The sequence below is a fragment of the Gouania willdenowi genome, chromosome 18, assembly GCF_900634775.1.
Source record: "Gouania willdenowi chromosome 18, fGouWil2.1, whole genome shotgun sequence".
Taxonomy (NCBI): domain Eukaryota; kingdom Metazoa; phylum Chordata; class Actinopteri; order Blenniiformes; family Gobiesocidae; genus Gouania; species Gouania willdenowi.
Genome location: NC_041061.1, coordinates 7,458,943 through 7,590,761, shown reverse-complemented (window position 1 = coordinate 7,590,761; position 131,819 = coordinate 7,458,943). Strand labels below are relative to the sequence as shown.

Sequence of the window (131,819 nt, the reverse complement as noted above, 5' to 3'; positions counted from 1 at the left end):
ATGTGGAACAATCCAGGACGAGGAACAGAAAATGTGACATTGAAACTCCACAGATTCACTCCAACATACTTTGCGTGTGCAGTGACCTGTGTTTAAAGCCACGGGGATGAATAATATGAGCTGACGGTGTAGCCTTCACTCTCCACCCTGTCTGTCAGCCCTTTTAATGCTGAACTGCTACAGTGCGGCTGAGCTCCGAGCCAGGCAGGAAGTGGCCTGGACAGCTGCGAGCAACTATGTCTGGATGGTCCACATCGTGGTACCATTGGTCTGAAACTGGAACTTTAACAGATTCTTTAGAAGTATGTCAAATATCTGTTTTATGTCTTTAAATCATTTACTTCACTACTTTTTCATTTATCAATGTTTTCATCTGCTTTACTCAGCAGAGGTCCATAACTACGCTAGTCCAAGGGCCAGAACTTTACCAGTAAGCAATGTGAGGGCAAAACACTTAAAGGAGCATAGGGAGGGATTTGAGAAAAAAAATAAACATTCCATTTAAGTTTTTTAATGCTAATGGATGATAATGAAGCGATCAAAACAAAAGAGAATGATTCCACTCATACAGGATTTCTACCTATTACCTTGAAAAGATTGTGTGATACATTTTTGATTGTCAATGTTAGGGATGGAACGATTAATCGTAAGGCAGTTAAAAATCGATTCATAGGTATCACGGTTCATATCGATACTCTGAAAATTTAATCGCAGTATTTTTTTGAGAACAGCAGAGGGCGCTATTTATTTATCCTTCTCTTGTCCAGAAGCGTAGGCGGCGGGCGGAATCTGCTACTACTTTCTTTCTGGCCGCCTTCTACTCTTAAACATGTTCATAAATGATTCCTTACCACTTTCGCACTGAAAGAATATCTGTAATATTACCTGAATATTTGTAAAAGTCACGTTTTTCTATTAGCTCTGTCTGCTAGCGCATAGCATCTCTTCTTCACTGCACAGAATATCTGCGTGCCAACCGATCACTGGGTTACCAGCGCCCTCTGCTGGTCCAATTAAAGTCCAATTGTTAAGGCACAAAATACATTTTCAGTTGCACTTTTTTTTAAAAAAAGAACTATTATGCAGTTTTGCATTGTTTACTATAGAACCAAAATTTTAATTAATAGGCTTCTTCTTCATTTGTATTATTCCTTTATTTATTTCATTCAAGATATATTTTTAGTTAAATTGCATTGTTTTGAATAGTTTATCAAAGGATCCTTTTGACAATGAAAAATAAAAGGAAAATAGTACAGTATTTTCTATTTTTTTCCCGAAAAAAAATAAAGGAATATTTTTCAGTCATCATTTGTCTACAGTCCCATTTTTGTAAAATAAATCATGAGAGAATCGTATTGTGAACCCAGTATCGGGAATCGAATCATATCGGGAGTTGAGTGAATCGTTACATCCCTAGTCAATGTTGTGTATAGTGTTTTTATTTTTAGTTTTTCAATTACCAATTAAATACACCACAAAACGGTCACATATTTCAATGTGTACTATTAAAAGGTTTAAAAAACGTCGTATGGTTGGTTTACATTCAAATATCACGTCCCAGCTGATCTCTCGTAAAGATTGCGAGTGAAGGAAGTGACGTAGGATCTGAAAGGATTTGGTCCATGAAAAGATTATTTAGTGACGAGCCATCCCAATAGCCCGGTAAGAAAAAAGAATGAGAAAAAGACGGCTTAGAGACCAGCACAGTGAACTAAACTACTGTTTGGTTCCACAGATGTACGCAGAGGCATGTGCACAGGTCTTGCAGTAAACAGTCAATGAATGGAGAGTAAATAAATAACCGTGTCACAGTTGAAGAGTGGATCGCGACCCAAGAGTGAAAAACTAACTGACATATGTACGTTTAAGTGATAAGCACCGATTTTATTAACAACTGTTAATGTCAACATCAGATCAGCGCATGGTGTAACAAGCGAAAGTGAAACACAAACAGGGGCGCAGTGCACACTTAATCCATGTATCAAAGATAAAGATAATCCATGTTATTGTGCAGAAAATGGTGTAATTGTCCTCTGCTCCATTCTCCATCCACCGCGGATCACTGCGTGGCTGCTGCAGCAGGAAAGGAAGAACGCTGCGCGCAAACTACGCTATGTAACCAAACCCGACCACCAGTTCTAAATATCTGTCCAAACCCGACCCGTCCGGTGCCGTTGGGTCCCGTCAGGGTTTGTTCGGGTGTCCATCCTGTATCCACAGTATCAGCTCCTTGATTAACAAACATTAAAACCACCGTTGTGTCACTATGGAGTCTGATTTATACATCCTGGATTACAGGGCATATAATCCTTCAAAATGATCAGATAAAAGAAATTGAAATAAATAAAACAAGACAAAAACTAAATAAGTTTTAAAAACAAATGAAATGAAATGAAAAATAAACCATGAAAGTACATTTATCTATAAAATGAAAGGAAATTAAAAATAAAAATGAACAAAAACAACAAACCAAAAACAAAATTTAACTAAATAAAATAAAACTGAACCATGAAATAAACTAAAATAAAACATGGCGAAACAATAAAATGAAATAACATTAAACTATACAATGAAACAAAATTTTAAAAAAACACAACAAAATGAAACAATAAAACTAAGCTAATCTTTACAAAATTAAAATAAACAAAACATGACTATATTAAATAAACTAAACTACAAAATCAAATCAAATCAGATAAAACAAAACAAAATAAAATAACATCAAACAATAAAATGAAACAAAATAACAAAATAAAACAATATCATTAAATTAAACTATAAAAAGAAATAAAATAAATAAAACAAAATTAAATTAAACTAAACCATAAAATCAAATTAAACAAAAAACAAAACTAAAATTAAACTAAATCAAATAAAACTAAAATATTAAATTAAATAAAACACCACAACACACAATAATAAAAAAAACAAAAAAAATAAAATAAAACATTAAACTATAAAATGAAATTTGAAAAAACAACATAAAAAGACCCATAAAATGCAATCAAAGCAAATAAAGCAATAAAACAAAACAAAAATTAAACTAAACAAAATAAAACTAAGCTATGAAATGAAATAAAATAAACAGAATGAGAACAAAAATGCACAAAAATATTTTCCTGCATGTTTCAGGTTTAAAAACAAACTGACAGGAGGGTAAACTCTACTTGTTTGTCTTGTGTTGATCGTACACGTTATAAAACTGTCGACTCACTGTGAACAGTGTTTACATTGAACTACAAACACTGTGACCTTGAACCTTGAACTTTGCACAAACTTGCCTCCGTCTGCTCGTGGGCCCACTGCTGCACAGTGAGCAACATCTGGATCTCATTCCCAGCAAAACCTAAACAACAGTGGGAGGAGGACTGATGGAAGAGGAGCTCACTCTGTCGCCTCGTTGGTCACATGATCACAGAGGCTCATGGATGGGCCTGAAAGAGGGAGGGGCCGTTTACATATAGATTTGTGACCGTGTGTGAACCCTAAATTACAAGGAAATCTGATAAACATGAGAGTAAACCCCCCTCCCTCTGGTTATCTGGGCTAAGGAGAAGGGGGGGAGACAGTCCCACCCCCACAGAGAAGAATCTGCCAGTCAGCAGCTCATAGCCCATAATTACACACACAGGCTTTGCTGAAGTCTGCAGAGCAGAGCAGGAGAGAAGCTGAGGACTGGGGAGTCTTACCTCATTTTACACTCCGATTGTTTATAAGGAAAAGTCACACACACACACGATGCTGAGTCAGCAAAATGTCCCCTAACACCACATGTGCCAAACTCAAGGCCCACAATAAAGTCAACACTGCAGAGAAAACGAAGGAAATCAAGTAGAGCATGCAGATGTTTGGAAAAGTGTGTGTGTGTGTGTGTAATCAGAAAATTCATCGATCGCACACTTAATGTTGGAGCAGCAATCAGAGAGAGAGCAAAGCACACACTGGAAACCAATAACATTATTATATTAAGGCAGTGGCTATCAATACGTAACGTGTATCAATATACCAGCATTTTATCCGTACGCAACGCCCCTCATTGGCCAGTTTAGGAAACGTGATAAGTGCATGTGACCTAAACTGGCCAATGAAGTACAACGCTACGCACTTGTACTTCCATTTGTATTAGTAAGTCAACTACGTTACGGACTAACTAACCCTAACCTATGTCACGGACTAACTAACCCTACTCTACGTTACAGATTAACTAACCCTAACCCACATTATGGACAAACTAACCCTAACCCTAAACAACGTTACCAACTAACGAACCCTAACCACGTTACAGATTAACTAACTCTAACCTACGTTACGGATTAACTAACCCTAATTTATGTCACGGACTAACGAACCCTAACCTACGTTACGGATGAACTAACTCTAATTTACATTACGGATTAACTAACCCGAACCTATGTCACGGACTAACTAACCCTAACCCTAAACAACGTCACGGACTAACTAACCCTAACCTACGTTACGGAATAACTAACCCTAATTTACGTTACGGATTAACTAACCCTAACCTATTATTATTTATTATATTTTTCATATCAGGCTATCATATCATAATAGCCGTCCGACTGTCCGACTGTAATACCGGTCCGTCGGAAACACTTCGTTGTGGCCGGTTTGCATTCGTGTTGTGACCTGTTTGCATTCGAGTTGTGACCTGTTTGCATTTGTCTTCGTTTCTGTAAATGCATTCACCTGACACTTACTAACCGCACGGCATGGTCACGTGCAGTGACGTGCCGTCAGGGTAGGCAGTGCCTACCTAAGGGTGAATTGATATTTTGATTATTTAATTATTATTTTTTTTTTTTTTCCTTTTTCTTTTTTTTTTTAAATTATAAATTATTTATTTTTCCATTTCCAATAGCCTACAGTACCTATAAGTTTGAAAGTGTCTGAATTTTGTGCGTTTCATAGCCCAAATTACTAAACAGCGCTATTTCCTGGAACAGTTGCACAGTCTTTTTTTTTTTTTTTTTTTTCGCTCCGCTGTAAGGCAGAGGGAGGCCACGCCCCCTCCCAAAGGCACATCGCTCTTCTGCCTCCGTTCCCATTGCGTGATTTTACGTGTTTGCGCATGCGCAGTAAGGTCCCCAATATGACATCCATTTACGTGCAAAGGCAGCGTAGAGAGCTGCCTTTGCACGTAACTGCGCTATGCTAAATGCTATACGTAAGTTCACAGTACATTAGTGAATAGATGACACGTGATGGCTGCTGCTACGTTCTCTAGCTAGTGAGCGAGATAACGCTACAGTGTGGATGACAGCGCTAGAGATGATAGAGAAACTTTGTTTTGAGGAAAAACGACAGCTTTTAAAAGATGGAGAACAACACCTGAGTTACCAGAGCTTCAGCAAAGGTAAGGTCAGAACATGTTTCATACTTTTCACAGTGAATGGAACAAAAGGAAGGATTGACTTTGTGGATGCTCCTCACTGAGGTTGTTCTAAGTTGTCATTTTCTCCGTGTTTCTGTGTTTCCAACACAAACAATAGATGCTCTGCCATGTCATGAAATATATCTTGTTGGGAGAGTATGGAGGCTATATTAAATAATTGTTTGTTTCTTTAATGGTGTTTATGATGTTGATTTTGTTAGATGGCTAAATGCTAGTTCATGTGGATCTTATTGGGTTTTTTCTTTCTTATTATGAATTTTATATTTTGATAAGCGCATTGAGATGACTTTGTTGGAAATTGCTTTATACAAATAAAATTGATTTGAATTGAATTAACACTTGACAGCAGAAACATAGGAAATTGTCATTGGTGGTCTCGATTTGCAACGTGCCTACCCAACCTTAGTGGTCACGGCACGTCACTGGTCACGTGACTTGCGGTAACGTCATCTTTTGTATGGATAGAATGCCGGTATATACGCATTACGTACTAGGAGACACTTCCTTTTTGTTTTCTATCATTGTTTTTTCTTGTCATCTTTTGTGTTTTTCAAAGTCAAAGTCATCTTTAATGTCAATTTTTCAACATGTGCTGGACATATGGAAAAATCGAAAAAACGTTTCTCTGAGCCATGGTGTAAACTAACAGTAGAAAGACTTTAGAATATATACAGAATATAAAGGATAAAAATAAAGGGACAGATTTTCAAAAAATGTCAGATACTGTGCAAAGATGTGCATTTCGAAAAAGCAACAACAGCAGCAACAAATGTGCATGAAGTTGTTTTAACTGCAAGTAAATGAATATAAGGCACTAACTTAGCGAATGAAATAATAATTATTTGTTTTGTATTTTAACAGTCCTTTTGTTTTTCTATATTTTTCTGTCATTTTGTGTATTTTTCAAGTTATAATAAATGTGGTTATCACAGATTCATAGAACAATAGACCATCATTTTGCTGACTTTACAGATGGACCCCAAAAAATCTCTCCCCTTTATTCCCCCTTATAGATGGTCCTGTCTCCACATGTCTCCCTGGTCTCTGGAACCTTTATTTTGGAAACCACTATGTTAAGAATTTAACTCACCTGAGCACGTGCAGCTCCTTCCTTCTTCTTCCTGTTAAACAGATAAAAGCTCAGTTTAGCTGCAGATAAATGCTGCCCTCTGCTGAACACTCACAGAAACTCAACTAGTGACAGCCAATAACTTTGAATTTTTAAAAAAAGGCTTTTGCATTAGAAATTAATCTAATTTTCCAATGAACCAAAGGTATTTAAGCATTTTTTTCATCTAGGCTGTGGCTTTAGTGTCATTTTTTTTTTTTAATTTCTTGTTTTTAACCAGTATTTTTAGGCACAGGAGTTCCCCACCTGTTTTCTCATGTGTCCCTAAATTAAAGCTTGTTAACGTGTGTGGCGCCCCCTGGTGGGGAATAGAGGTATGGCATGTGGGAGGGACTTTTGAATTTCATGCCTTTCGTTGTTAACAATAATGATCAATAACACTAAACACACAAATAACGTAATAATGAGAAGCCTAAAAGAAATTAAAGTTCATTAAATTATTAGATTGTATTAGATATGCGACCGGGAACTAAATGTAACGTGGAACTAAAAGTGCAAAAATAATAATGTACGTCATTTTGTGGAGTGCAACAATAACTTAAAAAAGTGAATTTCCTTATTTGTTTTCTTAATCTTTTTTGGCACAGATTGCAAACAGTTTAAAACAAGTATTGCAGACGATGAATTATCTGTCTTCCTCCGAGACAGTTTAGAAACTTCCTTTCAGTCCCACGTGTGTTGGTTAGCTTAGCATGTAGCAGCACTAGCGACATGCTAAGCTAACTCAAGGCCCGGGGGCCAAATCCAGCTCAAACAAGTGAAAAATGCAGAGAAAACATGACAAAATAATTTAGTCATTGATATATCAGCTGCAAAGTGGTGTAAAATATATATATATAGGAAATTAGGCTCAGGAATTTTGGCAATATTTTTTTTTTTAAATATAACTTTTCATGGGAATTATTGATTGAAATTAAGCAGAAATTGGGAGCAATTTTAAATCACTGTATCATATCCAAACATAAATATTGGCATTCATTTAAAATAATACACTTTTTAAAAAAAACAAGTTTTATTTGGAAGTTGAACGTTACAATTAAGTGGAGCTTCATGGAATTTATCACAAATTCAATAAAACTCTACAATATTTGTAGGGGTTTTGCAATTTTCCCATGCATATAGAACACGTTGGAAGTCATTTTTTAATCTCAAATTGTTGAAAGAAACCTAATTTTTCCAAAATCCTGCTTAATCCTCAAATTACTTGACAAGGTTTCCACAAATTGAACAAATACAGTCACTACCTGTGACCTATTGCTTGGATATACAGTGCTTTATATACTACATACTACTATATCATTTATACATGGAAATGCAAAGTATTGCTAATGTTAAAACTATTTGATTCTCCACCTCTGTGGCCCACTTAAGGTCAAACGTATCCGTATTTGGCCCCTGAACTAAAATGAGTTTAACACCTCTGGTTTAGAGCATTTGTTATTGTGCTTCTGTTATCAAAATAACATAAATGGAGTAAAACGAAAAAAAAAAAAATTAATAAAAAATAACTATTAAAGCCATTCATTTTATGTATTTATTTGAAGAATATCCAGAAAAGTACATACAATAAGAGGTCAAGAACATTTCAGTGGTGATAAATAGGTCTGTGATGGTTTTGCTGGTTTCTCGTTAACGCCGAGGCTTTTTCTTCAACAGCAGTTTTCCTTTGGGTTTCAGTAAAAGAGACTTTTGATGCTCCTCCATACGCTTGGCCTCTTCCTGGTTCTCCTGCCACACCTCCATCCCTTGGTCTACCTCTGAGTTCAGCATCACGATGCGCCTCTGCCACGACAAAAACAACACACGTTCAGGGTCCCACACCCACCTTAACATGTGAGGAAGGAGCTGTTCTTTGTCTGATCCTCACCACTAAAGCTTCTCTACATAAAACGGTAACAAAAATATACAAGATGAAGAATTAAATATATAAAATTGCTGGAAAATATACAAAATGACACTAAAAATATGCAAAATTACTCTGAAAAACACAAGATAAATACACAAAATATATCACAAAAACCATAAATAACAAATACACACAAATGACACAGGAAATATACAAAATTGCAGGAAAATTTACAAAATAAATGCAAAATTACTGCAAAAAACAACATAAATACACACAATATATCATAAAACAATTAATTATAACAAACACAAAATGAGATTAAAATATAAAAATGACAAAAATACACAAGATGATGAATAAAATTTACAAAATTGCAAGAAAATATATAAATGACAAAATAAATACACAAAATGACAAAGGAAATATGCAAAATTGCAGAAAAATTCACAAAAACAAGATAAATACACAAAATAAAAATCCTCTAAAACCCAAATTAACAACATACACAGAACAGGAGAGAAAAATAAACAAAACAACAAAAACGCATCAAATGAATCAAAAAACACAACACACGCAGAAGTTACACAAAATGACAGAAAAATACCAAAAACTTGCAGCGAATGTTTTTCTGCATATTTCAGGTTTAAGAGAGGAAGAGTAAGGAAGAGGAAGGAGTCGTTCTGTGTCTGACTCTCACCGCTAAAGATTCTCTCTCCTCCTTTCTTCTCACATGACCTCTCATCGGAGGCGCTGGACGTCCATCTGTCCATGATCATAACACACACACACACACACACACACACACACACACACACACACACACACACACACACACACACACACACACACACACACACACACACACACACACACACACACACACACACACACACACACAGGTTTTATGAGCTAAAAACTAAGCAAACATGAGCGCTGATTAGCTTAATGATGCTAATGTGGAGAATAAACAAGGAAAAAGTACCAGCAAAAGACCAGTCAGGAAGATCTGTCAGAGGTCCGTATTCTGAGCCGCTTCTGGCGAGTCCGTGTCTGCACACGCACAAGTTAGAAAGACACAATGTCAGACATCGGTCTAACTTTATATATAATTTATAAACAACAGAAATACACACAATTAACCAGCAGTTGCAAAAGATGACTGAAATTTACAAAATGACAACATAAATACACAAAATTAATGGGAAAAAACCCCTTAAAAAAAGACAACTAAAAATAAACAGAAATGACAGAATAAAATATTTAATTTTTTTTTTAAATACAAAAGACACAAAATAACAACATAAAATGTCAACAGAAATACAAATAATCATAAAAAGTTGCAAAAAAAATTACTAAAATGTACAAAAAATTAACTGAAAATTTTACCAAATGACAACAAAACCACAAAATTACAGTAGAGTAAAATCAAAATTACTTCTTATTGGATTTTAAACTTTTTTTTAGACCTTATGCCATTGAAGAGTCCATTAAATGTTGGAAGAAATCTGGATCAATATACTGATTCTTGATTGTTTATCCTATCTGTAATCATTGGCAAAATTTCAAAAATTTATATCTCTGTAATCAACCCATCTTAATAAAATTTCACTCTTTTGCAAAGTTAACATTTTCCTAATTATTTTTTATTAGTTTATTTTTTACTTGTTCTAGGCTAAAAAAAACTAGGCACGACATAACATGTTTGCAAGCCAAACCGTAACACTTGTAACCGTCATACGTACAGGAAGATCGAAACGTTACTTTCTTAAAAATCTAAAAAAAAAAAAAAAAGTGTTTTAAATTTAAGGATGTTAGCTGAAAAAAAGAGTTAAAAATAACAATTTGAAAATATATTCTGGGGGCCAGATTTAAACACTACGAGGGGCCTAAAATGGACTGCGGGCCACGCGTTTCATACCAGCGTTTCAAGTTAAAAAAAAAAACAGGCCACGTTTAAAGAATAATTGCTGATTTCTGTGACATATTTGTGTTTTTAAACCGAAACACAGAGACACCGGTCCCTGAACGCACCACCACACTCACTCTTTTCTCCACTTTTCTCCCGCCGCTGCTCTACAGCTCGTGCTGAACCGTCTCACCGCTGCAACACAAAGGCACAAGGTCAGGTCACCACCTTATGTTGAACACCAGTGTGTCCATAACACCACTGTTAGCATTAACATGAGCTAATGGCGCCTCCGTGTCCACCGCTACACTCACTCACGGCTATTAAAGCTCATAAAACACACAAATATGAGGAAACAGTTCACGTTTAACGTTTTTTTTAAGACAATTGAAGGACTTTAACGTAACATTCGTCTCACCTGAGCAGCACAACGTCCTGATGGGAGCCGCCATGTTTGTTTATAATTTCATAGTTGACCGGTAGGTGGCGGTAGTGGGATACACTGGTTTAAAAGAGTTAATCTTACTGTAATTAAGCATATTTTATTAAAGCCAAATAAATAATAATATTAATATTAATTTAAAGATGTTGAATGTCTAGACTATTATGTTTGTTGATGAAAAGCAGGTAAATGTTTATTTACTTTTTTTTTTACAAGTATTGACGTCACAAATTAGTTATCGTAAAATCACCTACAAAATATATTTCTATTACTCAGAATAAATCCTAACTTATTTTAAAAAAATAGGATGAATGTCTTTGTATTTTTAATACGTTCACATTTTTTAGTAAAAATGCTTTACATCTAAAAAAATAATTAGCTCTAGTTATATCAAAATGTTAAATAAAATAAATTTACTTTCATGTCTTATTCCATAATATATATGTTTAGGTGAAAAAAAAAAAAAAAAATATGTATGACACGGTTGGTACGTATTTTTATACACACTTTCCTTGGTTTTTATACTTTTTTCTCAAAATGCAAAGAAGGAACACAGATTAATAGACTTCAGATCAATGCTAATTCTGAATTTAATTATAAAGACTAAAGTGAATAAGTCGGTGCAGAAAATAATAATACAAAATAAAAGATGCATAACTATATCGAGGTCTGGATTGAATGGATGTATAAATAAACAGTAAAATAATGAATGTTTGCAAATATTACTTTATTAAGGTAGTACTACAATTCACATAGAAAATAATTAAATGGTTAAACATCTCTCATTGATTACCTTTTTAATAGTAGAGGAAAGGTTAAGATGTGAAATCTAACCTTTTTTTCTTAAACTCTCTTTACTTACTTTTTTTTTTTTTAAAAAAAAAAAACAAAAAACAATAGTTACATCTGCATTTCTAAAATATAATTTTATTAATTTACATTTTATACACGCATGTGTTTTATTTTACCTTTGTTGTTATTTCTTCACATTGAATATGACCATTTGTTTATTACTTAAAGGAGCAACAGAAACAACATTTTATCAGGAATTATTTCCCTTCACATGTACAGAATATTCTTTAATTGATATAAAAACCAGAAAACATTAATATTTTGAGTGAAATTAAAGGGGTTTTTTTGGTGGTAGGGATTGATAAACACGGTGGAGGAAACTTCCTCTGTTTGAATGAAGACAGTCATGGCCGCTCACATAAAGGGCCTGTGTGTGGTGTCAAGCTGCCTAGCAACGACAAACCACGTTACGGCAAGGCGACCGATGCGCCTTCAGAATAAAAGCGAATGCACGACGCTTGGACATTTTTAAAAAAAAAATTATTCTTATTTTTTGTTATTGTCGTATTTATCACCTAATGCTGGTTTAATTTTTATGAGTAGATCATTTGAGTAACTGGAAGGTTTGTGAGAATACATATTTAAATTCTGTTATATTATTGCGGGTAAGAAATACTGATTTACGATGTATCGTAAACCCCACCCCTTAGAGCCAATCCTTATCCTGAAGTTACGGATCAGACTTGCCGACGTCCCTTACTAAAGAATACACGTTTAATTGAACTATTGTGGAGATTAGTGCACCATTAATCCAACACGAAACTACCATATTGTGCTCTTTTGGCCGTAAACAGAGGCTAACTCGTTTCATCGATCCAGAGCAATGGCGCCGGGTTGTGAAATGTCCGCATGTTGCGACTTCACGTGAGAACTATATATACACGAGCTTGTGGTCACGTGACTGCCGTAAAGTGAAACGTTTTCCCAGGCATTCTCCAGGTCACATGACCTGGTGAAAGACGGTCCGTCTCCTCCAAACTTACATAGTCAATATTTCAAGAGCGAAGCCCCGCTTGGCGCATTGACACTGTGAAGTGCTATATATTGGCCTGAGGAACCATTTAAAATAACTTATATGGGTCAAAAAGTCCTCAGTGTACCTTTAAAAGAACTACTTTAAAGAACTCTAAATAAATACTTTTGAATATTTTGACTTATGTGTAGTCCTCTTTGTTGAAGTAAGCGTATCCGTCCATGTTCAAAGATATTTGAAGGTAAACTGATTCACACGTTATCACTCTGTTGATCTTCATTTTTTAAAGCCAAGTTGATTTTATTGGCTGAACATTACTGGATGTTACTTTTCCCTGTAGCCGTTACACGTAAGTTGACCAGAATATGACGAGACGTGGCAATTGTATTGCTGCTATATTGTATTGCTATAAAGGGTCACCTTAGTCATTTCACCCCATGAGAAATTTGTCAGAATAGCCATTGTTAAAAACACAATAAATGTGAGAAAGTTGGGAATTAATGCTACATTTCGGTTGTGTTTTATTTTGAAAGGACAGCGTCGCTGCTTTGTCTCCAGCTTGACTGTGAGCTGAACGGAGGGGGAGGTCAGTCATTATTTAGGGGGAAGAAAGAAAGAAACAAAGTTGTCGACCGTGCAAAGCACACGGAGTGTCTTGGACTATCTGGACTCTGTTCTCCACCTTCCCTCGTCCCCTTCGGCTTTTTAAAGTAACGGTGAGACTTTTATTTATTTTTTTGCTACTTTATTTCTTTGAAAACTATCCGAAGTTTTCCGCTACTATTGCCCGGAGTCCCGGAGGAGATTCAGGGGACGATAAAAGCGGTGAAGACGGACAGACGGAGCTCCTTCTGGCCTGTTTTAGTCTGAATTAAAGCTTCTACTTTGAAACTCCTGAAGATATTTCCCTCTTTTGTTGCTCCTTCCGTCCTGAGATGATCTGTACAGGCGGGCTGAGTCCTCTATCTGTGCACAAGAGGAGATTTTATCTGGTCTACACTGGACCCACATGAAGGACCATCTTCACCCTCCTGTTTCTCACTCATTGTGGTGCTAAAAAGCGGATTTTTTGTGGGCGGTCCTCAAACTAACTGTTTTTTTTTTTTTTTTTTGAGGATTGTTAGACGTTGCAGATGTGGAGCCACACGAGGGGCCACAAAGGAGGCCCCGAGCGGCCATAGGTCACACCAGCATCCCTGTGCGCGTGCGTGCGTGTGTGCTCGTGCTCGTGTGTGTGTTCAGACCTGGATCCAACACTCAGCACAGCCTACCTGATGACGTCACCAGATGTATTTATTCAAAGGAATCCTTTGTGTTGCTTTGACTCCTTTGTAAATTATTAATTTTTGGAATTTTGTATTTTTTTAATTTTTTTTTTGTATATTTGAGTTCGTTACGCTGCGGTAAGATCAGTTTGGATTTCATCATGGACCGGCCCATCAGTAAGCTGCTGGGGAAGCTGAAACTTACTGACTCGGGTAGCGTGAAGTTCAACAGTTCGAAGAAGAAACACGACTCGGTCAACAACGCGAACAATGGCAACCCAAGCAACGATGCGAGCGCATCCAGATCAGAACCGTTTTCCCTGGCTTCGGCAAACGGAGGCGACCGAGGAGGGATGCCACCCACGCCCTCTCCAGCTCCAGATATTGAGCAGCAGCCCCATCCTTCCACCTTGGCCCCCCTACGGCGCCCCTCCCTTCAGCAGAGAGCGTCTTGTTACCTGGGAGAAGGCGCGGACTCACACCTCAGACGGGAGTCTGGCCTGGGTCCGGAGGGCGACCTGCAGGGGCTCTTTGGGTCCAAGACGTCCCTGAACCAGCGGCGCTACTCCCTAGAGCTGCAGCAGCTGGTGAAGCGACAGCAGCTCCTCTCGCAGCCGCCGCCACTCTCCATCGCTCCGCCGTTTCCTGTTAACGCCGGGTATGGGTCGGCTCCCAGGGGGGTCACGGGGGAACCCGGGTTCCTCTCCGAGCCTGAGCGCCACAAGAGGTTCTCCCTTCAGGAGGCTTTGTTCTACAAGCGTCTGAGCACGGGTAGTGAACTGTGGGAGAGCCCCAGACCGGCATCACTGTCCCATCCGCCGCATCGACCCTCGGATATGACTGGCGGGGGCGGCGGCTTCTTCTGCCCCCCTGGGCCGACTTTGAGTCCGTGTTCCTCCTTCAGCCTCCAGGAGTCGGTCCTGGTCAGTCCCAGGTCCAGCTTCGCCTCCAGCACGGCCAGCGGCGGGGGTGGGGGGAGCCCAATGGGGAGCCGCTGCAGCAGCAACCGCACCAGCGGCATCAGTCTCGGCTACGACTCGCGCTCCTCAGCGTCGGGAGGGTTCCCCGTGATGCAGCAGTGTCAGTCGGTTCAAGTCGGCTATGGCGTTCCAGGAAGGAGTGGGATTCCTCCAGTAGAGGCCTGGAGTCAGTACCTGGAGCGCGGCGTGCGTCCGGGCGCCCAGGACAGCCGCCACTCCTATCCTCCCGCTGTGGGAAGCCCCGCCGCCATCTGCTACCAGGCTGGGTCCGAGTGGTGGGAGGGATCCAAGGGAAAGATGGAGGGAGCACGATATTCCGACCTGCCCGGGACGCAGTACCAAGAGGAGCTGACCCGCCTCCTCCTGAGGGACGCCGCACTGGAGGGGGAGGGGCTTCTGGCAGGTCTCAGACTGAAGGAGAAGTGTCAGGGCGCCATTTCGGCCACGTCCGCCGGAGGTTCAGGCAAAACTCAGGAGGAACCAGGAACCGGGAGGGAGGCGGTGGAAAAGCGACAAGAGTTCTTTGGTGAGACATTCCCGAATTTTTTAACAACTTCCTACAAACAAACCACAGAAAAGTTTCACTGTTTTTATCTCCATTGTAAACTGTTATTGACATTGTCAGAAAAGTTTCCCGCATTGCATTGTGGGATGTGGATGCATAGAAGAGTTATTGCTTCATTTTTACTGTGATTTATTGTGTTTATCCATTTTTGTTCCAGTTTCTTCTGAGAGACATTAAATTTCTGTCAGATTCAGATCTTTCCGTATAAACCTTAAAACACATCAACCTTTGTTTTGCCTCCAGTTTCATTTAAAACTACAGAAATGTGTTGGGAAGTTACTTCTTTGGCAGAGTTTTTGAAACAAACACAAGAAATCACAGTAAAAATGAAGTAAAAACACTTATCTGCATCTGTCTACAGAACTCCACATCCCACAGTGCAACGTGGGAAACTTTTCTGACAATGGCTGTGTTGTAAATGTCATACTAAGTCAGACGTCAAAATTAGCATATAGTGCATTCACATTAGCTAGTTTGGAAAGAATGAGTACGTGAGAAATGCCCTGACGTATACAATATGGGGACATTTTTGAAATATGCACAGTGGACACACTCGTCATACTCAACTGTCCCATGATGCATTGTGAGCGGAACGTAAAATCGTCCTGCGACCGGCTTCAAGCTAAAAATCAAATATCACCTTTTCAAAACAAAAGCATCAGTGAAGATCAAAACAAACTTTTAATCTGCAATTTTAACCTTTTCCATCTTTTTTTTTTCCTAACAAATGATCTTTGATTTATTGATCTGAGGCCTACACATTGTCTGTATCTGATTAAAAATGTGGTCTCCAGCAGCTTTAAAGAACTGAAAAGTTTCAGTTTGAATACACAAACTTCAAATAATTCCTAGAACTGTAAATTAACAAAACTTGAACACTTACCAGTAATACATTTTCTTTTATTGTCTTATCAACGTGTAAATACTGTAAAAACGTTGTGCTCTTTGGTTAAAAAAAAAAATTAAAAAAATGACCAAACCTTTGAGATGGATATACCACTATTAAAGCCTATTTTCACAGCTTCTTTTATCAAGATCTGAACATAAATGGAGTAAAATGAAACATTTGTTTTTCAATTATTAAAGGAAGCTATTTATTTTATTTTGGTTTTTCTTTTATTAAGGGTCAGCAACAGTGTGTAAGAGGACAAACCCACCCATTTATTATTAACCAATGGGTTAAAGACATTTTAACATTAAACATAAGAATATTCTACAATTAAAATAAAATAAATAACTTAATTAAAAGATGCAGAAATTGAAGCCTGAATAAGTCCTTCCAAAATAAAATTATGTTTTATATAGAAAATTTTAGATGCAGTTTGATTATGATAATTTAAAAAAAAAAAAATTTATGCTGATATTAGTTCGATAATTGATATTAATATCAAACCAGGACACCTTTAATCGTGATAGATTATAAGGTATAGACCTGTTATTAATAGTTTGAATAAAAAGATTAATTTGAATGCCATCTAAATTTTGCGGCCCACAAATTTTATAAAAATTTTTTTTATGATTAGAAAGGGGGGAAATGAAGGAAGAAATTAATTACAAAATTTTTAAAAAGTAGTTTTTTTGTTTTTTTTTAAAGAAGATAAAAAATAATAAATTTTGCAAACCGCTGAAAACATACCTATGACTAATTTCTGGGTCCTGGCCCACCAGTTGATAACCAATGTTTTTACACCATAAAGTGGTCTGTTATTGTAAAAATGAAAGGCCGTCAAGGATGGATGGATGTGTTAATAGAAGGAGTGGATGGACGGATACAAAGCCTGCAGAGACACGCAGCAGCACTGTAACGCAACACAGCGTTAGAAACAGGAAGTGTGTGTGTGTGTGTGGTTAGGAAAAAGCAGAGGATTGTGGGAGAAGACGTGGTGGTGCAGGTGAACACAGCAGTGTTTAAAGTGAACAGGGTGTGTTTTCTGCTGAGAGTGACTTCAGGCCACAGTAACGCAGCGTGTGAGTCATGACTAGTGTGTGTGTGTGTGTGTGGCTGCGGTGGCGGGTGTGTGCTTGCAGCTCTTTCTTCTTTTTTTTTTTCTCTCTCTCTCCCTGCTCAGGTATGTGCGCCCTGAGGCCACGCACAACACGGCTCTGCTCACAGCCATTAGTGAGACATCAGGCCGTAAAAAGACACACACACACACGCCGAACGCACAAAAACACTTAAAGACATAACATGAAAAACACCTCTGGGAAGAGAGAAAATGTTGTATTAATTTTAACATTTTCAGAGATATAAGAGAGAGTCTACAGTGGAGATCAAAACAAAGGTGAAAGTGGCAATTTCAACCTTTTACATCTTGATTTATTGATATTTAAGACCTACACCAAGGTTGTGTTGGAAATGTCACACTGACGTACTACACACTACAAACACTATGAATATATACTGCGATTAGTGACCAAAAATGGTGGAAAAGGTGTTAAGGATTTTAAAAACCACAGAAAATGGTTCAAAGTTGCAAAGTAGAGTGGCCAAAAACAGACTTCAAAGTGTCAATATTGAACAATTAGTTTATACTGGCAAATAATGGGCATGACAAATATGTTAATGTGGTTAAATTGGCAAAAACGTGCATGAAATATGGTTAAAAGAGGTTAAAAGTGACAATATGAGATAATAGGTGGGAAAAGAGGTGGAAAGGTTTTATAAGTGCTAAAAATGTCTATATAATATAGCAATGTAATAAGAATAATAATAATGTAGCAAAAATGCATTAACAGGAGCACAAATATGCCAAGAAAAAGTTATGAAAATGGGTTAAAATATGGTGAGTTTGGTGTAGCTGCAGAAAAAGGGTAAAAATAAGCAAAAATGGGCTGAAATTGTTAAAATTGTTTACTTTCTTCAAGGCATCTGGCGACTCCCTCCCAGTGTATCAAACCCCAAATGGTGGAAAAGGTGGTGAAATGGGATTTTAAAAACCACAGAATATCGTTAAAAGTTGCAAATTGGAGTGGCTGAAAATGGGATGGATTATTTTAAAAGTAGGAACAATTAGTTTAAACTGGTAAATGATGGGCATGACAAATCGTGAATGTGGTTAAATTGGAAAAAATAAGCATAAAATATGGTAAAAAGAGGTTATTAGTGACAATAATAGGGCAACATATGCAATATTAGGTGGGAAAAGTGATGGACAGGGTTTATAAGTGATGAAAATGTCTTGAAAGTTGAAAAAATGTGTAGAAAAACATTGACATTTGATATATAAAAAAAAGTGTCAGAAATGGGAGTAATGTAGCAAAAATGCATTAAAAGGGGCAAAAATATGGCAAGAATAAGTGATGAAAATAGGTTAAAATATGGCAAGTTTGGTGTATTTGCAGAAAAAAGGAAAAATTAAGCAAAAATGGGCTCAAATTATTCAGAAAATATTCCTGTCTCGCGACCCCAAATGGGGTCCTGACCCCAAGGTTGAGAACCCCTGCCTTTGGGACTGGCGTTTTGAAACGAGGTGAACAGAAAAAACACATTAAAGTTGTCAAACTTATGCTTTTCTAGGCTTTTTTATGATTTTAAAGTGAACAAAACGGCTCAAATTTAGTTTTTAATGGGAATAAAATGAAGCTACGTTCTACGGTTTTCCAAAGGATTTAAAGTAAACAAAAAAAAAAACATAAATATGGTTTTTTCAGTTATATTTCCTCCAGTTTTTATAAACCAAACCTCTGTACATCTGTGTAGCTCCTCGTGCACTGCGTCTCTGTTCAGACTTTATATTTAACTCTAAAGCCTCGGCCTGAATGCTCTACCCTGGCTTTGGCACAGACTTGTCTGTTCCTAAATACTGAAGCCACGGTCCAAGCTCACTGGAATTCCTGATTTGTGTGGCACTCCCTCCCTCGGCCACAATTGGAAAGGAAAAGAGGAAAAAAAAAAAACCAAACCAGTGAGGCCGAGCCTTAAATAGAGTTTAGAGAAAGAAAAGTAGAGCAACAGAATGTTGAGCTCAGAGTGACAGACGACGGATAGAGTTTGTAAATGTGACGGTTCTGCTCATGACCTTTAAAACTCTTAATATAAACCTAAGGCAGCAGGAACGCTGGAACTGTAAAGATTTTACAGTTATTTGTAACCTGTAAATACATTAAATGACTTGCATGCACAAAGTGACTCAAAAATAAACCAACTGTCTCAAAAATACTCAAATGAACAAAATTAGTCAAATACACAAAATGTCTCAAAAATACACAAAACAACTCAAAAAGATACACAGAAAAGACTAAAAAAATACACAAAAATAAACAAAATGACTCAAATGCACAAAATGGCTCGGAAATACACAAAACAACTAAAAAAATACACAAAATGACTCAAAAATAACCAAAATGACTCAAATGCACAAAATAGTTAAAAAATACACAGAAAAGACTCAAAAACACACAAAATGACTCAGAAATACACAAAACAACTAAAAAAAATATCCAAAATGGCTCAAAAATACACTTGGATGACAAAAAAAAAAAAAATACACAAAATGACTAAAAAATACACTAAAATGACAAAAAATGCACAAAATGACTCAGACACTTCAAATTACTCAAATACACAAAACTACTGAAGAATAAACAAAATGACTCAAATGCACAAATTCTCAAAAATGACTCAAAATGACTTAAAGAACACAATGTCTCAAGAAGAAAAACACATTAGACGACACTAAACAGTGTATTGTCAGTGACGTAAACAAGGTAAAGCTGACGTTAAATGTAATTCAGCAGCTGGAAGTGACTGAGACTTAACGAGCAGCTGAGTTTGTCCCTTCCCCTCCTCCGAACAGCCACGCCCCCTCGTGTTGATTGACAGCACTGTTAACCAATCGTTGATCGGTTCGTTCTTTGATCTAAACTTCCAGGATCTTCTCAGGAATGTTTAAAACTGATGACTCAGCACTTTGACGTCTGACTCGACCTTTAAAGTGTGAATGAGCAGAAAACGCTGCACAAGCACTGGTTTCACCTTCTGACCAGAGATAAAAAGTGACCCTTCGCTTCATTGATTCATAAAGAGCTCGAGCTGAGAACGTGCTTTTATTTTTAATGCTCATAATTCTCTATGTTTTGTTTCGGCAGTCGTCATGCTTTTATTTTGAAGGAAAAGTGATTTTTTTGGGTATTGAAATTGCTCTGAAGTGGGTGTGTGTTCCCCTCGTGGTACATCAGTGCATTACATGTAGAACAGGAAAACATTTCATCATCTTATCGTCTGAAAATGACCAAAATGTGAGGAATACATGAAAGATGTTGCTTTAAATCAGAGGTTTTCAACTCATGGATCAGGACCCAAAAGTAGGTCAAACAACAATTTTTTAAAATTGTTTTTTCTTCTGATTTATTTGTATAAAATTTCTTTTACTTTACGAAATGGAAAAATAAATATTTGTTAGAAATCAGGCCCAAAATGACACAGAAATGCTTCACGTGCATGTTTTAGGACAATATCACGCATTTATACATTATTCATCACCAGAAAACAGGCTATTGAATGTCAAGAAAGTTTGATAAATGAACAGTTATGTTCAATTCTGCCGATAATCCCGTTCAAAATCTCCCACTAAGTGTAACGGAGAAATTGGTAATCATGTTATCCAGTGGGTGGCACAAACGTTGCGATTCTCTGAGCTTTCTAAGAATTAAAGAACAGAATCAGAATCTGTTGTAGAAGCTTAAGTCAAACTTTTTAGAAAAATGGAATTTGACAGTTTGATAAACATACCACTTGTTTTTGTTATTGGTTCTTTAATTATTACATAGGGTGACCATACGTCCCGTTTTACCCGGACATGTCGTCTTTTCACTATTAGTCGACCAAAGAAAGAAAAAGAAATGGAGAATGAATGATCAGGAGGACGAGGAGAAAGAAAAAGACATTTTGTTTTGTGGCGCTGGTTTGTTTTTAAACACAGACTATTTATGATATGAACCTTGTTCAAGCTTTGACCAGAACCTGACAAAGCAAAAACCTACAGGTCCGACAGACATTAGGTGTTTCTATCAGAGCCTGACCTGAAACCGACAATTAAAACATATTTTTTTCTCATACAAATGACATAATTACGTTTGTTTTAAGCCTGCTTTTATTAATAAACATCTGTTAATGTCAACATCAGATCAGCGCACGTCAAACACGGGTGCGTAGTGCTTGTCGCGGCCCTAGAGACAGCAGTGGATCTATTTACATAATCAATGTATCAAATATCAGGATAATCCATGTTCTTGTGCAGAAAAATGAATGATTCAATAGTGGATGCTTGTGCTTGTTCCCTCTTTGCTCTGAGGACAGTGCACTGCGCTGAAGATGTTTTTTATTTTGCAGAGCAGCACGTACTTAACACAGCTGTTGCTGGACATATAATCATGTTTAGACCAAATTTTATAAACAGATAACAATGACCAGATTTCCCGGGGACCCTGAACGCATTCATTTAAATGACTAACTTTGCTAATATTTGCTCTATCTGAGAAATACCACCAGTTTCTGAAAGCTAATGAGTTTCTTTTTATATATATATATTTATAATATCATGTAGGAATCATTAAATACGCTGCTTTTGTGGTGACGACAAAATCGTCACACACAGCAGAGAGAAGAAAGGCTATAAAAGACCAAATACTGGTGGATTTAATGAAAAAAACCCTCCTGGATGATAAAACCTTTATGACGGTTCACAGAAACTTCTCCTATAGGAAGTTAAGGTCACAGTTATTTTATTTAAGTGTATATTTAATTGTCTGTAAGGATTAAGATTGTTTCAATGGTTGAGAGATTTTAAAAAGGTTTATATGACATTTTTCATGGACAGATTATTATAATGCATAATAAAGATGATCGACTCGTCACCATTGGTTTCAGAATGTTTTTAAGTCTTTGTTATAAAAGAGAGAAATTCATTTTTAAATCGTTATGGACAATACCAACCAGGGGCGTGTATTGCCTAGCATCTGGCGATACGATTGTTATCCATACATACATCCCGATATTAAAGTAGTAAAGTATAAATATATGACTTAAGAAATTTCTTTTTTGAAATGATAATTAAAAAAAAAAAAAATCTTTATAGATACATTTAGAATCGATCCGAGAATCGCGCAACGTAATATAGCGATATATCGCCGAATCGATTTTTTTCAACACCCCTAATACCAACTTATTTTGCCGTTAAAGGGAGATTCAAGAAAAGTATTTTGAGTATTCCAGCGTCGGCCCAAGTTTCCTCTTTTTATGGAAATCAAAATATGGTCACGCTAAATTACAGTTGGTTACCATTTATTTGTTCTTGCAAGTTTACAAGTACAAAGTGGTACAAAACACTTTTTTTTTTTTTAAAGTAATTATAGATATCGCATTAATGAACCGTGTCATATCGTCAGATTCATGGCAACGCACAGCCCTATTTTCCACTATTTATTGACCAATATTTGGAGGAAAGAAAAATGTTGAAACAAAGAAAAATGGGCATGTTTTCTCTAGTATTTATTTCTCTAGTGTTTAGAGTTTGTGGTAAAGTGTTGTTTTAGACACAGCTGCATATTGTAGGGGCTGATTATAATATAATGAGTGCTTACACATGGGACACAAACATTAGATTCACTGCTTTAAACACTGGTTTGTTCTTCTACGAGCTCACAGCCAAAAACCAGTGGGGAGTTTCCCTTCGTCAGTGACGGAGAACGAGGGGCTTTACCAGCGTTGGTGCTCCATGCGCACCTGGAATGCTTCGTAAACACTAAACCCCCCTCCCCTCCCCTCCCCCCCTGTGTCCGTAGGAACCTGTGTGAAATGTGGTAAAGGCGTGTACGGGGCGGACAACGCCTGCCAGGCCCTGGAAACCCTCTACCACACTCGCTGCTTCACCTGCGTCTCCTGTGGTCTGTACATTCACCAACACACACACACACACACACACACACACACACACACACACACACACACACACACACACACACACACACACACACACACACACACACACACACACACACACACACACACACACACACACACACACACACACACACACACACACGCCTAACATCTACGTCCCCCCCACAACAGGACGCACCCTGAGAAACAAGGACTTCTACAACGTCAACGGTTCTGTGTACTGTAAAGAGGATTACATGGTGAGAATCCCTCGCTTTGTTTTGGTTTTCATCTTCCCACAATGCATTGCTGCTGATCCTTACGTTCATCTTTTTTGCTCCTGATTACAGTTTTCAGGGTTCCAGGCGGCGGCAGAGAAGTGTAGCGTGTGTGGTCACCTCATCCTGGAGCAGGTGAGGGTTTATAGGGACTACGTTTCCCAGCATTCCTTTGGAGGAGTTAACAAAAAAAACAAAAAAAACCCTCAGTGACAACCTTCTGTTAGTTTCCCACGATGCATTCAAAGACTGGAATGTCTGTGGGTTTGTTTTCCTGAGAGAATGTGTCAACAAACAAGGCTCCGCAGGGATTATCTCCAAACTTTTTGACCGTATTTGGACCAAACTATGAATAAAAGGCGACTTATCTGATCTTTTTTAAACACACTCAATTATTTCACCAGAAAAGTTAAATAATGACATTATTAATAAAGTTTTCTAAATGCCCACAACACTTAAAATAAAGGTGCCAGAGAGGAATTTACACTATCATACATGACATTTGTTTTTTTATGTAGTTTTATGTGATTTTGTTCTTTGGAGTTTTTTTGTGGTCCTACACTGTTGTTGTTCTGTTCTTTTTGTTGTCATTTCCTCAAATTTTTGCATCATTTTGGGGTTTTTTTTGTTGTCATTTTGTTTATTTTACTCCTATGTATGTTTTATGTCATTTTGGGTTTTTATTTTCAGTTTTTTAGTAGTCATTTTGTATAATTCACCCTTATTTTGTGTTTTAGAGTCATTTTTGTTTAATTTTGTTGTCATCCATGTTCATTTTACTCTTATTTTGTACGTTTGTCATTTTTATGTGAATTTGTCATTTTGTATGTTGTTGTAATGTGTATTTTTGTCATTTTGTATTCTTGCAGTCATTTGTGGTTTTTTTCCTTCATTTTGTATATTTTACTCTTATTTTTATGTGACTGTAATTTTTGTGTTTTGGTTGTGATTTTTGTTTTGATTTTTTATGTTTTTATTGTATTTTTTTTTCATATTAGGGGCCAGACAAAGTTAGGCTGAGGGCCACACAAGGGCCCCCGGGTCACCAGTTGCCCATGTGCTATGTTAGAAATTCAGATGATGATCCATTTTTTAAAACAAGGATCCATGAATCTCTTTTTATAATAATCTGGTGGTCACCACATGCTTGGTTATATCTCTTTAAGGATCATTGTGTTCCACCCTTTCAAAGTAAAAGCCGTGTAAATGCGTGTTTCCACAGATCCTGCAGGCTCTGGGGAACTCGTACCATCCCGGCTGTTTCCGCTGTGTGATGTGTTCTAAAGCTTTGGACGGGGTCCCGTTCACTGTAGACCAGCACAGCAACATCTACTGTGTGGCCGACTACAACAAGTAAGAACGCGCAAACGCACACCTTATGTCTATCTGTGAATAACGTCTGTTCCTCTCTCTGCAGGACGTTTGCTCCTAAATGTGCTGCCTGCTTACAACCCATCCTCCCCACAGAGGTGAGCCCAGGTCACATGACCGATGCACACTTCCTGTCTGCGTCTCACACACACACACAGGCCGTGTTCTAAATGTCATATTAACGTACTACTCATACTAGGTTTGACGTCAAAATAAGTATGTAGTGAGTTCACGTTAGATAGTATGGAAAGATGGAGTGCATGAGAAATACCCAGATGTATACTATTGTATGTATACTAGTCATACTCACTGTACTCAATCTTATGAATATTACTAATAACTTAGTATGAGTAGTATGTGTACGTTAGTAGGAGTAGTAGTGTTAGTACGAGTAGTACGTTAGTATGAGATTGTTAGTATGAGTAGTACGTTAGTATGAGTAGTATGTTAGCATGACTAGTATGTTAGTTGTACGTTAGTAGTATGAGTAATGCGTGTACGTTAGTATGAGTCGTACGAAAGTATGATTAGTACGTTAGTATGACGAGTATGTTAGTTGTATGATAGTATGAGTAGTACGTCAGTATGAGTCGTATGTTAGTAATACGTTAGTATGAGTAGTATGTTAGTATGAGTCATATGTTAGTAATACGTTAGTATGAGTAGTATGTTAGCATGAGTCGTATGTTAGTAATACATTAGTATGAGTAGTATGTTAGTATAAGTCGTATGTTAGTAATACATTAGTATGAGTAGTATGTTAGTATGAGTCGTATGTTAGTAATACGTTAGTATGAGTAGTATGTTAGTATGAGTCGTATGTTAGTAATACATTAGTATGAGTCGTATGTTAGTAATACATTAGTATGAGTCGTATGTTAGTAATACATTAGTATGAGTCGTATGTTAGTAATACATTAGTATGAGTAGTATGTTAGTATGAGTCGTATGTTAGTAATACGTTAGTATGAGTAGTATGTTAGTATGAGTCGTATGTTAGTAATACGTTAGTATGAGTAGTACGTTAGTATGAGTAGTATGTTAGTAATACATTAGTATGAGTCGTATGTTAGTAATACATTAGTATGAGTAGTATGTTAGTGTGAGTCGTATGTTAGTAATACGTTTGTATGAGTAGTATGTTAGTATGAGTCGTATGTTAGTAATACATTAGTATGAGTCGTATGTTAGTAATACATTAGTATGAGTAGTATGTTAGTATGAGTCGTATGTTAGTATGAGTAGTACGTTAGTATGAGTAGTATGTTAGTATGTCGTATGTTAGTAATACGTTAGAATGAGTAATACGTTAGTATGAGTAGTATGTTAGTATGAGTCGTATGTTAGTAATACATTAGTATGAGTAGTATGTTAGTATGAGTCGTATGTTAGTAATACGTTAGTATGAGTAGTACGTTAGTATGAGTCGTATGTTAGTAATACGTTAGAATGAGTAGTACGTTAGTATGAGTAGTATGTTAGTATGAGTAGTACGTTAGTATGAGTCGTATGTTAGTAATACGTTAGAATGAGTAGTACGTTAGAATGAGTAGTATGTTAGTATGAGTCGTATGTTAGTAATACGTTAGTATGAGTAGTACGTTAGTATGAGTCGTATGTTAGTAATACGTTAGAATGAGTAGTACGTTAGTATGAGTAGTATGTTAGTATGAGTCGTATGTTAGTAATACGTTAGTATGAGTAGTATGTTAGTATGAGTCGTATGTTAGTAATACATTAGTATGAGTAGTACGTTAGTATGAGTTGTATGTTAGTAATACGTGAGTATGAGTATAGTATGAGCCATTTCCAACACAGCCACCATGTTTAATCACTTCCTGATTTGTGTATCAGGGCAGTGAGGAGATCCTCAGAGTGGTTTCTATGAACAAGGATTATCACTTTGAGTGTTACCACTGTGAGGTGAGCAGCAGCGTCACACCTGGTCACCTGATCAGCTGATCCATGTTCTTGCTCTGATCTGATCCATGTTTTTCCTCCTCCAGGAATGTCAGAAGCAGCTCTCGGACCAGCCTGGTTCCCAGTGCTTCCCTCTGGACTCTCACCTCCTCTGCCACTTGTGTCACATGACCAGAGTTTGCTCTACACACAACATTCCTCCACCACCCACCTCCCACTGAGGAGCCTCTATGCAGCTGTAGATCTCTATCAATACTGTTAATATGATGTATAAAAACCTGCTGATGGGTCTCATGTACACGTGTTCTCCTGCTGTACTTTAGTCATAAAGGGAAACGGATCAACTACTGCCTGTTAGCTGTGGAAGAACAAAGGGACTGTGCTGAGGTGGGCTGTGCACAAACAGACGAGAGGACGAATGCAGACACTTCTGCACGATGGAAAGACGAGGAGCTAAAGGGACAGATGTGTTAGCGCGTTAGCATGTTAGCTGTAAATCATGAGATAAAAAAATTCAAGCTGGGAATTATCACTTGATAAAGTTTGGAGAACTTGGACTGAAGTATTTATCGGCTCTTAATTAAATGACGGATTCCGGATCAGGTTTGGATTCTGTGTCCTCGGACTCGTCACCCGTCTGTGCTTTAACGCTAGCAAACGTTTTGCACTTAACTTTTACTGTAAGAGATTTGTTGATCTGTATGAGAGGGTAAAGACATTGCTGTAATAAATGTTCTCATTGGATCTCACACATGGAGGGAAAACTGTGGTGGACGGTGTTTAAATTAATTTGATGATTTAGTCTTAAACCCTAGTGTCGTCATTCCTACACAGAGCTTTTATTTTGTTTCTGGTTGTTTTTCTGCTTCAGGTGGTGTAGCCTATATTTATAAAAGACATTTTCATCCAATCGTGTCTTAACTGTCATCTGTTGCCATGGTTACATAGCACAACAAGACAACCAAGACACAAACAAGTCATATTTCATAAAGATCGGTCAATTACGAACCAATAGAAATGGAACATTTTTTTTTAATCTGACCCAGTATTAGTATGTTGATCTGGATCCCTTTCAAAATTCAGTGGAAATATCTAGAGCCTAGGTTCTCAAAGTGGGGTACGCAAAGTGTCGTAGGAGGTGCATGAATGACAATTAAAACCACGGACAACATTGGAAACTAGAATATAAATAGAGCAGCTAATGCAAGGTTAATGCTAAGTCAATGCTAATGCTCGGTTAATATTGCTCGGCTAATGGTAATGCTAGGTTAAAGCTAATGCTATTGCTAGGCTAAATGTTTATCTGTCAGCAAGATAACTTGAAAATTTGTGAACAAATTAAATTTTCAGGAAAATTTTTGTTGATATTTCATGATGCTAATTTACTTTTATTTTAAACTATTTTTAAGTTGCCATTTACATGATCAATATAAATCAAATAAAATCCTACATTCATATAATTTTAACTGTATAGAATTTAATATACTGTATTGTCTTCATTGAGAGTAAAGGTTTCAGACCCCTGGGGTAGGTGAAGCCTGCTAACGTTGAGACATCTTGGATATACTTATCCAGCTTCGTAGTACAGGCCCAATATGACAAGTGTACCGTAAGAAATGCCTCAGCAGCAAAAGCCGTACAAACTACTGAAACCTATGAGCCAGGCAGCTGCAAACAGTTTTAAGTAAAAACAAACCACTGGGTTTCCATCACAAAGACAACTCCTCTAACAGTTGAAACCACTAACCTGGATTGGAGTTTAACTTGAAGATGTGTCACCTCTCCTCCTCCAAATATCTTCTTCAGTTCTGAAACTGACTGACGTTAGTCTGGGATTAATAGTGTGGAGCTAATTAGCCTTGATTAGACACATATTTAACACTGGCAAGAGGAAAAAAGGAAGGAGAGGGATCAGACACAACCTCTAATATCTATAATCTACAGAAATATACCTTAGACAAAGGGTTCTCAACCTTCAGGTCAGGACCCCATTTGGAGTATCCGAGGTTGAAAGACACTGGATTATTGAGAGCAACCAAAAGCAGCACAAATTGTCATTTTGATCTAAAAATCAGGCTGAATGTTTCACTCTAATAGAAAACAATGGAATGTTTACAGGCAGTGGGGCCGTGTGACATCATCAATCACATGACTTCAAGATGGCGGAATACAGGCTCTAAAATGGTAAAGTGTTCCCATTTTTAAAAGTTAATTAAGTATCGAGATACTGAGAAGGGGTCGCCAGATGCCTTCAATAAAATTTTAGCCAATTTCTGCTTATTTTTAACATTTTTCTACAACTATACCAAACTTGCCATATTTTAATCTATTTTCATCACTTTTCCTTGCCATATACATATATATATTTTACTCCTTTAAAAGGCATTTTTGTTACATTACTCTAATTTCTGTCACTTCATCACATTTCTAAAGTTTCTTCACTTTGAAGACATTTTTGGAACTTATAAACATTTTCCACCACTTTTCCCACCTAATGTTGCATATTTTGACCCATTATTGTCACTTTTAACTTCTTTTCACCATATTTCATGCTTATTTTTTTGCCAACATTTGTGATTTGTCATTCCCATTATTTGCAGTTTAAACTAATTGTTCCAATATTGACACTTTGAACACTTTTTACCACTTTGTCAGTTTATGTCCATTCTAATTTTCAACTTTTAACCAAAAAAAAAAAAATCCCATTTCACCACCTTTGGTCACATTTAACCCATTTTATTTCTGATTAAAGTAAGAATTTACATTTTTAAAATGACTATACACTATGGCGCAAATAAAAAAACTTCTGTTATTCAATGTTCATGTCTGTGTTCAATCACCTTTAGGTACAGTGGGGGTCCCCGGTCTCTGGCACATTTATTTTGGGAGTCGCAGGCTTAAAAGTTTGAAAACCACTACATCAAAAAACAAAAGTGAAGAAATCGAAACCAACAGCGATAATGAATGTAGATTTAATCATTTTTCCTTTAAACTCTGGGTACATTCAGCACGTTCATTAGAAGACAAAAAAGCTTCAACTAAAAACAAAACGAAAAAGTATTAAAAGTCAAACCATCAACTCTATAAGACGACGACAACAAGGTGTTTGTCTTCACGCTTTTATTTCTAAATATTTCCTCCTTCAGCTTCCACGAAAGAAACCTAGAGGAGGGTTTTTATTTTATTTTAAATCTTAACTTCCTGAAACACACAAAACTGTAAAAAAAAAAAAGATGAAAGGAAAACATTATTTACTGCTCACTTGGACCAAGGCCAAGGTTAGCGTGGATTTCTTAACTCTGTGCTGAACATTAAAACGTCCTAAAACTGAGGAAGAGGAGGATGAAGGAACGCTGAACCAGGACTGAAACAGAAGAGGAGGAACTTTGGAAGACGAGAGGAGGAAAAGGAGGAAGATGAAGAACCCACTGATTAATCGAGGGAATGAACGCAGTGCGTGACAGACTTCCTGTTCCGTCCTCAGGGGCGTCGCTCCCTCTGGTTGCTACGGCTACGGGAGCGCCGCCTCCCGCCCACTGCGGGCGGCCTGCGTCTGGAGTGCAGGTGGGTGCTGTCCTTCTTCTTCTCTCCCTCTTTATCTTTGTCTCGGGTGCGTTCTCGCTCCCTGTCGACGTTGTTTCCTCTAGTGGTGGCGCTAGCGCTAGCTGCGGCGTTCGTCGTGACTCCGCCTTCTTTCTCTCGGGCCTTCAGCCGTTCTTTTTCCCCCTCCTCGCGTTTCTTCTGCTCCTCCTCCTGCAGCTCTTTACGTCGCCGCTCTCGCTCCTTCTGTCGCTCAACGCGTTCGCTGACTCGCAGCGCCGCCTGGTGGACAAACACAGGCAGGACATAAATCAGTGTCTAACATTGTTCATGTCCTTTATTTAAAAAAAAAAAAAAAACATGTTTCATGTTCTCAGGTAAACGCTATAAGCATCAGATCAGATATTTCACTTTGAAATGGTAAACAGACTGGGCATGTCTTAACTGCTCTAGAAGCCCCTCCCATAATCAAGACCTTTTTTTTTTTAAATTTCCAGCCTCAACACACATCAGCCAAAACCTCAGGGTGTACTTCCTGTATTTTTTAATTACAAAATCATAATAATTTGTAGGGCTATAATGGGATTTTTATTTTTCACAATATATAAAGAAAAACAACCTTTATAACGATATGAATTTGCTTTAAAGCTTATTGTGTCTTAAAGGGATCCTCCACTGTTTTTACAAATGTGGCCAAAAATCTTTAAAATGTACTCATTAGAAGATCAATGCATAGCAAAACACATTATTGTGCACGATATTTGTTTTATTAATTTTTATAAATGGGACTAGTTTACTGTTTTAGAGCATGTGTTCCGCCATCTTGAAATCATGTGATTGATGTCACATGGCCACACTGCCTGTAAAACTCCCATTCAGCAGCTTTTTTTTGGTCTAAATGCCAACTTTTGGTTGCTCTAAATAATCAGGAAAAGTTAAAGATGTCGATGTAAACCTCTTGTTTACGGAAAAAGAATAAAAACAGTTTTGACCGGAGAAAAGATCTGACTTCAGGGTGTTTAAGGGGTTAAGGTCCCTTAGGAGAGCTCTTCTTCTCTGCCCCATTGTCTACTACCAAACAGCAAAGTTGGAACAGTCGCCCCCGGACACTCAGATTTTCTCGGGTCACAACTGTTTTTATTCTCTTTCTGTAAACATATGAGGTTTACATTGGCATCTTTAACATTTACGAACTATTTCAGAGGTTCCCAACCTTTTGCGGCTTGTGACCTCATTTTGATCTCACAAATGTCCAGCGACCCCAGAGACATTTTTTTTCTGATCAAGATTAATAAAGTGTGGTACAAATAAAGAGTATCCACCTCAGATATTTTTATACTGCATTTTATTTGAACTAGATTTATATTAGAGGAGGTTTAGGATACAGTTATTTGATAATTATTGTGTGTGATGAGTGGAAAAAAAAAAGAATTTAAAAAATTAAATTTTTATCCTTCTTTTGTTTTTTACCAATTACTAGACATTTCAGGCAACCTCATTTTAACTCCAGACGACCACACATGGGGTCCCAACCCCAAGGTTGAAGGACCTTGGATTATTGAGAGCAACCAAAAGCAGCACAATTTGTAATTTTGACCTAAAAAAAAGCTGCTAAATGATCTAAAAAACAGGCTGAATGTTTCACTCTAATAGGAAACAATGGGATGTTTACAGGCAGTGTAAACATTACGTGTGACATCATCAATCACATGATTTCAAGATGGAGGAACACAAGGTCTAAAACGGTAAAATAGTCCCATTTTTAAAAGTGAATAAAACAAATATGGTGCAAAATAATGTGTTTTATTAAACATAGATCTCTTAAGTACATTTTAAAGGTTTTCGGCCACATTTGTAAAAACAGTGGAGGATCCCTTTAATCATTGAGTTCTATTGCATATAGACAGTGTTTAGTAGTTTGGCTCCACCCCCCACATCGAGTGAAGCCTCACCTGTTCCTCAGTGAGCGGTAGCCAGTAGATACATGGAGCTGCTTTGGTTTTAAGGAAGAGGTCATCCAGCATTTTGGCAGGAGGTTCATCTGGTTTCTCTGATGGACATAAAACAAGCAGAGCATGAGGGAGATCACGTGCACACAGATTTCATCTCATTCTGTGCGCTCCTCTCACCTTTCTTGTCGCTCTTCTTCTCTTTACTCCTGGCTCTCTCTCTCCTCCTCTTCTCTCTGGACCGTGAGCGTCGTCCGTCCTCTCCCGGTCGGGCGAACTCTCTGATCTTGTCTCGGTCCCACTCCCTCTCGCCGCGTGCTCTCTCCCTCCTCTCCATCTCCCTCTGCCGCTCGGCCCAAAGGTCCCGGACTCCTCGCTCTCGCTCCTTTTCCCGCTCCTTGTCTTTGTTCCGCTCAGGCATGAGCGGGGGCAGCCGTGGCTGAGGGGCGCCGGGCGGGACCACCTGGTCCTCCTCCGGCTCGACCTTCAGGAGCCCTCTGTGGATGTCCAGCTGGAGCGAGGCAAAGGAGGAGGTCAGATATCTAATGAAAGGACGAGGTACGGATGTGTTCCTTTACCTGTTTCTGCTCGCTGAAGTCCACGCTCAGCACTTTAGGGTTACTCGTCGGCCACTTCACACCATGGAGAGCAGTGCGTGTCGCCGCCGCTTCTTCACTGGTGGCGTACTGCGATGACGAGAGAACAAGAGTTAGAATTCCAGCAAAATTTATTTTGTCTTCTTTTTTGAAACATGTTAAGGTTTCATTCATTCACAACTTTTTTCTGGAAATTCCCTTAATCTCATGAAATATCCTTTGATCTCCTGAAATTTCAGGAGATCACAGTACATTTCAAAGTAAATTTCAGGAGATCAAAGGAAATTTGCCCTGAAACAAGTATAAAGAAGAATAAATGAAACCATGACATATTAGGACAAGAGTTAGTCTCTAGAAAAACAGACGACTAAACAAGATCTAAAAATAAAAATAAAAACCTCAATCAGATCAGATATTTCACCTTTGACCTTGTTGTAAAGCCACTGTTCCAGAAGCCCCACCCATATCAGGGCATTTTTTTTTTAATTTCCAGCCTTGATGTACATCAGCCAAGCCTCAGGGTGTACTTACACTTTAAATACCTTAATGCATGGTTTTTCAACCTTGGGGTAGGGGCCCCATGGGGGGGTTGCCTGAAATGTGTAGTAATCTTTTATTTTATTTTTAATTACTGATTAAAATGATGTTTTTTTTTTATTTTATGTATTTTTGTATTTTGCAGAATTCAAAACACATATATAATATGGATATAGAAGAGGCAGAAATGAATGATAAATTATTAAAAAAATTAAGATAAATAAATAAAAATTAAATAAAATAAAATTAAAATACAATCAAATCCAGTTAAAAAACAAAAGGTTGGACCACAACAAAATTCTTAAAAAACCCCCAAAAAACTTCAAAGGCATCAACAGTTTTTAGCGACAGACTCTTATAACCACCTCTCTAACGACCCGGCTTCACTTACCGTCACCAAACAGTGAGACTTGATCTTGTCGATCCAGAATCCTTCCTCAATTACGGTCCCGGTGCGGTTCAGCAGCTCCTTCAGCTGACCCAGTGTGAACGGACGCACCTGGAGGGAGAAAAGAAGAACATTAGTACCAGCACAGGAAAGCTTCAGTCCTAAAGTGTGGACTGCTGCCCTCTGGTGGGTAAAGGAGGCACTGCAAAGAGTAGAATCAGATTATCAACTGCTCTGGCTTCTAGATCTATAGGCTCTGATTTGATTCCAGTTTTTGAAATCTCGATTACAAATTAACTTTTGATCATTGATTGATATGATCTTGATAATGACTGATCTTGCTTTTAACACGAGTCAGCTGCTGAATTATTTGACTTCTCTTTTAACACATCACAGCACCTTCAATATGATGTAATGTAATTAAAATATCTCAAAACTAAGAGGAATTGCCTGAGAATTTGAAAGATGTAAATAAATAATAACAGTGTAAAAAAATGATTCGGCAATATTTCACCGCACGATCATCGTATCGATCCAAAAAATGTCCAAATAGATTTTTTAAAATCATTAAAAAAAAAATTTAAAAAATATACTACTATACTTTCCAGCACGACACTGTACGTCCGCGTCTGTTTTTTTTTTTAAGAAATATTAGCAGCGGATGAGGTAGTTTTGGTCTTTTTATAGACACGTAAAGTTAGACAGAATTTCAGAGACGCACCAGGTTTTTCACGTGGATGATGTTGGAGACTTTTCCTCTAGGCGGTGACGGCTGCCTGTTGGTGCGGACGGGGTCATCGATGGTGACGGAGACGCCAGATTTCTGCTGACTGATGGAGCGACGGACAAATCCGTCACCATGAGCAACTGTAGGGAAAGATAAACACGGACGTGAAGGTTTGAAGAGTGAACAGAGGAATTCAAACGGCATCGGAGCATTTTAAACGTACATTTCTTTTCGTCTACATCATGGACGGTGACAGACGGCGTCTCTGAGACTTCCTCTGATTGGCTGTCCTTCCTTTTATCTCTGGGAGTTATGTCTAGAGGTTCTCTCTCCATTTTCACCTTGTGGTCCTCCTCCTGCTCTTCTTCTTCCCTTTCATTTGTTTGTCCATTTTCCTGATCATCACCAGGGACGACCTGAGGAGAGAATGGATTTAAAGAACTTCCTTAATTACATTATAATACAAACAGCTCAAAGAAGGACAAAGACCAAACAGCAGTGTGACAAAGATTCTCCTTTTCCCTCCATCTTGGTACTGACCTGTGTGACCGTACGGCGGATCTTCAGGTCATTGTCCGGTTCCACTCTGTCTGTTTCCAGGTTTTCCTCGTCTCCAGACATCTGCAGCTCCTCTGGGTGAAGTTCCACCACGCCGTCCTGGGGCACTTTGATGTCTGGGATCAAGGACTGGAGGACAGGGGACGTAAGACGGTCAGATCCAAAAAGTCACATCCTAGGCTACATATTAAACACTTTGGCCACAGTTGCATGATGTTTTTTTAAATCAGAATTCATTATTCAGAATTAAATGATTCAAAATTAAAGCATTCTGCTTTGCATTTACATAGAAATATATAAGTTTACATGGAAAACATTAATTTGCCTTTATTCATTTCAGCTTTAGGTGTGGAGGTACGAAAGGGTTCTGATTGGACGGGGCAAACGTATACAAGATCGAGGAATAATTCCATCAGAATTATTTTTTCTGTCTGAATTATTTATTCCATCAGAATTCAGCCACTTAATTCGGATTTAAACCAATTCAGAATGGCCATTTTCATTGGGAATTAGGTGTTTACAAGGTCAGTTTAAAGAGGATTTAATTTTTCATTATGAATTAATGCTCTCATGCTAACGTAGCCATTTTATATAAATATCTATATAATTTCTACAGAGCTATTCATATTTACAAAATCACTGACATTCTTCCTGTGTATGCTAAAAATTTCCTTTATAATTCTAATTATATATGTCTCTGGTCTTCGGAGAGAGCAGACGTGTTTTCACTCGCTCTGATAACACGACCTTGGGAGATTAACAGCTCACAGCTACAGCTGAACAGCCCGAGAAAAGAAAACTTGGGCCCAAGACGAAAAGAAAAATGGTTAAAAAACCGCATAGAGGCCCTCCAGAACCTGATCCGGGTTTGGAAGAGGTCAAGGAGATGATACGAAACCTCAAAGACGATCTATCTGCTGAGATAAAGTCGTTGGAAAACGATCTATCTGCCGAGATAAAGTTGTTGGAAAAGATGATGGCCTTCAAAGTGAAGTAAAGGTACTGAAACAACAGAATGTAATGAATGCTGAAGAGATAAAACTGCTGAACGCGAGGGTTGAAGAGCTGGAACAAAAGGAAAGAGAGAAAGATGTCATCATTACAGGCCTAAAGACAACACCCAGGAGTTACGCGAAGGACATTGTCTTGAACCCTAACAACATCAACTCCTGCAAACTCCTGCCAAAGCGTAATGACACCAGAGCTGTAAAAATCACCTTCACGAATGTGAAATTTAAAGGAGAACTACTGAAGCAAGGCAAGAAACTGAAGGAAACGAAGGTGTTCATGAATGAAAACCTGACAAAACAAAACGCAAGCATCGCATGGAAGGCATGCCAAATAAAAAAAAGAGGAAAAATTCTAAAGACGTGGACAAGAAACTGCAGGATTTATATCACACCACTGGGAGAAGAGAACGAAAAACCAATCTTCGTCAAAACGATGGAAGACTTGGGAAAATACGAAGGATCCATCTAAACAACAACATTACTGATGGTAATCATGGATATGGACCCAGATCAATACACACACTGGAAACAAGACTCAGACTGTGCTTACTTTACAGACAATGAATTCAATGTGGAAACCAAGAGTAAAAAAGGTCTGTCACTTATTCATTTCAATTGTCGTAGTATGTATGCAAATTTTGAACACATTAAGGATTACATTACTACCTTGTACAAGTTTGAAATAATAGTAGTCAGAAACTTGGCTAAATGAACAAAAAGGTATGAACTTTATGATAAAAGGATATAAATATGTCCGTAAGAACAGATTATATAAGCCAGGTGGTGGGGTGGCATTATACATAAAAGATAACAATGAAATGGAGATACTAGAATCGATGAGTACAACTGTGGAAGGAGTAATGGAATGTGTAACAGTAAAAATAACGAGACCAAAGGGAGAGAAGATATTAATCTGTTGTTTGTATCGAGCTCCTGATTGCAAAATAGACATATTTAATGAGCTAAATACAAGAGCATATTGATCTGTGGAGACTTCAATATAAACATTCTAAATCCCTTAAAAAACACACATCGAAGACTTTACTAATTACATGTACTCAAATGGACTAAACGAATAACAAACTGAAACAAATAATCAAGTGTAAGACAAACAAAATACCATGGATTGATAAAAAATTAGCAAATGCATGCAAAAATAAAAATACATTATATAAAAAATATCTTAAAGACAAAACATTGAAAACAGAACTACGATACAAAAAATACAGAAACAAAATCAACGAGATGGAACTTATCAACTGGTCATTGAACACAATCGACTCAATCTTCACGAACAGAAGATCACTCCAACACGAACCAGCGTGTCCAAAAGAGACATTCCCGAGTGGTTACGTCATGAATGAAAAGGGAAAAACCCAAATGCTGTGCCTCTCAATCCACTCAGTGGAAGATGTGGAGGACCTCTACCTGTTAGGGGTCATGATCATTGGCCTACTAATGCAGGGAACAAGGCCGACACGAACAACGATAGAGAGGAGGAGGAATAAAAAAAGACAACACTGACTACAGATGAGAATAAATCCTACACAAAAAAGGACAAAAAAAAAAAAAAAATGAAATTGTGTTCAGAACAACCTAAGAATGTTTGACAAGAGAGATGAGCTTCGATGTAAATCTTCTGTGTTCAAAACAGGGGACGGGACTTAGAAAAGCAAACTGCTTCTCTCGTCTCCTTTTTCGGCATGAACAAAAAAAAAAAAAAAAAAAAAAAAAGTGAATGTATCCATGTCAGAAATAAACTGAATAATATATTTATAAAAAATCATGGTAATGTAATTATTTATGAAAAGATAATGGTTAGAAATTAAAGGACAAGAGTAATTTTGCTTAAACGACTAAATATTTTCACTCAATATGCAAGTATACGAATGTTTGGAAAATGTTGCTTTGTTTGCATTATTTTGTAAACATTTTTTGAATCACGTCCTCTCCCATTGTTTCTTCTTACAATCTTTTCACACTTTGCACTTTGTCTTTCATGATGTTTTGACACTGTATTAAACAGTGTGGATGTGATATTCAGCAGCAAAAAAATTCAGCACCTTCAGTGAGTCTGTAGTGATGCTGATGGAGGGTTTCTTGGTGGTGACTGCGGTGCTGGAGCCCCATCGCCTTTTCCTGCCTGCGGCTGCTGCGCCTGTATCCAGTTCGCCGGCTCCTCCGTCTGTGCTGGCTGGAGACGTTTTGGTGCCTGTGAGAAGTGGAGGATAAGTTTGATGTCATTGTTCTGCTAAAAAACAGAACTTCTCACGTCTTTCAGACTGTTTAGAGCAAGGGTTCTTAACCTTGGGGCCAGGACCCGATTTGGGCTTGCGAGACACCGGGAAGTGGTTGCTAGAAGCCTTCAAGAAACTGAAAATTTTTTCTGAACAATTTGAGCCCATTTGTGCTTATTTTTACCCTTTTACTGCAACTACACCAAATTTGCCATATTTTATTCTATTTTTTTTTTTTATCACTTTCTTGCCGTATTTTTGCTGCTTTTAATGCATTTTTGCTAAATTACTCCCATTTCTGCCACTTCATCAAATTTTAATGCCTTTTCTGCACATTTTTTCCCCACTTTTAAACCCTTTCCATCACTTTTCCTACCTAATGTCTCATATGTTGACCCATTATTGTCACTTTTAACCTCTCTTCACCACATTTCATGCTTATTTTTTACCAATTTAATCACATTCATGATTTGTAATGTCCATCATTTGCCAGTTTAATCTAATTGTTCCTATTTTTTTTTAATTAAATTACCCCATATTTTTGCCTCTTTTAAGCCAATACTGACACTTTGAACCTTTTTTTTTTTTGACCAATTTTTTGTCCATTTTTGGCCACTCTAATTTGCAACTTTTAACTAATTTCTGTGGTTTTTAAAATCCCATTTCACCACCTTTTCCACCACTTTTGGTCACTTTTAGCCCATTTTGTTCCTGATTAAAACAAGGATTTACATCTTTAAGATGACTACCGGTATATATTTTGGCACAAAATAATAAACTTCCTGGATAACAGTGGATATTATTCAGATCAATAAATAAATGTGGTTATCACAGATTCAAAGAACAATGGACCATCATGGATGGACCCCAAAAAGTTCTCCCCTTTATTCCCCCTTATAGATGGCCCTGTCTCCACATGTCTTCTATGTTCATGTCTGTGTTCAACCACCTTCAGGTACAGTGGGGGTCCCTGGAACCTTTATTTTGGGGGTCGCAAGTTGAAAAGTTTGAGAACCACTAGTTTAGAGGATCAGTTTGTGTCAGTTACGGTTCGCAATAACAGAAGAGCCTAACAGCATCAGCATAAGCAATCTATCTTCATCTTTGGTAGAAAATCAAAAATAAATCTCTAAAATCGTCATCGTCAAGGTCATTTGCAATAAACTGTAGTTCCCTTCCCATCCTTGTTTTTGGCTCCAGGAGCAGAAACCACGCGTGACCGTTCATACTTACTGCTTAATGAGATCTTGCGAGCAGCGAAAGCCTTAGGAGTGGTGCCCTGTGAAGAGGGGGAGACAGAGAGAACATACAGAGACCCCAGGGGTTGGGGGGGGCGACGTGAGAAACCAGAGTCCAGAACCGAACAGGCAACAACAAGAGAGCTGAGAAAAGTGGAGGAACGGCTGGTTTAAGTAACACGGATTGTACCACATGGACAACTACTACTTCCTGGACACGGTTGGGTCTTCCATCCCTGCTCAGAGTCTCTCAAAGTAAGTTCACATTAAACCAAGCCTTGCTCATGGGTGTGTGGGGGGTTTAAACTCAAATGTTAAGTTATCCATATCACAATCTGTTATCCTGGTGCTGCAAACTAAAAGCTTCCTGTGAGGAAAGAAGGAAGTAATTATTACTTCCTGATTATTATATTAGGCATTGGGGCTCAATTTTCATGTTTCTGATATTACTGTTGCTACATTGATTGTTTATACAATGATGCTTCCTATTACTTTAATCAAACACTGAATGTAAGTGTTTGATCATGATTTTAACTGTGTTAGTGTCTTTCCTTTACAATTTTGTCCTTAAATTCTTCTTAACCTTTAAAAGCCTGTGGACAAGTGTAGAAAATTAGCGTTTTGCTAATAGCCGTTATCATAGTGCATCTGGACCCTGTGCATGATTTCATGTCACAGCATTAATGTTAAACAAATACATTTATGTTGAGTCGCTGTTCAGTAGAGCATTTGTTTTCTGTTTTAAATAAATCTATGACTGTTTAAATCTTATTGATCTAAAACCCAATGATACTTTGTTACCAGAAAAAATTTATTAATAAAAAAAAATCGAATTTTGAAAGTTCTCTTTATTTACGACCACAAATTTAAAGCAAATTCAAACTGAAAGCTATTATCTTTACTGAGATTTTGTTTTTCTGAAGTTGGTGCAGCTCCTTTCTTTTTTGTGTCATTTTAAATCCCAGTGTATCACTCTCTCTTTAAGAGGTGGACTGAGGTATTAGAAGCATCAGTCAGCGTTCATACTAAACCTAAACAATACGGTCAATGAGCAGAGATGGAAAACGACTCAATCGCACAAACCTAGCCACGCTACAGACTCAGATTAACTTCAAAGATTTATAATATGATAATCCACTGAGGCTCCTCACATGATATCAATAACACTGCTGAAAAAGTAACTAAGCATTACAAAGAGAATAGGTTTGTTTTCTTTCCTCTCTCTCTTTCTAGAAACAACTCATTTAAAATAACAGGAATAATGACAAGTCATTTCCTGGGTACCATTTGACACCTGAATCCTTACTGGCCCAACCGCACGACTGTGTACTGTATCTAGGCAACAAGGATCCAATCAGAGAAGGCAGAAGGTGTGAGGGCGGGGCTCGGTTTAGGTGTCGCAGATTAGCCTCGTCAGGACCTGAACACTGGGCTTTAGTGTCTGGAGCAGAGCTGGAGTCAGGTTTCAGTCTTTTTTAATGGAGGCAGACGATTCATAGAGTCTTTGATTCTTTTACTTTGTGAGAGTCCAGAAAGAAAATTAAAAAAAAGCCACAGTTCTTTGATGGATGCCTTTGATGAAAGCCTTTGATGAAAACCTTTGATGAGGCTACAATGTCCAAATGACGACAACGAAAACACAACCGAAGAATCCATGAACAATCGCAGGTTGTGAAGTGACTTTCTTTACAAATTTGAAGCCTTGAATTCAGCATTAAAAAACAAATAAAAAAAGCAATCCAATCTATTTTAAAGTCCACGTGACAAAAATCCAAGTTCGTAATAAAGTGACAGATTCTCACTTGAAGAACTTTAGTCCATCTGCCAGGTCGATGGCAGACACAGGAAGTGAGGTCATCTGACATCCACGAGCTACAGCAAAGATGCAGCACGGCCACAGAGAATCAGATGAAGTTCCATGGTGATGAAAGTCACTCCTCAACAGAAACATCTTTTTTATTATTATTAAGTGTCCTTTGAAGTGACTCTTGACTTTTTTTAAGTGTCCTTTGAAGTGACTCTTGACTTTTTTAAGTGTCCTTTGAAGTGACTTGACATTTTTTAGGTGTCCTTTGAATTGACTTTTTACTTTTTTTTTAACTGTCCTTTGAAGTGACTCTTTTGACTTTTTAAAGTTTCCTTTGAAGTGACTTCACGCCAGGTCTCTTACATCCACAAACTGAAGTCTTTACTTAAAACTGTCCAAAAGAATTGTCCCATCATCCCTCACAGGCTCTTTTAGCTCTCTCCCATTGTGTTTTGAGCTTAAAATGCTACAAAAGTCAGTTTTCTCCTCACTTTTGCTAGTCCTTTAGCAACTGAAAGTCATTACTCCACCCCGCCAGCAGAGGGTGACATTTAGCGATGCACAGCCGAAGACTTGTCTTCTAGGCCAGTGGAGGATGTGAGATACATGGCTGCTGTACCCCCTCATCCATCACTGCAGTACAGGTGCATTTACATCAACCACTGAGAGGGTAACCATGACAACTGTGTGCTGCTGCTGCAGTTGCCATGGTGCCGTCTTTCTTTCTTTCGGTGGTGGTGGTCTGATGCAGACTCCAGCGTCCCAGGCTTTACAGACTCTGGGCCTATAACTCAGGTACCAGCGACGCACATTTGGCTTATCGGGACGGGAGGTTGTAGGAGGAGTAGGAGGAGGTGGAGGTGGAGGAGGTGTTGGTGATGTACTTGGCGGTAGTAGTAGTAGTAGTAGTAGTAGTAGTACGCAGCAGGTACCAATAGGGGCAATGGAAGAGGCATGGGCACCTTCATAACAAAGCAATCAATGGGGTTTTAAACAGCAGTCACACCATAAATATATAAAGTGAGAGAAAAAGGCGATTCATGATGGGACACAAATGCAAAAAAGAACATTAGGAAAGAGAAAGAGAGTGAGAGAGAGTGTGTATAAACAGTGTGACGGGAACAACAGCAACAAGCCCTGATGCATCTCTAACACGCGGTCAGGATCTGCAACTCGTACGAAACCTCAGAGGAAAAGAAAACCCATGGACACACGCACAAACACACACACACACACACACACACACACACACATATTTTATAACCTAAACAGCAGAGAAGCTAATGTTATGTGTGGCTCTAATTCATATGCTGGAGATGAGACACGGTGTATCCTTCTGCTCTGACGCCACTAAGTGGTTTCTAGAAGTCGTGACTTGACACGTGCGAAGGTCTTTTTTGGCGTCAGTGTTAAATCGTGATTTTTACTAAATGTGACAATTACTGTAACAATGTAGAATATTCACGGCCGATAAAAAAAAAAAGCTGAGCTAAACCTCTCAGCTGCAGATTGAAGGAGGACGCAGTACTGTATTTAGGGCCTCTGATTTTACGTGATTGTAAAAGAAAGGACAGAAAAAAATGTATTAAATGTTTTCCTGTGACTGAAAATAATTGCAGAGCTTCATCTGAAGTGTGTTTTTAATGTCTTGTGATGAACAAAGCAGTTCAGATTATTACGACTGCATTAAGCTCTGGTACAAAAACAGGCAGAGCCGATGGTATATTAACTGAACTGGTGATGAGTTTATCTGGTGATACAATCACATGGCTGTGGTTGCGGAATTTCAAGGTTTCACAAGTAATTTTTAAATCACATTTCCATGTGATTTTTCCTGTTAAACGGTGAGGCTAACATCGCTTTAGCGAGGTAACCTTACATTATTTCAACGCAAACGTCCCCTTTTCGTAAATCATCTGAAGAGTGCAAAATGAATAACAGTAGATGACTATATTAATCCTGTTTAACATGTTAGGGAAGTTTAATAGCTGGTAAAGTCGTCTAAACATGGAAAGACAATGAAACAGAAACAAACCTATAACGTGATGCAGAAATGAATAAACTAACACGGAATTAGGGGAATACTGAAACAGAAATTCAGAGGCCCTAAAGCTGCAGGAGATTGAGGAGTTGAGTAGGGCTGGGCGACAGGGACCAAAATTCAAATTTCAATATTTTTTCCCAAAATGGTGATCTACAATATAAATATAAATATAAATTTTCTTAACTCAATCGAGTCTTACCGGAAAGACAATTCCAGGTTAAATTTGCTGGTGAAAAATGCCACACAAGCACATTTATTAACAAACAGCTGCACAATATGCACCACTTTACTGCTTTTTCTCCTGTAAGAGACAGCACGTATGAGTGAGTTCTGTAGTGTGGCTTGTTTAGAGGAAGGTCTGGGTTAGGACGCACTCAGTAATCTATCTAACTGAGCTTTTAATGCTGTTATGAAAAGTAGTCAAAGCAACGACTCCTAAAATGAGTATTTTAAGACAAAAAAAGCTATAAAATATGAATATATTGATATAGGTGATACTGTGGTGTTCAATATCGCCATAATAGAGAACTCAATATGTCTTGAATCTCGATATATTGCCCAGGCCTAGTGTTGAGTGTGTTTTTAGAGACACTTGATCTTCAAAAGGATCACAAAGCCCGACCTTACTCACAGGCAAGGTTTATTGATCCTTAAACTGGATCTCTCAGAGACTAAAGTCCTCAGGCAGAGGTGAACAGATAACACACTAATGTGCATGACTCCAGTGGCAGATTTCTGTCCCTGGATTGGATAATCCAAACGTCAATATTCTACAGTTTTAAATGAGTAGATTTCACACCAGCTACGGTTTGGGAAGTTTGAGGCCTTTTATGATTTAATATTGAATGCTTTACAGTTTGATCAAAGTGTTAATTAGATTAGGTTTATCGGTCTGACACAGTCACACAAACGCTCTCCTCGTGAGTCAGCTTGTTTTCACACATTAGTCGCTTCAAAAGCAGATGGAAGAGATGAGCCCAGTCCTTCTGACCCCCCACCCTCCCAACGCTCAATCCCAACTCAGCCCCTTCAGACAAATATCTACACATTTATTTCATTCACAGTTGAAAGCTCAAACTGTGGGATATTAGTGCTAACAGTTAGCGTGTGGGAGCTGTGTTGGTTTTGAGCATCCCTGGGACTAAACACATGCAGTTACAGTGGAAATGCAAATTAGTGAAAGACAGACAAACGAAGGCGAGTCCATCACCCTCTCAGTGAGCGTACCTCATCCAGACGAGTCTCACTGTTTTCCAGCTGCTGAGCAACGGGGCTCTCGGACTCAGGCTCCGCTTCTGTCACGACAGCCGCGCTGGGCTCGGACACCTCTCTGTGAGGGGGGGGGGGATGAGGAAAGAAGCTGTTTACTAACCGATCGCTGAGAAAGGTTGTTTGAGCAAAAGAAAAAAATCTAAATAACTACAATATTTCTTTTAGCAAAAAAAAAAAAACATAGGGTAACTGTTATACATGATAAAATCTTGTTATCTAAAAGTAGGTGTCAATAATATGTTTATTAAATAAAAAATATATATTTCTGTCAGAGTCAATAATTAATACACACAGAAAGAAAATTACTACTGTATATAAAGTTGCGCTACTGAAATTCAGTCCCAAAAGTACATTTAAAATAAATATTATATTTCAAAAAAAGATATTTAAAGGGTTGTTTTAAAAAAAGAAATAAACTTAACGACAAAACTACTGCTTAGTAAAATTAAAATACACATATAGGAGAGGTGTGAATAATGTGTTTATTAAATAAAATAAGAATTGTATTTGTTAGTTCTTATTTTTGTAATTTGTCTTTTTTTATTTCTCATGCCTTACTGTATGCGAACCTCTGTTTTAATGTATTTGTCAAAAATTCGCCAGTTTATAGTGACTTACTATTGCTTTATCTAAAAAAAAAATTTAATTCACTATATTTTATTATTTTTATGCCTTCGTATCTATCTGACCTTACCTCCAATAACTGTGCCTTAATACATTCTATCGTTCATTTTATTGCGTTCGTCATAATTTTACTAGTTTTTAGGGACTTAAGCACCTATAAATGCACTATTATTATGAATGTTATTGTAGTTTGCTTAAGGGTGTGGAGGCTTTATTCATTTTCATTATAATTACACAAATCACCTGTAACGAGAACTTCATTTTTGGCATAAATTTAGCAACAAATCTGAAGGTCTAAAAATATATACTGTATATTATATACTGTATATAATATTTGCATATTTCGTGGTGTGTGTTGGAGGATAAAGAACAGTGTGGAGGCAAACAGTGGAGGAGTTGTGTGATCTGGGTCACTCAGAGTCACTCCTGCTATAAATAACGCACCAGCTAACCGACACCAGGGGTCTCCAACTCCACTCAAACCCAGTCATTCTTCAGTGCCCAATGACAGCGTGGGAGGCCTTCATCAGCTCTACTGCACAACACACACTAGAGTGTGAACTAATAACACTTATCTAACTACAACAAAACAAACACCATGGCTTTTTAGCTCTGATTATAAAAGCCTTTTCTGAGGCAACAGCCTGTGGGTGGGACATTAATCATCTGGAAGGTTTGAAAAGCTGCAGCACTGGATACATTTTTGTAGAATATTATTGTGTAAATTGCGAGATGCGTCACTTGTGGGAATGTCAACAAAACCAACGATTCCCAACCATTTTCTATGTGTACTTCCTTATATTTGTTGTCTGCAGTTATGCATCCATTAGCACTGAGACTCCCTCCAACTCTCTCCTTGGTAAAAAGAAATTAAAGACAATATGTTATTCAGACAACTGTTCCTTCATCAGAGGCGTCTGTTGATCGCTTTGATGTTTCCTTTGAAGTTTCCTTGACTTCCGTGTAGTAATTCCAGCAAGATTCTTGTTGTCTTGTTTTTGATTAATATGTTCCTTGACTTCTGGGGAAACCTTAACATATTATTCAAATAGAAGACAAAAATAATCTTGCTGGAATAATACATTTATGTCATTTATTTACTTTTTTCCCGTTCTTAGGAGAGGTGTGTCAAAACGTATTGATTGCATGGTGAATACCACTACTGTCCACACGCAACTCGTCTAAAAAAAAAAAAAAAGCATTATGAAACGACTAGAAAAGTTATTTAATCAACGAGAAACACTTGAACAGGTATGGGCAACTTTGATAATAGTCTGAGGACCACATTATTAGAGCATCATCTCAGCATTTAGAATAATGACTAATATTTTTTTTGGGTCATTTTGTGTGTTTTAAGACTCATTTTACATGTTTTGAGACTCATTTATTAAGTTTTGAGACTCATTTAGTATATCATTCTGTGTGATTTTGTATGTATGCATTTTGGCCGAATTCACCGATCTGGACTTAAGCGCTTTTGCGCACATATCTCTTGTGCGTATTCTCCTGTCCAGGCTCCTGACACGCACACCGCACGCAAGTCTGTCAGTGAAGGCATTCTGAAGCCAAGGAGGTGGACTGGGCCATGATGTAATTTTTTAAATATTGGAGTTTTCCTAACACTAATTAAAATCTGTGCAAATGATAACACACACTTCATTTGAAAGGCCTTCGTTGAAAAACAATATAACAGGTTGATTTGTTAGGGTTATCGTAGTCTGTGGATCGGCCACATATTTCTTTTTTTGTCCGAGCCACAGTTAAAATCTCTCTTTTTTTCACGTAATACTAACAACAGATTAACGTTTGTTTGTGTGGAAAGCCTGATTTTATTAACTTCTTACATTTCTACATTCATAAATGATCAGATGCATTAGTCGTCATCAATACCTAGTTGGAGCTCTAAAGTGTGACAGTGTGTGATGCGCTGGAGGTTTGATGAAATAATGCGAGGTACAGTGCCTGTGAATACATAAAAGCAAAATAAAATAAATACATTTTTGCACTTATTTACAGTCATTTTATGTGTTTTTGGAGTAAATTCCTGTACTTGTGTTTTCCTTTTGGGTTTTTTCTTTGCATGTTTCTACTGTTGTGTCTTTTTGGAATGCATTCATTTTGGATTTTGGGGACGCACAATATAAAACCAAGGGCCACATGTGGCCCCCGAGCCTCCAGTTGCCTATGTTTGCACTAGGAAGGAGGAGAGCAGTTTCCCTTCCTCCGTGCCACACACACTCATACTTGTGTGTGTTTGTGAGGCCTGAAGCTAAAGCCAGAGACACACCTGTACAGGCTATGAAGGAAATCCAACCCCACCACCACCACCACCCCTCCCCACATTGAACAGGAAGGCACCAGAAAGCCGGAATACCAGCGAAAGCATGCGACATAAAGGCCTGAAGGAGACACGACGATGAGCTTTCTATCGGTCCAAAAATGCACCAAAAGATGGTGACCACCAGTGGTCCCGGGGGGGGGGGGGGAGTACCGGTACCAGCTGGGAGAGTGAGGAAGACTTCCACTGACTGCACAGAGCAGATGTGCATTAATGACATCCCCTGACAACAGCAGAACAATGATAACTGAGCTAATAAACAGTAACACTTCACATCATAGCTTTGTCTTTTCTACGGGCCCTGTCGGGGAAAATCGCACCGCACAGACAACAGGAAGGACCGCGTCCATCCTGGTCCACATGCGTCTCCCGGTGTGAGCCCATCATTTATTCATCAGCGTGTCCCGATGCAAAGCTATCTAGAGAAAAGGAGACCCCCCTCCTACTCCTCCCTTCCCCCCCTTTGGGGAAATCTTCACCCAACAAAAGGCTTTCACCATCGGTGCGATCCCCCCCACACGTACCGACACCAATCCGATCCGGACCCGGTCCACACAACCCGGTAAAACCGAGGATGTCTGACAGAAAGGCGAAAGAAAACGTGACGCCTGAAAGACGCCCTCGGCTCTCTCTTACCCGTTTTTGTTGCCTTCGGACAGCATCGTGGCCCGGCAATAGGTGACGGACGCCCCGCGGATGAACCGGGACTCTCCGCCGGTGTCTGCCGCTCGTTTTAGGCCGATAATCTAAAATCAGTTCGGTGAGTCTGGCCCGGTTCGTTCAGTGGCCGATTAGCCGCACACTGCGTCGGTATCAGGGATGCAATGCGTGCATGTCGGCCATATTGGCTTACAGGACAAAAACCAAGTCACACAAATGTAGGCGGCTAACTTCCGGTTTAGAGTTTTCAAAATAAAATACCAATAGCAAGCGCAAAAGCCCCAATAAAAACCCAGAAAAAAGTCGGAACGGGCTGATGTTATACAGCATAATTACTACAGAGCACAAAATATTTTTCTCTCTTTCTTTTGTTTCAATAAAATTCAAGAATCAAATCAGTTTTCTTCTAACAAACGTCTTTCTGAGGAGTTTGCACTTTCTCCCAGATATTTCATTTAAACGAAATATTACAACAAAACCTCTGTAGACTACTTAACCCAGGGTTTTTCAACCTTTGAGTCACCTGGGATTAAAACGGGTCACCTAAAATGTTTAGTAATTGGTAAAATAAAAAAATAAAAAAAAAGGGTAATTTTTTTAATACTTTTTCAAATACACATCACACACAAAGTGTTAATTAAAAAAAAAAAAAAAAAAAAAAAAAACCCACTAGCAAGAGCAAAAGCCCTATTAAAAACCCAGAAAAAAGACTGTACGGACTCATATACAGGCTTTTTTTTTTTTTTTCAACCTTGGGGTGGTGATTTAAAAATGGGGTCACAATCCAAAAAAAAGGTTGGGAACCACTGATATACAACATACTCACAGAGCATGAAATGTTTTTCTCTTTTGTTTAAAGACGGTTCAAGAATCAGATCAGCTATACAGCCATGTGTTGTAACAAGTGACTTTCATTTCATCATTATTTCATTTAAAGGGAAAATGACAATACAACTTCTCTGGACTCCTAAACCAAAGTCAAATACCCGCAGACCATATCTGGTTCAAGCTCTCAAAAAGGATTTTGTTGAGAAAAAATTAAAATAAAAACATTGATTATGTAGTAAAACCTAATGTGGATGAAAATTGAATGTAGAAAACCTGCATGATTCAATGATATAAATGCTTGTATTTCTATGGCACAAATTGATTAGAAGTTTAAAACTGTCCTGAACTGACAAAAAAAGGCCATGTAATTAATTGTCTGACCCTAATGATTTTTTTTAATTTATTTTTTTAAATAAAAAAAAAAGGCTGTTGCTATTGGTCTGGACCCAGACCTCAGACAAACCTGAAATAATATTGTAAAAATATATTCCTCCAAAAATATCTTTGTTTTGGTTTACTTTGATAAAAATCTACGTTGAAGACGTTCTTTTAAAACACACTTTTAAAATACCTTTTTGAAAGCAGAAAAACAGCAAACACCATAAGCCTCAACACACAAACGTGCAGATCAATTTAACATCATTGATGACCAATCACTACTGTGATTTCACCAAGCCTCCAAAATAAAACACCAAAAAAAGCCTGTAAGTTTTAAATTGTGTCTATTTAAGCTTGTTTACAAATATAGTTATCAAAAGGCACCTGTAGTGGAAATGTAAATACCATAAAATGCAATATAAAACATTAACACATGAAATGTGATGTAGTTGATTCTAGTAGTGACATTGGGTCCTACCTGATTTCTTAGATTTTCTTCTTTTTAATTGTTTTTTTAATAAACACACAGGCTCGTTAATAATGCCTATTATTGCTGCAGCACTGAAAGAAGTGTAGTAGCACCGTCCAGAGTAAGGGTGCCGGAAAAAGACCATTCACGTCCGAAACGCAATTCTTGTTATGATTCTGAATCGATTCAAAATTTTCAAGAATCGATTTTTAAACTTCCAACCAACTCATACCGTCACCCAAGTGAGTTCTGTTTAATTTTATAGTTCCATAAAACTGAGATGTGCTTATTATTTATATTTGAATCTGCTGATAAATGCTGCGGGTACTTAAATGTCATATTTACTTTAAAATGTTCTCAAATGTTTACTTTTGAAGCTAATAAGTGGGTATTCATGTTTACTTATTTGAACAGAAACTGAAGAGTAAAACATTCATTTTTTAGTATTGATAAAATGAGAATTCATGTGATTAATTTGTTGTAAGAAACCGTTTTTATTTGCTGATGTAACTGAATTGTTAAACTTTGCAAAGTATTTGACTGCTTTGTTTTCAAAACTACTATTAAGTGGCAAAGACATGTTATTTTGCAAGATAAGCAAAATAAATGTTACCTCTTTGTCCAAAGTTTGCCTCTGTGTATTTAGAATTCTAGAATCACTTGAATGTAACCTTGGAAAACAGTTTTTTTTTTTTTAAACATAATCAGTTTTTATTGGCACCCTTTGTTACTATCAGTATTGATTGTGAATTGTAAATTGGTTCTGAATCGAATGAAAGATTCACATCCCTAACAGGTACCGATTGAAAAATATCATTAACTCACTTACTTCCATTGACGTACATATGAGTCATTTCAAATCCGAACGCTCACTGCCATTGACGTATATGTACGTCAATTGTGTTTTTTAACAGGGGTTGCTAGGACACAGTGTGACGGAGTTCTCTCATGAATATCAGCCTTGTACTATGATGTAGTGATCAACTGGTGCCATGTAGGTAGCAGTAGAGCACCTTTGGATAAGAGATGAGCCGCGATGAGCAGAGGTTGGGGGGGATCAAAGGAGTTTACGAGACAGAAAATGGCACTACGAGCGTTGACGGTGAAGCTCCTAGCAGCTCACAGTAAGCGCACACTTGACCAGAGCACGTGTGGAACTAAGTGGATTATTCAGAGTGTTGTGATCGTGAAAGAAAACAATCAACAAACCAGGGCAAGTGGTGTGACTCGGCATGTCAGGAAGGAGGAGGAAGTTGTGTGTGTGGAGAATGACGAGGGGAGAGACTTGGAGGATGGCCAAAATAGTAAGGAATCCTTTCAAATCTGACCCAGACAGAAAAATATTAATAATTTTGCCATCAAAAGCCTGGTTTCAGTGTTGTTTTACAGAAGGAAACCAATGCTGAGGTGTCACTAAAGCAAAAAAAAAAAAAAAAAAAAAAAAAAATGCTTCAAAGTCACTGACAGGTGTTTTCAGAAAAAGCCTTTTTTTCTCAGCTTTTTGTTGACAAACTGGCCTTTTGTGTGAAACATGCCTCTATTCAACTGCTGATTACGGAAGAACAAAACAAGCTAGAAACAAAAAAAATGTTTCTGATGAAAGTAGAGTCTAATCTTTCAGAATCTGGTTTCAGATTTTAGATTGTCATAGTACAGAATATTCTGTGGGTCTTTAAAAATTTGTCAAAATGCTCTAAAATGGCTGGCAGTGAGGGGAGGTTGCCGTTCTGAAAATGGCTGGCAGCCAATGTTAACAACATCGTCACAATCAGAAGTCGTCCACCTGAAAACATTCATTTAAGAACATTGAAGTGTGCCATCACAAGTCGTATCTAATAAAAACACAGGCTCGTTAATTAGTGTTATTATACAAAACAAAACACAGGTGTGAAGGATTCACATCTGCAGTATTTATTAAAGAAGCAGATCATTTAAGATCAAAGCTGTAATGAATTTATTGATCTTCTGTAGATTAAATCATAATGGTTACTAACCTGTTAGTGAGGGATTGTTTCTCTGCTCCTTTGCTCTCACTGGTCTTCTTCTCTGCTTCCTGCTCTTCTGCTCGCTTGGTCTTCTGGATGAAAAAGAAACAGAAAAAACTAAGGCTGTAAGAAAAAATCCAAATCGATTTTTTTAAAATCATGTTTTTTTTTAACAAAAAAATCAATTGTGCTAACATATGTGTAGCATGTAAACGCCCGGTCACTCGGTGTCAGTGAACCACATCAGACCTTGTTGAACTACTCACTACTCAATGCATTTTAGCAGGAAGTTGGTTGCGTTATTTTCATGAAACATACTTTTATAGATGTATGTGGTTACTTTAAAAAAAAAAAAAAATTTAAGAACTTGTCAAAATCAAAATCTGTTGTAGAAGCAAAAGTTAAAACTTTTTTGAAAAATGTAATTTGACAGTTTGAGAAATGTAACACTTGTATTGAATTACAATTAGTTACTATTTTTTACTTTTCTCACAAGTAGCAATTAATTGTACTTCATACCATTTTGTACTTGCAAAGGGGAAATTTGTAATTGTTGATATTGCGCTATATGGCGATGTGTATCATTACTAGAGCTGCAACGAACAATTATTTTTGTGGTCGACTCATCTATCCATTATTTTTTCGATTAGTCACTGTTATTTTTTTGTTTTGAAGCACTTATTTTAGACTGCTTTTTTAGCGTACCTGCTTAAATCCTTCCCCCGTTGTACTGTGACAGCATGTTTAACAAAGAGCAATTAAAACAATGCCATAAAACATGTATTTGTAGTGTAGTTGTTATATTTAACATCACATCACAAACTTAAAGTGTAAGTTGTCTTGAACAAAGTAGTAGTAATAGTAAACGAAGAGTGTAAATCAGTAACTTTAAAAAGCTAGATCTAACCTGTCTGTAGGTTGTGGAGGTAATGACGTTTAAATCAATCACTCACAGAGTTACTTTTACCTAAATCAAGTCTATAAAAGAAAAAAAAAAAAACATAACATCTTGTTTGAAAGAATCCTGATTCCTTACAAGTTAAGAAATGTCTAATTAATATTATCAAAATCACATAGTTGATAATAAATTAAATAGGTTTACTGTTCAGAATAAACACTAATATCAGCAGAAAAACTATTTCAAAGCAGCTACATCACTAACTTACTAATGAGTAGGGGTGGGCCAAAATATCGATATGACGATTTATTGCGAGGTTTCGTTTTGCAGCATGTTATCAATTCACTGGCGGCAAATATCGATTTTTATTTTATTTTTATGTTGCAACATACAAGACTTGATGAAAAAAAAAAAATATATATATATATATACACGACACACAGAGATAATGCAGTACATACACAGTACAGTGAGACAATAAGCGAGTACAAATTTACACTGTGTGTGTGTGTGTGTGTGTGTGTTAAGAAGAGCCCCTGTGCAGTATACACTTAGCTTTACTTGGCTGTCATTTATGTGAAATTGATTCACGATGTTTTGTAATTCCTGTGAAATGGATTCAGTGCAGTCGATAAATTATGAATTTCTTCAGTGACACAGATATTGTTATCGGGGGCAAAAATATCGCAATGTATCGTATCGCGAGGTACCTGGCGATCCCCAGCCCTATTGATGAGTTCAGTGTTAAACATGCTTTCAGACCTAATACCTGTTTGAATCACTGATTGTTGGCTAACAAACACATTTGCATGCGATTAGAAATGAAAGATTGGGTAAAAAATCAGTGGTAGTGATGTCACTCCTCTCGTGGTCCGTATACAAACCGGGGCTCCACTGTGTTTTCGTGTCAAGGTTCCCACACTTTTCTCACAATGATTTTTCAAAACTTTTCCAAAATATTTTACCAAATTTCCAATTTTGAAGAATTAAGATCTTTTTTTTTTTTTTTGGCGTATGCATTTCCTGGTTTTTAGTGTACGTCAGCTGAATTGATCTTACCTGCGCTCAGTTTTATGAATGAGGCGGAGAGTGAATTTGCGAGATCTCGTGATTCCCGCTCAATTACGCTGTCGATATGCAGCACTTTCACTTTCAGAAAATGCTTAACATCTTTGGGGTTTAACATATTTGCAAAACTTTTCCAAAACCGTTCAAATATTCCATGACTTTTCGAGACTGGAAAATTGGTTTTCAAATTCCATAACTTTTCCAGGAATTTCATGACCGTGGGGACCCTGCCGTGTATCTCTGTCATGCTTTAATAATTGACAGCGGAACGTCAGGGTTTAAACTTAAAAAATTTTCACCCGTTTGTTTTCGGCGAAACCTGAATGTTTCTTCAGTGTTTGCACAACATTGGTGGTGCAGCACCGCCCCTAGCGGTCAGTGTAAGGTACTGCAGCAGAAAGGAATAAGAAAAGAAAAAAAAAGAAAGCAGGAAGTGGATTTTATCATTAATTTACTAAATTAAACAACGCATCAATGCTATAAAATCTGCGTCGATGATGTTTTGTAGTCGACAACTGATTATGTCGACTAATCATTGGAGCCTTAATCATCACATCTATCGTATTGTCAGATTCTAGGCAATGCACACCCCTAAAAATAACACACAAGCTTTAACATTAAAATGCAAAAGGAAGCAAATGAAGGCCTGAAAAATGTATTGTTTGTAGTTACATTTGAGTGTTTGTGAGGACAAAACGATAAACTCAAACCTTGTGATTGTGAAGCAGAAGCTTGATCAGAATAAATCCATCCTGCAGCTCTTTGCAATCAGGTAATTACTAATTACATCCTAATCTTTGGGAACAACAATCAGACAGATGACACACCTTTATCGGCCTGGTGGACTCTTCATCATCATCATCAGAGTCTGATGAAGAGTCGGACTTGGAGTCGGAATCTGATGAGGATTCTGTGTCCTGGGTTTGCTTCTCCTTTAACTGCAGCTCTGCTCTTTTCTTCTTCTGCTCCTCCTCCTCCAGACGTCTCCTCTCTTTTTCCTTCTCCTCGTCCAGACGTCTCCTATTTTTCTCTTTCTCCTCCTCAAGACGTCTCCTCTCTTTTTTCTCCTCCTCCTCCAGACGTCTCCTATTTTTCTCTTTCTCCTCCTCCAGACGTCTCCTCTCTTTTTTCTCCTCCTCCTCCAGACGTCTCCTCTCTTTTTCCTTCTCCTCATCCAGACGTCTCCTCTCTTTTTTCTCCTCATCCTCCACACGTCTCCTCTCTTTCTCTTTCTCCTCCTCAAGACGTCTTCTATTTTTCTCTTTCTCCTCCTCCAGACGTCTCCTCTCTTTCTCCTTCTCCTCATCTAGACGTTTCCTCTCTTTCTCCTCCTTTTCTTTCCTCGCTCTCTCTTCTTCTTCCTCCTGCCGGCATTTCCGCTCCTCCTCCTCCTTCTGCAGTCGCTTTGCTTCCCTCTCCATCTCTTCTTCCAGGCGTTTCCTCTCCTGCTCCTCCAGGGGCCGCTTTTCTTCCTCCATCTTTTCCTCCTCTTCTTTCTGTGTTTCTACAGACTCAGAGGACGGCTCGTTAGTGGAGTGTGGCGCCTCTCGTGATGCGGGAGCTGAGCTGAAAGCCTTCTCTGTCTCCATCTTGTGCACGAGCAGTGAGAGCGGTCCGGGCCTGCGCTTGGCGGGGGGCTCGGGGCTGCTGGAGCGGGAGCTGGAGCTGGAGTCCTGCCTCTGCAGGGAGACCCTCTGTCCTCGCACGGCGTCCGGCTCCTCGGGCTGGAGGTTGTCGGGCGGGCTCTGCTTGGGAGTATCGGGCAGAGCGAACAGGTTGGGCGGTGGTGAAGGAGGAGGGGTCGGGTGGCGTAGCTGCATGGGTGTGGGGTCCGCCTGGGGAGGAGGGATGTGCTGCGGAGGCTGCAGCTTGCGTTTGGACCTGGAAGAAGTCGCCGCTGCCGCCGAAGCGTTGAGGGGCGTTGTCTGAGGAGCAGGCGCTCTGTTCCCCCGTCGAGACCCACCTGGACTCGGACCCCAGTCCTCGTCGTCGTCGCTTTCATCATCGTCTCCATCGTCGCTGTCGTCCTGGGCGTGGCTTGCTGCGGTGGCCCTGGCAGAGCGGCTCAGGTGGTGGATGGGGTGAGCAGATCCAGGTTCGCAGGGGGCGGCCCCCTCTTTCTCCGGGGCCCGAGGCACCGCTGGGGGCTGTCCCAGGACGCGCACAGACAGGGAGGCGACCGCACGGGGAGGGGACGGCTCTTTGTGGCTCTGAAGGAACAAGGCTCGCCCCATCCGGGCTCCAGAAGCATCAGGAGACTTTGCTGCGTCTCCTCCTCTTTCAGCGCACAGTTTGTTCTGAGGGACAAAAATACAACGTCTGAAATTAATCACGTGTTGGATTCACGCGTCTGTGTACAGAGCTTACCGACCTTATCAGAAATGTAGGAGCCGTCATTGTCCTCAGAATGCTCGTCATCCTCCTCTGCTAAGACAAAACTTTCTGTTATTCACACACACGAGAACAGGAGAAATACACACATGAGCCTAAACATACATTTCTAATCAACTTTTTTTTAATGTAGAATTAAAAAAAGGGCTTTTACTGTATCAAAATTACAGGAAAAAAATAGAAGAGGTAAAATACACAAAAACTATAACAAAAGACGACTGCAAAAATGGAAAAAGATATAAAGAACAGCAAAAATACGCAAAATGACTCCAAATAAACATACAGAGCGACAGAAATATACACAGAAGAACAACAAAAATGCACAAAATTACTTCAAAAACACAAAACGACAAAGATTATTACAAAAAAATATATATAAGACGACTGCAAAAATGACATAAAAATACCAAAAGAAACACAAAATGACTATAAAAACTTACAAAAGTAAGGAAATAAACACAAAAGAACAACAGAAATGCAAAAATAACTCCAAAAACACACAAAATTATACAGAACAGCAAAAACACACTTTTTTGTTGTTTTTATAACAACACACAAAATGACCCCAAAATCACACACTAATTATTACAAAAACTCATAAGACAACTGGAAAAATCACAGAAAGATACAAAAAATAGCAATAATACACAAAAAGTATACAGAATTAGAGGAATATACACAAAATAAAACAGAACGACTCCCAAAACACACAAAATTACAATGGACAGCAAAAACACAATAATTACAATAAAAACACATAGGAAGACTGGAAAATTTCAGAAAGATACAAAAAAAAAAGCAAAAATACAGAAAATTACTTCAGAAAACACACAAAATTAGAGAAAGATACAAAAATGAACAATAAAAATGCACAAAATGAAGGAAATCACACAGAACAGCAATAAATACACAAAAATGATAGCAAAAACACAGAAGGAGACTGCAAAATTGACTGAATAATATAAAAAAAAAAAAAAAACAACAACAAAAAACAAAAGGACTCCAAAAACATACAAAATTAGACAAAAACAAGAATAAAAAAACCACAAAAAGAGCAAAAATGACACAGAATAATTGTGTGTGCGTACCATCAGCCTCCTCCTGCTGAGCCTCTCTCTCCAGCCTCTGACGCAGCAGCTCCTGCTGTTTGGCCAGATATTGTTTAATGAAGCTGTTCTGACACATCTCCTCTCCAATCTGTTGCACACAAGCACAACTGTTAGCAGCAGCAGTGCATGCTGGGAAAGCTTTTATCAGACTCATCTTACTCCTGTAGACTGTTTACCTGAGAGTTGGGCTGTAGCCCGCTGTGAGACGAAGACGACTTCTGAAGGTTTTCCAGCATCAAAGCCTGAAAGAGAAAGACTTTGATGAATAACACAAGTTGATCAAAACTTAATTTAATGTTAATTTATTCTATCCATTAATCCAAGTATTTTATTCAGGCTGCATTATTTCGTTTCATTGTATAATTTATCCATTTGTTTTGTCTGGTCGTCCTCTCGAGAGCCCAAAAAAAAGCTGACAGAAATACACATGATGCTTTTTATTGTAGTTTAATGACTAATAGTAAACACTCATGTAGTTCTGGTTAGTTGAAGCCATATATAATCAAAAACAGGCAAGCGTGAGGCAATGACGCACTTGTACATCTTTATTGCTGCAAAAATTAAAAAAATTAAAAAATCATTAATGTGCACTGTCCCTATTAAACTAAAACTAAACATTTTAATTTGTTTTTGTATGCGTTGTTTGTTTTGTTGCCTATTTGTGTGATGTAAGTACTGTCTGGTTTATAATCATAATAACAAAGTTTGTAAAGTAGTATTTTTTTGTGCTACAAATGCGGTATATTTACATCTATTGCTGCAAAAAATAAATAAATGGATGTTTATTAATGTGAATTGTCGCTATCAAAAATGAGTTCATTAATTAAATTAAAAAACGTAACCCAGTGGTCTCAAACTCTATTCTCCAGTGTTTACAAACCAAATAAAATCCTACAACAAAAATATTTTTCTTGACTATATATATATATATATATATATAAACATTAAAATATATCATAAAAACAAAAATTCACTCGTAACTTTTAAAAAAATAATAAATAAAGTTATGTATTTTGAAAAAAAGATGTTGACTAAAACTTCAAAAGACTAAAATTTAATCAAAGTAACAGTAAGTAGATTTTTTTTCTGTACTCTTACCACCCCGGTTTATGTTTTATTACTTTTTCCATATTTATATTAAAATTTAATTAAGTTCACATTTTGTTAAAAAAAATAAATCTCCTAGGTGTTTTTTTTTTTTTTTGGAATGTTTCAGTTGTTTATAATAAATGTATATAAAATGTAGTTAGTGCTGTAGCAGTAGTAGTTGTAGACCCCTGATGTAAACACATGATGAGCTCTGGTGGGGGAGGGGGAGCACTTGGACTTCCCACTATTTATTTTTCTTTCCGCCCCTGGTGGCGACCAGTTTAAAAACTCCCGGTGCAACAACTGGTTTAACTGGTTCACCGTCACTTTAAAGAGAACAGATTTAGTCGGTTGTTATTTTTTTTTTTTTTAATCACCGTTTACATCGCAGCGCGTGCCCCTCCGTAGGATGCGCGCTCCCCGGCCTGGTACAGTACAGTGTGCGGCTGAGTGCGCGTTCACGCTCAGGTTAGGCCTCCACTTGACAGGTGCACGCTCAACTGTGTGCAACACGGCGCGAGCCACTGAGCTTCACCCCCCTCCACTGACACCTAAGGGTGCCCCGTCAGTTACTGATAAATGACCGACTTATGGTCCGTGAGCAGCACTGCGGGTTGTTTGGTTCCCGCTCCGGACGGACGGCCTCGGCGTCAACGTTCTCTCCTGCTAAACTTTAGCCAGACTTCGACATTAACGGACGCAACACGGGCTCAAACTCACCCCTTTGAGTCGCTTGATGAGCGTGTTCTTCTGGCCGCTCTTGGGTAAGTTTCTCTGCTCCAGGGCGGCTTTTAAATCCGCAACTCGGAGAGATTGAAGAGGTTTTCCATCCAGCGTTAAATCCTCGTCCGCCATTTTGCTCCCTCCGCTTGTCTAAACTCCGCCGAACGAGCGTCAGCGTCGCTACGGTCTTTGCTCGGCAATCTCCGGAGACTCTCGGCAATAGTCGGAAACACTCGGCAAACCGAGTCCCGTTCGACAGTGACAACTGTAGTAAACATGATTTAAGCTATTCTTTTTTTAATCTTTTAGGTGACTATTCCATATATTTATATTAAAAAAGTCAAATATGCATTATAATACACAATATAAACACAAAACGCCAAATATTAGGACGTTTTGGGGGTTACATAACAGTTTTTAACACGTTCGCTCATTAGAACATGAAAATCGGCAATATTCGGAAACACTCGGCTTGCCGAGTCCATCCCGACAGTGACAGCTGTAGTAAACATGATTTAAGCTCATTTTCTTCGCCTTTTAAGTCGCTAGTCCATACATTTTTTAATAAAAAATTATCAAAATACACAATATACATCCAAAACGTCAAATATGAGGACGTTTTTAGGTAACTTAAGTTTTTAACACGTTTTCTCATTAGAACATAAAATATTGGCCATATTCGTTAACACTCCGACAGTAACATCTGTAGTAATAACATATTTTAAGCTAATTTTCTTCTTTTAAGTCATTACTCTATACATTTCCTTTAAAAGAAGACCATGAAGATTTAAATATGCATTAAAATACATAAGACGTCAAATATTGGGACTTTTTTTTTTTTTTTTTTAAACACGTTTGCTCATTAAAGCAGAGATTCTCATCTGGTGGATCGGGACCCAAAAGTGGGTCGCGGACAGCTGGTCAAAAATACATATACCTAAAGTCATAATGTTGGACTTGTCATTTTTATATAAACTTCTTTTGACAGACATGCTATAAAATGCATGTTGCACAGGAAAATATATAGATTTAAAAAAAAAAAATTATATGCGTGTTTTCAACAGTTATTTTTTTTAAAAAAAACTACATTTGGTTGAACATGCAAATAAAAGCAACAAGCAGATAACAGTTTCTTTTTTTATTTAATAATACAAACACAATTTTCTCATTTGCAAAAAATGTTTTTGTGCATCCTGAATTGGAGTACAAGACAAACATCAAATGTAGTGTCAAAAGAAAATAAAAATCCAGCTTTTTTTTTTTTTAATGACAACTGGAGAACAGAAACGTTGTGCTTTCACTCAATGTTAAAGATGAGACATTTTACCTGAATATTTTCCATAATTTTATGGATTCTGTTGCTAAAGTGGGTTGCGATTTTCCCTAAATTAACTTTTTTTCACCCATTTCTCTGAAATAAAATCAAAATTAACTGCATTTTACTCTTAACACATGATTACGAGCTCTTTAGTCAACAAAGGGCCTAAATAATATGTAATGTACAATAACATATTGTTAATTCAGGGAAAAAAAATGACTATTTCCATTCTTATTTGAACGGAATACGCTTCTGTAGAGAGTTGGTACATATAGTGTAAAAAGCCGTTAAATTTGTACAAAAGAGAACAAACCCATTGATGTGTAACAAATATGTTTCGTTGCAAACCTCACAGAAATCTTTCCTCAGTGAGTGATCACGTGCATTCACAATTTAGAAAAAGAAGCAAAACAAAGCCGTGCAAAAGGGAAATGTTCAAGCCAGTAATAATAAATATGTGTACCTCCACATGGTGGCGCTGCGGGGAATAAAATATCAAAGTGATAATTCAAAGGAGCTGCAACAGTAAGGAGAGGGATGTGAAATGTTCTCGTGAGGATAAATAATGCAAATAAGTTTGCAAACGTATTGCCTGAAGTCTCTGAGCTGTTGACAAACTGCATAATAATTCAATATCTCTTTATTTACACTGCTCTGTTTAGAGAGATTGCGAGTGCAAAAAAAAGAAGGGAATTATATGAAAACACAGTCAAACACTGATGAACATATCATTACATTTTTGTGCCATATTTTCCTTTAAACCAACAGGAACTCTTACAATTTCCAGCAAGTTTATTTAGTTTTCTTTTTTTATTAATATGTTAAGGTTTCACTTTTTTTTCCAGGAAATTTACATTGATCTGCTGACATGTTTCGACTGTCAACTGCCAGTCTTCCTCAGACGCTTCTACTAATCACTTTGATGTGTCCTCATAAGTTGTTACTCAAAAATGTGTTCTCAAAATAAATGTGCGTATCTTTTAACGGTTTGGTCGTGGCGCCTTCGCAAAGTTGCTGGAGAGATTCCTGAGCCATCTTCCTGACAGCAACACTTTCTTGCAAAGCAAGGGGAAACATCATCCAGAGGTGACTGACCCACACTGGATCATTCAGCTGACTCTACTTACTGACATTACCTGTCACCTCAATTCTCTTAACTCGCAACTCCAAGGGAAACAAGCTTCCAGGAGATGTGCTGAAAGCAGTCAGAGCATTACAAAACAAAAGAACTGCTTTGTGGCTACCTGACAGAGAACTCATCCATTTCCAGATACTCAGAGCAACAATATTAAGGTATATTGGGTTTTAATTTTTATTTATTGATACGAATAATATGGTATTTAAGTTTTTCCTATTCTGTGGAGGAAGTTTCCTCAAAACTAAGCTCTTACTCTACGCCGTTGGGGGTTTGGACTTTTCTATAGATACCGACGTCTGTCACAATCATGAAACTTATCAGAACTTTCCTCTGCAGACAACAAAAGACTGAGCACGTCTTTCTGGTGAAACCCTCCAACAAAGAGGTAAACCTTCACTAAAACGATAAACTTGGTGCGAGTTGTGAGGACATTCTGAGGATAATCCTGGGCCCAACTAACAGGATGAAGGCACTTTGCAAGCAAAGCTCCAAAAAAAATCACAGAATTAACATTAACCACTTCTAACAAAATCTCTTTTGTTGTTGCAGATCCTTTGATATGCAAACCGAGTCTCTCTCCACAGACAACATGAACATGGTTCCCCTGATCATCATTCTGATTCTGGCTGTATGCGGCAGCACCAGCCAGGGGTCCACTTCACCATGCGTCAACACCAGCCCTCAATCACAATACAGCTTCATCCATAGATACGTCCTTCATTATGTGTTTGACAGGAACTGTCTTACAGCTTGGGAAAAGTAAGAATAACTTAACTTTTTTCGACATCAATAAATATTTCATCACCGACTACGTAATTCCGGACCACCTACAACAGGCAGTAGTTAGTATCTGATGGTCTTCAGACTAATTATAGCAGGCATAATTTTGAAATTTGGTGACCTAGTAATAAAATGTCAGCCTTTATAGATAGTTAACATCTTTATGTCCACAGCTACATCAGAAAGAAAGGCCTGTGGTGTATAGAACCAATGCAGAGCTTCCTGGAGTCTAGTCAGGACGACATCTGATCCACCAATGGAAGTCGAGTTACCAACAGTGGTAATTTGTGCATGAGTCGAAATGACCGATTGGTATATGATGTCTTTAAGGACCTTCACCGCTGTGAAACTAATCTATGATGGCTGATGACGATGGAAGTTGGATATAGAGGATTCCCAGCTCAATCGGTGTGGAATCAAGAGACAAAGGTTGGGCTTAGAGACCACTTGAGGAAAGCAGCCATTCATAGACTGGGGGAAGCAGCGGAGAGAGCCCCCTGTTGGCTCTGGCATAAGAGAGAGGACACAAGCTGGAAACCTGGAGGAGAGGGGCAGCTACCTGGCCAGTCACTGCTGACCCGCCAACTGGAGAATGATGTGGTTAAAGGTCGAAACACCCAGTGAAGGTTGGAGATCACCTGAAGACCTCTCTTACAGGCCAAGGCTTCACCCTTTAGAAATGGGTGTATGTTAGCATCGTAGATGTATTATACAACCGTGACTGAGACAAACTGCTGTGGTTGTAGCATGTAACAAGGTGAGGAACGTGAACCGCTGCCTTCCCGTCCACTTCCAGTGCTTCAAAAACCAAAACCCAAGTAACTATCCTTGTTCGTAAACCAATGCTTAGTTCGATTGACGAATCAAATTCTCCTGCAAGCTTGTTTGAACGTGTTTGTTTTGCGATACGGAGCTAAAACTGTGCCCATTTTAAATAACTGCTTGAAATGGGGTCAAGTTGAAGCCACTGATCTTTTTAGATGCTTTCCAGAGATACTGGAAAAGCATGATTGTTAACGCTTTGTTCAACACAACCGGAGAATAAAAGTCTGCCTGATGAAAAGAGTGTTTTATTTATTTCTAAAACAACTGAGAGGTGATATGATGTAGAGCCACACTGATTAAAAGTAGTTGAAGCTTGGTTTAGACGGTGGTTCTTCTTTTCTTCCAGGGAGTCACTACCCAAATCCTTTAACCAAGACATTTGAGTTCTGGGGGTTTCTGGTCTAACGAGCTGGAAATCAAGTTTGTAGATGACACCGTAGTTTATATTAAGAGAAAACTTGAGGAGAACCTGGAAAAGTGAAGATAAACACGGTAAGAAGAAAGAGTTAAAGGAAGACTTAAACCATGAGATGGAATGAAACAAATGAACGTGGAGAAACTTTGAATAGACAGATGGTTTGAAAGACAGAATGGTGGACAGTTTGACTTTTTTTTTTCTTAGATGTTGTCTTACTGTGTTTTAGTTATTTCTAAAAACAACTGTGAGGTGGTGATATGATATAGAGCCACACTGATTAAAAGTAGTTGAAGCTCTGTTTAGATGAGGTGACTTATTTGATGGATCCAGATAAATCTGAGTCACTCAATACAATTATTTTAATCACCTGAATCTCTAAAGCCCAAGTAATATATATATATTAGATAGGCGATAATATCAACCAGTATTTGCCATAAAATGTAATATCGTTAGACATCCCCTACCTATTTTTATAAAACTTTCATATACAAAGTTTAACCTGCCTCAAATTTGATACACGACTGTCCAGCCCTAAAAAAAACTCAATGTTCACATTGACATGGGAGCTTTAATTCCTCTTTAATTCAGAATAAAAGTTAAATCCTCTTTAAACTGACCATGTAAACACTCAATTCCTAATGCAGATTTTATTCCGAATTAAACTTAAATCCAAATTAGGTGGTTGATTTATTCCGATTTTAATAAATCCTTTATCATGTAAACACTTAATTCTGCTTTAAGTTAATTCTGGTCATTCTGCGCATGCGCGACATGCAGCGATGTTGCGCTGGTGACGACACAATCTAAGATGGCCGCCTGGACTAGAGCTGAAACTATTTTATTCCTGATCAATCAATCAAACATTAACATTATTCAAAAATAAGACAAAATGAATATGCTGGAAGTATTACACAAAAGTCAAGGACACATCAAAGCGATCAGCAAATGCCTCTGAAGTAGACTGGCAGGTGACAGTCATTGAAACATGTCAAGAGATCAAAGTAAACTTCCTGAAAAAAAGTTTTCGGAATAAATGAAACCTTAACATAGGAACTCTTACCCTTAGCTTTTGTTTTTCATATATCACTTTGCCTTTAATCCTTTGGGGTGAGAAACAAACATCTTACTGGATTTGAAGATGAGGTCAAAGCAAAACAAGACATGTGGAAACAGGTGAACTGGGTCGACTGGTTTCCTTTCCATGACTGTGACGAGGGAAGAAAACAGGATGAGGCAATTCCTCCACCAACCGCCACTTTTGGTACGGTGTGAGAACATGCTGGGATTGATCATGTGACTTCGTAACCTTGCGCGTCATCTTATGGGAAATACCAACACAACACACACGACTGAGCCGTCTCCTATAAATAAACCCCTGCATGCTGCAGCTCAGAACCAGGATGCAAGGGACTTCTTTGTAGTTATATTAGTGGAGCGGGAAGGGGGCGGGATGAATAAATAAATAAAAGGAAGGACAAAGGTGTCTGTTGTTATGTGAAAGGAAAAGGAAATAAGTATCGATCGGGCATCAATAAGTTAAGACTGAAGGAAAAACACGGTTGTTATTGTTGTGCTTGTGGAACCGGAGCATGGATGACGGTGTACACGTAGAAAACAGACCAACACATATCTTACTTCAATCCAACACGACGTGATAAAAGACTGTCAACAAATAAGGCATTTCAATAGGATAGAGTGTGTGTCTGTGTGTGTGTGTATGTGTCAAAGTTTTGTAGGTAAGTGTGGATCACGAGGAGATTTCTGCCAGGCGCTGCAGCAGTGTGGAGAACCCCGCCGCCTGGTGGGACAGCTCGCCCACGCAGTCCACCATCTTCTGAGTGGCTGACACCGACGGGTAGCTCTGGGCGGCGCCCTTGGTGGCCACGACAACCGCCTTCAAGGCCTGGCACAGCCGTCCACCTGAGGTGGTGACCTGAAGTAGGCAGGGAGAGTTTTCATAAAGTATCAGGTGCGCGTATGTCCGTGTGTGTGTGCACGTGCGTTTGTGTGAGAGTGTGTGCATGCATGCGTGTGTGTGTGCGTTTGCATGTGTGCACAGTACGTGTGTGTGCACGTGCTTATGTCTGTGTGCGGTTGTGCGCATATATGTGTGTGCGGGTGCGCGTGTGTGTGTAGCTGCCTGTGTGTGCATTTGTGGCTGTGTGTGTTTGCGCGTGTGCTTGTGCGTGTGTACGTATGCGTGCGTACCTTAGCTCTGATGTCAGCAGACGTCAGGAGGCGTGACAGTGTGTCTCCTATGAAAACGAGCTTGTGCGCCGTTACGATGAGGCTTTTCCCTCTGGCGACGAAGACGCGCGGCGGCTGGTTGCCTTGGACGCTGCCGAACAGCACGTTGATGGCGTCAGCGAGGCAGGACAGGTGGGCCAGGCTCTGCGACGAGTAGAAGGACAGCAGCTCCGAGTCCTCCAGGGACAGGCTCACCGGCAGCGGGGGGGACGGCGTCTGACGTGCAGGGAAAACGACCAATTTAAAAACATGTTTAAAGCTGCAAGGGATGATGAATTTTTGGTGTCATAGATTAATAAATCAAAAATTATTTGAATTATTTGAAACTATTTTTAAATAGTTGAAATTGCTGCACGAAAGTTTATTTTCATCTCCACCGTAAACACTCTGTTTATTGATATTGTCAGAAATGTTTTGTGCATTGCATTGTGGGATGTGAAGTCCCGTAGACAGATGCATTGAAGTGTTTTTTACTGTGATTTCTTGTGTTTCGGTCAATTACGAACAGATGAATATTTTTTTAATTTTGAAAGATGAGTGATGAGGATTTTTTGATTTTTCAAACAGATCCAGAATCACTATTATTGATCCAGTATATTGATAATGGAATATTCCAAGGCACAATAAGGTCTATTTTTGGGTACAATTTTGTCATAGTCCATTAAGTACTTTTGACATAATCCTACAAACAAACAAATGTAGGTGAAAGTATATTTGCAGTTAAATATTGTAAAAACAACAACAACAAAAACTAGGTAAATGTAAAAATATTTAAATCAGTGAAAACAACAATGAATGATAATAATTTGCATATTAAAATTAGCAAAAATAAATAGAATTAAAAAACTGACATATCCTGAAGAAAAAAAACTACATTTATTATTTATAAAATATAAATTACTAAAATCAAATATACAGTATAACTACATCAATAAGACATGGATTATCAGTGAAATAATGATATTGAGTTGCTTTTCCTGCTTGATTTTGTGCATGTGCTGACATCCGTGCTGCCTTATAGCAGTATTAGTGTGATGACATTCACAAAGCTGCTTTCCTCCAACAGGCTGCACAGATTAACCATCCCCAACACCAACAGCAGCTTCTTCTTCTTCTTAAATCGAGTTAGAACGCTTTAGCACTGAACACAGTCTGAGACGCTGCGTACAGAATGACTGTCTGTCACTGATTGTCCTGAAGGCTCCTCTAAGGAAAGATTGTTTGGAGTTTACAAGTGACTTCTTGTTGCTCAGTACAAAGAAATAAAGGAAGAAGAGGAGAAAGACTAAGACTGGGGTGGTGAAAAATATGACCTCAGTCTGAGGGCTGGGGACACCAATGGGGAAAAAAATGAGTGAAATGCAGTGTCATGTCTACAACTGCTGACTCACCCTGAGCTCTGTACTGATAGTGTGTCCGTTCTCAGCCAGTCCATCAGGAGTTGGCTCTGGTTTACCCTGAGGAGTGATGGGAGGACAGTTAGTGCAAAGAACAAAACCAAGAAGAAGCTCATAAGTTTTTCGTGCACTGATACAATCTTTTAAATTAATAACATAAAACAACTTCCATTCTCCACCAGTCATCTACTTATATGATGCACCTCAGTAATAAAACCTTCATAAGTTCATTCTTATTTATTAAAAAAACTGATGATATTTTGGATGACACTAAAATATATTTTCCCAACTATGTTTAACATTCACATTAAGGTCCAATCTTACATTTTAAAAATTCCCATTGAAAGTTAACAACTTTCCTTGAATTTTGCAACCCTAGTAGAAATGATAGGTTGTTATTTTGAAAGGATGCTAATATTATTGTTTAAATATGAGTTATTCAAATTCTACTGGAAAATTTCCACCGCTTTGCAAACTTATTGACAACAAATCCAAACACTTGCACATATTCAAAGTTATGGATAAATAATGGACAACCATGACATGAAAATGTAAAAAATACAACAACCTTTTTATTTACTCAGTGCATTTACATGCAGCTTGAGAAACCTGAACAAACATCTAAAGTTGCGTTCACACGCAACTTTAACAACTAGATTATATTTAAGCGACGCAACTCGCGCGATTAAGTCACTGTAAGGGCGACCGTGGCTCAGGTGGTAGAGGGTTGTCTTCTGATCGAGAGGTAGGGGGTTCGATCCCAGTACCTGACTATGTGTCGAAGTGTCCTTGGGCAAGACACTGAACCCTAAGTTGCTCCCAGTGGTCGACTAGCGCCTTGCATGGCAGTCCTGTCCCACTGGTGTGTGAATGTGAGAGTGATTGGGTGAATGCTGATATGTAAAGCGCTTTGAGACTGCTTCAGTGTGGTGATAAAGTGCTATATAAAATCAAGTCCATTTACCATTTACCATTTAAGTCGCTCAAAGTCTCTTCATGGGCGATTCAAGAAAATATAGTCGCTGACGCAACACGACTTCAGCGACCCTGGCGACTAGATTACGTTCTAAATCAATGTAAATGACATGATGTCAAGCAACCTCCCTTCAAGCGACGTGCGATTTCAGCGCCTCAGTCTTGCGATCTGAGCCGCTGGAAGTTGAAAAAGTTCAACTTTTCAAGCAACTATAAGTGACACTGTCGTAACATCCAATCAATGAGTTTCTCCCCAGGTCGTCACGTCACTGGGGTGAAGTGATGAAGTGAGCAAAAAGTGTGATTATGTTCAAGCGACTCATCAAGGGCGATTTAAGCAACTATAGTCGCTAAAGTCGCGTTCGGTGTGAACGCACCTTTAGTCTGATGGTAACTGTTATTTTAATGCACGTAAATAGGTTAGCTCGCTTATGTAATTGACAATCAAGCCAACAGTGCATATTGCGAAGTTAACTCGGTTGAACATCGTCCAACAAATGCACTTTTAGATGAGCAAGTAAACCATTTTCATGCTGCGACAACAGAAGAAGCTGAACGTCTTAAAATACAAGATGAACAATGTTCATCAATTTTCCATCTGGACAGCTGAGTGTGTGATTCTCCTTTATGTTCCCTTTTTATTTAAAATCTAGATTTATTTGCAATTCCTAGAAAGCATATGCACACAGATAATTTCTTGTGTTGTGCAAATATTGAAATATTAACAATAAATATAAAAAAAGCCAACAAAGTGAGATGAAGTGACCTGAATGAAGCATTTACTGACCTGTAGCTTCACGTATCCAACACTGTCTCCTGTTGGTACTGGAGCCACCACTGGAGTCAGCCCAATCCCAGCGTACTCATTACTGGGATCGTCCTCGTCTCCATCATCAGCTCCCAGTGTGACGGTGACAGTGGACGGAGCTGTTGTGAGGGGGAAGGCGGGCTGAGGGGTGGGGGGCAGGGGCCTCTCCTGGATCCAGCTTCCTTTACGGGAGCCCATCCCACCTGAGGGTTTCCCATCAGACCCTGGTAGTGCAGGCAGGGGCCGGCGGGACAGGGAGTCCTGGGAGGGGAGCCGTGGCCGACCCTGAGCCTGTAGGAGCAGAGTGCTCTCCTCCAGGGAGCGCTGCACTAAGGTCAGCAGGCCCTCAGATGGAGGGGCCACGCCCACTGCCGACAGCGCGGGAAGCAGATCGGACAGCCGGGCCCAGGCCTGCTGCAGGGGCGGGGGTGGATCCCCGCAGTGACTGGCTTTCCACGTGGAGAGGATCTCAGCCAGGGAGGTAGCTAGGTCTCTGGATGACAGCGCCGACGCAGAGCAGGATGTGGCCCCGAGCACGGCGAGGACAAGGCCAGACAAGGACGCCCTCCACTGGACGTCACCGGAACCGTTGCTGGAGACGGAGAGGCGCCGTGTGGAGGTCGACGACGACGATGAAGAGTGAGGGAGGATGTCGACAGTCAAAGCCGGCATGTCGTAGATCCCGCAGTCAGGCTCTGAGGAGTCCCGTTTGTGGTCGGCGCCATTGGAGCGCCTGTCCGGCCCCAGCGGGGCGGCGTCCTCTGAGGAGACGTGAACGTTGGATTCTCCTGATCCAAGAGGAACGCCGGGTAGTGTAGGAACGCTGTAGACTTCATCATCAGCTTCATCAGGTTGGACGTCGGAGGCAGACAAATTCAGAGTGATTGTGGGAACGTCATAAACCTACGAGGAGAAAGAGAGAGAAGACTTCTAGAACCTTCCAAATGTGGAGAGAGCATCTTCACAACCAGGATTAGGATGATGCCTATTTACTGAAACTGAACCGTTTCTGTCTGGAGTTCAATAATCAAGTTGGAACTTCAAAAAGTTTAGCTTGACAAAAAGGAAAACAGCATCTTCAGTTATGAATCTGATCAAAATGTGTAAAACACATCTTAAAACATGCAGTTAAGATTTAGATTATCGATACATTTTAGCGTCGGGACTTTATCATGTCAATTGCGATTAATTAATTACAGACAAATAACGCACTAAAAAAAAAAGCTTTTCTTTCACTGCAAACAGCACAAAACCTTTTTTATTGCATGAGTTCCCGGTATACCCATATTACTGATGCACAAATCACACAAAAATACAAAAAATCCGAGGGCGTGACACGTGAAAGTTAATTTTAGTAAAAACATTAGACGATAAACTAAAGTCCAGTTTTGTGCAAATTGTGTGAGTGTCAGCCATGCACTGTTTAAGGGGGAGTAAAGGTCCCTTATGAGAGCTCTCCTTCTCTGCTTCATTGTCTACGACCAAACCGCAGAGTTGGAATCGTCACCCCCTGAGGTTACAGATTTATTTTGGGTCACAACTGTTTTTATTCTGTTTCTGTAAACAAAAGAGGGCATCTTTAACATTTACTGATTATTTAAAGCAACCAAAAGCACCACAAGTTGGCATTTTGACCGAAAAAACTGGCTAAATGATTTAAAAAGCAGGCTGGATGTTTCGCTCCAATATAGGAAACAATGGGTTGTTTACAGGCAGTGGGCGCCCTGTGACGTCATCAATCACGTGATTTCAAGAAGAAGGAACACAGGCACTAAAACGGTAAATAAACAAATAAAATAATAAACTCTAAATAGATACCTATTTATCGCTTGCCTGTTTGGATTTTTCACACTGCCTCTCGCATTAAATAATATTAATAAAACAAAAAACACTTTGTATATAGCCCAGTCATTTAAAATGATTTGCATAAATAAATAAGTAAATTTGTCTCTTTTTAAACATTTGTTCTATTATTTGTACTGAATGTTTGCGTTGGCTGATGAAATATTTATGTTAACCAGTTTAAGGAGGTGATAACACAGTGTTGGAGCTCATACTGTATTTACAATATAACAATGTGTGTATTTTTGAATTACAAGTGTCTTTAAGAGCAGGAGGTCCAAAGAAGTTGGACACACATGATAAAAAAAAAACATGTAAACTTAGCCTAAAAGCCTGCTTAGAGCTATAATTATAGAAACGCTCGCTGACCACCAGTGGGTGACGCGTTTGTCCTGTTAACATCAAAGCTGTGGGGCAGGATGAAAGGGGAACAGGGACTCCCAACAGCTGGCACTCATTTCCCACTGACTTTAAAGGAAGACCAGTGGGAGACCAGTGAGGTGGTGGTGGTGGTGGTGGTATGCTCCTGAACAGATGGGTGTGACTGCTGCGGGACAGAAAATAGACGCAACATTTGGAGTGGAAAGACAGGCTCTCTGTGGAGACGGAGACAGGTGTGGCATTACTGTGTGTGTGTGTGTGTGGGGGGGGGGGGTAAACCCTGCTTCCTTAAGCTGCTCCACTTGCAGAGACATGAATTCAACCTACTGGTTCCCAGAGTTATATTACAGCTCTGATGAGAAACAACCAGTCAACTTGCTTCACACGTAGGTGCATAATCTGGAGACAGGATGACTAAACCTACGCTAAGGCGGAACTTGAAAAACTTATAAGGAAGATTTGGGGGTTTAATATAATCCACCTCTATACAATTTTGTTTTTTTTTGTTATTGTTTATTGTTTCTTTCATATAGAAATCACATAATTTAAATAAAATTGAGAAAAAGTGCTAAATTGGGTCCACTAATTTCAAAATTGCAGAAGTGTTAGAAGAATGTAAAGAAGAAGAAGAAAAAGAAGTAGATTAGGTGGAATCCGTACAGAGACAATTCTTGGGTGGGAGGATACACCAAGTTGACGATACGAAGGAAAGATGATAATCAACTCATAATAACAATACGATAATTTTGAAAAAAAAAAAAAAATGTACAGTTGGACAAAACACCCATGCTTTTATTCTGACTTTTACTCCCACATACCTCTGTCTCTGGGTCAGATGGTGGTGGGACACTTCGAGGGGTGTCGTAGATGCCGTCGTCATTCACATGGGCAGATGGGACTGGGTGCTGCCACCTGCCACTGGGAGGGGTGTCGTAAACCTACCGAGGAAACAAGGATGTAAATCTAAATACCAGGACACATATCAGACATAGCTAATATTCAATATTTACTGTAGTGTGATTTAAAAAAAAGAGAGGTTATGGTGTTGATTTCTGCGAAAACTGATGAAAATTCACCTTATGTTCTCCATTAAACGGGTGGGCGAATTAATGTGTAGCAAGTGTACAGAAGAGCACATTTGTCAAAATTGGCACAAAATCACGTGCTACAAAATATTGCAAGACTGCTTTGTCACATACGATCTCGCAATTTGGTGAGATTCGAGCATAATGTTTCGACTTTTGAACTATCAAAAAAAAAAAAGTATTTCTAAGAATTAAAGGGCCCATGTTAAGCTAAATGGACTTTTCTGTGCTTTAAACATCATAAAAGTGCTACTAGGGCTTCATACACATGCCCAAAGTGTTTTTTCAATGATTCCCTCAATCATTAGTTCCCACTTTAAGGATGAATTTGACGCGGCACTGAGCCGGAGAAGCCACGCCTCCAGGAAGCTCTCTGCCGTGATTGACATGTAAACAGACACACCCACAAAAGTGAACATTTCAGTGTCCTTTGTGCAGTGCTATGTATATATTTTCTACAGCCTATGTATGTACCAGCGAACGCCCCGCCCCCACGCTCTGTCTCGTGTTTATAAAGCAGCATGAGCTCAGCTACGGAGTGGGTGGGAGGAGGGCGGGCCGTCTTCTGGGCCTACGTCACCGTGCGGGGAGGAGGAAGTCAGTGTCCCGTCTTTAGACACGCCCATTCATGAATATGCATAAGTAGGCCATAAATCAGCCTGTTTGTGTGGATTTGCTCAGAAAGTGACTTTTCAGAGGTTAAAACTCTGGAAAACAGGCGAGTTTTGGAAAATAAACCTCAAATACTATGTTTTTGGTGTTCGTAGAACAAATGGAGATGGGTGATATGGGACCTTTAAAATAATTTAGCGCTTTCAAACATTTGTGGCATGGTTTGATTTTGGGACTTACTTCGTCTTTTCCATTTTTAAAGTAATTAATGACATAGTAAAAATAATATGGAAATAAGTGTACCCTGAAATGGAATTTGGGGAAATTTAAAAAAATGAAATTTTGAATGTGCTTTTAATTGCACAAATTTTCAAAATTCACATTTGAGAATCAAAATTGAATTTGTGTCACAGGCATTAAGTGACAAGTAAATGCAAATACTGCGCAGGCATCCTCAAAGTTTTTTTAAAGTTTTGAATGAAATGACAGTAACCTGGGTCTTTGAACACTTTGATTACAAAAAACAGTCAATGAATTTATTTTTAGTTATATTATCTCGATTACCAAAATATTTGATAGCTGCAGCACGAGACCAAACCATTCTTCACATATCTTCAGGTTAGCTTAAAAAAAAATCAAGCATTTTCTCAAGAAAGCATAGAGGAGCTTGAAGAATGTCTGTGATGGAACAGGGACGTGTATCTTTATAAAACAATAACTTCCGCTCCAAATTAGACTCAAAACATAGGAAAAGCTGATGTATTAGTTAAGGCAGGGGTTGTCAACTGGTGGGTTGGGACCCAAAAGTGGCTCTTGGATCCATTTTCAGGAGGATGAAATTACAAGCATTTTGCCACTGTTAATATATTAATATAATAATATAGTTTGCGTTTCTGGATAAAAACTATTTTGAAAGAATGAACTTCACAGCTATTTAGGTGATTATTAGTATATAAATATGTATATCTAAGTGCAACAGATTTTAATGTAAGAGTTTTTTATAATCCAAAGTCTCACAGATTTCAGTCCCAGTTTGTTTTGATGGTCGCCTACTGAATTAAGAGTTAGTGGGACAGTCTGGAATGTTCCAAAACAAACGAACACAACCTCGAGCGAAACTCTGAACTTTGAACTCTTCTCCAGTCTGGTTTGTTTGAGTGTAGCACTGATTGATCTGTATAAAAACCAATTTTTTTAAATTTGGTTTGTTTCGTGGTTCTCGTACCTGATCTAAGGCATCGTCTGAACTCTCCAGATGATCTCCGTTCTTCTCCAGCCCGTTGCTCATCCCTTCCTTCCCATTCTGGGGTATTCCCGCTTGTTTTTGCTCTGCGTCCTGCTGCTGCGCGCTAATAGGATTCACCTGAGCGCCGGCTTTGGCTTTAGGCTCGTCTTTCCTGGTTACCCCCCTCACTGGAGGAGCAGGCGGAGGCGGCTTTCGGGCGAAGTTTGGCGACCCTGGTGTCCTGACCTGGCTGGCTCGGATTAGCAGAGGGGAGCCGCGGTGTGCTGCCAGGCCGGATTTGGCCCTGCCCACATTGGCGGGAGTTCCTTTGAGCAAAGGTCTGGGTGATGCCTGAGATTGAGGGTGGTGTGCCACGACGGTTGGAGGGGTTTTGTGGATGCAGGCTGCTACAGATGTGGGCGCTAGATACACCCCCGGCACCTCTTTGGAATGGAGCACATTGGCGGCTCCTGTTGGCGACTGGTAAACATCATCGCTTGCTAGCGGCGTGCCTTTAGGCACTAAGTAACAGTCGTCCGAGTATCCAGCAGGAAGGGTTTCTCTCGGAATGAGATACGTGGTGTTGTCTGGATGGTCGGCTGGCCGCGGGGCCGCGCTGGGGGCGAGGTACACCGAGTCCCCAGACTGCTGTGCTAACAATACTTTAGGGCTAACTGGCGTTTGATAAAGAGTTCCCGACATGTCTGTACCTCGTCCCCTCAGAGAGGGTGAGCGTGGCCGCCCCCCTGCCCCGATGTCCCAGTCTGGCCTGGGCCGGGTGCCGGAACTGGAGTGGGATCGTGGGCGTCCGCCCTCATCTCTGCAAAGTTCCACAGGCCTCGAAGTCGAACCTCGGCCTTCGCCGGCCACGGGGGGTGAAAGATAAACTCCATCCACATCGTCAGTACGAGGACAAGGAGACAGGTAGACAGAATCCTCATTTGGGCCTCGCCGGGGATCCGTGGCGGTCTGGAGAAGTTTGAGGCGGTTAGCGGGGGCGATGCCCTGCCTGCCGTGAAGAGAGCAGAGCCACCAGCCGGGACCGCCGTTCTGCTCCTGCTCCAGAACCATCAAGATGTCGCCTTTCCGAAAAGCCAGCTCCTCGGGGCTTTCCGCCGTGTTGTCGTACAGAGCCTTTGCCAGAACCGTCTGGAAAAGAGGAGGAAAAGCAAACATCAGACTGACATTATGTGCAGCGGAGCCGGCTCTATTCGATTAATCATTGAAATAATTAATAGACTTCTTGATTACTAAAGTACTTGGATAGCTGCAGCCTGAGACCAAACATTTCTCCACATAACTTCAGGTTAGCTTAAAAAAAGCAAACATTTTCTGAAGAAAGCCATTGGGGAGCTTGAATAACTTCTTTGTTGGAAGATTCTCTGTTTTATTACTTAAGTTTGACGCCTGATGATGAAGCCATTTTCAACAGGAATGTGCATCTTTATAAAACTATAACATTTGCTCCAAATTAGACACCGATCACATTGAATTGGTCGCAAAACATCTCACCAACTTTGGGACAATGACTGAACAAAACAGAGGAAAATAAACTGGAGTCAACTGGTGAGTTGGGCCCAAAAGTGGGTAGGGGTTGCAAGCATTTTGCCAGGAAGAAAGAAGTTTTAAACATTGTGTGCTTTTAGTTTTTCAGTATCTAATCCAGGGGTGTCCAACCCATTTTACTCCAAGGGCCAAATGCGGACCAGTTCGATCACAAGTGGGCCACAGGTTTTAGGCGCCAAAACGAACAATTTCAACACTTAAGTACCCAAGTTTGCCCTTCTAGTTATAAATTAAACAAAGTATGGACGGCATCAATAATATCTAAGCAATAAGTGACAGATACTTAAATGTCCTTTGATGTATTTATTTTTTGACCATTTTTTATTTAATTTGGGGAGATTTTGTGGAATAATTTGAGAAAAATTGCAGAATTTCTTAGAGTTCTTTCAACAAAAATGTACAACTGAATTATTTGGTAATTTACACAATAATGCATGTTTTTCTCTGTCATTTTCATTTACTCCTGTGGGCCGAATCAGATGCTCTGAAAGGCCAGATTTGGCCCCTGGGCCTTGAGTATGACACTTGTTATATAACCACTGATAACATACATCAGAAGTGGTCAACTTCTATCAGAGCGGGGCCCACAAAAATTTGATTGTCTGATCCAAGGGCCACATTATAAACATTTATGTTAGCATTTATAAAAATGACCAATCTGAGCATGAATACAGGTTGTTTTTGGTTTTCTTGGTGTTTTTTTTTAGTTTTTAGACATTTCATGTGTTTTTGAATTACGCTATTTTCTTGTCCATATGGTGATTTTTTGTTGCCTCTGTGTGTTTTTGTTTTTGTGACATTTTGTGTGTTTTTTTTACATTTTGTGTGTCTTTGAAGTCCTTTTGTATAAGTTGCATTTTGTATTTAAGTGGTTGTTTAGTGACTATATTATCATTTTGTGTACTTCATTTTGGACATTTTGCTGTCATTTTCTGTGTTTCTGGAGTTGCGTGTGTTATGTTGGGCTTCATATAACTTCCAAATTCATGAATTACAATTTTGTTTTGGGGGCCGCACAAAATTAGACCGAGGACCACATGTGGCCCCTGTGCCACCAGTTGTCTATGTCTGATATGTATGTTTTCTCTCTAAATTAATTTTTTTTTTACAAATTTTGTTTTTTGTACCAATTTTTGAAAGAATAAACTGCGAGAAAAGCATCTGGAAAAAAGGCGGAAAGCAAACATCAAGACTGACAGTAATTTCCATCAAATTATGCGCAGTCGGAGCCAGTTCTTAATCGACTTGTCTTGACTTCACACATCTGCACTCCACAATCAGGCACATTGACGGGCGGATAGAGGCGCTGATTGTTGAGAGAGTCGGTGAATTGGGGCGAGTGTGCAGATCTGGCAAAGCGGCCAAGTGAGAGAGAGGAGAAGGACAGCAGGCGGATTAGCAATCAAACATGAGGGAAAAAATGGAAAAGCCACGCACTAGCGTCCCCGACCAAAATCCACAGCTGCGGTCATATCCACGCCGAGGTGGGGGAGGGATGGGGTGGCACCGATGCTGGAGGATCAATGATGGGATGGACACGGGGGCTTAATGCTAATGAGCGGATGAGATGGAGAGGAGGGGGGGAGGGGATAAGAGGCACATCTGTCCTCGGCTGTTTAGGGTTTAATTGCCGACCCAAAGCCAGAGAGTCAGCAGCCCTTTCATTTTCCACACACACACGCACACGCACACGCACGCGCACGCACACGCACACGCACACACACACACACACACACACACACACACACACACACACACACACACACACACACACACACACACACACACACACAAACCCCCCCTCTGGGACTGCTAGTCTCCACTGAGCCATGTGGGACACCCCTTAGGCACAGTAATGGAGGCTCCGAGGACCAAGATAAAAATCTACACGAATCAAACACAGTCCATATTAAAACAATATGGAATCTTCTGCAACATGTTGACTTTCAGTTCTTCTTTCTGCTAAAAAAAAAAGAACCATTTTAGCTAGATTTGATCGTTTTAAGGAGGTTTAAAACAAAAAGCTAGCAGTAGAAGCGGTTGGTCACTTTATTCCAGGTCAGGAGTCAAATTACACTAGCGTCTCGATTCTGCAAGTCAGCGGGCTGGATTTACAGGAAGCGTGCAGCTGAAGAGAAGTAAGAAAGTGTGTGTTTTCGAGGAGCCACATTTCAGGGCAGGAACCTTTTTTTAATGTAAGTCACGTTACAGAACATGTGAAAATAATGTGAGAAAATGTGATTTTCCATGTGAACGCTGAAGGCTCAACTGACATGTAAAGTTAAAAACAAACATATCTTCAAGGAACGCCAGGGAACTACAGCAGAATCAGAAAAGGAAGGAAAACGATCCAAAAAATGAAGAATTCATACTTAAAATAAATAAATAAATAAATAACTGAAGTTATAATAATATATAAATAATAATAAAGGCAAACTTTTTAATCTCAAACTTACCTTTAATAAGAACTTTGAAAGTAGATAATAAGAGTAATATGTTAAGGTTTAATTTATTCAGACGACTGTTCTTTGGGAAATTTACTTTGATCTGCTGTCACGTTTTGACTGTCAACTGCCAGTCTTCTTCAGAGGTGCCTGCTGATCGCTTTGATGTTTCCCTGACCTCCGCATAATAATTCTAGCAAGTTCTTTTTGAATAATATGTTGAGCTTTCATTTATTCCGACAACTGCTCTTCAGGAAATTTACTTTGATCTCCTGACATGTTTCGGCTGCCTGTCTCCTTCAGAGACATCTCCGAATGGTTTTGATGCTTCCAACAAGTTATTTTTGAATAATATGTTCAGCTTTCATTTATTCAGACAACTTTTCTCCAGAAAATGTTCCTTACAAGTTTCGACTGCCGACGGACAGTCTTCCTCAGAGGCACCTGCGGATCGCTTTGATGTTTCCTTGACTGTTTTGTACTAATTACAGAAAGTTCTTTTTGAATAATAACTTAAGGTTTTATTTATTCAGACAACTGTTCTTCAGGAAATTTACTTTGATCTCCTGGCATGTTTTGACTATCGACTGCCAGTCTTCCTCAGATTCGCCTGCTGATAGCTCTGATATTTCCTCGAATTCTGTGTAATAATTCCAATAATTAACATTAACACATTAATCAAATAGAAGACAGAAAGAACTTGCTGGAGTTAGATAAGAGCATTTGTTTTTTAAAACATACACTTTTTCTTTTGATACAGTAATTTAGAAACATATTTAAGTATTTAAAGTTTCAATAGAATTTCCATTACTAGAGGTCTCATAAAAAGAAAACAATTTTTTTTTAAATGGGAATTGATTAAAGAAAAAGTTATCTTAGGACGTGTTCGTTTTTATATAAACTGTTTAATTCATGAAGCCAAACATCTTAGGGAGGAAAGCACCGTCTTTACCCTGCGACTCGAGTGCTGACTCAGCGGCTTAGATCCAAAAACACAAACTCCAGCTGAAGAAGGAGGAGGAGGAACTGAAAGTCCACCACTGCCTGGTTTCTGTTTGTGGGTCGAAGCCTGACTGGCAGACATGTTGACTCACTGCTTTAATATTTGACTAAAAAGGTTCACAAACATCAAAAGATCACGTGAACGTCTGCTTTCGCCGACATCATGATCTCGTTATTTCATCCAGGTTTTGGAAATCTTTCCAACTTTAAATTCATCAACCCTTTTTATGGGACGTACCATTGCCAAGTAAAAAGCATGTTTGGTTAGTAAAATTAAAAAAAGAAAAAGACTTGATTTAGGAAAATTAGGTTTTTGGTTGTACGAGATCATAACTCAGTTTAAGTATTTAATAAACTCTACTGTATTTGAAACAGTTTAACTGCTTTCCCCCTTAATGTATTCCACTTTTTATAGCATTTCTCATTTGAGAACAATTCTCGAAGATGAAAAAATCCTAATAGGTGAAAAGATAAACACGTACTGAATACGTAGAGTAGATACGGCGTACGGTGACCATGGGTACCTTGAAAGGCGCCTTTGAATAAAATGTATTATGACTATATTATTATTAATGTTCGACGTCTGACAACATTTTGGCACAATATTGGTTTAAATAATATGCACAAAAGTCAAGAAAAAGAGGATCTGATGCTGACTCAGCAACACACCGCATCAACAAATACAACGAAATAACAAAATTTTACTGCTTCAGCTAACTTACGCAATTTCTTTAGTTTGTACTAATACGTCCGTGCTACTGAAATATTAATATCTTTTAATTTAAGTGCATGCATTTGTATGAATATTTGGCTTTATATAAAGTTCATGAGGGTCCATAATAGTAATATCACATAAATATAATGTCTAATAAAGCATTTTTTTATTTATTTTTTTGCTGTAATACATTTATTTTATTTATGTATCTGTGAACCAGTAGGTCACACACATATACACACATACATTTAAAGATACAGTGTATGTGTGTGTACATACAGTATATGTGAAGGGGGGAAATTTATATTTATTTATATAAAAAAAAAAAAAATAAAGCGCGTTTCCTTCCCTTCATTTGTTTATTGCCGTTACGTAGCTCTGCAAACACTTGCGCATCTACGTTTGTATATCTATTAAGGGTGAAAGAAGAAATCAATTCAGCCATATATCGCAATATTTCACCGCGCGATAATCGTATCAATAAAAAAAAAAATTCCAAATATATTTTTATAATCATGTTTTTGTATATATATATATATATATATATAAATGTGCCAATATAGCGCGTAAATGCTCGATCACGCATTTTAGCTTGGAAGTTGATTACACTTTTTTTTTTCCATAAAACATACTGTACACTTTTATAAATGTATGTGGTTTCTTTTAAAAAAAAATTTAAAAAAAACTAACAAAATCAGAATCTGTTCATTAAGATAGTTAAACTTTTTTATTTAACAGTTTGATAAACATACCACTTGTTTTTGATATTTTTAATTTAATTACAGTTAGTTACTATTAACTTGTTCTCGCAAGTTAAAAGAACAAATAAAAAATTGTATTTCATACCATTTTGTACTTGAAATTATTGATATTGCGTTATATATATATATATATATATATATATATATACATATATCGTATTTTTTCGTATCGAGATATATCGTGCCATGACATGCAAACCGTGAATTGTATTGTATCGTCAAATTCATGGTAATGCACACCTCTATTATCTATACATAAATGCCCCATTCCCTGATCTATATTCGTATATAAACTCAACGAAAATCCAACAACAAATATTAAAGATAAGAAAAACATTTCTTCTAAGATTAAATCAAAGCTAAAGTCAACGTGTGTAAATCGATATGTAAAGAGGAATGTTATATATAGTAGTTGTTAGAAACTTGCTATAACAGTCTAATGTTTAAGTTGTGTGTCGTTTGTAATGTATTTCAGCAAAAAAACAAGATAAATCAGTGCATTTCTTGCTGTTTTTGGTCAGTTTTGTGTGGTTTTCCTTACTTTAAATTGAAAATCTGTTAGACAAAGAGTGAGAAAGTACTCACTGAGACAGACATCGCTGCTGTGCTGCTATTGTTGAGTCTTTGGGAAAGTCTTCGGAGGGTCCATGAAGGAGAGAGAAAGAGACCGGCTTTAGGGTCGTGAACCCCAGCTTCACTCCGTCCCGAACATCGCTGCAGCTCGTGTGAGGAAAGGTGAGGGTGTGTCCTTCATAGCTGAGTGTGTCTTCTTCTCCTCCTCAACCACACCTCCACAGCCTCGGAGGATGAGGTAATCCAGGCCTAGCTTCTCCCCTACGTTAGCCACCGTTAGCTCACCGCTGCTTTTCTTCATCAACGACGACAAAATGCACGCACCGTTTCCCAGCGTGTCCACTTAGATAATCTTATCGTTTCCGCCTGCAGAGTAAAACTGGAAAGTCTTGCAATTTTTATCCTCGGTAAACTTCCACTCGGTGCTCAACACCGAGACGTAAATCCACTTCTTTTCATGCGTGAAAATCTGCGGCGTTCAATCATCTCCGATGACAACAAATTCACCCCCGCCTCCTCCGAGAGGGAATCGCAGATCTATAGAAGTTTCTGATAGTGATTTCCTCTGTTTGTACAGTGCAAAGGTTTATCCATATTAGTTACTAGTCTGATAAAGAACTGCAGCGTTGGACAATGGGCTTCTGTGATTGGCTCGTTTCACTGAGATGCATTTACGGACCCCTGAGTTTCCCAGTACACGTCAATGTACATTATTAATCTCCGAAAATGTGATCCTTTCTGAATACAAAAATTTTATAATATTATTATTATTATTATTATTATTATTATTATTATTATTATTAAGCATTTTACCTCTGGGATTAATAAAGGAATTCTGATTCTGATTCTTTATGATTATTTAAACAGCTCCGCTTTATTAAACAACAAATCCTTCTTTAAGATGAAACCTTTTTAATTCATGTTTTCATTATATTTATGTTTCTTCAGTGTTAATACACAACTCAAAAAGACTTTTACTCACATCTTGCAAACATTTTTCTTAAAAAATATTTTGCTTACACATTTACAACAAAGAACAATGTTATATTTAAAATAGTATTCTTTGAAAACATCATATTCATCCGTTTTTCTTACAGAAATAATTTTTCTATTATAATTAGAAAAAAAATTATTAATCTAATATAATTTAAAAAAATATAATTATGCATAGAAAAATAATGATACTAAATAAATATAATGAAGTATAATCAAAGTAATTAAATGTATCTAAAATAATTTGAAAACATTATAAATTCATTCAGATAATTAGTTAAACAAATAATTATACATAGAAAAATATTATATCAGATACATACTGTATAATAAAATAAAGATAATTAAATGTATTTAACATAATTGGAAAAAAGATTCATATTAATTTAATATAATTACATACAAAAATTATTACACATACAAAAATTGCATGGGAAATAAATAAATAAACACATAGAGAAAATCCAAATAAACAAGACTATTCTTGGTTTAAAATATAAATCAATAAAAATGACATTTTGTGGGTCTCTGGTTTTATTTTTTTTCAATCAACAAAACTAAATTATTACGTTTTCTATAAATAAATAAATAAAATAACGCATAAATAACACATTTCGTTAAATCATTAAAACAAACCTAAAGAATTGAAATTATTCAGAAAAACTTAACAGGGGCTCTTATTTTGACATGGCGGGTAACCGGAAGTGAAGTTGTTGGACTCGTCGAAGGTCCAGGAAACAGAGTTGTGTCCTTTTCTGTCCTGTTGTTAGTTAAAAGGTGAGACAAAAGTTGTGTTTGCACTGTTTTTGTGTAGCTTTAAGCAGGAATAAGTGAATAATGTTTTTTTTTTTAATGTGATTTATTGCTTTGCATGTGCAAAAATCAACGAGTTTAAACTAAAGTTAGTAAAGAAAACGCATGTGAAAAAATCAACGAGTTTAAACTAAAGTTAGTAAAGAAAACGCTGTTTGTTTACAAAAACTGGATTTAGTTGATCTTTAGGGAGTATGCTACGAATCTAGATTACCTCTTATCACGCTAACTTCCGGGATTTAGTCAGTGTATGCTGTTCTACAAAGCGCGCTAGAGCTTAATCACTATGGCAATTAATGCTGAACGACTAACCTGGTCGTGACCAGGTTTTGCTCTGGCTTGGATCTGACCAATAAGATTCTCTTAGAAAACGACCTGCCCATTGTTAGATGACCCTGGTTGGTGCAGATCTGACAGCTGATTTTAGTAAATAAGATTAATAATGGACAAAATGATATCCTTTCATTTACAGATGACATCCTTTAGGAAAGATATATATTTATATCTGATGGACTGATTTACAGTCAGCTGATAAAGCCTGTGTCTCGATCATATGCATGGACGGGTGAAATCATTAATTTATTCATTCATTCATTTATACGATGACCGCCTCAACAGGACATCTTAGTTAAACAATGTACTCTCATCTCTCATCCCAGTGTGTGTGATAGTCTACTTCAATAGAAACACGTGTGTGCTGCAATAAAGTTTAACTGCAGAGCGCTGCCCATTTATCATCTATTGGATGAACATGATAAATCTCACGCTGTTGCACATTAACAGTGTCTCTGAGTTCTCTAATTCCTGCCTTTTCTGTAACACTTGGCTTAAATTAGCGTGTTGTGGTCATATGTGGTAGACGTTTGTAGTACAGCTCCTGTCTGACAGGGAATGTTTGGTTAGTTGAAGCCAGCTAACGGAGATCAATCCAACCTAGATTCGTAGCATAGGCCCTTTACCTACATATTTGTGTGTGTGCATGCATTTACAGTGATAATGGATTTTGTATATGTGTGTGTTTACAGTACAGGTGATGTGGAGAACAGCTCTCAGGTGTGTTAAAGCAAATTGTGTCTTTGCTCACAGAAGAATGTCTCAGAGTCCGAGCAGCCTGTCAGGGAAGGTAGCCATCATTACTGCCTCCACAGATGGGTAAGAACTACAAAATGTAAGTGATAAACAGGAACCAATAAAGGACATTACACCAAATCACACAACTATCAGAATAAAAGAAAAAAACCTCCATAATACACACACACACACATATATATTATTAGGTTGTTTTTTTTACACAAGTGATGCACATGAACTGATCAATATATTATTTTTTGGCCCTCACATTACTCCTTCATATAAAAATGTATTAAAGTACACTTAACTTAAATAAGTGATAAAAGCATCTTAAACAAATAATGTATCGACATTATTTGTTTTTTGTGAATTTATTAAGGTCATTTTCAGGGGCTTCTCATTTATTTTTTATTCATTCTATTCCATCAAAGAATGTGCTCATGTTTAACTTCAACTCGTGGTTATTTTAAAAATATAAAATATATATTCTTTTGTTTTTTTAATGGATTTATTGAAGTGATATTTCTGGGCTTTTTGTTTTAAGTTTTTTATTCAATTGAAATCCTATCAGATCGATATCTGTGTCAGCCAATAACTAGCGCTGCAATATCAGTATCCTATTGGGAGTGAAAAAGTTGTATGGGACACTTCTAAATAACACACTTTTAAAGAACCGCTGCACTAATGTGTCTCATCCTGAGTCCCTGGCTTGTGTCAGACTGAACTCAGATAAAAAACCAGTGAAACTATTTACGTTTTTCTGCTCCAGTACATTTCAAATCCATCTTTTTAGAACTGAGATGCTTCTCTTCACACGTTTTTAAAAACAGTCTACACAGGCTTTATACTGCCACCTACTGACACAGAGAAGTATTGCAGAGAGAAAGAACAGGTTAATCCCTGAAGCAGTCTGATGTCTGAACTCATCATTTTTGGTTTTGTTTGCATCCCTCTGTGCTCGTGATAGAATAATAATAATAATAATGTTATTTCAAGCAAGATTACTTTGTGATTTCTTAAAATTGCAGAAACAAGGTTTCGTGCAGCTTCACTCATGGTAAATAAATGCATCCGTGCAGAAAAGATGACTACAAAGATGGCGGCTGGATTGATGATGTCATTGCATATATTCAGACTTTTATTATACATATTCCAAATTTTATGTATAAATATATATTCAGACTTGTTATATATATTCAAACTTTAATGTATATACCATAAAGACTTTCAAATATACATATTTAGAATTGCATTATATATATTCAAACTTATTTATATATATATATACTGACTTTCATATGCACATATCCAGAATTTTATTGTATATATTCATTTCTATTTATATAGCCCAAGTTACAACAATAGTCATGTAGAAACACTCATCAAAATATAAAAAATATTCAAACTTTCATATTTACATATTCAGTATTTTGTTATATATATTCAGACATATATATATATATATATATTCAGACTTTGACCCTTGAACTAAGCAGCAGCCATGTTGAAAATCTCAGGTCAGTCTGATCCTGATCCACAGAGATATTTGAGGAACACACACACACACACCTTTTATAGAGAGACTTTATTCATATAGTGGAAATTACAACAGTCGTCTTGAAACCCATATAAAATATTCAAACATATATATATATATATTTAAAGAGCAATGCATCTTCTATGGATCAGAATCCTCTCTGAGGTTCTTCTTCTTCCTCTATAGAATCGGTCTGGCTACTGCTGAGGCTCTGGGGAGGAGAGGAGCTCACGTGGTGGTGAGCAGCAGACATCAGGCTAACGTAGACAGGGCAGTGAATCTGCTGCAGAGCCACAACATCATCGTGACAGGAACCACATGTAACGTGGGAAAGGCCGAGGACAGAGAGAAACTGGTGCAGACGGTGAGTTCTGGATGGATACACATGGTAAACCAGTTCACTGATGGGTTTCTCCCAGGCTGTGGACCATTGCGGAGGAATCGACATCCTGGTGTCCAACGCAGCAGTCAACCCTTTCTTTGGGAACATCATGGACTCCACAGAGGAAGTGTGGGACAAAGTACGCACTGACGCTTGGTTTGTGAAACGCACACACACGGGTTTAGTGTGCATCTGATCGTCTCTTTTTAAACCTCAGATCCTGGCTGTAAATGTGAAAGCCGCTTTCCTCCTGACCAAACTGGTGGTTCCTCACATGGAGAAAAGGAGGTAAAGGAGTGGAAAACGACAAAAACAAAAAACTGCTTAAAATACGTCCCAGCTGTGGAATCATGAGGGATTCATGTGTTTATCTTTCAGAGGTGGTAACGTGGTGTTTGTGTCGTCTGTTGGTGGATACCAGCCATTTCCGGTAAGAACTGCACTATAGTATAGTATATATATATATATATAGTTATTTATTTGATTTTTTTTTGGGCCACAAAGAAACAGTTTAAAAAAAAATACTTTTATTTAATCTTTATGCATCTTCTAGCAATTTTATTTTGAAAAGTTGTCACTTTTGCGCTCATTTCCTTTATTTGACTACATTTCATTAGTCTGACGCCAACAGGAAGTGTATTTATTGCCAGGGAAATGTGTGCGCATGCACCAGCAACACCCAAAATGTTGTTTTAATCAACAAAACACAGATTGCAATGAAGAAGGTCAAAACTTAGTGGAAGTTATTATATATGTGTTAATTTCATCCTGCATCAACTACTTCCTGAATATGGGTGCACCGTCCTGTTTGTTAAATAGGGAACTTTTAATCAGAGTGAGTGTTTTTATTCAATAAAGTAGTGTTTTTCAACCCTGGGGTTGCCTGAAATGTCTAGTATTTGATTTATAAAAAAATACAAATACAAATTATATTCTTGTACTTTTTTCAAGTTTATTATTCCTTTTTATATTACAAACAGTGAGAAAATCAAATAAATAAATATGTAATTAAATAATAAAACAAATTCCCCCCCAAAATTAAAACACTACACACAATCTCAAACAACTGTATTTTATACTTTCACTTCCTCAAATATAAATCTAGTAAAAAATAGTATAAAAATGTGAGTTAATAAAAATAATTGCATTTATAGTTTTGGAAAAAAAATAGTTTTTCAAATTAAAACACCACAAACAATCTCAAGCAACTGTATTCTATACTTTCACTTCCTCAATGTAGTTTACAAACATACTCTCTGGGGTCGTCAGACATTTGTGATATCAAAATGGGGTCACGACCCAAAAAAGTTTGGGAACCAATGAATTAAAAAGAAAGCAACACTTTTTGTAATTATAAATTCACACTTGTATCCTTTCACAATAAAATCCCTGGACATATGAACTAACTTTACCTCATTTATACTTGTATTAACACAATAAACTATAGAAAACAAGAACTTTCTCTAACCTTATCACAGATGTTCTCTCGAGTATATCTACAGTAGTGCTTCCAGGAATGTCTATCTGTGTCCTGTGTGCAGGCGTTGGGCCCCTACAGCGTGAGTAAGACGGCCCTGCTGGGTCTGACCCGGGCTCTGGCCCCTGAGCTGGCTCAGAGTAACATCAGGGTGAACTGTGTGGCTCCAGGAATCATTAAGACGCGGTTCAGCGCTGCGGTGAGGAAACGCACAGAAACACATTGTTAATCATCAGCCACTACATTAGGAACACCTCCTTTTACCGTCACACTGCCTCCAGTGGTTCCTTTCACGGGCTGGATCCTTTCAATGTATTTGCAAAACGCGTCTACATCCGCTCGGCCTGTTTTATGGCAGTTTGTGTTCTATTTAAAGGGTTGAAACCCTGCTATTTAAACATGCCTCTGCCGTCACTTAAGCATAAGCAGACACACATTCAGAACAGATCAAAATAGATTATTGAAAGAAATTAAAAGAAATTAAATGATTTTTTAAAAAGCTTACGTTATTACTGATGCCACTTTTTTGGTTTTCCTATCACGGAATACATTACAACCCCGCTGGTAAATTAAGCGGGAGCACTAGGTTCAACCAGTGCACACACACACGCGGGACGCTCTGCTATTCTCTGTACAAAAGCGCTGCAGTAATCAGTAATGTGATGAATTATAGGTGAAATTGGTTCAGTTGTGGTTGAGTTTCGATCGTTAATTTCTTTTAATGTGACATTTATTGCCTAAAGCATGCAGACTGAGGCCGATATAAACATCATATCCGTGTTTGTGTCCAGGATCTCAGCTGTTAACTTGTTCTCAGCGCACACAGGGGGGCAGACGTCACCTGCTCACTAGCTGATCCTCTCCCACAGAGCGTTCAAATGCGCTCCTTTAATTCCGGTTTTCACCCGTTCAAAAAGTCCGTCTTTACTTTGCTCCACCTCAGATGCGAGGATGCTGATTTTAATCTTGGAAAAGCATCTTCTCTTGTTTGACCTCAGTGGGCGGGGCCTCTGAAACAGGAGGGCGTAACAAGTTAATGACGATTGAATTCAGCCGCTGCGTTTGTCAACACCTGATCATTTGTACGCTGGGATTGGTCAGATACGAATGTTTCATGACTCACACGTTGGTCTCGTTGTACGACCAAATGTGCATCAGGTTGATAAATGAGGGCCAAACACTCCACCTGTCAGTGGTCATAATATTATGGCTGAGTGATCAGTGTGTAGTTAGTTTTTAAAGTCTTGCTCCTCGACTAATCACGTGATATTTTCCCTTTTTTGTCACAGTTGTGGGAGAACGAAGACCTAATGGAGGATTTTCAAAGGCAGCTCTGCATTAAAAGGTTGGATTAATCATGAGTTTTTCTCACCTCCTCCTCATACAAAACACCAGCTTTGGTTTGGTTTTTGTTTTTCAGAGCCGGACGACCCGAGGAAATCGGGGGCGTGATTGCATTTTTGTGTTCCGACGATGCGTCCTACATCACGGGAGAAACCATCACAGCCACTGGAGGGATGGGCTGTCGTCTCTGAACACAGACTGTTACGTTATTGTGGAGTAATGGAGTAGATTTTGATTTTATGTGATTTACAGATGAACTCGTTTCAATATAAATCAATGTCTAAGTAAGCGAATGGACACACTCTGCACCCAGGATTATAAAACGTATTTAAAGAACAACTTTAATAACAGACTTTAATAATAACAGTCATAATCTATGGATGCTCATGTTTTCAGTTTATAATTAAAACACATTTGCATAAAAATGGGTGACAGAATGATGCTAGATTTCATTCATAAAAACGTCCATCAACTCCTTTAAAATGATTTCTGGTAGTGCTAAGCTAACGTTAGCGCTGCCTGTGTTTCCTGTCCATGGACACCGAGTCCTGTCGGTTGGTCCTGGGTTTCCAGAACTCTCTCAGGGTGGGGACGTAGGTGCCGTGTTTGGTTTTGTAGTAACGTTTGACGAACAGCTGCAGGAAACACAAACAGGATGAGACACATTAAGGAAGTCTGTGTTTCACTTCGTTATTCTACAAATGAATGATGTTTTTTGCACTTCCATGTATAAGAGATATATAGAGTACGTAAGCAATAGATTTTTTTTTTTGTGACCAATTTTTATTTAATTCAAGTAAATTCTGTGGAATAATCTGAGAGGGGAAAAAAATTGCAGTATCTTGGAATAAATTAGAATTCCTTTAACAATTTGAAATAAAAAATGATAAATAAAAAAATCATTCATGTTTACTCTGTCATTTCATTTTTATTTGGTTGCTCTAAAAGGCCTGGTTTGGCCCCCGGGCCTTGAGTTTGACACATGCTCTAAAGCGTCCTTGAGTGCAGAGAAAGTACTGTAATATAATAAGTTTTTGTGGATATTTCCCACCATCTTGTGTGTTTTCGGAAGTTCGCTTTGGAGGCCGCGCAAAATTCGACCGAGGGTCTCATGTGGCCACTGGGTTGCCAGTTTTCCATATTTGCTTGAGAAAAAGCAGATATTATTTTCGAATCCTCCAAAAGTCTAAGAAGTTTGTGACACGCACACATACCTGGCCTTTTAACTTCTCAATAAAGAGAAATGTAAGAAATTAAGATTATTTTCTCAATATTTCAAGCCAATTTTTGCTTTTTTTAAAAATAATTTTTCTGCAACCACACAAAAATTGCCATATTTCAACATAACTTTTTCTTGCCATATTTTTGCTTCTTTTAATGCATTTTTGCTACATAACTCCCATTTCTCCATCACATTTCAATTCCTTTTCTGCACATTTTTTCCACTTTCAAGGCATTTTCTGCACTTAGAAACCCTTTCCACCACTTTTTCAATGTAATGTCACATTAATTGATCCATTATTGTCAATTTTCACCATATTTCATGCTTATATTTTGCCATTTTAATCACATTCATGATATGTCATGTCCATTGTTTGCCTGTTTAAAATTGTCCTGTTAAAACCAGAACCCTCCACTGTTACTCAGTGGAAAAACTAATTGAAAATTTTTTCCAGATGGAGCAAATAACTGAAAAACTGCAGAAAAGGACTGAATAATTCATGTATTTTACTTTGTTATTGACCTGCAGCTGGTTGTGTTTACAATTTGTATTAGAAATATGGAGAAAATAGTAAAGGACACTGATTGACTGTACTCTATGAATAATACTTAATATCTGTATGTTATGTGTACTGTGTGGTTGAATGAATACAAACAAGTTGATAGTCAAAACATGTCTGGAGATCAAAGTCAATTTGCTAAAAAAACAAATTGAGCAATCATAACTCCTCTAAAGATCTCATCAGATGTTATTTTACATACCCGGCCTTTGAAGTTCTTGGTGGCTTCATCCTCCGAGTCGGCCACGTAGTCGCCTCCATCTACTGAACACACACGTACACACACAGTTACTCTGACGGCCAGTGATGTGATTAGTAACTACAGTGTGTGTGAGATCACCTGTGGCCCTCTGCTGTGGGGAGGATCTTCCATCTGTCTGACTCTTCACAGGCTGATTTCTGCTGAACAAAAACAACATTTCAATCCCAGGAAACGAGGAAAGATGCAGACGAAACCAGAGCTGACCTTCTTTACGCTGAGGTCCTGAGAAATCCAGCTACACAGGAAAGAAAACCCCTGTATTCTAGCAGCTACACAGCGAGTTAAAGACTTATTTTACAAAGACGGAATAATTAGGAAATCCAGTCACATTGAATCATGATTCCTTTATTCTTATTGTTTCATCAAACACCAGCAGACGTGGTAGACGGAACTGGTTTTGTTGTTTTATTGGGAGTCTGTGTTTCTTACTCTTTATCTTTCAGGCCTCTGGTCCGTTTGCGTGTGGGAGCTTTGATGGGAGACTTCCTGCTGGGCTCTGGGACTCCTGCTCCATCCAGGGTGAGTCTTTCCAGCACCACGTGGGGCTGTTTGCTGAGGCACGAGGCCTTGATGGAGCTCAGGAATCCATCTTCATCTTCATCGTCCATGTGGATTTCTTTGCTGAGACGCTCCTTTGGTTTCTTTTTTCTAGACCCCACAGCTTCTTCTTCGTCGTCTCCTTGCTCGCGTTTCATCCTGGCGCTTCTGGTGGAGACCACCTCCTCTTTGTCGTCGTTGGTTTTCTGTTTGATGGAGGTGAAGCTGAGGCTCTGATTGGCTGTTTTCTCGCTCTGCTGAGCTCTCTTCCTGGCCGCCATCATCACAGGAACGTCATCGTTGGATATGAGAACAAACGCAGGCTGAACTAAGGGTTTCTCCTGCTTCGACAGCGACGCTGCGGCTTCTGTCGGCTGCTTCGTGGGGACTCGTCCAGACGGAGGCAGAGACAGTGAAGCCAGGATGGAGTCGCCCATGTTTGGGGGAAGGGACGCTGGAGAACAAACAACAGGAGTAAGTAGAATTAGTAAAAGTTCAGGTGGAAATTGGTTCCACTGGCAGTGAAAACTAAGGGTGTAATCAGGGCCTTAAATTAACACCTGCCAATTGCGGGTAAAAAATTAATTTTGGCGGGTAACATTGTAGCGTTACTCGCCATTTTGGCTGGTGAAGAACAAAACGAAACGTCTGTTTGAATCGACAGGCTACAGAAACGATGTGACCAGTCATTGTTGCCAGATTGGGCTGTTTTCCAACCAGAAATTTGAGGGTTTTTGTGTGTGTTTAGATTTTAAAACGTAATGCATATCTGGCAACGCTGCTGGTTGTACTAATCCTACATTTCCCATGAACACTATGTTGTGACGTGTCATTGAACAATTGGTTACATGTTTGTTGTGATTTGGTATCAGAAGACTAACGGAATGGCGCAAAAACAATAGAAGCTGAAATTAAGTTGTAAAACAAGCAAACGTGGAAATATTTATTGGGTGTTGAAAAAGCTGAACTGCAATAAAGGAAGGATTCTGCCGACACAGGGGAAAATGTAGATGAAAGAGGAGTTTTAATACTAAATGGATGTCGGGTTGTGAGTGGCTGATATACGACCATTTGTTCACCTTTAAAATGTGCAGTATACAGTTTGTTTACATTTGAAGAGCATGCATGTTAGTAAAACATGTTTTCTCTACAGTATATGTAATTTTTAGTTATTACTTCTATTCTTTCTAACTTCAAACAGTGTTCCAGGATCCAAGTTTGCTTAAGTTATGAGAATATATTTTATAAAAGGTTCACTTCTCCGACACACCCAAAGTTCCATATTGCACCTTTTAGGCATTGTTACAACTTTGTTTTTAAATTAAATAATTATATATTTCTTAATTTTAATGTATTTCTGCAATCAACTAAAATAATAATAAAAATTTCAGCATTATGGTTAGGCTTTACACCGATCTTGTCGGCAATCTCGGATCGGCCGATATTTTGTATTTTATGCAATTAATGTGATCTGCTGTAATGTCTTAATTTGCCGATCCAATCAAAGACTTCATAGTCGTGATGAAACTTTCTGAAGATGCTCCCATTGCATTGTTTTATCCATTTGCTTTACATGACACAGCTTTATTTCACTCACATTTGTGCACAAAAGTGAAAACCAATGAGCAAACGGCCAAAATCTCTCTTGTTGGAGCGGAGTGACTGACTTCTTCCCCGGTCTATTAGCTCTGAAAGAGGGGGTAGCGTCTGCTGTTAGCCCCTGTATGTGTGCACGCACTTGTTTTGTTTATTCAGCTTGAGCATTTAAAAAAAGGAGCGTCGTAGAGCGGGGCGATCACTGCCATTTACTTCCGCTTTCATAGCAGACACTTTTGTCCGTTTCAGGGTGGTGGTGGACACAGAAGCGCATGTGTGTGTGTGTGCCCCGCCCCCAATGTACACCTGTGAATATGGACTATAAGCAACAGCAGGTTTTGCGATGCCACAGTTTGTAAATAAGTTTGCTCCTAATGCTAATGCTGATGCTAATGCTAGTGGAGGCTTCGCGTAGTTCCAATGTAATCTGTCTTCACAGCGTCATCTCCAACTCTCTTGTAGTTAAAGCTATCCTCAGCTTTGGGCTTCACAGCTGTCATTGAGTATAATAAATAAAAATTGTATTTCATACATTTTGTACTTGTAAAGGACAAATTAGCACTCACTGATATTGCGCAACATTTATGATCTTGTTTAGTATCAGGATATATCATTTTGTGACATGTAAATTTATGTGTATCGAATCATCAGATTGATGGCAATGTACACCCTTAAGGAACCAACCTGCTGTTTCCAGGTGACCCAGGCAGGTCTGATGCTGCAGTATCATCTCCAGTAGCTGAGGCTGCGTGGCTGCCTGCACACACTCCTCCAGGACCGGGGGGGTGTCACTGAGCCATGAAACTGTCTGAAAACAAAGACTGAACGTCAACCACTTATCCTAATTAGGTTTTTGATGTTATAGAATATAAACTGTTTTGCTCTAAAGCGATCATCAAGTGAAATGAATTAAGTGAAATATACGTTTATAAAACAGGATTAGGAACAACCAACGCTGACCTGTTTGAGGTTCGGGGCTGGCAGCAGCTGATCGAGTCGGATCAAAAACTCCCAGAGAAGCTTCTCCAGCTCCTGGTCAAACTTTGGTCCGTATTCCACGGGAAACTCCTCCTGTCAGCAGATTAACATATGTTAAGTATTAAAATTAACTCATTATGGGGGGAGAGGGGTCAGATCACTGCTCAGAGGCTCACCTTAAAGAAAAGCTCTCTCTCTGCTGAGTCTGATAAAAAGACTTGAACCAAAGAATGGAAATGTTCCAGAGTCCTGGAAACTTTCACATCCTTCTTCTGAAAAATAGAGAAAGGACATAAAGTGATGCCTCGAGCACCAACAGACAATAATCTGAGCTTTAATACAGGAAAAAACAAAGGAATTTAGTCTGTCATTGGCGTTGTTTTGTGTATTTTTGTTATTATTTTGTGTGTTTTTGTTTTTGTTATTGTTATGTTTATTTTCTGTGCTTTTGTTGTTTTTTAGTGTTTGAGACATTTAGTGTTTTTTTTGCTTTAATTTTGTGTTTTTGGAATCATTTTTGTGTCTATTTGTAGTGGTCTGGTGTCTTTGGAGTGACTTTAAGTGATTTTGTGTATATTTGTCATGGTTTTGCATGTTTTTGGAGTCATTTAGTGAATTTTTGTGTACATTTGCAGTGGTCCTGTGTGTTCTTGCAGTGATTTTCTGTATATTTGTTGTCCCTTTGTTTAGTTTTGTCTGTTTTGTGAAGTCGCATGAAGTGTAGGTAGAGCTTCTGCTCTTCTTACCACTGTGGAGGCAGGAGCCTTGATTCGTTCCAGATGTGGCTGAATCACCTCAACATCTGGCTGTTTGCTACACAACTCCAGGATCAACTGTAAACCAGGGGAAGACATAAAAAAAAAATAGAACTAAACAGCGACACATCCTGTTCCTGTCGTGTTGGTCACTAACCCGAGCTCTGAGGCCCAGGGCCAGCTTAACCTGGTGTCTGGGGGTCAACAGCCCGGGGACGGTTTCACAGGCCGAGGTGACGAACTCCTCCACCACACCATACTGCATCACATCTCTCTGCTTCAACACCTTCCACAGAGCCGCAGACACCAGGCGTACGGGCGGGGCCAGCAGCTGCAGGGCAGCGAAGGGAAGGCTGACGTCTGTGAGGGAGACGAAAAAAATGTAAAATAAATAAAAACACATGAGAAAGATGTGAGTGTGCATGCAAGCATTTACAAGTCTCCTTAAAACGACTCTACAACAACTCAATAATCTCACATGTTCAACTGTCAACAACAGACAATGATGAAGGAAAATTCACACTATCTATGACACACTAGGGCTGAGCAATATATCGAGATTCAAGATATTTCGAGTTTTCTATTTTGGCGATATAGAAAATTACAATAGCGATAAATATATATTTTCAACATCTTATTTTGCATTAAAATACTTGTTTTAGGAGTTGCTGCTTTCACTACTTCTCAGAATAGCATGAAAATCACAGTTAAATGGATCTCTGAGTGCACAATAATTAATATTTTCAATCAATTAATGTCACCAGAAAAGTGTTTATTCCATTGACTTGAAGACAAAAGTGACAATATTTAAAACTAAATTTCACATTTCATCTATAACACATGTCAAACTTAAGGACCGGGGGCCAAATCCAGCCACTTGGAACATCCAATTTGGCCCACAGAAAAAAGACAATAATTATGAAAGGAAATAAAAAAATAAAACTTGCATATATTTGGGTATGACCTGTTCAACTCTAGCTTATATGAAATACAAAATAAACAATTAAATAAATAAGTTTTTCCGATATAAAGTGAAAAAGGTGTCACTCTGCAAATATTGCAATATCTAGTCACACGATATATTGTCCCACACGTATTATATACTCAAAAGCCCCTCAAATTCAATAAAGCTTCACAATATTAGCCAGGGCTCAGTTTTCCTATGCTTACGTCACATGATGGCAGCCATTTTTAATCAAAAATTGTTAAAAGAGCTCAAAATCCTGGAACGTTACGTTAAAGCAACACCGCAGACTTTTTGACCTAAAGAGTTGACACGAGTTATTTTAAATGATTCCTCAGCCCTTGACGGTATCAATGCGCCGAGCGGGGCTTCCCTCTTGAAATACTGCCCATGTAAGTTTGGAGAAGACGGACTGTCGTTGGCCAGGTCATGTGACCTGAAGAATGCCTGGAAAACATTTCACATGACAACAGTCACGTGACCACAGGCTCTGATAAACTCATGGAGCTCAGGCTTTTGCTACTATTTTTCATTAAGTGGTGCTTTTTGGTCACTCCATCGACGCAATGACCAGGGAACAGTGTGTGTGTGTGTGTGTCAATGCGGTGACAGAGGAGAGAGAGAGGTCTGATCACTTATTGTCCTTCTTCTTCGGCCGTACGTGTACAGCACTTATCATAGAGAGCTCCGCTTTTACGGTTTAAATTATCAAGGATGACTTCATTCAGAATGAAGGCTTATTCAAGAAGTTAACGGCTTTAATTTTGCCCCGATAAATTGAGGAAGTGTAGTACAGCCCTCTGCTGCAGCTTTCTGCACTGTAGCGGGAGGGAGCAGGAAGAGGCTGCTGCCTTGGCTATACAGACAGTGAAGGACAGGAGTTGTTGCTTGAAGTCGCTCAAAAAGTTCACATTTTTCAACTTTAAGCGACAAGGTCGCGCTTGACCTAGTTGCTCAAATCACGCAAGTCACATCGCTTGAGAGGGGATAACTTGAGGTCGCGTCATTTACATTGATTTTAATGTAATCTAATCACTTCAGTCATGTTCGGTATGAACGCACCTTCAGGCATTTTGCGCAAGCAACAGATTCCTACATACATAAAACTAACTTTAATAATAACTTTACTTTTCTTTAATAGTGAGTCGATGATCTCTCTTCAACCAACAGGTCAACTACTGTCTGCATCGTATACACAATCAAAAGACAAAAGAGGCTAGCCCGACTCATCCGTGTATCATTCATTCATTCGTTTTTCATTATGTAACAAAAACATGAAAAACGAAAAAAAAAAAAAACACTTTGATATTTGTTTCCAAAACCAAAATGAAAAAACAAAAAACGGACACCTTTATTTGTTTTCTCCATTACCGATTTGATAAGAAAGTACGTGAACCGGAAGAGTACTCTCATCCGACGCTAACGGCTATGCTAATGGCAGTTCGGCATGACAAGATCGCTGCTTCAAACTGTGCATCAGAAACGTGTCCTTTTCGACCAACACCTTTCGGTGTTGGTCACAGAACCTCCTCACGGACATTTCGGAGGATTTAGAGACCCCTAAGTGTTGCAGAGCTAAAGATATCTTAGAATGTGTAACGCTTCACTTCCGGGTCACGAACTTTGGCAAATCGGTAATGGAGAAAACGAATAAAGGCATTTTCCGTTTTCTGTACCAAAGCAAAAAAAAGCTTGAATTTGAAAAACAAGGCATTTTCCGTTTTTTCATTTTGGTTTTAGAAACAAATATCAAATAATGAGTGTTTTTTTTCGTTTTTCATGTTTTTGTTACATAATGAAAAACGAATGAACGAATGATACACGGAATCCGACTGACTGTTATTTTTTGCGACAGTGCTGCGGCGCTTCTGGCCACTAGGGGCCAGTTACAGGTCTAGCGCCACTAGTGGCCAAAAGTTACACGGTGTTGCTTTAAATTATTCCGCAATATTTAACCAAATTAAATTTTTTAAAATGGTTGTAAAGAGTGAAGCTCCTACAGGGACTACTATGTTGACTTATTGCTTGAATATTTTCGCTTCCGTAGGTACTTGGGCACAAACTAGGGAACAATAATGTTGACATTACAACAACAACACAACTGTGTGTTAGTGACAGAAAGCACGATATTTACCGTTTTCCTTCGTGTTCATCTTCCTGCTTTAACCAACAGTGTGACTATCGTATCGCGTAGGTTACGTTTCTGAGGTACAAAATTAAACGTTCGCGTTATTTAGCTGCTAAAAAAACGTCCAAATATCCACTGATTCTATGAAATAACCGTTAGTAAAACATAAGTAATTACATGATCGGCCTGCTACGAGACACAAAGCTAACGCATCGCTGTCTCAACCTCCCGCCTTGACCGACATGTCATGTTAGCTTAATTGATATACCCGAATCTACCGGAGAGGCGGTGTTAAGAAATTTTAAAAGAAAAATGGTCCGAGGTGAAATGCTCCCGCATGGTGAGTGCGCTCTGTGTATTAAAACAAGCGCGTCTGGGCTCATTTCCGGATGTGACGTTTACGTGTCACCCAGCTGAGCAGAACCGTTGTCATGGTGATACATAGATCTAGGGGGGATTTACATTAATAATTAAATTAAACGATTTGAGAAACAAACTAATTTAAACAAAACTCAAATGTAAACATAAAAACGTTTTCAAAAATTAATTTAATATCAATAATGACACATTCTGTGCGCATGCGTCACTGCTGTACAGTCCAGCTTTTTTACCCTTACTTTTCCCACTTAAACTCGTTTTTAACTCATATTTACTTATTCGTGATTTTCTCAATTGGACTTGTTTAATTTCTAATTCCCCCTGGGATCAATAAAGTACGTATTCTATTTTAATAGAACGTTAGAATAATAAAGATAAAACTCGTAAAACAGAAATTAGAAAACTCTATCTAATCTAGATTTAATAATCTATATATTCATAATTTTATCTATAAAATGCTCAAATTAAATTCATCTTTTTTAAATAAATATAACATAAAATGGGCAAAAATAAATACATAAATCAAAAATATGAAGTAGGGTTGTGGGGCATACAAGTTATAATGAAATTATTTATATAAGAAAACAATACATTTTAAATATAATCATTAATAAATGAATTAAAATCATCATTAGATAATTACTATTTTTTGAATGCCACAATGAAAAAAAAATGTTTTAACTCTTTTAATCCCCAATATCACCACCTGTAATGTTAATGATAATAGGATATTGATGGACTGAACAGTTTTATATTAATTTGAAATTCAGCATGTGCTGTTCAACATATTATTAAAACGTTAAACTTGTATTTACATTTAAGAAATTATACCTAATTTCATAGTTTATTTAACACTTTTTTTTCCTTTTCCTTTTTTTATTTGAGGGTAAAAAAAATAACAAATCAAAACACCATAATTAATGTGATCAAAAATCACTGAAGAACTGAAAAATCAAACCCTGTGAGTAAAAGTGACCTTTGATTTGTTATCTTCTCATCGGAACGATCACCAGGTTCCGACCAAAGTCCTTCTGCTGGGTCAAATAGAAGCTACGCACAGACAATTGTTCCTTTTGGCTGAAGGAGAAGTGTTAAAAAAGTCAAAATAAAGCTGTGAGCGGAGAAAGGATATTATTACTGCTGGGCATGGACACTACATCAACATTTATCAAGTGAGTAAAGATTAGGCCTGGGTTTTTGTTGTGAAAAATTGTCAGTTTTTAATGGAAGCAACGTATCGTGATGTGATTATATATATATTTTAATTGAGGCTTTTTGGTTACGGTGAAAGTTCTGATGTAAATACGAGAGTATTTTGGTTTTAAGATGAAATCTATAGAACTTACTGAGACAAAGCCAAACAGCAGCTAGTTTACCAACACTGTATCATAGAGTGATAGAGAAACACAGCAGCCATTTCTATATCTTGATTAGTTTTGGGTCTTTTTTTTTTTCTCAGATCCGTCTCAAAGCGAGTATGGTCTCCAACACAGAGGCCTTTCAGAGTGTGCTGTCAGAACAGAGAGACCAGGAAGGGCGTCACAGCGGCCACTCTGGAGGAGCTGAAGGAGAGGGTGAGACGCACCCCGTAAAAATAACGCCCTTATTGCTTCATATCATCTTATTTTTGAGAAAATGAAACTCAACATTCCCGGTGCTTATATCACATAATTGCAGTCATTTTTAATGTTAAACTGTTGGAAAAAAAAACTCAACATTCTCACAAAATCCTTCAATTTGACATCACACTGCCCTGAATTTAAAAAAGTATCTATTTTTACGGTTGCTGTACGGACAACCCTTGGTGCTATTGGTACAGTTACTGAAGTATAAATACGTAGCGTATTAGGGTTAGGTTTAGGTTATAACCCAATATCGCAACATTTTTTAGGGTTAGGCTTAGGGTCAAGTTTAGTCTTAGTCACTTGACCTAAATTGGCCAAATAGGGGCGAAGTGTACGGATAGAATGTTGGTATATTGATACGGCAACCGTACGGAGAGCCACTGCCTCAATTTAATAGAAATTGGCCAAAAATCTAGGAAATTTAAAGTGAAAATCCTGTTAGGACTGATATTTGTCACTTATTGCATGGATATTGTCGATTTCTTACATTGTTTTGTATTTCATGTATATGTAGAAGGGCAAACAAGGGCACAATATTGTTGAAAAAAACTTGTCTTCCCGCATTAAAACCGTGGCCCACTTGAGATCAAACTGGTCTGTATTTGGCCCCTGAACTAAAATGAGTTTGACGCGACTAATCTAGACAATCATATCAAGCTGTTTCTTGCCTTTGCAGTTAGGGTTAGTAAGATGAGTATTTATAAAAAAAATGAAATAACTTTTTTTGGAGGATTAAACAAAAAAATGCTTTAAGTTTGTATTTTTTTCCTTGTGTGTTACTTGGATGATCACACATTTTTTGACAAGTTTGTTTACAGCACGTGTCAAACTCCGGTCCTTTAGAGCATCCAATTCGGCCAGCAGGAGAAAGTAAAAATAACAGAGAAAAATATGAATCACTGTGTGAATGAAACCTAACACTCCCAGTGCTTATTATGAATAATCACAGTCATTTTTAATGTTAAACTGTTGGAAAAACTCAAAATTCTATAAAAAAATCCTTCAATTTTTCTCAGACTATGACATCATAATTTCCTTAATTAAGTAGAAACTGGTCACAAAATCTTGGAAATTTTATGTGAAGAACCTGTTGGGACTGATATCTGTCAGTAATTGCTTGGATATTGTCAGTTTCTTACATATTTTGTGTTTTATTTATACGTAGAAGTGCAAACTAGGGCACAATAATGTTGAAATAACTCATTTTCCCACATAAAAACCGCGGCCCACTTGAGATCAAACAGAACTGTATTTGGCCCCTGAACTAAATTGACATTTGTTGTGTTTTTCCTAAGGCGTGCCAGGCTCTGCTGCTGCCTCTGTCTGTGGTGTGTCTGTCTCTGGTCTGTGAGGACGACGGTACAGAGGTGGAGTCTGATGACTTCCTCTCGACTCTACCAGACAACACTATGCTCATGGCCCTGAAGCCTGGACAGACGTGGAAGCCGCAGCCGGTACGAGCGAAGGCCACACCCACATAGTCCCACGAAACAATGAATTCTGACTCCGTTTGTCTACTTCATGTACAGGGCTCAATCATCAGCCGCGACAAGCCTCGCACGGGGAAAGACATCGCCCGGGTGACCTTTGACCTTTACAAGCTGAACCCCAAAGACTTGTTTGGCTCCCTGAGTGTGAAGGCCACCTTTCAAGGGCTGTACTCCATCAGCGCCGACTTTCAGTGTCTCGGGCCGAAGAAGATCGTCAGGTGAGTTCCTGTTTATTATCGGTTCAATTTCCTGTGTGAAGAAAACAATCCCAATTATTGTCTGTTTGGAAATGTCATACTAACGTACTACTCATACTAAGTCTGACGTCTAAATGAGTATGTAGTGCCTTCACATTAGTAGTATGGAAAGATTGAGTAAATACCTGGATGTATATTATTTTTAAGTATGCACAGTGGGCACACTCGTCATACTCAACCACCCCATGATACATTGCGAGTGGATTGTAAAATCGTCCTGGGACCGGCTTCAAGCTAAAAGTTAAACCTTTTTCAAAATAAAAGAATCTCTTCTTGTCTTCCATTAGTTTTTTTTTTACGCTTTTGTAAATATGACTCTTGTTTTGAAGTTAACAGGAAGTTTTGTCAGTAGCACAATGTGTTTCCGTGAGTTTTATGGATGAAATGAGCACATGTTGATCTTCTACTTGGTCACTTTCTCAATTAAAATGTTTTCAGAACTTTCAAAGATGGAGGATCAACAGAGATATTTAGCCTCAGTGTGAACAAGGTTTTTGTTGTTGTAGGTTCCAAATGCATCTTGGGAAATTTAGAAGTATACTTCAATGGGAACGCTCACCATCCTTATCATACTTATAGTATATAATAGACGGTATATACTCATTGAGATTGTAGTGTATAGTACATTAGTGTGTCATTTCCAACACAGCCATTGTCTCAAACAAATGATTTACAATATTTATTCCCAGTGCTACAGAACTTCCCCTTGTGTCCTTTCACAACAAGAGCCCTTATCAATATCAATACTGGCATGTAATTAACAAATTTAATGTGCTCTTACTGTTATAATATAAAAAGAAATATGGTGTTTGTTTGTGAAATGTAAAAAAAAAAAAATATATATATATATAATTAAAAAAAAAAATCACCCATTACACCACGTGTCGAACTCAAGGCCCGGGGGCTAAATTTGGCCCTTTAAACCATGAATCATTGTATACGTTTCCAACTAATTCAGATGTAGATGTCTCAGTCCCTCCAAATACACAAACTCAATGAAACTCTACAATATTAACAGGGCTCACAGTTTTAAATTTGTCCAAAATCCTGTCATTTTTCTTAAATTATTCTACAAAATGTTCCCAAATGAAATAAAAAATGATGAAATAAGTGACTTTGAATCCTTGCCTTTCCTCAGAGAGGCGCTCCGTGCGGCCTCCATGCTCCTCCAGGCCGCTGGTCACCTGCTCATCACGTCTGCCTCCATGATCCGCCGCATCATCGAAACTGAGCTGTGGCAGCCTCAGAGGGGGGAGTACGTGGCCTCCTGGAACTGAAGGGATATGTTGGGATGTTGGAACAAGAACATCTGTATATGCTACTATAATGTAAAACGTGTTTTTCATTAACATACTGGGAATCACAAGAAGCTAGATGGTACATCATAACATCAGGACAGTGTGTGCAATCAATATGATAAAATAAAACACTTTATTTTGTAATAAACTTGCATTTATTACTAAATTCAGCAGAGATAACGGATGACTTTCAAAGGTTGAATGTTTCTACATTATATACATTATAAATAACCATATGTTGTGTTAACCTGTCAAAGATATAGGGACATTTCATACACCTTAAATGAGGCTTTAAGGGCCCCAAATGGTTTTTGGAGCCCGAAAAAAATTGCATAGCCTGCATATAGCCAGAAACGGCTGTGACTATTGTTATTGTGTTTCCTTTACACTTTCTTTTTTTTCTGTTTCATTCATATGCTTATAATTGTCATAATAGTTTGTTTTTGTGTTTTTCTTATGATACTTATGGAAATTTGTGGTTGATATGCATGATATTTTCCTGCTTTTAATTGGTTATAAGAACCAGGCTTTTCATTAATTTGAAAAGCAAAAATAAATAAATAAAATGGAAATAAAATACAACAAAATAAATATTAAAAATGGATCAAAAATAATTGTATTGCAAAAAAAAAAAAAAAAAAAACTGGAATATGAGAATTAAATTTGAACTGAAATGTAAAGAAATAAAACCTAGATTAATGAAACAACTGAAAGATTGGAAAATGTTTTAAAAATCAGAAAATGGGTATAAAATGGAAATAAAATACAATAAAAATAAATAAAGGAATTATTGTAAACTGGATAATTAAAATAGATCAAAAGTATATTTTTATTGCCAAAAAATCTCCACAAAAACTACATAAATAAATGGAAATATGAGAATTGAAACTGAATAAACTGAAATGTAAACAAATACAACTAAATATAACAAAACAACTGAAAGATTGTAACTTCTTTTTAAATCTAGCTTTTTTTTTGTCAGAGTCCTGAAAATATCCATTTTCTCCAAACTTTTTTTTAGTGTGATTTTAGTTTTGGCCCTTAATGCCATTGGTCTCCATTCTGTATGGGATTAGCAGGTATAGAATATGAATGTACGTTCACATTTGTCTTTTTTATTTGTGCATTTCACAATGTTTTCCACCTGAGAATCAAACACCACGTCCAACAAATGAAGCATAGGTTTCTCTCCAGTTCAGGTTCAGCCTGTCTGATAAGAAGCAAAGCAAACATGTGACGAAAGTGTTTATGACTCCAGAAATGATACAAGGGTTCAGAGTTTGAGCTCACACAGCAGACTCTGAGAAACCAGCGACGCGCGCACACACTCGAGGATTATCCTGGTCTTTTTAAGGTCTTTCTTCTGGTTTTTACAATGTCTGCCAACGTCCAACAGGATTCCCACCAGATCCTCTGTGACATGTGCACGGAGGACAGGAAGCCGGCGATGAAGACCTGCATGAAGTGTGAGATCTCCATGTGTGTCCTGCACATCCAGGCCCACCTGACCACCCCTGTGCTGCTGCAGACTCACCCTCTGACCGAACCCATGGCGTTGTGTGGGACCACCAAGTGTCCTCAGCACGGGAAGCTGCTGGAGTATTACTGCCTGGACGACCTGACCTGCGTGTGCGTTTCCTGTGCCATCGAGGACCAGCACCGCCTGCACAACATGAAGACCTTCAGCACGGCCCACAAGGAGCTGGTGGAGAAGCTGGAAGCCGAGCAAAAGGCGTTGGATACAAAAATGGATGACGTGAACCTGAGTTTGGAAAAGTGGGAGCAATCAGAGAGAGAGAAAGTGGGCCAGCTAACCTTGCGTCTCATCGAGGCTGTGACAAACCTGAGAGACATCAGTCTGAACCAGATCTGGAGTTCGGTCAGTGCCCGCATGGTGTCTATGAAAACCAGCAAGGACAGCATCCAAGCGGCGCTGAAGGAGAAGGACACCTTCAGGTTCCTGCAGATGTACTCGGACGTGCACCAGGACATGAACGCGGCCAAGGCTGTGGATCTGAGGAAGGGTCTGGAGCCTGGGACCAATCGCGACAACCTTGTTGAAGAAGTCACGCAAGATGGTGAGGAGATGGTGGAGCAGGCTTGCCAGCTGTGGTCCTCTCTGCTGACCTTGATCGACCCTGAGAACCAGGCGGAGCTGAGTAACGCGTCTTCTGACCTGATCTTCAACAAACTCACGTTGGGCCAAGGAATGTCTCTCTCCAAAGATAAAAAGAAGCTCTTCTACAGCACCTGGAAGGGAAAAATATCTCCACGCGTCATACTTATCAAGAACCAACTGTGTGTCCCTGACTTCAGTAGATGGGCGATCAAGTTCTCTGAAAACTGCGACTGGACTGTTGGCGTTTGTGATATGAACTACGCCAAGGAGATGAAGAACGGAGACGTGTACGCACTTCACTGCCAGGGAAAGCAACTCTTCTCCCTCAAAACCGAAGAAGAAGATTCGGATGCGGCTCGGCCAGCTTTCAGTCAGAAAAATGAACATTCCAGCGTGCTTTCCCTCAAGGTCATCCAGTTTCTAGAAAACAACGTGGAGGAAATGGATCAACCACCGATCATCGAGGTGGTTTACAAGAACCACAATTCGATTTCGTTCTTCAGCAGGATCGGTCAGTACCAGAGACTCAAAATAGTCACGGTGAAGATCACCTCGGGCACCGTGGACCTCGTCCCATTCGTCTGCCTGGAAAAGGACGAACCCAGAAAGGACACGGACATGTCCTCGAAGGCTGCCTGTCCGACTCCGGGATCACGTCAACAACCGGTTCCAACCAGCTGGGAGTGTTACTGCGGGTACAAGCACGTAGGGTTCGTCCCTCAGAGGCCTGCACGGGCAGGTTGTTCCTGCGGAGTAGCCGTTGGATCCCCGTTTTTCACAGAGGTGCTCTGTGAGCTTCTCTAGAGGAAACCATCTGATTCAATTTCAGGCGACCCCAAATGGGGTACCGACCCCAAGGTTGAAAAACACTGATTTGGTGGCTCCTGAATAGATTTATTTCAATAGGTTTTTTTATCATTACCGCCGGTATCGCATGCCTGGGGGGTGGGGGTGGGGGGGACAAAAGACTGACACTTTATTCCTTAATTTTCTTTCTTTCTTTCAAGTACCCCCTGTAGTGCCATTGTGTACCCAAAGGGTACACATACCCTCATTTGAGAAACACTGATTTAAAGTGTAATCAGGTGAAGAAAAGGATGTGGAACATGTCGGGCCAAAGATCTTCAAATGATGTCCTCAAATCTGACTTGTCATGTCTTGATTGTTTTTCTGTTTTTGATCTGTATGAGGTGAAGAATGAACAATAAAGTCAAATCAGCCCAAAAATTGCTGAATTTGTACAATTAAATTTATGTACATCATTTTTCCACAGCATGGCTTTACGATCTACTCTGAAATGATTGATAATCACAACAAAATTTATATTTCTATTCGTCATTTATCATTTCAAATGCTCTTTTTAAATTTGTGCCACAAAATCCACCCGGTTTTGATTTTTACAACAAACCTGTTTTTATGAATGTTGACCTATTTTGGTATTTCATTATAACTCAAAACTGCTCTTCACACGTGTTAATTAGAAAATGTGAACATTAATCCTATACAGCCATCTTTTCTTAAAAAATATCAATATTTACAATTGGGCACTGTGCTTTTGGGGTTATTTTGTATATTTCTGTTGCTATTTAGGGTGTTTTTGGAGTCATTTTGTGTATTTTCTTGTCATTTTATCTATGATTCTTGTTGTGATCTGTTGTATGATGTGAATAATGAACAGTAAAGTGAAATCAGCCCAAAAACAGAAAAATATGTTGTTATTCTTAAGGGGATTTGTATATGATAATTTAGCCTAAAAACTGACTTTTAAAGCGCTTAAATTCAATAAAACCTGACTCTTGATAGTCTTTTTTATTTATTGAAATGTTTGTATGTATTATACCAGTTTAATATATTTTGTGATTTGCTTTTCTATGATTTATATATATATATATATATATATATATATATATATATATATATATATATATATATTTTTTTTTTTTTTTTTTTTTTTTTTTTTTTTTTTTTTTGGAGCAGCTTTAAATAATAACAGAATACAAACATAATTTAACTAGAAGTTAAAAACTGAACTTATTATTTTATTTTTTGCATCTAGTGTAACTTTGTATTTTACTTGCAAAATATATTCTGGCCGTTTTCATGTCTTTCAAATCAAATTTTCACATTTTTGCTTTTCTCATAGTGTGATTATGGACTCAATAAGCGCATTTTGTAATTGTTTGTGGTAGTTCTGTACAAGAAAACAGTTTCCTGATGTTAGTTTAGCTTAAAAACTGACTTTAAAACCAATCAAATATTTGTTAAATACCTTCAACGTTAACAATCACATTTAATAAACCGACCGGCGGCAGTTTATGTGTAAAAACCTGAACTTTTTAGACTTTTTTGACCGTTGCCCCAAAGGAAGTTGCTGTCCTTATTTACGTAGCCGTACGGACACCCCCGGTGCTATTCATACGTGACCGATGACGTTCCCGGAAGTCATGTGACCATTCCGTACGGACTACCGGAAAAGAAAATGGCTGAGGAAGTGTTACACGTTGGTGCTGAGTTCAAATGTTTGGATGATTTAGAGGCTGCCATCAACCAATATGAGTCAACAAAGTACATAAACTTGTACAGGAGAAGCAGCAGATCTATTGCTGCGTTCTGTAAGCGCAGGAATACAACAAAAACTATTCCTGAGCAGCTGAAGTTTGCAGAGATAGACTATGCCTGCATTCACGGCGGCAAGAAATTCAAAACCACTTCAGGAGGTGCCAGGCCAAATCAAAGGTAACCATATTGTTCATCACTGTTTATATACATATCAATATCTGATCATAATGTAAGATGTTTTTTTTTTTCTCCTGACGAAGTGGCTATCCGTACGTAGCTATTCGTACGTAGCCGTATCAACAAAGTATGGAAAAAATGGCTGAACAAGTGATTTACGGAGAATTTAGAGGCTGCGCATATTAGAGTAGGTTAGATATTAGCGACAGTCACGTGACCTAAACTGCCTAATGTGGGGCGTTACGTATGGATAGCCACTGCCCTTTTTGTTGTCTTATTAATAGTGATTTTTCTCCGTTCAGTACATTCCAACAACAGTGTCCTGTGGTGGTCAAAGTCCGACTGTCTGAAGACTGGCAGAAACTAGTGGTGAAGAAGTTGACAGAAGAGCACAATCATCAGCTATCACAGGTATATATCGCGTACATCTTCTTTGAATAAAATCATATTATATTTGAGTTTTATTTCGGCCGTCTTCACAAAAAAACAAAACATACAAAACTAATAACACTCGATTGTGTAATTCTTAAGCCGAAAACGTGTAGGTTGAAGCAAAGCTTATATACACGCCTCCCTTATCACAACAAAACAAGGTTCTTTACATAATATCACACACAATAAATAATTTAACTTGTATTACTATTTTCACAATGTACATTCAATATACAGTATATGTTTTCTGTATACAGTTTATACATTTACATCAAACATATACACATACGTACATACACATGAATGTGACATGTACATAATATTAATATTATACTATTTCATATTTACAACACAAATTTCATCAATTAAATTTAGAGTGGCAATATATAAATTAATGAAAACCTTTGTTTATTATGTTTTATTAATTGGTTATATATATATATATATATATATATATATCGCTGTCCCAGGTAAAATTGTTGCCCTTCTTTCTTATACTTACTAATAATATAACGATATATGATTTAAAAAGCTTTTTAAACTGCTTTATGTTGGCGTTTTGTTTGATTTCATCCTTTAGGTAGTTTCATAATTTAACACTTGCTCATACGTTTCTGTGTTATTCTAGCATCTAGGTTCCCAAAGTGGGGTGCGCAACTTGTCATAGGGGGGTATGTGACGACATTGGAAACTAGAATATAAATAGACGAGCAGTCAGGAGCCTCGGAATAGACATTGGTCTGTGCAAGTCTGTCTAGCGGTGACGGAAAAATCTCATTAAAATATGACACAATATGTTCAATCAACAAATGTTTGGTAGTATTCTTTTTCCAAAATAAGAGATTGTTTCTCACTGAAAATGCCTGTAGACTAATTCATCAAATAAATCAAGATATAATTCTGAATAAGATGTTTTATTGTGTGGTTACAGATTATTATTATTTTTAATTATATATTATTCCTCAACAGGAGAAAAAATTCAGAGACAAATTTCACTGTATGGTTATATTGTATATGACATTACATTATTATGTTTTTTAAGTTTGCAGGAGTAGGCGGTACGTGGCTTCAGGTTAAACGTTTGAAGTAGAGGTTGATCGATATTTTCAATATTGGCCATCGGCCGATTTTTTAAATGTATTTTATTTTCCAAATTATTTTTATTACTTTTTTCCAACAGTTTTATACAAATCACTCACATGTATACATTGAATGTAAACTGAGAAGAAAAGAAAAAGAAATAAAAACCCTGCACACACTTAAAGCCTTAGGTACAAAATAAACAACGAGGTCAAATTAAGCTTTAGGAGGTCCGTCCAAATTTACATATCATTATAATAATTAATAAAGCATTGCCGAATTGAGTAAAACATTTGTTCTTTTTTCCTTAAAGAATATTTAATTTTTTCCAATTGTAAATATTGCATTACGTCTCTGAGCAGGTTTTGATGAGTAGGAGGGATTTTATTTTTCCAGTTTAGTAAGATTAGACGTCGTTTTTTTTAATATTTTTATTTATTTATTTAAATTAGAGTAGCTATTAAAGGAAAAAAGAAAGAGCCTAAAAAACATCCTACTATATCTTTAATAGGATAATGATTTTAGTTTTACATGGTTGTGTACGGGTATATTTAAAGTTCAATAAATGTTGAGTTCTGTTGGTGTATTTAATTTAATTTCTAATATATACATTTATATCTTATGAGTGTCTCAATTATATTTCATAATCGATGTGCTTTAAAGAAAAAGTATATCGGCTTCCAAAATCGGCTTTAGATATCGGCCATCGGCTGAATTAAAAAAAGAAAAAAATTGGTAATTGTATCGGCCTTTGAAAATCCTTCTCGGGAACGTGGTACGTGCTTTTCGGCGCAGAGACGTTCCGCGGGCCTGGTCGTAGTTCATCAGAACTTGTTGATTAAGAATGTGCCTTGATTTGCCCAGAACATCAAAGTCCTCACCAATTTCCCTTTGATGTATTTAATGTGTGACTTCCAGCACATCCTGTAGTCCAAGATCACACCCAAAAATTTGACTTAGTTCACTCTATGTTAACATTGTCTATATTTAATTTTACATCTATATTTTTTCTCCGATATCAAAATAACATAAAATGAGTTTTAATGATAATTGATTGAGATCAAACCATTTCTTTAATTTCCACATCTCCATAGTGACCATCCTCATCTTGTTAATAAGTTTGGAAAATGAAAATGTGATACGGCATATATGCATTGATCTACATTCTGTCATTGACAAAAAAAAAATACATTTTGATTAGTCTGGAGTACATAGATCATAAATAGTCATGCAATTGTATAAAGTGCATATTTATCCTTTCTATTTTTAGGTGGCATATAAACACTTACCCAGACAGAGGCGGCTCGATCCTAGGACCAGAGAAGAGGTGTTCTGCATGCTCCAGGTGAAAGCCGACAAGAAATTGATCCAGCACCACGTTCACCAGTCCACAGGCCGTATTCTCACACTGAAGGATCTTCACAACTTGGGACGATCACGCGAAGCCGACACCGAGAACGATCTCCACGCACTTTTGTACGAAATGAAAAAGGAACCCGGCAGTGTCACCGAGGTAGTTTTAGGCACTAACCATGTACTTCAAGGAATATATTACCAGGACCATAAAATGCAACAGATTCAACGGGCATTTCCTGAGCTCATGCTCATAGACGCCGCCTACAAGTTGAACGATTTCAGAATGGCCCTGTATGTACTCATGTCAGTGGATGGCAATGGTGAGAGCCACGTTATTGCATTTTGGATCGTCACCAACGAAGAGCGTGCTACAGTGGCTGCCCTCACAGACATCTTCATTCGTCTGAACAGTGCTGATCAGATTAAGTGCATCATGGCTGACAAGGAGATAGTGGAACGAGATGTGATACAGGAGAAAATACCCCATGCAGCACTTCAGATATGCCTGGTCCACACGCTGAAGATGTTCCGTCGTGAAATAACCTGCGAGAAGATGGGTATTAAGTCTGAGCAGAAGCAGTCCATCCTAGAAACTCTTCAGAAAATGACGTACGCAAGGGACGAGGATGAGTACATGAAACATTATGAGGCTCTGTGTGACCTAAACATCAAACCTGTGACTGACTATGTCAACACTCACTGGCATGACATCAGGACGCAGTGGGTGGAGGGGCTAAAATCACAGGCAGCCAATTTTATGACCAGCACCAACAACCGCGTCGATCCGATCAGTCAAAAACTGAAAGGCGTTATCAGCAAGTACAGCGGTATGGTGACCTTCTTCCGTGACCTAAAGACTGAACTGGCCGTACTTGAGACAGAGAGAAATCATCGTACCCTTCAGATAATCCAGAAATCATCTGCTGTACAGTCCAGCCCCGACAGTCCAGAAAGCCTGTACTTGCGCTTGCTTACTCCATATGCTTCACGGTGAGATTTGTTAACAAATGTGATTTTTCATTTTGCTCCATATTCTTCGATATGAGATTTGTCAAAATGTGATTCAGATTTGTATTACTTTCAAAAACGGTTTTCAAAAGTATGTTGGTCGTCATGTTTGTTTGTATGGGTGTCTGTGTACACGATAGGGTCCTCAATTTTTTGACGAATTCACTTACATTTTTTTTTTTCTGTTAATTGGTTTTTGGCCACAGATGAGACGGTTCAAATTTGGTGAAAGTAGGTTCAAGATCAAGGTCACAGAAAAATATCAAAAATTGCAAAATTCCCTCTTTGACATGGGGCAAATTTTCTAAAACTCGCATCTCCGTCAGATCTTCATCGATTCGTTCAAGATTTTGCAGGATGACGTTAGGCTATGACATGCAACATCTGACCAAACAGGATCCGGATCTGATTCAGATTGCTGACTCAGCGATTTTTGGAAATTAACATTGGAAAGCCCATTTACGACTTTCAAAAATTCCTATACAGTTTAAATAAGTTTTGATTTTAGTCAAATTTGGTGGATCGATGTCGGGTCTTGACCTCTATCAAAATGTCGCGTTTCGTACGGATTTGATCCAGAATGTGGATTTGGCAGCAGGTGGGAGTTTGCTGATTTTGATGTGGAAAACCCCATTTAGCGTTTTTTTTGTCAATATATCAGTTAAGACCATTTTCATTTGATAGTTTGACATCCAGTAACTATGATTATGACAAATTTGATCAGTGATGGAAACAGCTAAGAACCAAATTGCATTTGTTTAATGGTGGCTGGTTTATTTTTTTACATACTGTACACGTGAAATGAATGAATTATGGTATTCAAATTATTCCTGACATACTTTAACTTGCTTATTTATGGTGGCTTTAATTGATGTTTTTCAGATTTGTCAGTACTCAGCTATCTTCAGCCAGTTCACCAACAACCACTGTCCCAGATGCCACTACAACCACAAGCTGCACATGTGGATTCTGGCACTCGATGTCCCTACCCTGTAAACACATATTGAAGAAGAGGTCAGAGAGTGGTCTGCCCCTCTATGCTGAAGAACTGGTGGCTCAACGTTGGCACAAATCGTACTACCTTGATTCTCTTCCCATTTTCAAAGACACTGCTGAGCCAGCGGTCATCCTGGCGCAACAACACACAGGTATGTAACTTTTTTTTTGCATTGTTATTTTATTGAAAAACTATGTTGATGTAGATATATGTAATCTATCTATTAAAGCAAGGCATTTCTGTGTGTGTGTGTGTGTGCCTCAAATATATCTGGTGTTCAGGGACAGACAGAGCTCATACTTGCTACATAGCTGCAGCTTGGTTCATAGCTGTGCTACGTCGCATTTGTTTGGACTGAAATAGTCCACTTAACGAATAATTTCATTAAAATAATCGTCCTTTACCGGAGTCTTTAGTCATGTGTGTGCTCTATAGCCGAGCGCGCACCCGAGCCAGAAAACACTGCGTGTGCGTGTTTGTGTGCATGCATCATTTTGGCTGTTTTAAACATTTTTAGCACCTTACACATAGTCCCAGTGTGTGCATCCAGCCACCGTCACCGCGGGCGGAGAGAGAGAGAGAGAGAGAGCAAGGGGCGCGTGCGCGCACACACAATATACTAAACGAGAAAAATAAAACAAAAAACTAAACAATATTTATACAAAAAGTACACAAAATGACAACAGAAATGCACAAAACTACACCAAAAAAAGTTACAAAAACACACAAAATGACTCCAGAATCACACTACAATGGCAACACAAAACAATAATTGTACAAAAAATGCACAAAAAGACAACAGAAAAATACACATAATGACTCCAAAAAACATACATTACAGAAAAATACGCCAAACGACAAAAATATAAAATCAAACACGCTATTTTACTTTGCACCCACAAATAAAGCCCTTTATAACACTACAGAGTACAGAGTATGTTCACCTCTTTGTACGTTCAACCTTCAAACACATACTTAAGCTCCTCCCACTATAAGAATAAATACTTCTGACCGGCACTGTACTAGTAAGTTTAACACTCAGATGGGTAATAAGTTATATTTTTCACATTAAAGGTGCAGTCCGCAACTCTCAGATCCCTCCCTCCCTCCTCGCTGCTCTCTTGCCCTGCTCTCTTGCCCCCGTTTGCCTGACAGCAACATCACAGTAATATAGCACATTACTGCAGGGCTTCTCTCTCTCAATGAGCACACACCTCAGCAGCAGCAGCAACAACACAGTGTCACTTACAGCAGCTCACACGGAGGCTGCTGTGCACACACACAAACACTAGTGTAACAATTACAAATCAAACATAATGTAAATCAAGCTGCAGTAAATACCTTTCAATCAGAAAAGTCACCAATTCCATCTTCTACTCCTCCAGACCATACTGTAAAAAAGACGGTGTTCTCGCTCCAGAAAGGGGCGGGGCCTGTGAGCAACAGTCAGACAGTCCATCAAACAGCAAGCAGCAGGGGGGACTCAATGAGTCTGTTTTTTTTTTTCACACAAACTACTAGGTTCATGTAAATCTGTGCTTACATAGTGAAAGCTTTAGCAAACATGACAAAAAGTCTCTTTTATAAGAGTTGCAGACTGCACCTTTAATAGAATTGTATTTTGTAATCAATGAATGCAGCCTAACCAGGGAAATGGTGTATATATATGTATGTATATTATATTAAATCAATGTATCTCATCTCATTCCAGTAACCCAGAAGCCATTGTCGCAGAGTGACCAATATCAAAACCTACCAAATCCTGACCCTGCTTCCACTACTTCAAATACACTTATAGGTAATATTTCTTCATTTGTCTTTGATTTTTCAGAATGTTGGAGAAAAATTTATATAGCTAATATTTTTCATTGCTTTTTCAGAATGCTGACAGGGCAGATTCTCCATTGTATTTGTAAATCATGAAATGCATGTAACGTGTACAAACTATGAATTATTGTGTATTGTGCTGTCTTTACAGATCTGTCTATGGTGACCCTACCTCCCAAAATGCCCAAACGGGGAAGGCCAAAGGGGGCGGGACTAACAGGTATTGGTCTTCCTAAGAAGAGAGCTCGAAGCACTGAGCACCCTGTTCCCTTTACAAAGAAGGACCCAGCTGACAAAGACACTGTAAGTATCACTATTACATTGTAGTTTGATGTAAACCATATCTAATATACTGCATGTACAAATACACATATTTTTAGTATGTATAATGAGTGTAAAAATGTAAATTAGTTGGTATAATCCAGATGTAACATTCTGTATGCATAAATATGAGTGTAAAAATGTACTTTTAATTCTGTTTCTATAAATGATTTTGTATTTCCAGTTATCCTGAGTTGATTAGTGAGCGAGGAAATGGTGGAACATGCCCTGGACGATGCTCACAAACTGCCTAAAATGAGTCTCCTCCCACAGGAAACAGGTCCCCAGAGTAAAGACATGGGTATGGCGTAACTGTCCGCAACAGTGAAAAATGACACTTTAGTTTGATTTGTTGTTTGTTTTTTTAAAATATGCTCAAAATGCAAACTTGATCGTGTGAAAATATTTGCATTGTTTTGGTTTCTCCTTGAATGTGACATCATTGTATTACAATGTGTAACTGTTTATTGTCCTCAAATCTTGTTTTTATACTACGCTGTTCTTCAAATATATTTTTAAATGTTTTGAACTATAGTTTTGTATAGTTATGTATATATAATTGTTAAACAAAATGCCTCGTTTGATGCAAATTGCAATCTGTGTGTGCATTAAGTATTCAAACTATGGCAATGTACAATGATTTGTCAATAAACGTCTTTATTGAATCTGATTTTTTCATCTTTATGCATTTTAATTTCATATCATTAACACCCTGAGTCATACATAATGTACTTCATATCATATAAAAAGTATTTGATCAGCATATGTGAACCAGCAATCCTGGCACAGAGGTAGAATTCTCACTTTCCAAGTGATAAGGCTTTAAATTCTTCGGAGAAATATTCCCATCATCTCATTATTCCTGGTTGTGCATAAAGTGGGTCTAAAACACTGCATTTCATTTCTCAATCACATTCTACATTAGTAAAAGACAAATATTAAATCAAAACGACAATAAAATGTGCACATCCACCAGAATTAGGGATTACTTAAACTTAGGGATAAATTTAAGTAATCTGATTACATTCCTAAAAGATTACTTCAATACATTTCATAGTTTGCATAGTTTATTTGTAAATAATGGTCAAAATAAATAATTTGAACTCAATAGAAAACATAAATTATTTTTTATTATTCTAAATCTATACTATTTTTTTTTTCTTTTTAATAGATTTATGCAATGTTAATATTAAATACATCCGTGGACATTGATATTTTTGCTTCAGATTCAATATTGACCCTACGTATGAATATCAGCACAATTCATAAATACGTAGCATGTCCATAAAAACGTAGTTCAGGAACCTACGTATTAATAGCAATACAGAAGTACATGTACGTAGCGTGAGTCACCTGACCTAAACTGGCCAATAAGGGGCGCTACGTACGGATAGAATGTCAGTATATGGCTACGTAGGTTCGTACTGGCGGCCATCTTGCCACGGTGTACGTACTTTTTAAAAAACAATAACTCGCTCAATTTTCTACCGATTTTCAAACGGTTTTGTTTGTTATAAAGGTCAGAGGTGTCGTTATAACACTGCATTTATAGATAATTATATGACACTTCCGGTCAATAGTTTTGGTTAGTAATACGTCAAATCAATATATGAGCCACGAAAACTCAGCGTACAGAATGGCAACAGGAGATATATGTATACTTTTAATTGAGGAATATTACTATTATGATCAAATAATTTGAATTATTACATGTTTAGTTTAAACAAGTAATAATTCAACAATATTGTATCATAGTATTATTTTATAAATGCTACATTTTTTTTGCAAAAAAATAAAATAAAAATAAAATTCGTACAAGATTTCCCTTTACAAATACACATAAAAAAATATTGCATGTATAAATTCCAGAACTAGACTACTGTGGAGGTTTACACATAGAGGCCAGAATCAATAAATGATATTACACAAGGAGATTATACTTTAAAAATAACCACATTAAAATAGTATTAAAAATATGTCCAATAGAAACTCAGTGATTGATTAAACAAACAAACATATTCTAAAAAGCCTTGTGTCTAACAATAATTGTATTGTAGATACTTTTACTAAGTAACTAACAATTATCCTCCTCATGTTCTGAACATGTATTGTTTGGCCATTTTGAACATCCATCTATGAGAAAGGAACAATTCTATATAATTAACCTTATTATACATTCACAAGTGTCGTTGAACAAAACAGAAACCACTGCTTTCCATTTTTCAAAATGAAGTCAAACAATATGTGAAAAAACCATAAAACACTCCACAAATATGAAAGCCATCAACACTTTTGATTTATGTGTACCCTTCAATATTTTTGTGTAACGTTTTACTCTGAAGCTGAGCCTCTGTATGTTTCCCCCTGGCGGTTGTAATTACACTTTTTTGTATTGTACTGTTTTATATGTTGAATAAAGTTTGGAGGGGAAAAAACCCCTAAGATTATCCTAAATATAGTCAAAGTATTGTAATATGTTACATGTGAAAGATTCTGGTTTCAACAGAACGGCGATTAGAGCATCCGCAGGCTGCACAAAAGTCTGGAATCTTCACTCAGCAATTTGCTAAAGGAAACATAATGTAAGATGTGTTTTTTTTAATAACAAACTTTTTTAATAAGTTAGAAGTGGTCGTTTTTTGAAGAGAAACGCTGTAATTTTAACATTTGAAAACATCCGGATTGTAGAAACGTTAATAACGTTTGTAAGAAAGCAAAGCGTAAAACTCACCTGAAAACACTGCTGCTGATTGGATCTAGTGCTGCACTGCCCCCTGTAGGATGGACACAGGTACTACTGTCCCTTTAAGGATTTTTTTTCTTCTTCTTCTGTTTTAATGTTTTTAATTCTTGTATTGTTCTATTTTACTTCATGAACTTTTTCCAAAAATGTTGCATTCCCAATCATGTCAAATCATAGATTCTTTATGTAAATAATGTGTAAATAAATACAAATAAATGTGCCTTTGACTTCCAGACAAAGTGCATTGACACAAGTCAGCCGCTAGGTGGCGGACTAGTGCAAGTAAAACAGGATTATCTTTATTTGTTTCTTCCTTTTATTTTATTTAGAAATTTATATAGAAATCCTTAACTAAAAAAACAGGCTTTACATAAAATAATAAATTCAAACTAGACACTAAACATTAATTCACTTTATATGTCATGTAGTTAAATTATTGTGGCCTTATTTTTTCATATTAACTAATATTTCCAACTATTTTTAAATATGAAAATAAGATAATAAAGTAGAAAAACACACTTTTATACAATCTATGTCCTAGGTTCCCAAAGTGGGGCACATTGTCATGGGGTACATGAGTAAAAAAAATACAAATTGTAAACAAGAATACTAATCACATATAAAACCTCCATGCATTGCCACAAATTATTCATTACACATTTCATACATATAAGAACATTTTTCTTTTTGTTTTGTTTTTATTTTTACTTTCACACAGGCACACTTAGGACAGCCCTTTACATTTACATTTGTATTTTGCTGCGACCCAAACCTGCAAACATTTTAAATATATTAATAAAATAATAAAGGTAAAAAATAAAAACAAAACAAAATGAATTTGTTATTACAGTGTAAAATAAATGATTAAATAAATAAAAGTAAAAAATTACATTAAAATAAATTGTATTTGTATTTTCTTTGTTATTTCCATTCTCAATCTACATTTATTTTTATTTTTTTTATTTTTGCATTCTTTAACTTTTGTATTGTTTCCAGTTATATTGATTTATTTGTAATTCATTTTCGATTTTCCTCTTTGTTATTTTTAATGTTTATTCAGTTATTCATTTCATTTTAATTTGGGCAGGTTTGGATGCTAAAAAGCTCCAAGTGTGAGTGTGACCCACGTGATCCAAACTAAAGCCACCTCACAATAATCAGTGCTGTCAGAGGATGTGTTTCACTCATAGTAAACACACTGTGCTCATATATTAGTGCACTGGTACCTTTGGCCCACACACATTCTGCAGGTCACGTGACTCCTGCACAGTCATGCTGGACATCGATTGGTCCAAAGTGTCCCATTGGAGCTGTGAGAGCTCAGGCTATTTATAGGACCACTGCACTCACATGCACCATAAATACTGCATAGGTTCAACTAAGCTGCAGTAAAGTGACGTGCATTAGTACATTATGTGGGTCACAGCGTTCTCACCCCATCAACTTATTTCAGGACACACAGAAACATGTAATAATTACAGAATACATAAACAGTCGGCTGTAATGAATGCATTCAAAACACGTTTCACGTTGCGTATAATAATTATAATCAATTTTATATCGAAAATAAATTACAGTTTTTGATAGGTTAATAAATAGATGAATTAATAAACAAGTAAATACATACATAAATAAATACACAGATAAAAAATTCAGTTGACAGGTAGATAAAAACGTAAATAAATAAATCAGTAGAAAAGCAAACAATAAATAAATTGCTTTCCTGTTAATCGTTTCGTGCTCTGCGAAAGTGGACTAGGGCCACGAGCTGCTGTTTGGTGAAATGGCCCTTGTCTGCTTCCGTAGATTTGACTTTATTAGCAAACCTTCCACTTATCATGATATTGTATTTTGAATTGGTTTTAGAAATTTCAACTTCAATTTCATCTTTTCAACTTTAATCTTGACATTTCAACTTTGATCTCAAAATTTTGACTTTAATCTCATATTTTAAACTTTAATCTCGTATTTTAAACTTTAATCTCGTATTTCAAACTTTAATTACGTATTTTAAACTTTAATCTCGTATTTCAAACTTTAATTTCGTATTTTAAACTTTAATCTCGTATTTTAAACTTTAATCTCGGCATTATATTTTAACTGTATTCTCGAAATTTCGACTTTGATCTCGACATTTTGACTTTGATCTCGACATTTTGACTTTGATCTCAAAATATTGAATTTAAGCTCAACATTTTGACTTTAATTTTGCAAACTTTTTTCCTCCATCAAATTGACCCTGATTCGCTTCCGTTTCTTGCTCTGCAGTAAATGCATGGTGGGAAAAATCCACAGTGAGCAGAGCTGTCAGATTTTACACCCTCACTCCAGCATCAGATCAGACTGTGTACACACACGTGACACATCCCGAGTCTTCGTTCACTCACCAAACTTTGTTTTTTATGAGTGGAGGATGACTGTGAAGTTTTAAACTGGCTTGTTATCGCTTACACTGGATAAGAGCATTTAGCTGAACTAGCAACCCGAGGAATGCCGGTGTCAGCAATTCAATAAAAAAAAAAAATTGCAATCAAATTCCACATAATGATTAACTTGCAGCGCTTTCCCAATGTGGTTTACATTTTTCACAGGTTTGGTCATATTTTGGCAAAACACGTTTGATTTAAAATCCACCAGGATGTGCAACAACATATGCACGAGCAACAAGCACGTGCCATACACGTCCTAACACCTCACAACCCTGCTGCAGGGATTCATGCAAATACTGCTTCCTGTAACTCAACAAAGCACGTGTCACATGTTCCTGCACCATCTTTGTTTGAAGCCAAAAGTCAAAAACACACACTGCATTCACATTCACATGCGCTGAACACACTCATGAATCATTTAAATACAGAAGCTCAGCCAATCTCAGGAGACGAGAAATGTACCAAATAAAATACAATAAAATCCATTGATAAAAATAAATGCTGATGTCAGACACTCCTGCATCATTCATCTTCCTTTATTTGTTTGACCGTTTCATAATAAATCAGCATCAGCTGCGTTTTCTCCGTTTGTTTTGCTGTAGCAGTTTGTCTAGCTGAATATTTGGCTTTTGTTTTCTACTTTTTATTTAAACAGATTATAGTAAATAATTACTAATGTATTCTTTAACCTCCACCTCAGTGACAGAAACACACAATACTACTACTGTCTAGGGCTTGTCTTTATGTTCTTTTGATAAAATTGGGGTTTTGACGTCATATTAACATCACCAAAAAACATAAACCAAAGGACACACGTCACAACCACAACTTTTAAAGCAGTGGTTTTCAACCTTAGAGTCGTGACCCCATGTGGGGTCGCCTGGACTTACAATGGGGTCGTCTGAAAAGTCTAATAATTGGTAAAAAAAAAAAAAAAACAATAATTAAAAAAAAGATGAAACAAATTACTGACTGAAATGATATTTTTAGCTAAAAAATAATAATAATAATAAAAAATATATATATATATATATATATATATATTTTTTTTTAATTCTTTTTCAAATAAACACATCTCACACACAATGTCTATATTATACTTTTACTTTCTCAAATGTAAATTTAGTTCACATAAAATTCACAACACACTAAAAGTGTTTTTCAACCTTAGGGTTGTGGCTCCATATGGGGTCGCCTGAAATTATTGTTAATTTTCAAATTAAAACACAGCACAGAATCTTAAAAAACTGTATTCTATATTTTGACAACCTCAAATATAAATTTAGTTAAAAAATGCAGCATAAAGAAAAGAAGAAAGAGAAAAAAAAATGTTAAAAAGAAAATAAATACTGTTATATCATGTTACATAATAATTATGTTCTTTTGATGATTTTGGGATTTGACATTATTAACATAACCCAAAAAATTGCACAAACACTCCTTACGGTCGTTGAGGGTGTGACCATACATATCATACAATAAATGCATTTATTATCTATCATATCTATATAGCCCTGAAAAAACTTCAGACAAGTACATTTGCATGGAAGTTATGTCTAGACTTTGCTCATAGATGGGCATCGTGGGACTGGTGACGTCAGGGGTCATTTGCTTGTTATGAGTGCGCGGTTGTACATAGTAAGTTATGGCTTTTTAATTATTTTAACTCCGTTTGCTGCTGTTCCCTGATCACTGAGAACCACCGTGGGTTGTGCTGCCGACATTAGACGGTGGACGGGTTCCTGCATTAAAGGATTTTCTTCAATAACTTGACAAGGAGGAAAGTACCGGTGCTGACGGATCAAAAGAGCTGCAAACTGAAATTGTATAGGAATTTGTAAATATTAAATCTGAGCAGCTGCATATATGCAAAAAGGCAGGATAGTATAATAAAGCAGCTGTGACAGTGTTGTAACCCAGTACAGTACACACCCACAACATGGACATTTCTCTCTGCTAGAGGAACCATAGCCTGAAGTGCAGAATAACAATGTTCTGCAGCCGCTTCATCCCTCAGGCTATAAGGCTTTTAAACTGCAATGAAATCTAACAATAACTTGTTACAAACCCAGTGCAATAGTTCAATACTAATCCTGTGGCAGCACTTTATCACTGTTTTAAATGTGTGTTCTTATGGTGTGTTTTTTATGCTTTTATTTTTAAAGCCTAACACAATTTTGTTCTGTATGCGCCTGTGGTGTATATGTATGAACGACTATACAGTATATATACAGTATATCTCTAAGGTTACATACAGCAGTAAGATAATATTGTGCAGTGAATGTGATCATGTCCCCCTGTCGCACATTGATCAGTTGTAGTTTTATGTCAAGTGGGATAAAAAAAACAAACTTGTGAGTGTTTGTGGAGCAGCTCAGCGACTCCACATGTTCCTCTGACCGTGGTCAGGTGCAGTGAGTGCTGTGTGTTCTCCAGGATGGACGGAGTCTTCTCCGATTGCTCAACCGGACAAGCGGACCGGAAGTGTGTCTCCGTGTAGTGAAACTGAATAGCGTGCAGTCAATCTGAATTTGAGAAGCTGAAATGTATTGATTTTTTTGGAATGTATTCAGATGAATTTACAGTAAATTCAATTTCGATACCAACTATTCAAATTCAGTTTCTCGTGGCACAAATCTCAGCCCATAGAGGAGTAGTCATTTAAAAAATGGGGCTCCCGGGGGATAATGGGCCCCATTCATATATTGGTATGTGCCAATGATTTGGTACCACCTACTGTCGCAATATTTGACTCACAAATAAATGAGAAAACGACTTTAATGGAAATTGCCTAAAAAAGCGGGGCGGGCCCCTGGGTCCCTAATCAAATTGCGCAAGGCAGAATTATAATATGCGTTGAAACGATATATCACACGACTATGTTCCCATACATTGGGAAATTATTGGAAATGGGGCTCCAAGAGTCTCATCCTATGTTCATACCAAACTGCATTCCGATCTAGCGAGAACTAATTGAGGAGTAGTCATTTTGAAAAATGGGGCGCCAGGGGGACCCCGTGTCACATACAGGGTAATGGGCTGCATTCATATATTGGCATGTGACAATGATTCGGTAATGATTTTGACTTCCAAAAAAAGAGAAATTGTCTTTGCGTTTTGGGGCCCCTTGGGTCCCCCCTGAGCCCCAAATCGAAGATCGGGCCTGAGTGTCGATGCGTACACATCCATAGATTATAGCTACCAAATTTCAGCCCGATCCGTTCACGAATAACAGAGGAGTGGTGATTTTAACTAGTGTACGCCACAACAACAAGAAGAACAAAGTGAGTCCAGTAACCCTAACCATTGGAGTTCCCAGAAATTTTGTGATATCAAAATGGAGTCATGGCCAGAGAAAAGTTGCCTTAAAGTCTTTGTTGGAACACTTTGTGGTGCGTCCCATAGCAGGAAAACAAATAATTGTGTGTTACTGTGAGGAAATGAGAGAAACAGTGACAATTCTAGAAAATAAACCAAACCTTCATAGTCTGGGAAGCAGAGCTGTGGCTCATACTGTACATGTGCACCACATGCATTGTGCAATAGTTGTCAGACAGCACAACATGTTCAACTTGTTTCTCCGCCCCACCCCCCCACCCCCACCCCTCCCCACACACACTTTTCTTTCTGGTTGTTTTTCCTTGAATTTCCTTGAATTGAACGTTCAACGAAAAACACACCAACATGGTCAGCTGCAGTGACGAAGATGAATGAGGAAGACGAGCCAAAGATGTGGACGAGTCGAGACTGATCCAGTCTCATCAACGTAAACTGTTATTCAAAGCAAGAAGGAGCGTCACTCCTCTTCATCTGAAGTGGGTGAAAAACATATTTGTGTCCCTTTGTAGAGCACCGAGAATATGCAAAAGAGAGCGATCCTATTCAGTTTAGGATGACACAGTGAGTAAACACTACTAAAAAGACATTCTTTGCGTCAGTGCAGATGGGACATGATAAACACGTGGTCAGTGGTCTAAATGTGGCCCTCAGCCTACTTTTGTGCAGCCCTACCAAAAGAAAACACACAAAATGCCTCCAAAAACAAACAAAACAACAAAAAAGCCAAATGGTTGAAAAATACACAAAATGACAACAAAAACACACAAAAAACGAAAACAATAAACATATATAAATTGACTCGATAAGCACACAAAACAACATCAAAAAAGAAAATGACTTCAAATACTGACAAAATGGTGAATGAAAGACGTGAAAACACACAACAAAAAGACGTAAAATTACTCCAAAATCACAATGTGGCCCTCAGTCTAAATTTTGTGCAGCCCCACCAAAAGAAAACACACAAAATGACTCCAAAAACAAACAAAACAACAACAAAAAAAGGAAAATGAGAGGAAAATACACAATATGACAAAAACAGACAAAATACAAAAAAGACACAACGATTAACAATACACAAAATGACTAGATAAGCACACAAACCAACATAAAAAATGACTTCAAAAACTCACAAAGTGATGACAAAAATAGACAAAAAGACCAAAAAAAGACGAAAAACAAATAAAACAAAAAAATGCAAAATGACAAAAAAAAAATAATAATACAAAAAATGACAAAGAACAAAGAGACAAAAAAGATACAACCAATAATGAAAAATACACAAAATTACTCGAAAAAAAAAAAACACAAAACAACATCAAAGCAAAAAATAAATACATTTCAAAAACTCACAAAATGATGACAGACATAGACAGAAAGACATTAAAAATACTCCAAAATACAACAAAAAGACAGAAAAACACAACAAACGTACGTCTCCAAAAGCAAAGAAAGCAACATCTAAACAAACAAAATGACAGAAAGGTAAAAGTCTCTTTCTTGGTTTGGGTTTTTTTGGACCAAAGACTTTGTTTAGTTACATAAATATAAAATATAATCCATTCAATGATTCCCATTTTCGTTGGATTTTCTCCGGACGATATTCCCTTTCTAAATGTTTCTATAGACCTGGTAAACACATGGTTCCAATTTCCATTTCCACTCCTCCTCGTCCTCTTCCTCCACCAATCCCATCTTCCTCCTTCTTCTCACTCCTCCGTCTCATTCTGACGCTGTCACTTCCAACATTCCTGTCTTCTCTCGCAGACGTAACAACCGTCTAGTTTCTACACACTCCTGGATCCTCTTTTGATTCTCAGAGTGTTTGCAGACATGCTGTGAGTAACTGAGCCCATACGTAAACATGTGCTCTCACTGCAACATGGAGGATTCTCAGAAAACAATGGCCGTCCCTCGGCTCCTTATTTGGTGTGAGCGTCCACAGCAGGTGCCAATAATAAAAAAAAAACATGCTGAAACAAACGCTGGTCTTTGGGCTCTGAATGCTCCGTGGTAATGTGAGCAGTCTGTTGGAAACGTGAAAAGTTGTAATAAATAGCAGTCACGTGTCCATCCATCGTCTGTGTGCTGTGCAGGGACAGATGGAGGACTAAACTTTAGGGGTTTGTGCCAGAAACATATAAAAGAGCAGTAATCATGTTTGCTGATGATCATGTTGTGTTATTTACTCAGAGATAAAAAGATAAAACGCAGCCTGTATTTACAGAAGCAAGGACAGAACTGCAGAGCCTCCCTTCATCCTTATAATGTGTTGCTAAATGCTAAGCTAACGCTTCACTGAAGCAGTTCGCGATCGTTAGCGTTAGCGATCGTTAGTGTTAGCGAACCACAGATGAACAACTTCTAACACTATTTCCATCACTAGGGTTAGCCCTAAACCCATTTTATTAAAAGTCACCAATGTTTTTCTAGTAAACAATTTAAGGTTTTAAATAATTTTTCAAAGTAAATAACAACAAACCATGGCCTTGTGCCATTATCATAATTACATAAATGACCTGCTAATAGTGAGTCGCATTTATTAAAGGCAGTGGCTATCCGTACGGTTGCCGTATCAATATACCGACATTCTATCTGTACGCAGCGCCCCTATTTGGCCAGTTTAGGTCACATGACTAAGACTACCCCTTAACCTAACCCTAAAAATTGTTGCAATATTGGGTTATAGCCGAGCCCTAACCCTAACCCTAAGACGCTACGTACTTCAGTAACCGTACAAATAGCACCGGGGGGGGGGGGGGGGGGGGGGGGGGGGGGGGGGGTGTCCGTACGGCAACCGTACAAATAGAGTAAAGTTGTAAATATAGATATTATGACAAAGATGTAGCAAACCTAGCTATGTTGCAAGGCTAACAGTGTGTGTCATAGTTTTAAAACGAAAACACTGCAAACTAGCCAACCAAGATGTAGCTTGCGCTGCTACCAACACCCAGATGTAACCTACAAACTGAACCCACTGAATGCTAATTTCAAATTGGAAGTTCAAAATGGCTTTAGCATTTAGCTTAGCACTTTGTTAGCAAAATCCTACCAGCAACAAACTGAGCCGCGCTAGTAACGCATTACAACACACAGACACTCTAACACAAGCTAATGTACCTAAGAATAGGAGTTTTGACAGAAGGAACCGTTAGCAACCCTACCATTCAGACGAGTTGAGAAACACCGCTTTAGCGCTATGCTAGCTACAGTAATTACAGTGAAAAAAAAGAGTGCTACAATGATTTAAAAGAAAAGGAATTACATTATTTTTACAGACTAAAGAAAATCCACACAGGTGAAGATGTGTTGGGTTTCAAGCTAAGCTTCAATATTTATTAGCTAAAGTCGCTAATGCCCACTGTGTTGTACAGGAGTAAACACTAGGAGTGTTGCAATACATCGATTATTAGATGAATCGCGATTCGACACGTGACGATTCGATAACGATCCATAAATGTTGAAAAACGACTAAATGACAGGAACACTGAAAGTTAATGCCTGAAGGATTTCATACAAGCGTTATGACAGCTGATGTTTTAGGTTTTATCTGTTTTTAAAGCTGCTTTAATTGTGGAAAGCAACATGTTTAGTTTCTTGTGGGATTCATGTTGTGGATTGAGAATTTAGTTTGGAAGTTTTTATTTTTTGTTGAAGTTTAGCTTTTTGTATTGGTTCAGATTGAATTAGCTGAATAAGCTCATATTTTAGTTTATTTTGTATTGTTATATTTATTTATTTTGTAATATGATTACTGTTGGACATGACGAACATAAATAAAGATAATGGTGATGCATTTGTTTGGTTAATTTAATTAATAGACACATTAAACTTGTTTAAAAGTATTAAATAGGGGAAAAAAAGATACATTGAAAATCGTGACAATCGTTAATATCGTAATAATCATTGAATAATTGAATCGTAGCACCCTGAATCGTAATCAAATTGAATTGTGAGGGTCCTTAGATGGCACAGCCCTAGTAAACACTGTGTAAAGTAAGTAAAGTGGCGTGTTTGAGAGAAAAGAATCCGCTGGGCTCAGCTCTGTGGTTTATCCTGATGAATTCTGACCACTCTTTCTCGTCTCCAACTTGACTTCGCTTTTTGAACTTCAGCGTGATCTTCACTCCCAGGTTTTCCCTGACACGGTCGGTCCGGTGTGTCGTTTTCAGTTGGCTCGCCGTCGATCAGAAACCTTTTCATCTCTTTTCTAATTGCCTCAGTGAAGCGGCGAGCTCGGGGCCTGTTGAGGAATGTTTTTGAATTTAATCTCTAATTTCATCACATGACGAAGCCACTGACCCGCCCGTGTGAAAAATAACGGTTTTAACTTTCAGCACAAGCAGACGTCTAGCATGACTGAAACTCCTGAATGAGGTCAATATTTTCAAACTGAAGCAATCCTGCTGAGTTTGGAGTTCAAAACATGGATGGAGAGAATAACAGGTTTCAACCTCAACGTACGTGTAGTGTCTGTCTTTATGTAACCCCACAATTTAAACTACATTAATTATTCATAAATACACATTTTCCATACACAGTTTTAATACTGCCGATGACTTCCCGTCCACAATTGTATAAAAACTAGGGCCGGGAATTGATAAAAAATAAAATAATAATGAATCGCAAATCTGAATTTTTTAATCGCGATTAATCGCAATCAAAAAGTGACAGCAATTAATCACAGTTTATTGCATTGTCAGCTTCTAAAAAAACACACAAACATGTAATAATTTTTTTTTATTTTAACCAAATATTTGCATAGAAAGTGCATAACTTCGAGGTGTAACAAAAAATAACTTAATACGTCTTTAAAAGACAAAGCTTATGACAAATACATTTCTTGTGATTCAAAACATTGTTTGTGCAACATTGTAGTATTCTATAATGTAAACCAGCAATTCTCAACTGGTGGGTTGGGACCCAAACGTGGGTCGCGGACCTGTACTGGGTGGGTCGTGGACAGCTGGTCAAAAATAAATAAATAAATAAATAAATATTTATTGCTTTTCATGTTGGACTGGTCTTTTATTTTGAAAGAAACGTTTCTTTTGCAGACATGAAAATATATAGATTTATTTAAAAAAAAAAAAAATAAATAAATTATATATGTGTTTTCAACAACTATTTTTGAAAAACAAAATTTGGTTGCTTGAATTCTAAAAAAAAAGTGGGTCACGAAATGTGAGTCCCAGGGCGAGACCAGTTGAGAACCCCTGATGTAAACGATGAACAGATGAACCTCAGCTCTAAAGCTGGCACAATTAGCTTATTTAAAACTGTGCTTGAAATATAATTATGTAATGTAAACAATGTACAGTCATTTTTTACAGCAGCAGTAGAACATCAGGAGCACACATGCATCGGTTCCAATGGTTCCTATCAGTAAATTCATGCAAAGACTGGAATTTTTTTGGCAGTACAAAACCCTTTTGCAAAAAAAAAATAAAATAACCACCAGTCTTCTGGGGTCCGTTGTACAGTGTGTCGACTTTGGAACAGAAAAAAAAAGGAAAGTATACCTGACGCAAATCCCACATCTTCAACAATATTTGTAGGGCGCCAATTTGTAGCTATCCAACAGCCCTTCTGGCAATAATTTAAAGCTAAACTGTTCATTTAGAAGCGTATGTTTTGAATGTTCTAATGCTAGCTCAGGCTGTAGCAGCATTAGCTACAGGAAACAGAAGTGTGTCTAATGTGGCACATTACTTCCTCTGCTCTGCGCCTCGGGGAAGGAGTGGTGATCAAAGTAATCGATGCGTCGATTCATTTTAACGTGTTAATATGAAAAAAAAAAATTCCCGGCCTGAATACAAAAATGCAGCCAAAACTGTACCAGTTGGTCTCGTTTCAAACCCATTTTCCCTCTTGTGGAACAAAATGATATTACAAGCATGACGTAACATTTTCTTTGCTAATTTTCTTAAAAAGGACCTGATTTCCTAAAGGTTTGTATGGTAAAATTGTGCGCTAACTTGATAGTATGTTGTGGTTGATTTACTTTTTTTTTACTTGTCTGCACATGCTGTCAAAGGTCAACACTACAAAAAGTGCAATCATTATTGATTTATTTTATTGCTTAATTTTGACCATCACCAGCCTTCCCTAAGGGTAAGAAATCTTTTATTATAGGGAGGATATAAAAAGGGAGAGCAGTGTTACACCTAGGTGGGGGGGCAGGAGCAGGGAGGAGAGACTCAAGGTAGCAAATAGAAAGGGTGGGGAAGAATAGATTGTGGTTAACCTTGTATGAGGAAGATCGTGTCTGTGAAATGCGCAAAACACCAAAAACAATCTATTTAGAGTGTTTTTCTCTCATGAATATTTATAATCTGAGCTTCTGAAAAAATGTGTCAAATATTAGGAGGAGGAGGAGATTGGTGCATTTATTTACCACGTTTGGCAGGCAGGTGTTACCCGTCACAGCTTTACTCACAGATGGCTGCAGTTATTGTACGAAGGAGACAAGGAAGGGGTACAGTTTTTTTCTTTTTCGATTCGTCCATCTTTTGTTAACTATATCTGCTGTTCTTCTTATTTTCCCCACAGCGTTTTCTCCCTCACAGACAGCCTCGCATATTCAGTTTATCCTGCTTATTTTTACTTTTCTTGCTTATGAATTAACATAATTTGTTCCTACTCCACTAACACAAGAAAAATATAATTATGTGCTTGCAGACACTGTTCTCCTTGCTGCATCAGAGGTCAAAATGGTCATTTTTAATTTAATCGGGCAGTCTCTACCACTTTTGAGCTTGTTATAATTTGTGTAGGCAGTTCTAGTAAACCACATGTAACAGGTGAAGAATCAACACGTGCAATCTATTTGCGTGCCCACAATTAGACTCTCTTTTTTGATTAAAATCATTTTTTTTTTTTCTTTGCTGTCATTTTGTGTAACTTTAGAGTTGTTTTATCGTCATTTGGTGTATTTTCTGTCATTTTGTGTAATTTAGTTGTCAGTGTGTTTTTGGAGTTATTTGTATGTTGTTTTTTTTTCTCATTTTGAGTGTTTCATTGAGTGAGTGAGTGAGTTATTTTTGCGTAATTACGTTTTTTTGGAGAGATTTTTGCTCAAAACACTAATTTAAATTGGGCGGTCTCCATCACTTTTGTGCTTGTTATAATGTGCATAAATCACATTAAACAGGTAAATAAACAGCTTGTGCAATCTATTTGCATGTGCACCCATTTTTATCAAAAATCATTAACAAAAATGCACAAATATCCACATTATTTGTATTTCCCCAATGCTTTGGAATTACCGTTTAATTGTAAAATGTATTACGTTTGTTGACTTCATCATACAACAGTCTTTTCTTTACATTTAAAAGCAGATTTCCCCCCCCCCCAAAAAAAAAGAAATTTCAGACTGAGCATGTACATCAACAGTCTTGGTTTTACTCATTTTAATCCTATTGTTGTGCACACACAGTGCATTCAGATCTCTGGTTTGCGGCTACGTTTGTTGCACTGATTGTCGTTAATTGCATAAAAATCTAAATTTCCCACTAGTCTGTCGACGGTTCCCGACATCTCAACCATTATCTGTGTGTTTGCATGTTATTGTTCCCATTTTCCAACCACTGAGCAGCAAACAACCTGAAACAGCGGTTACTGATTAACCGTCTCATCTGGACAATCACACCATCCAATCTGTCACCTGGTAAATGGTCAGAGTGTGTGTGTGTGTGTGTGTGTGTGTGTGTTTCCACTGAGAATGATTGCATCAGTCTTTATGGGATGTGAAAGGTGAGACATAGTATCACAAAAAACAAAGTATCAGCTCATTGTTTCCATGTAGTGCTGGGACTTCTTGTGTGGGATCAGATATGGTTGGTGTCCAGTTACACATCCCTCACACACGCGCACACACACGCACACACGCACACACACACACACACGCACACACACACACACACATGCTGTATTGCGTAAATATGTGTTGGTGCTATCACATTAAAAGTCTGAGCTCAGCTTTTACTGCGATAAACTGCCTTTAAACAGCTGACTCAGCACATACACTCACACTCACACTGCTTAGTTTCCTCTTTGTAAACAGTTGTCCTCAAACTCATCCTCGCTAATATGCATTAATTACACTATGGGATCAACTTCCTGTTCAACTAGCAGTTAGCTCTTGGCTAATCAATAAAGTTGGAGGTGCTTAATGAAACAAGGTGGTTTTTGTTTCATTATTTTATTTTATTTTGTTAATTTTTTTCTTCTTTTAAGTGTATTTTGTTCTTGTTTTGTGTGTTTTCGAAGATGTTTAGTTATGTATTTTCTTTATATTCTGTCATTTTGCTTAATTTGGTTGCCTTTTTTGTATATTTTGTTCTTGTTTTGTGTATTTTTGGATTTGT

General features: G+C 38.0%; 9 protein-coding genes and 1 long non-coding RNA gene across 18 annotated transcripts; 6 read left to right on the top strand and 4 right to left on the bottom strand.

The window, feature by feature from the left end:
* Window positions 1-8,058: 8,058 nt before the first annotated feature.
* Window positions 8,059-10,794, bottom strand: mrpl52 (mitochondrial ribosomal protein L52). Its single transcript, XM_028475063.1, has 5 exons — window positions 10,716-10,794; window positions 10,435-10,492; window positions 9,374-9,441; window positions 9,089-9,153; window positions 8,059-8,324 (listed from the first exon to the last, which is right to left on the bottom strand). Exons 1-5 carry the CDS (start codon window positions 10,747-10,749, stop codon window positions 8,172-8,174), a joined length of 378 nt encoding a protein of 125 aa, XP_028330864.1. The 5' UTR covers window positions 10,750-10,794; the 3' UTR covers window positions 8,059-8,171.
* A 2,343-nt stretch (window positions 10,795-13,137) lies between these two features.
* On the top strand, window positions 13,138-27,732 carry ajuba (ajuba LIM protein). Its single transcript, XM_028474485.1, has 8 exons — window positions 13,138-15,335; window positions 23,157-23,258; window positions 23,446-23,513; window positions 23,604-23,666; window positions 24,754-24,884; window positions 24,949-25,000; window positions 26,757-26,825; window positions 26,909-27,732. Exons 1-8 carry the CDS (start codon window positions 13,991-13,993, stop codon window positions 27,041-27,043), a joined length of 1,965 nt encoding a protein of 654 aa, XP_028330286.1. The 5' UTR covers window positions 13,138-13,990; the 3' UTR covers window positions 27,044-27,732.
* A 2,046-nt stretch (window positions 27,733-29,778) lies between these two features.
* On the bottom strand, window positions 29,779-59,463 carry acin1b (apoptotic chromatin condensation inducer 1b). 2 transcript variants are annotated; one of them, XM_028474172.1, is made up of 17 exons: window positions 59,283-59,463; window positions 57,650-57,715; window positions 57,453-57,561; window positions 56,345-56,400; window positions 54,801-56,270; window positions 52,017-52,099; window positions 44,681-44,783; window positions 39,598-39,643; window positions 38,191-38,339; window positions 35,100-35,246; window positions 34,783-34,975; window positions 34,554-34,699; window positions 33,836-33,943; window positions 32,890-32,997; window positions 32,492-32,822; window positions 32,315-32,412; window positions 29,779-30,644 (listed from the first exon to the last, which is right to left on the bottom strand). In XM_028474172.1, exons 1-17 carry the CDS (start codon window positions 59,415-59,417, stop codon window positions 30,303-30,305), a joined length of 3,690 nt encoding a protein of 1,229 aa, XP_028329973.1. In that variant the 5' UTR covers window positions 59,418-59,463; the 3' UTR covers window positions 29,779-30,302. The 2 variants fall into 2 exon arrangements, with proteins under 2 accessions (XP_028329973.1, XP_028329974.1); XM_028474173.1 differs by having other exon boundaries at window positions 56,345-56,397.
* Window positions 59,464-60,661: 1,198 nt separating this feature from the next.
* Window positions 60,662-63,509, top strand: LOC114480879 (uncharacterized). Of its 3 annotated transcripts, XR_003676177.1 has the most exons (4): window positions 60,662-61,896; window positions 62,028-62,126; window positions 62,291-62,500; window positions 62,695-63,509. It is a non-coding gene; the product is annotated as an uncharacterized LOC114480879 (long non-coding RNA). The 3 variants fall into 3 exon arrangements; XR_003676176.1 differs by having other exon boundaries at window positions 62,078-62,126; window positions 62,291-63,509; XR_003676175.1 differs by having other exon boundaries at window positions 62,291-63,509.
* A 936-nt stretch (window positions 63,510-64,445) lies between these two features.
* efs (embryonal Fyn-associated substrate) lies at window positions 64,446-81,884 on the bottom strand. The gene is made up of 7 exons (XM_028475282.1): window positions 81,410-81,884; window positions 74,337-75,485; window positions 72,233-72,352; window positions 69,171-70,094; window positions 67,403-67,468; window positions 65,973-66,227; window positions 64,446-65,697 (listed from the first exon to the last, which is right to left on the bottom strand). The coding sequence occupies exons 1-7, from the start codon at window positions 81,419-81,421 to the stop codon at window positions 65,512-65,514; spliced, it is 2,712 nt and encodes a 903-aa protein (XP_028331083.1). The 5' UTR covers window positions 81,422-81,884; the 3' UTR covers window positions 64,446-65,511.
* Window positions 81,885-83,088: 1,204 nt separating this feature from the next.
* dhrs4 (dehydrogenase/reductase (SDR family) member 4) lies at window positions 83,089-89,924 on the top strand. 3 transcript variants are annotated; one of them, XM_028474210.1, is made up of 9 exons: window positions 83,089-83,167; window positions 84,229-84,355; window positions 85,998-86,175; window positions 86,231-86,332; window positions 86,411-86,481; window positions 86,572-86,623; window positions 87,735-87,869; window positions 88,960-89,015; window positions 89,091-89,924. In XM_028474210.1, exons 2-9 carry the CDS (start codon window positions 84,237-84,239, stop codon window positions 89,203-89,205), a joined length of 828 nt encoding a protein of 275 aa, XP_028330011.1. In that variant the 5' UTR covers window positions 83,089-83,167; window positions 84,229-84,236; the 3' UTR covers window positions 89,206-89,924. The 3 variants fall into 3 exon arrangements, with proteins under 3 accessions (XP_028330011.1, XP_028330012.1, XP_028330013.1); XM_028474211.1 differs by having other exon boundaries at window positions 83,108-83,167; window positions 84,290-84,371; XM_028474212.1 differs by lacking the exon at window positions 83,089-83,167 and having other exon boundaries at window positions 84,233-84,371.
* tinf2 (TERF1 (TRF1)-interacting nuclear factor 2) lies at window positions 89,330-98,310 on the bottom strand. Of its 4 annotated transcripts, none has more exons than XM_028474208.1 (10): window positions 98,022-98,310; window positions 95,081-95,283; window positions 94,915-95,001; window positions 94,345-94,440; window positions 94,151-94,261; window positions 93,875-93,998; window positions 91,487-92,048; window positions 91,136-91,197; window positions 90,998-91,056; window positions 89,330-89,649 (listed from the first exon to the last, which is right to left on the bottom strand). In XM_028474208.1, exons 1-10 carry the CDS (start codon window positions 98,038-98,040, stop codon window positions 89,524-89,526), a joined length of 1,449 nt encoding a protein of 482 aa, XP_028330009.1. In that variant the 5' UTR covers window positions 98,041-98,310; the 3' UTR covers window positions 89,330-89,523. The 4 variants fall into 4 exon arrangements, with proteins under 4 accessions (XP_028330009.1, XP_028330007.1, XP_028330008.1 ...); XM_028474206.1 differs by having other exon boundaries at window positions 90,998-91,059; window positions 98,022-98,309; XM_028474207.1 differs by having other exon boundaries at window positions 90,998-91,059; window positions 91,136-91,194; window positions 98,022-98,309.
* A 1,096-nt stretch (window positions 98,311-99,406) lies between these two features.
* cideb (cell death inducing DFFA like effector b) lies at window positions 99,407-103,409 on the top strand. Its single transcript, XM_028474213.1, has 5 exons — window positions 99,407-99,565; window positions 99,853-99,967; window positions 101,314-101,472; window positions 101,548-101,726; window positions 102,904-103,409. The coding sequence occupies exons 1-5, from the start codon at window positions 99,540-99,542 to the stop codon at window positions 103,040-103,042; spliced, it is 618 nt and encodes a 205-aa protein (XP_028330014.1). The 5' UTR covers window positions 99,407-99,539; the 3' UTR covers window positions 103,043-103,409.
* A 293-nt stretch (window positions 103,410-103,702) lies between these two features.
* On the top strand, window positions 103,703-106,120 carry LOC114480245 (tripartite motif-containing protein 16). The gene has a single exon (XM_028474204.1). It carries the CDS (start codon window positions 104,439-104,441, stop codon window positions 105,984-105,986), a length of 1,548 nt encoding a protein of 515 aa, XP_028330005.1. The 5' UTR covers window positions 103,703-104,438; the 3' UTR covers window positions 105,987-106,120.
* Window positions 106,121-107,510: 1,390 nt separating this feature from the next.
* Window positions 107,511-115,604, top strand: LOC114480607 (uncharacterized). The gene is made up of 7 exons (XM_028474888.1): window positions 107,511-107,918; window positions 108,221-108,329; window positions 110,701-111,776; window positions 112,677-112,942; window positions 114,503-114,589; window positions 114,770-114,921; window positions 115,124-115,604. Exons 1-7 carry the CDS (start codon window positions 107,662-107,664, stop codon window positions 115,130-115,132), a joined length of 1,956 nt encoding a protein of 651 aa, XP_028330689.1. The 5' UTR covers window positions 107,511-107,661; the 3' UTR covers window positions 115,133-115,604.
* Window positions 115,605-131,819: the final 16,215 nt, after the last annotated feature.

What these genes read in the sequence shown, in the direction of transcription:
- efs (XM_028475282.1), bottom strand. An exon ending in CATCTGACCCAGAGACAGAG is followed by an intron (nt 70,095 to 72,232) that starts GTATGTGGGAGT and finishes TTCTCCTCGTAG; the next exon opens with GTTTATGACGTTCCCACAAT. An exon ending in TTGGATACGTGAAGCTACAG is followed by an intron (nt 67,469 to 69,170) that starts GTCAGTAAATGC and finishes ATCACTCCTCAG; the next exon opens with GGTAAACCAGAGCCAACTCC.
- ajuba (XM_028474485.1), top strand. Translation starts at nt 13,991, where the DNA reads ATGGACCGGCCCATCAGTAAGCTGCTGGGGAAGCTGAAACTTACTGAC. An exon ending in AAAGCGACAAGAGTTCTTTG is followed by an intron (nt 15,336 to 23,156) that starts GTGAGACATTCC and finishes CTGTGTCCGTAG; the next exon opens with GAACCTGTGTGAAATGTGGT. An exon ending in AACCCATCCTCCCCACAGAG is followed by an intron (nt 25,001 to 26,756) that starts GTGAGCCCAGGT and finishes TTTGTGTATCAG; the next exon opens with GGCAGTGAGGAGATCCTCAG.
- LOC114480607 (XM_028474888.1), top strand. Translation starts at nt 107,662, where the DNA reads ATGGCTGAGGAAGTGTTACACGTTGGTGCTGAGTTCAAATGTTTGGAT. An exon ending in CTTACTCCATATGCTTCACG is followed by an intron (nt 111,777 to 112,676) that starts GTGAGATTTGTT and finishes GATGTTTTTCAG; the next exon opens with ATTTGTCAGTACTCAGCTAT. An exon ending in CCTGGCGCAACAACACACAG is followed by an intron (nt 112,943 to 114,502) that starts GTATGTAACTTT and finishes ATCTCATTCCAG; the next exon opens with TAACCCAGAAGCCATTGTCG.
- LOC114480245 (XM_028474204.1), top strand. Translation starts at nt 104,439, where the DNA reads ATGTCTGCCAACGTCCAACAGGATTCCCACCAGATCCTCTGTGACATG.
- mrpl52 (XM_028475063.1), bottom strand. Translation starts at nt 10,749, where the DNA reads ATGGCGGCTCCCATCAGGACGTTGTGCTGCTCAG. An exon ending in GGAGAAAAGTGGAGAAAAGA is followed by an intron (nt 9,442 to 10,434) that starts GTGAGTGTGGTG and finishes GTGCGTGTGCAG; the next exon opens with ACACGGACTCGCCAGAAGCG. An exon ending in AGGAGAGAGAATCTTTAGCG is followed by an intron (nt 8,325 to 9,088) that starts GTGAGAGTCAGA and finishes TTGTCGTGGCAG; the next exon opens with AGGCGCATCGTGATGCTGAA.
- cideb (XM_028474213.1), top strand. Translation starts at nt 99,540, where the DNA reads ATGGACACTACATCAACATTTATCAA. An exon ending in ACTACATCAACATTTATCAA is followed by an intron (nt 99,566 to 99,852) that starts GTGAGTAAAGAT and finishes TTTTTTTCTCAG; the next exon opens with ATCCGTCTCAAAGCGAGTAT. An exon ending in AGACGTGGAAGCCGCAGCCG is followed by an intron (nt 101,473 to 101,547) that starts GTACGAGCGAAG and finishes CTTCATGTACAG; the next exon opens with GGCTCAATCATCAGCCGCGA.
- acin1b (XM_028474172.1), bottom strand. Translation starts at nt 59,417, where the DNA reads ATGGCGGACGAGGATTTAACGCTGGATGGAAAACCTCTTCAATCTCTC. An exon ending in GCTCCTACATTTCTGATAAG is followed by an intron (nt 56,271 to 56,344) that starts GTCGGTAAGCTC and finishes TTTGTCCCTCAG; the next exon opens with AACAAACTGTGCGCTGAAAG. An exon ending in ACTTCAGCGAGCAGAAACAG is followed by an intron (nt 32,823 to 32,889) that starts GTAAAGGAACAC and finishes GCCTCGCTCCAG; the next exon opens with CTGGACATCCACAGAGGGCT.
- dhrs4 (XM_028474210.1), top strand. Translation starts at nt 84,237, where the DNA reads ATGTGGAGAACAGCTCTCAGGTGTGTTAAAGCAAATTGTGTCTTTGCT. An exon ending in GAGAGAAACTGGTGCAGACG is followed by an intron (nt 86,176 to 86,230) that starts GTGAGTTCTGGA and finishes GGTTTCTCCCAG; the next exon opens with GCTGTGGACCATTGCGGAGG. An exon ending in AGGCAGCTCTGCATTAAAAG is followed by an intron (nt 89,016 to 89,090) that starts GTTGGATTAATC and finishes TTTGTTTTTCAG; the next exon opens with AGCCGGACGACCCGAGGAAA.
- tinf2 (XM_028474206.1), bottom strand. An exon ending in AGGCTCCTGCCTCCACAGTG is followed by an intron (nt 94,441 to 94,914) that starts GTAAGAAGAGCA and finishes TCTATTTTTCAG; the next exon opens with AAGAAGGATGTGAAAGTTTC. An exon ending in AGAGAGAGCTTTTCTTTAAG is followed by an intron (nt 94,262 to 94,344) that starts GTGAGCCTCTGA and finishes ATCTGCTGACAG; the next exon opens with GAGGAGTTTCCCGTGGAATA.